This window comes from Desmodus rotundus, chromosome 3 (assembly GCF_022682495.2).
Source record: "Desmodus rotundus isolate HL8 chromosome 3, HLdesRot8A.1, whole genome shotgun sequence".
Lineage (NCBI taxonomy): Eukaryota > Metazoa > Chordata > Mammalia > Chiroptera > Phyllostomidae > Desmodus > Desmodus rotundus.
This window is the reverse complement of record NC_071389.1, coordinates 166,821,599-166,965,777: the sequence shown is the minus strand read 5'-3', so window position 1 is coordinate 166,965,777 and position 144,179 is coordinate 166,821,599. Positions and strand designations below refer to the sequence as shown.

The 144,179-nt window shown below is 38.5% G+C and overlaps 4 protein-coding genes across 8 annotated transcripts; 2 read left to right on the top strand and 2 right to left on the bottom strand.

Annotated features, from left to right (window-relative positions):
• Nucleotides 1-40,477: 40,477 nt before the first annotated feature.
• Nucleotides 40,478-69,003, bottom strand: INTS13 (integrator complex subunit 13). 2 transcript variants are annotated; one of them, XM_024575763.3, is made up of 17 exons: nt 68,450-69,003; nt 67,238-67,473; nt 65,162-65,236; nt 57,632-57,834; nt 57,184-57,264; nt 55,907-55,997; nt 54,357-54,485; nt 52,727-52,811; nt 49,539-49,628; nt 49,314-49,403; nt 47,633-47,811; nt 46,119-46,289; nt 45,721-45,875; nt 45,198-45,428; nt 43,571-43,710; nt 41,568-41,703; nt 40,478-40,819 (listed from the first exon to the last, which is right to left on the bottom strand). In XM_024575763.3, the coding sequence occupies exons 2-17, from the start codon at nt 67,460-67,462 to the stop codon at nt 40,783-40,785; spliced, it is 2,118 nt and encodes a 705-aa protein (XP_024431531.1). In that variant the 5' UTR covers nt 67,463-67,473; nt 68,450-69,003; the 3' UTR covers nt 40,478-40,782. The 2 variants fall into 2 exon arrangements, with proteins under 2 accessions (XP_024431531.1, XP_045040074.1); XM_045184139.3 differs by lacking the exon at nt 49,314-49,403.
• A 115-nt stretch (nt 69,004-69,118) lies between these two features.
• On the top strand, nt 69,119-94,121 carry FGFR1OP2 (FGFR1 oncogene partner 2). 2 transcript variants are annotated; one of them, XM_024575547.3, is made up of 7 exons: nt 69,119-69,388; nt 80,115-80,263; nt 83,318-83,435; nt 85,435-85,577; nt 87,952-88,065; nt 90,766-90,879; nt 92,124-94,121. In XM_024575547.3, the coding sequence occupies exons 2-7, from the start codon at nt 80,129-80,131 to the stop codon at nt 92,259-92,261; spliced, it is 762 nt and encodes a 253-aa protein (XP_024431315.1). In that variant the 5' UTR covers nt 69,119-69,388; nt 80,115-80,128; the 3' UTR covers nt 92,262-94,121. The 2 variants fall into 2 exon arrangements, with proteins under 2 accessions (XP_024431315.1, XP_024431316.1); XM_024575548.3 differs by lacking the exon at nt 87,952-88,065 and having other exon boundaries at nt 69,121-69,388.
• Nucleotides 94,122-96,738: 2,617 nt separating this feature from the next.
• Nucleotides 96,739-128,255, bottom strand: TM7SF3 (transmembrane 7 superfamily member 3). The gene is made up of 12 exons (XM_024575796.3): nt 127,950-128,255; nt 122,197-122,351; nt 119,576-119,726; nt 116,737-116,857; nt 113,568-113,739; nt 109,956-110,133; nt 105,670-105,756; nt 104,274-104,354; nt 103,476-103,628; nt 101,044-101,141; nt 100,311-100,473; nt 96,739-98,817 (listed from the first exon to the last, which is right to left on the bottom strand). The coding sequence occupies exons 1-12, from the start codon at nt 128,038-128,040 to the stop codon at nt 98,555-98,557; spliced, it is 1,713 nt and encodes a 570-aa protein (XP_024431564.3). The 5' UTR covers nt 128,041-128,255; the 3' UTR covers nt 96,739-98,554.
• A 5,959-nt stretch (nt 128,256-134,214) lies between these two features.
• Nucleotides 134,215-142,782, top strand: MED21 (mediator complex subunit 21). Of its 3 annotated transcripts, none has more exons than XM_024575867.3 (4): nt 134,215-134,304; nt 138,021-138,135; nt 139,009-139,109; nt 139,649-142,782. In XM_024575867.3, the coding sequence occupies exons 1-4, from the start codon at nt 134,263-134,265 to the stop codon at nt 139,823-139,825; spliced, it is 435 nt and encodes a 144-aa protein (XP_024431635.1). In that variant the 5' UTR covers nt 134,215-134,262; the 3' UTR covers nt 139,826-142,782. The 3 variants fall into 3 exon arrangements, with proteins under 3 accessions (XP_024431635.1, XP_045040263.1, XP_071077161.1); XM_071221060.1 differs by having other exon boundaries at nt 134,249-134,349; XM_045184328.3 differs by lacking the exon at nt 139,649-142,782 and having other exon boundaries at nt 138,996-139,104.
• Nucleotides 142,783-144,179: the final 1,397 nt, after the last annotated feature.

Sequence of the window (144,179 nt, the reverse complement as noted above, 5' to 3'; positions counted from 1 at the left end):
TGTTGAATATAGGACTCACAAGAATTTTACCTGTCCTTTGTCTTTTCAGTCTTCTAATAACGTCTTTCACAGATCAAAGGTTTTACATTTTGATGAAGTCTAATTATCAACCTTTTTTAAAAATAAAGATTATGCTTAGGTTTTACATCTAGGAAATGTTTGTCTAACCACTTTCCTGCTCCTCGTGCCTGCACTAGAGGATTCCAGAACTCTCTTTACCCACCATGATGCCCACTCAGTTTTCAGATAGTTGTGAGTTCAGGCTCGGCAATATTAGAGTTTCAAAACAACTCTAGGTGAATTCACTACCAATTTTCACGTTACTTTGAATTCTGGTCTTCTTCCCCAATCTACCTGTTCCTATTACATTTTCAGCATTCTCACATAGCTGTCCCTGGCTTTTCAGGTTTTATAACTGCGCACCGTGGGGAAGAGAGGGAGGAGCGTGCTTACCCCACCTATCCCAGAACCACAACCATGCTTTTTTAACGTCTGACTCTCAGTGGGTCAGTCGAAGTTCCCCTCCTCTTTCTTACCCACCCCCAGCAACAGGAGTTTTCATTGCAGAGGGGACTGGAGAAGCGGTGGTGCTGCCGCTGCCGCTGCCACGGGCTGATGGCTTTGCCTCTCCACATGCCCATCCCATAAATTTCAGTGTAAACATCTAGAAAGGTGTTTCTCCGTATAACCACAATACCATTGTCACACCTAATATAATTCCCTAAGACTTAGACTACATTCAAATTTTTCCAATCATCCCCAAATGCAACTGACCAAATCTTAATATTTTAAAGGATTATAATAATTTTGTAGAGGCAATCTTAGCTGGCATGCATTCAGGAAAGGCCACACAATCTCCTTTGTGTACAATCAAACACCATCTCAACCCCCATGTGTCTAATTTTAACGTATTTCTCACATGATGTGCCCTGCCCCACAATGGCATCCTGATCTCCAGCAAAGATATGGAACAGAGAAGGACACAATTTTCAAAAATTTTCATGGATAATCAAGGAATTAATCATTGTGGGGTCTAAGTCTATTAGAGTGAAAATTCATTATATATTGAGTTAAAAATAAATCTTTCTTGTGGTGTTTCAATCAGCCAGTCATGACCTACTAGTAAAACCAATTTACTAAAACTGGACCAGCATCTTCTAAAAATATATATACAATAGAACAGAAACTTCCAGAGCACATCCCATGTAGTAAAGTGTTGTTTTAAGACATTCTGTTTTGGTGTTCTGTGTGCAAGTGTGTGCTGTGAAATGCAGCAGAAATATATTTCTTGTGGCAAACTGTGGTCAAGAATTTGAAAGGCACATTCTCATAGGCACCCCAGAAGGCCCTGTCTTACAGGGCTGGCCCCTCTTCCAATATCTTCAGACAGCGCTTGGATCCAGGACTGTGGTTGACATGAGATTTGCTACGGATCAAATATCTGGACAGTGGGGATGATCAGCAGTGCGCTCACAGACTAGCTGAGCTTCCCCTCCTGTCGTGCTCAGAACACTGTGGAAGGCAACAGTGTGGCCACAGGGAGAGAGAGCATAAGGGGCAGGAATCAGAACACAGAGTGGGAACGTGAAGTGGACATGTGTATGGACGCTTAGGCCACCAGTCAGCAGGCATAAGAGCAAAGACGAGAAGTGTCCAACCGTTCCTGCAGGTACACCACTGAAAATTATGCAAAGCCACTTCAGACTGAGTGCTTTGCTCTGGAGACAGGCCCTCTGAAATCTAATCCCTGTTCTCTTTTTTGCTAACTCTGTGCCCTTGAAGAGTTAACCTCTCTGACTCTTGTTTTTATCATCTACAAACCGGGAGGAAAAGTTATTATCTCAGCCCTGAAGTGTGGAGCAGTTGGTCAGGTGTCATCCCGGAAAGCAAAAGGTTACTGCCAGTTGATTCCTGGTCAGGGCACATGCCTAGGTTACGGGTTCTGTCCCCAGTTGGGGTGCATACGAGAAGCAACCAATTAATGTTACTCTCCTCTGTTTCTCCCTCCCTTCCCCTCTCAAATAAATAAATAAATAAAAGTTTTTAAGTTATTTCATAGGGTTGTGGTAAGGATTAAATGAGCCAATACATCTAAAAAACTTATATAGCTTCTGGCATATAATAAAGATTCAACATAAGTAATTGGGGTTTTTTGTTTGCTTGTTTGTTTTGTTTTGGTTTGGTTTTGAGATGTTTACAGAGATGAGAGGGAGAGTCGGGAGTAATAAGAAGATGACCAGATAAGCAAAATGCAATGACTTTCACAATATAATTACAATATTTTCATTAGGTGGATAGGGTTCAAGTTCAAGACCGTCCTGAAACTGCCCACATTTCATTCTCTGTTAAATGGCAGTTCCGCTCACACTGACTTAGTCGAACTTAACTTCATTGAAACCATGATGCACAGCAACAAGTGAAAAATTAACGTTGAAATGAGAAATGCAGGTGCTGATTTTCTAATATTAGTGTCTTATCTAATCTAAAACCACCACTACTTCAAAACTTCCTACTTAGGTGTGTCTCTCACACTTGGAAACACTAGCCCTGGTGCTGGGTGTCATCTGCCCAGACACAGCGGTTATCGAGGGCAGGGAGGGCCCAGGCAGGTAGAGCGAGGAGAACACAGGGAGGCATGCGGTCTGCCGGGGTGGGAAGGCAGCTGGCTCTTGAGGGTGGGTTGATGCCGGGAGACAAGTGTTTCTTCCAGGCCGGTCCCAGATTCCAGCTAAGGGCGTCTGGGGGAATGGAAAGGGTGTCTGTGCCTTAGGAGACGGTGCCAAGCAGCTGACATACGAGTCTGACAGGGGAACGCTGTTGTAAAATCACAGCCTGTATGTGAGCAGCTAGCTCCCCATTAAGGATAACTTTGCCTTTCCACCCAACTCAAGGGCAGTTAGCAGGTAGGCGGTGAGGATGCATTGCCATGGGCCAAACACATTTTCCTTCTCCTGCCTCCCCAAACACACAGGGTAGACACAAAGCACACTTTTCATGTATTGTTTTATATCTTCTCTGCCCTAGTAGCCAAATCACTATGAAAGTCTGACTAGAAAACAATGTTGATCACGCTTTATTTTTACTTGATTACAGACCATAATCATGGCCACTTCCTATATGTATTAATTATAAACAAATGTCCTTTAAATAGTAATATATTAAATATTACTATTTCTAGGATTCTTAAGGACATTATCCAACTCTATCTTTTATTTCATTCACTGGATGATGGTATTTATATTCCATTTTTAATTTTTGCTTTTAAATGCAGGTAGAAGATCCCAGCCCTTGAAAGGCTGAATGTATATCCATTAGTCTGTTTATCTTTTTGACTCTCCTTTTCTGAGGTCATTGCTCAAACGGAGCCCCCTCTGACAGCCTTTTATGGCCCCTACACTGCCATGGCCAGTCCCTCAGCACCTTAAGAAATCTGGGGTCAGCAGAAAGAAAGATGGGGGTGCATTTTTCATGAATGACTGTTTACATAATACCCTGTAGTATTTAGTGCTTGAAGCACACCAGCTGTAATTTGAAACCCTACTATATGATACACATTATTCATACCCAACTCTTCGATATAGCTAACTTCTGGAAAGAATAACAACTTAGGCAATAATATTCCATCTTTATGATAAATGATGAAGATTGGGGCCCTAAAGCCAATTCTCACATTTCAGATTATTTAAAAAGATAGAACTTTAACAGGACAACTTTTGAACAAATATCAGGAGAGAAAAATGTGTAGTAGAAAAGAGTGTTCTCTAGATAACATTGGGTTTGATTATTAGCTGAGGACTTTTTACTTACTCTGTACAGGGCTCCATTACAGGGTGGCTGGGTCCGTGAGGCCACGTCCCTTTCTCCGATTACAGGCATAATTCCAAGCCATGGGACCCTATTACACGCTATGTATTTTGTTGCTAAATTATCTAAGAAATGTTGATATTTTTCTTACATTCTTGTGCCCTTACTGCACCATCTTGGGCTTCTCTCTTCCACACTCACCATTTTTCTTGGTGGAAGCCTCAGGCTTCATAAAAAGTATACTTTAATCAGCTTGTTGCCTAATTTTGTGAAGAAGAGAAGAAACTTTCTAAACTTAATTAGAAATAAAATAACGAAGTATAAAAGGCTATCATTGGAGCTTTACTTCTTTAATATAAAAAACATATTTATTCTTACCATTCATTTCTCTTGAATTTTCTCTCTCTTTCACACATGGGTGTTTTCTGTACCTCCTCTGCTCATGTCACCGGAAATGTCTCCACACAGTGATCGTATTTTCTTTTGGTTGGTCTTCCTCCAATGGGGTCAACTCAGGTGAGTGGACTTTTTTTTCCTTTTGCATAAGTTGTTCAAACTGAGTACTGACTTCTCTCACACAGAAACCACAGGTCTCAGTTTCTCCTAAGTTGAGGCCAAATAATTTTCTCCATCTTATCAGCAGTTTACCGACAAATTTGCTGTTTCCTAATCTTTCTTTTTCATTAGCTTGACCATGTTATTTATCATTAATACCCAGAGCTGGCCGAGGCCAGCGGTGCCCCGTGTCTGTCGTGCGGCTGTTTCTGCAAGGGGTCTGCCGTGTACAGGGGCGTTTTATGCAGAGGGATGGAGCCCTTTTACCTGTAACAGGGGCTTCTCTCTGCCATCAGTGGGAACCATTTTAAGACACATATGGGTCTCTGTCATTGGACTAGATCAGATTCACCCCAAAGGTGCCATCCGTTAGTGGTCACCAGATGCCTTGTCCTAGAATCTGTCCCAGATCAAGGGGAATAATATGACTGGGGAAGCTCCTCCACAATGCAGCCCTTAGGAGCCTTCCAAAACCTCTCTGGAGAAGGCATTTTTGGAAACTCTCAGTCACTGTGTAACTGAGAGAGAAGTCCTCGACACCAGAGATGTGACAGCCTCAGGCCGGGTCCTAGCGCTGCCACTTCCAAACTGTGTGGCTTTGGGGGTGTTGCTTCCCTTCTCTGTGCCCTGGTTTCTTCACGGACTGGTTATTCTCTGTTGGTCCTGATGCCTCGTTTTGAGCCTCTTGGTGACTAACAATTCAAGCCTGTCTCACCCTGTACTCCCTGACTTCAGTTATCTCATGGTTTCAGCCAACGGGAAATTAGAAAAAAGGAGAGGAGTGATAAACTATTTCCTCCCCTTACACCTTACTGCTCACTTCACCTGCAGTCTCCACCCTGACACCACTGGGGCTCTGGCCACATGCCTCCATGGGTGTCCCTCCAAGGGACATCTGATTGAGTCCCTTCAATCTGCTACACGTCTGCAAAGAGTCCCTCCTTTAAAGTCTCTTCAGAATTCCATCTGTGTGTGCCTCCTAAATCTTGCTGTTCCTTTCCTATTAGTCCTGGGAGACACACCACTGAGGTTGCCAAAATAGATAGGGTTCCTAGCTCTACAAAGCCTCGGGTGCCTGGAGTGCTTCCACCAGCCTCTACCCGTGAGTATATTCGCCCAGGCTTGGCTGGGGAAGCTAGCAGGAAACTGACTCAGACACAGATGGGCAAGTCCATGGGCTGGGGCGGGGAGGAGCATCAGGGGGTCTCAACAAGTACACAGGCGTAGGCTGAAAGACTCAGTCTCCCTGGCAAGTTTTGGACTCCAGGAATTGCAAGGTAGAGGAGTCTTTGGTTGATGCGATACTCTGAGCATACAGTAGAATGTGGAGGAGGAAAAATGCCCAAGACAAACTTCATCTACCTCACAGCATGGCCAGGGACCAGCCGGCAGTTTTCCAAGTTTCCGGAGACCAGGTGGACTTCAGTGTTTGGGACTAACAGGAGCTTACCTAAAAGAGTGCCAGCTGGCAGAGTTCACGCTCGCATATCTACGCTGGTGAGATCTAGTTTAGGCAGGAACCAACACCCTTCTGTATTAACAGGACTGAGGACATAAACAGGGGATCAGAGGTTGTCTACAGCAGGGGGTGGAACGGGCTGTCAGGACAGCCGGACAAGGCACTGGGCAAGTCAGTCAGGCAGTCTCTCTCAGCCTCAAAGTTTCAGTCTGTAAAAACGTTAATAACAAAGCTCCACCTGAAAGTGGTTACGAGAACTACGTAAGGAAAGCAAGTGCTCAGAGTGTTTGCTCTCACGATGTCCTCATTGTTACGAGCCCCGTATGGTCCTCACGGCCAACATGTACACATCGTGCAGGCACAGGGGAAGGGAAGGGTGAGATGGCATTAGATCAACTAACGTCTTCTTTCTCCTTTTGTCACAATAGCAGATGCGCGGAATTCCAGACCCAGGAAAGCTGCAATCGCTAGATAAACCTCAGGGTGTGCCTGCTCTTTAGCATGGTGATGTAAAAGTCAAATTCTAGAATCAGATCAGTCTGAATTCAAAACCCAGCTCTGCCACTTGAGAGCTGTTTGACCTTTGGGTGACGTACTTTAGTCTCTTTAAGCTTCGTTATTCTCACCTGTAAAATGGAATAAGGAATTTGCTGACCTCTCAGCAAATGCTGGCTCTCACTTCCAACAGAAGAAAGTGGCGAGAGTTCAAAAGTTAAATAAAATAGAAGACATCCCTAAAAACATTTGGTAGTTTTCACAATAAAAAAATTCCACCATCATGGGAGAAGACTGAGTAGAGATAAGCGTGTGTAGCTTTTGGATGGATGGGGGTAATAAAAACGTTCAATTCTTGTTCGGGGTGGGTAAGTAGGTGTACAGAACTGCCAAAACTCATTGAATTGAACACTCAAGATCTGTTCATTTTATTGTATGAAAATTATACTTCAATTAAAAGAAAAAGAATAGTTATGTATTCTGCTCTGGATCAAAGATTTTAGCCCATTCAACTCTCTACCTCAGGCCTGGAAAATATCACTGATAACATTCATTTAGAGAAGAAGGTAGGAGTGCTGGTGCTGTTGTCTGAATTGTGCACAACCAAAGGCTCTCTGTCATTAAAGGTCTTGTTTCTGCTCAAAACCTCACTCACCAGAAACCAGCGAGGGCCCTGGGGAGGCCCCAGCCACGAGCCCATCAGATCCACGGGAGTAGTGAATGGAGGGTTCATCTCCACTGATCTCACTTAGGCCTTAACTCTGTAATATGGCCAGGGCAGTCACACCCAGACAACCGGTTTGTACGGATTGCAAAAGGTTTATTAACAGTGGCTACAGTGTTGCTATAAAGGAGTAAGGAGTGAATGCTTGATGGAAGAAGGGATGAACACATGAGCGGATGGATGAGTAATGAACAAACAAGCCTTCACCGAATGGTTATTGTGCATCGCTGTGATCACTTAATGCAATTTAATTACTTCAAAAAGCTTGTGAAGTATATGTTATCAACCCCACTTTAAGTGAGAAAATCTGTGCCTAGAAGGTGGCATGATTAGCTCAGGGTTTTATAGCCAGATCATCGCAGAACTGGACTCCAGGTAATCTGATTACATCCTAAATGTAATTATCCTAAATAATTTTCCCTTGTTACAAGTAATACTTTTTCTTAAAAGGCTCCTATTCATTTTATTAGAGCTTGTATGCATTATTTAGCATGCTTTAAAAAGTTTAGTCTTTGTTTCAGATGTCATTCCAGCTACCTCTGCTAGGGAATTCATCAATAGCAAAATATGAGATAGGATATACTTTTGAAGTATTAAGCAATGTTTTTCTCTAATATTTTCCCTTCCTCATTCTTACCATCTTTCAAATAGCACGTAGGTTATTCTGAACTCTATTACTCCAAGACAGAACAGGTTAATAGAAAGCAAAGGGAAAAAATGAGCTTTTATTTTTTATTTTTTATTTTTTGGCATTTGAGTCTCCAAAATCCAGGCTCCAACAGGAATGGGAAATATGCAGGCCATAAAGAAGATTTAGATTTCTACTTAGTAATTTAGAGAAAGAGCTCCCACCCAAGATTACACAAAGATTTCTCAGTTGTGGGGAAGCAGACATGTTAGAAAAGAAGTCAGAATGTAGATGCTAACATAGCCCCTGAAAAAGGCCCTGCCCCCTCCCCTTCTCTTTCAACCATTCAAATGTCAGGTGGAAAGAAGGGATTACTGCAGCTCCAGCAAGATCTGTGGACTCCCAGATCAAGAGATGTAGAAGAGAAGAGAAATGGCTGTGGGTTGTAGATGGATACTGAGTGTGTGGTCCCGGTGGGAGCTGGGGTGACAAAGGGTTCTTACATTCCTGGTGTCAGTCATCACAGTGGATGGCAGTGTGGACAAACGGTGACCGGAGGCCAGGCACAGACCTTATACCCCATGCCCCAGAAATCAGATGCAACTTTGGGAAGGGTAGGAGGAAATCCCCAAGGGGACAGAGACTAATTTCTGTTGAATTGGAAGAATGGGAGCTCAAAACAGAAATTAGGTTTCAGAAAAATAAACATACATTTCTTACACAGTAAGTTTGACGACTGGCATTCATTTTGCTACAGTTTTATGTGTTGTACATAGTCCTACTTCAGATAGATTTAAGATAGAATAAAGAATGGAATAGCGTTTGAAGCTTACACCCAGAAATCTGGCAGAAAAAAAAGAAACTCCTTAAAGACAAAAATCCCTTTGAACTTGGTCCTTGCATTTAATGTTATTATACTCATTGAGGTCATCCTATTTGTTTTGCTCCATGTTTATCTCTGCTTGAAAATTCCTGGACCTTATTCATCTTGAGTTATGTGACCTTTAGCTTGTACCCTTTGGAGTCTGCGGTCATGTTAAACTTTTGTCCTGAGACTTGTTTATCTTGAAGCAAGAGATTTTAAGGTGAGTCATGAAGTGGTGGAATCCTTTGCAAATACCCTCCTGGCCAACATGAACTAGAGTCTCCCTTTCATGGCTCTCCTCTGCATGTTTCACCCTTCACAGCAGCTCCTCCTTCTTACTAATGTCATCTCCAGTTTCCTGTGCCCCACCTGTCAGGGGGTGACGTCCACATAGGCAGCCAGATATGGCAAAGACAAACTGGAGAAGGGGAGGCGACCACCAAGCACATTTCTTTGAAAACATTTAGACATTTTGGACCTTTGGAGATTTGGTCGCCCAAACTGGGCCACTGAGTGGGTGGGAAGGGAAGGTAAAAGCAAAGAAACAAGCTACAAGGCTATTCCAGGAAATAAATAATGGTGTTCTGGACTAAGATAGCAATGTTGAGACATGCTTGATTTAGGAATATATTGTATTTTCTTTATAAAAGTATGCGTTTTAAATCAGTTAAGCAGTTTAGGTGAATATAAATATTTCCAGTTCATTAAAATGGATAAAAAGTGATAGTAACATAAATCCATGAACTCAGAAATGCTAGCGTGAAACCCTGTCACAAGCCTTTCTATTTCGAAAGTAGAACCAACAGGATTTGCATACAGGGTATGGAGTAAAGAAACGGGTAAGGTTTGATTCCTGTGCGAGCCACAGTTATGTGAAATTTCGCATGAATAGATAAAAGTCCCTAACGGTGCATTTAAAAACTCCAGTTGGCTAACTAGAAACCAAGCAATAAGAAGTCTTAATTTTTTAAACTTGAACCTGTCATGGAATCAAGAATGACATCCAAAACCTCAGTTTGATGAAATTATTTAACCTACCAATAAAAATCCACATAAAACACAAAGTGGCATCTGATTTAAAAGCAACGTGCAAAACAGAAGTTCCCAAATTAACTGAAAGCCAGTAGGTTTTTCCTCTTCCAAATGCAATCACCTGACTACGGTCAGCTAGGTCCCCCTGCTGGTGATTAGAAAAATTACCTCTGGGTGGCTGATGGCGACGGTGCAGAATGTACTAATTCTGCCCTTAGGAAAATGTATGAAGTAGGCCAAGTTATCCTCTTTCACGTATCATCCCTCCTTTCTTTTGAGGCCTAATTCACTTCCACCAATACTGACTGGTACCCAGGGCTCCCACACAGCATCTGGCCTACAGTCTACATTCCAAGAAATGGCATTTCGTTTTTCTGGGATTCATGAAAACATTCTTTTATGTTCCCCTTGCTAAGCCAGCTTCCTTCTCTTTGTAACCTGAAAATATGTGGCAAATGATCAGATACTTGAAACTTAGCTCTGTAAATGACGTAATGTTTTTAGCTCACATTTTTTCTCAGTAAGAGAGAATGAGGGAACTTTTCAGACAGGACTAATGAGGAGAAGGGCACACCGAGCAGACGAGTGCTGTCGATGATATGAAAAAGATGAAGATTTCTGATCGTGCCAGGCTGCCCCGGTAAGCGTTGTGTCCACAGTCTTCCCTGCTTAAAACTAGGTTTTCCCACTCGCACACCCCTCTTCACCTGCGCCCCCTCAGGGAGGATGGTGGCTGCCTGACCTCCTGATCTAGGCAGAGCAGGGCTAGATGGCCAGGACACAAGGGAAATGGGGCAGCCTTGGCTTCTGCGGGCTGGGTGCAGAAGAAAGCTCCCAGGCCTGGAGTCCGGCTTCTATAAGCGATAGCAGAAGGGGCAAAGATTATTTCCTGTCAAATCACCATGGAGACAGCCGCTAAGAACTGAACTATCAAGCTCTGCCTTTGTGCCCAGTCTCAAGCAGAGAGGACACAGAGGCGGCCAGGTGCAGACAAGCAGCCTGCGGTGCGGACAGAGGGGACACGGGTGTAGTGAGCCAGCACTCAGGCGTGGCAGCTGAGGGGTGAATAGAATGGTCTGAATGCTACGGGGAGAGGTTAGGCTATATCTAACTATTATTCCTGAGAAAACCAACACGTGTTGGTGCTAGAGCCATTCCTGGGTATTGATGGGCTCTTCAGCCTGTAACATCTGATTTACTTACTTGGGGGTGGGGTATGCCCAGAGCTCACACCCAAAATGTAAAATTGGCCTACTCTCTCTCTCTTTTTTAATCAAAACTTTATTTTTGTAGGGAAGTTTTAGGTTCACAGAAAAGTTGAGTAGAATTTACAGAGGTTTCCCCTACACTCCCTGCCCTGTGCAGGCGGAGCCTCCCCGCTTATGAACATCTGCCACCAGAGTGGCACATTTGGTACAATTGTTGAACCTAAAGTGACCCATTCTTATTACCCCAGTCCATGGTTGCATGAAGGGTCACTCTCAGTGCCATGCCTTCTATGTGTTTGGACAAAGAATATATTGTGACATGTGTCCGTCATTGTCATAGCAGAGTATTTTCACGGCCCTAAAAATGTTCTTTATATAAGGACTTAATTTTAAAAATAAGATTGTTTTTATAAACAAGAAAAGTACTAAAGTTCGATTTCTTAGTGCCAAACAAAAATTTTCTTCACCTCCTTTCCCACTCTTCTCGGAGAGTTACATATGCCAAGGGGATGTACCAATGCTCACTTATTGAACAGCCTTTCTGATATATTTAAAACCCTTCTAAAAGGTCAAAAAGGGTCAAATAAGTATAATACATTCATCATCATTCCTTGCCCTTTTCCCCACCCCGCCCTCCTCTACCCTCATATCTCTTCTATGCAGCGAGAGCATTACCAGCGTACAGTTTTGCATGTTTTGTGGTTATAGGTATTGCAATATTACAGTGTTGACTAAAAGCTCAATGTGGAACCAGTAAAGTGGACAGAGGCTTCTATCCACTGGGTCACAGCTTCTCTCATTCCTCACCCAGGACCTCACTAAACTCTGTTACAGAACAACACCGTTACCTGGCGATAATTCAGGTTCCGTTCCAGACCCCCTCAACAGAGTGAGTATCACAATCAAGTGAGTCATAATCTTTCTGCTGGTGGAGAGATCTTGTCTTCAGTTTGTCAAAAAAATGCAACACTTGTGAAAGGCAATACAGCTGAGGGCAATGAAAGGAGGACGGCCTGTAGTGGAATCATCTGTGCTTGTCTGTCCTCCACGGAGGTCTGTGCACTCCAGGGATGGGACTGTTTTGCCCACTATTATATCCCAAGCACTTAGAACAATGCCAGGCCACAGTGGGCACTCAAAATATTTTCTTTAATTATCAGATAAGCTGTTGTTTGCGAGATCATTTATTGAGACATTCCAAACTATGTAACCGTCTCTTTCTGACCAGCATTCTAGGTTGCCGGCTTGAACGGCACTTAGGAGCAAGGGGGTGGTCTCATTGTTGCCCATGAGTTGCTGTCCCTATAGAATGAGGAACCGCACTCAGCTACCGCTTTCCCAGGGATAAGGGAAGTTTCTATCAGCAGCCTGAATGAAGTAAATCAAAGAAATGGAAGCAGCGTTAAGCTGGAAGACATCTGGAGTCTGTGTGGGCTACAAAAAGCAGCGAGCAGCTGAGAGGAGTCACCCTCTTTTTCAAGCTGGTGTGGTTGACCAGTCTGTTGCAGCCGGTTTGGTTGGGTCCCACAGAGGGAGATGCAGGGAGACAGTCTTTTTGCCTTTTCTAGGAACACAGCGTTGACCGTCTCCCTCTTCGTACTGAGTAATTTGTTCACAGGAATTTCCAAAGCAAACTATTTTTCAGAAATGTTCTTAGGAAACACTACCTGTTTCTGGCCCCAGGGCAACCGAGCAAGTCACAAGAAAAAAGGGAAGGCAAGGAGGAATGTCCTCTCTGGGGGACAGCAGGCACAGCTGGCTGTCTCCTCAGCAGGCCAGCACACCTTCCCATCAAGTGTCAAGTGTGAAACAGCCCCAGAATGGTCCCTCTTCAATCAGTACAACCTGTTTGTTAACGTTACCTTACTAGGAGGGATGTCATCCAAGTCTCTTTTAAAACTCAAGTTTCACATTTCAAAGTCAAGATGCAGATCTTAATGTAAGTAGAGTAAATCCAGAAAGCTGGCCAGTGGCAGAAAGAGGGAGAGAAACATCGATCGGCTGGCTCGCATGGCCCCAAGTGGGAACCTTGCCGGCAACTCAGGCATGTGCCCCTGACCAGGAATCAAACCGGGGAGCCTTCAGTTCAGCGGAGTTCGCAGCCCACTGAACCACACGAGCAGCGCAATGGCTCACTCTTTCTGCTGAGCTCAATCCAGATTATGTGGCGCTGCACTCTGGGTCAAAAACAAATTGCATTCAGCTTGGAACTGGGTAGGACTACTTCACTCCCTGCAGCTTGGCCACTAAGACGCCCTACGTGATCCTCCCAATGGAAACAAATACAATGTGGGATAAAAATGGCAAAAATGTAAAAAAAAAAAATTCAGATCTTCAGACCAAGTAAAAGCATTCTCGGACAGAAATTTATAGCATGCCTCTTAGCAGGGACGTGCAGCCCGCATCACACCGCCACTGTGATCCACAAAACTTAGGCTGCACATTTTTCTCAAAGTGGTGATATTGCCTCCTAAATGTTTGGCAGAAGAAAACCAGACCTCAGAAATTCCCAAAAAGATCCGAGGAAAAGGAGTAACACAACTGAGCATCACAAAGCAGACGAGGAAACGAAGCACCAGGAATAAGAGGTAGAAGTGACAAAGCAGAGAGATCCCAAAGGGCTTCTGAGTTGGGATTATCAGAAATAGAATATGAAACTATATTTAATATGTTTAAAGAAATGAAAGTGAAAACTCAAATATGAGTACAGAACAAGAGACTCTAAAGATGAATAAGCAGATTTGAAAGAGAACCAAATATAATTTCTCTAAGTCAAAAATCGAATTAATAGCAGGTTAGCTACACTTGATGACAGAACCTGAGAACTGGAAGATACAAAAAATTTCAGAATATATCCTAGGGAGAGATAAAAACATGAAACAGAAGTTAAAGGCATGGAGTGTAGAGTGAAGTCTAATTATCATTCCAGAATGACCTAACAGAATAGGGAAAAAATAGTATTTGTCAAGATAATGGCTGAGGATTTTTCAGCAGTGTTAAAAGACACAGATCCAGGGAAACCGAACAAAACAAAACAAGCGAAGTGAAAACACACACACACACCCCCATACCTAGTCACAACGGCAAAATGCCAAAGGACAAAAAGATTTCAACAGCGTGTAGAGAGAAGACATATTACCCATAACACACAAAATTAGACAGAGAATTGACTTTATAACAGCAATAATGGAAGCCAGAAGGTAGTGAAATAATGTCTTCAATAGGATGAGATAAAATGACTATCAATCTATTAGTCTATACTTTAAGAAGTAATAAATGATAATTTAAATTAATAAATTAAATAATTTTCAGACAAACAAAAATGGAGAGACTTTACTACCAAAAGAGACCACTGAAGGAATTTTAAAAGGAAGGACTTGGTTGCAAAAGAAATGTTACACCAGACATTGATAGTATGTGGGTAAAATAAAACAACACTGATTGTTCATAAGAATGGATTATTTTGATTGCAATGTAATAAAAATCAGTGGTAATAATTAGCCTAAAACATGGTTATAGTAGCTTATACATAGTGAAGGGTAGCCAGAATTAAAACATACTAAGACCTTTGCATTTTTTGGAAAATAAAAATGTTGAGTAACAGTAAACTGACAAGAATTCCCATTAAAATAATCTGAATAACCACCAAAATAAAAGGCACAACACATATTACTTCCAAGTTAGTGCATGTGAAAATGTCAAATAAGAAGAGAAAGGGAAAACTCAATAAATTTGAAAGACAGTAAAAATGAAGAGGGGAAGCAGAAAAGGTAGCACAAGCAGAAAAGACACAATAAGATTTATTTCTACAGTCCTAATATTTCAATAACAACAATAAATGGAAATGTATTAAATTATCCCATAAAAAGCAAATGTCAGACTGGATTTTTTAAAAAATCCAGCTGTTTAATGCTGGTTCTCCTAAAACATAAGAAGACAGAAAGATGGAAAATCAACAACAACCAATCTGGTATTCAAAAATAAATTATTCAGTGTCTGTGTTTTCCCTGGTTTTTCTAGTTTGGGAATTCGGCCAAGAGAAGTGGCCCCTACAGCCGCTGTGAACAAGCAGGCACTAGGCAACCACTGCATGCGATGCGTCCGTCTCTGTGCTGTGGGGGTTCTCAGGGAATAAAAGAAGCAATCTCTAATCCTTATACGCTCACAACTCGACTAAATTTTCTGGTCATAGATTGTTTTTTTTCGGCATGGCTTTTAGATCTTATATATGAGCTGTTTTTTCTTTTGGACAAGTGCCCTAAAATCAAGATTTTGAAACCATGGGATCATCCTTTATTGTTTACTTCTACTATCACACTGTTCATCAAAAGAAACACGGAATCTAATACTCTGGCAAAGCCTGCCTTAATTAAATTCTAATTGCTATCATTTGCTGCAGGTAATAGGGGAAAAAAAAACCACGTAAGTTCCTACATATTTAAATGGACAGTAGCTTTCTAACAGACTGAATCACATATTCCCAAGCTATCCAGTAAATGTTCTAGGATTTCTTCAACAGTGTGCACTATGAAATGGAACTTGACAGGTTCAGTCTCTTCAACGCTTGGAGTCACTGAAGTGCTTCTCTCTTGAGAGCCAAGTAACAAGGGCAGTTACTTCTGTTAACTGTCTTCATTGCCACGAGGGAGAATGCTTCACGTTAGCAATCGTCCTGACACCTGTAACTAAAAAATCATAAGATGCAGGACCGAAAGGACCACAGGGAGCTTCTAGACTGACCCTCTCTGATTTAACAACTGCACAGGCTGAGACCCAGAGAAAGGAAGCTATTTTCCCAATGTGTCCCGGGCAGTTAATTGCAAAAATGTACAAGAAGCCAGGTCTCTTAACTCCCTCCATTTAAAGGGATCTTCTTACTCATTCTACCACTTTCCCTTTACTATTCTGTTAAAGCCTTAAATGCCTAATAAGAGTACAAACTGGCGGCTGGAGGGTGCTTCCTATTTCAGAACTCATCAGAATGACAGATTCTAACTTTCTTGGGTCATCAACTCCAAGATGCTGCAGCAAAAGAAATGGCAATTTGTCCAGATCCACACTCTGGTTCACAGACACACATGCATTCCTTCCTGGCACCGTCATTCTGTTCACAGGGAGTTCAAAGACTGAACCTCTGTCCATGCGGGACACCTTCAGGGTGGCACTCCTTCTGATACAAAAATACCAGTTTCCCAAAGGCAGCTTCAAACATGTTGCCAGTGCTTTGTTACATTTCTCCAATTATCATTTTAGTGAAATGGTCTTTTTATGTTTAGACAAGATGAAATCCTTTCTTAGTGTCTTAGTGTTTCACACTCCTCTCATGTGAAACAATGTTGCAAAAATTAAAAAGGATCTAGATAAGCAACTAAAAAGTCTAAAGTAGGGAAGTGGTTTCTGTATTGGAGCCTAATGAGGTGGGGATGTTGACCTAACGCACAGACAGCCAACTGCTGGTTTAAGAGCAGAAAAAATACATTAAGAGATATTCTAAGGAAGGATTGACTCATTGAAAAGCAAAACACTAATCTTTAACATAGGTTCAAATTTTGTGCCAGTTACAGAATAGTCACAGGAATATAAAGTACAGCATAGCGAACACAGTCAATAACACTGCAATAAGTATGTAGGGTGTCAGGTGGTACTAGATTCATCGAGATGACCGTTTAGTAAGTTATAAATATCTAATCACTGCATTGCACACCTGACACTAATATAACATTTTATGTCAACTGTATTTGAAACATTAAAAATTATTAAAGTAGCTTCAAAGTTTGGGTCCTGTAATATCATATCACCACTAAAAATAATAATAAACTATGCATTTCATAAATTCTATAAATATGCAATTAGCTTTGTAAGAAACTGTCAATGTGTTTTTCGAAGTGGCTGTGCCCCTTCGCAGCTGCAGTAGCAATGCAGGGGAGTCCCCCTTTCCCCTGGCGTTGTCAGCCCTTGGTATTGTCAACAAGTAAAATGAACCATTGTTGTAATTATGTGCTTTTTCTATCTAAGAATCCTTTGCCTAATCCAAGGTCATAAATGTTTTCCCCAAGTTTTATTCTAGAAGTTTTGTAGCTTTAACTCATATTTAGGTATAACTTTGATTTTTCTATCTGAAATTAAGTGTGAAGTATAAGACTAAGGAATCCTTTGGGGGGAAAAAAAGGAAAGCATTGGACAATAGTTGAATATATATATACACATATATATAAACACTCTGTATGTTACATACACGACCAGAAGTTGTAGGCCTGGAAGACTCTCAAGAAGTTAGGCCCACTGACTTCTTTCTAATACATTCCCATTTATTTAAAGAGGTGAGACATGAGAGCTAAAGAATAGAAAATATTTTAAAAGCAGCATTTAATTAAGAAGCACAAAGTATAGACCACAGATCAGATACGCAACAGGGAAGGAGCCATACCCTTCTCAGGAGAAATCAGAATCACTGGGGAGATTTTCAAATGTTCCATATCCTCACACCTACATGTTGAGATTCTGGTAAAAACTTGCCCATTACTCATTGAAAATAGATGCATATTGAGCCACTATCACCAAAGGGCATATCTGATCTCTCAGATAAGTTGCTAGGGGAAAATGTGAACCACTGCTATAAGAAGTGCTTCGGGACTTGTCTCCTGAGGATTCATGGAAGGGTTTAGAGTTTAGATAGAGAGGATGTAGATCATTTCAGGTATGATAATTGGTGGAGAGCCAGGAAAACAACAATGAGATGTTCATTTTCCCCCAGAGCACAAATTAATGCAGGGAGATAAGTCTGGAAGGATAGATTAGGGTTAACTGTGCAATACCAACTCCATACAAGCAAAGATTTTGCCTATGTTATTCACTTCTATATGCCCAGCACATAGAAGCCTCGCATATTATAGGCCCTCCTGTATATTGGATTAATGAAGGCTTGACTGTCAAATGAAAAATTTAGGGCATTATCTTCCAGCATCTGGACGGTGAAGAACAACTGAAGATAGCAATGGAGGTGTGAGCCCAGAGTCCCAACAGAATTCAGTACAAAGTGCAAGATGTGGGAAGCTAAGGTACAGAGAGAAGGCAGAGTCAAGACCCAACCTCCTGGAAACGCTCAGAGAGAGGAAGAGGCTAAAAAAGTCCAGCAAAGATATAAAGAAGTATTGTTAGATGGTAAATACAACCAACATAAAATATCACTTTACAATGTACAAACTCTTTCATATATGCATGAAAAAAAGGTAAAATTGTGATTGCTTCTCCCATTTTACTTACACTTCAGAGATGGAATAATAAAAATATTAACAAAACAGAGGTAAGAAAAGAGCCAAACCAATCACAGGAACTGAAAGTGACGTTAAGAAGAAAGGGTGCAGTCAGAAAATAGAAAACATACAGTAATTTGAACAGAGGAGGTTGTACAAGAAATATTAAACTAGAGTAGGACGGTAACAAAAACAAAACCAAAGATGTAAAGAGAACCCTACAGGATGCCCAGGGCTGTTGGAGAATGTCCGAGGAAGGGAGAACTGGGAGGTGGGCCCACTCCCCAAAGGTGGGGTTCAGACCTCATTAGAGGGTATGTTGCCACCTCCACTACGGCAGGGAAGGTGGCTGGGCTGCCTGAGCCAGAGCTGGTCCACATCTCCAGGCAGAGGAAACAGCCCTCCGGGGCACAGACAAGCCCCGGCAGGTGGATGGGTGCACACGGGGAGGCCAGGAGCCACTGCTGACGTCAGGTGGGAAACACATGCCAGTGTCCACGTCAGGAGGGTCACGGGACACTGGGCAACTGGGCCTGGACCAGGCTGCGAGGTCACCAAGGGACAGCGTGCAGTTGGTGTGAAGTGCCACTGGATGTCCCTCTCTACATACAATATTGGTGAGCCTTATAGTACCAGCTGGCAAGAGTAAATCACCACTCACTGAAAACAGGAGAAGCCTTCCTCCTGCTGTCTCTCTCCTGGGCCTCGTCCGGCTTCATGCTCACCGTAATCGAGAAAAGCTATGAAGACCAACCCACTGGCGCAGGGCAGATACAGGAGCTGAAAGGGAACGGACCCATAACACTATGGGCGGGTCATTCCACACGTTCAAGAGTGCTTGTGTATGACACTGTTCCCTAACAAGTCCCAGAAACCAGGAGAAGGTGAACTGGATGTGCTGGGAGAGGACTGCGGTGGAGCGGGGCGCAGAAGGGGTGGTGACAGGCAGCGGCAGGTTAACATAGCACGCCGAGAGGCAAGTCAGAGACTTTATGTCCCAGCATTTCCATGTAAAAATCCCAGAAAACAGAGAAACTGATAAGCTGAGCCTGGGTCTCCTACCCAAACCCGGTCTTCCCTGTAGCAAGCAGCACTGAGGATAACGAGTGACCAGGCCTGAGTCATTTGCTCACCCCTTTGGCCAGAGAGATAGGTGACTGTGATTGGCAGATTGTCATGAATTAAGAGAGGGACATTTCCCCAAAGGGAGATTGCTACAACCAAAAGAGGAACACGGATGCTGAGCAGGTGGGAACCTTGAGGTCTAACACAGGGACGTGGTGACAATGGGAATAAGGCTGTCTCTGAGGAAGGCTTTTCGTTGTTGTGTCTGTTTTCACTGCATTACTTCATTCTTTTCGGAGTCCCCTATGAATCTCTAGGTGAAGCTGGATGGAGATAGAAGCGATGCAAGGCAGACACTGTCAGAATGTTATCAGTAGATTCCTCTCTTACTCAATTCATTGTTGCTATAGAACAGTGATGTTTTGAGATACACAGTTAATGGAGAGTTAAAATAAAAATAGGAATTTTTATTTTAACTCTCCATTATTTAATAGGAATAATATATGAAAAAAAGGATTCTAAACCTTACACTTTGCTCTCAAGATAGATAAAATCTATCTTCCCCTTCCCAACAAGTATTAATGGGTTGAGCTCACATGTTGTTGCTTTCATTTTACGCTGTTTGCAGTTCAGTAAAGTGATACCCAGGTCCCTGAGTGGCATTAAGTGTATACTGAGGCAATGGAAACCAGTGAGAAATGCAGGGAGCAGGCATCCCCAGCAGCCATCGCTGCTGATTTGGATCAGAAGAGTTTCAGCCGTATCTCTGCTGGCGCTCACATCTGTCTCCATGGATATGCTGGCTGTGACTACTCACTATTCATGTTGCTTTTATTGTAAAATCTTATCCAATTTCTCCATATGCCTTCCAAGGAAAATAAGTCAGTTTCAGGTAAGCCCCTAAGTATCTCTAACCTATCTGTTCAGTATTGTGTTCTTACAGATGCTAAAAATAAATAGGGCTCACTTTTCCCAAGTTGTTCCCTGTAATAACGCAAATGTAGGTGTTTCAGAGCACCAACAAAGGCTCAAAAATAACAATCTACCAGGAGGAATGCAGTCTCAGAAGGAAAACAATATTTGAATTTAATCAAATATAAGCTAGGGTGTCAGTCATGTTAAGTAGTTGCTAGGTTTGGGTAAACATTTTTTTTTTTTTTTTTTTAGTGAACTACTTAGCCAAGTATTTTAATGGCTTTAATGATTACTTTGTGATGTCTACTCAAAGTTGTATTTTCCCCAAGGACTTTATAAGCCTGAGATGAGAGAATGTGTTTTTAGGTTTTAAAAAAACTGGTTTATGATTAAAATTAATAGAGACCTTTAACTCTTGGTCCCATGCTCTGCCACAGGGGCAGAGTAAACAAATCGAAAATGTCTTCCTAAAGGCAAGTTCAGACTTTGTCTCACGTGTAACTGAACAGGTTACACCGGTTCATAAGGTCAAATTGCCAAGATGCCTGGAAGATAATCGTCCTAGGAAGACTTTGCAGGACTGCCCTTAGCAGATGAGGGAAGAGGTCACGATCTCAGTGCTGGCATCGGGGATCTTGGTTTCCCGCAAACCCAAACAGCCTCCATTCTCTTCACCCTTCAGGTGCTGGCTAGGAATGAAGTGAGGGGAGCAGCCTGGTTCCTGCTGCAAGTGGTCCAGTGGCCTCATTCAAAGGGGCCCAGGCAGCTGTGTGTGGAGCAAGGGCAGGACCTGGAGAACAAAACTTTGTATTAGAGACCGAGTGAGGAATAGAAGACCAAATCGGAGGGGAGAAGTGGATACGTTTCACGATGCTGCTAATCAACAGGATCTTAAAACAGAGCTTAGTATGAAGTTCCTCAACTTTGAAAACAACCTCCCAAAATAAATTAAATCTCGGGAACTAAGTTTTTACCTCTTGTACCATTTTATTTTACCATGCACTAATTGAAAACGGCCCTTTTCTCTTTCAAAACACCGCATCCTCATACATATATGCCTTATAAGCATAGAATGCATCTGGATATTGTGGTAACTACAAGGGAGAGACACGGGGAGACTGGCAACCAGGGTGAGGGAGTGAAACATGAACTCTGTATTTTATAGTGTGTTCCTTTTGTACCTTATGAACTTTATATTGTATTCATGCATTATCTATTAAAAATAAAGTTAGTTCTACACAGTCTAACAATTCACATTTTGAGTATTTATTTTCCCCAAATAATTTTCCATGATGGACATAACCATGTTGTTTACTATGCCTCTTAAGCTAAAATTTTTAAGTTTTTCCTCTAGAAAGTTACTTTTAACTTTCAAAAAATTATGAAAGCTATAGTAAGGTCAATAATAACTAACTCCTACACAGTGGTTCATAATTTATAAAATATTTTCACATATATTATTGCATCTTTTTTCATTCTTTCATTCATTTATTCACTCATTCACTCAATAAGGATTTGGTGAGAGCCTGCTGTTTTCCAGATTCCTGAGCTAGAAGTAGGAAATAATATGAATAAACTGCCAAGGAACTCAGTCTAGAGTGGTATGCAAAATGTAAAAAATAAAAAAAATGATATAGTGAAATAACCCTGGCCTGTTTGACTCAGTTGGTTGGAGCATCGTCCAGTAAACTGAAGGGTAGAGGGTTCAATCCCTGGTCAGGGTGCATGTGAGAGGCAACAGGTCAGTTTCTCTGTCACATCGATGTTTCTCTCCCTTTCCCTCCCTCTAAAAATCCATAAATATGTCTTGTGGGGGGTTAAAAATTATAATATAGTGAAATAAATGCAATAACCAACCCATACATAAGATATAGGGGCAAATCAGTAACTTAATTTGGGGACGATGTTGGCAAAAACTTTTTGAATGAGGTCATGTCATACTGGATTTTTAAAGCTGAAGAAGTTAGCCAGCCAGAAAAGGAGAAGAGCACCAGAGGATTAAAGAAGGACCTGTTTAATGGTACAAAAACATTAAACAGCACGGTGTGTTGGGGAAGCCACATGAAATGTAGTATTGCTGCAACACAGTGCAAGCTGGGGAGTAGCAGGAAATGAGGCTGCAGAGGTTAGCAGAGCCTGGATCCTGAAAAGCCTTGTCGACTCCATGGCAGTTCCTACGCTGGGAAGTCCTGGGGGTGAAGGGAAAAAATGGAAGCCTTATGAATGCTTTAAAAAACAGAATCTACTTCACCCTAAAAATAAATCTCATTTTCCTTTTCTTGAAAGAACTAGAACTTTTTTTATACGTAATTGTTGGGTATAGCATGCCTGCTCATTTCAATAGTGAACTAGGGCTGCCCCACCCTCAGAGTCTTTCTGGATCTGTGAGGGCTATTACTGGAGTGTCCATTCAGTAGCTCTTCTAGACACTGGCCACGTGTCTCTAATTCTGAAGCCCGACTACGGGCTGTTACTTAAACGAGTGCATTTAGTAACTCCAGGGACCACTAACCAGGAGATCCACCGTTGGCCTAGTTGCAAAAGATGTGAAATAGAGAAGTATAACAAAGCAGAACAGAGAGAAGGATGAAAGAAAAGGGTAAGACAAAGAGAAGGACACATGGAAGGAGTCAGGAAAGGGAAGGATAAGAAAGGTCACAGGGAAGAAAAAAGAAATAGGAAGGGTGCACCAGTAGAGTGAACAATTTATGTGTGTGCCAGGTAACCCCCAAAGTGCCTTATATCAATTACTATTCAAAATCTCTGTGCGGGGTGTTATTCGCTTTTCTATTTTAGGAAACTGAGGCTCAGATCAGCTAAATAACTCAAAATCGTGTAACTAGTCTAAGTGACAAACTGGATTTAAACTTTCTAACTTCAAAACCCACAATTTTTCCACTGAAACCTCTACCTTCCAGTTTGAAGTCAGGACACGTGGATTTGGATCAGACACACTGTGCCTCTGTGCATTATACTTAGCCACTCTGAATCTGTTTTGGCAACTATCAATTAGTGACTAGAATACTTGCTCTCCTTTCCCTCCTAGTTATTGGAGGTGGCAGTGAGATGATGTGTGTGAGAGTACTATATACACTCGAAAGGACTACATAAAAATATGGGATTGCTAATAAAGCAACAATCCATGCTGTGTCATTCTTTTAAATCTTCATTTTTAGCACCCAAGGAGGCTCAAAAGAGCTTTCCACCATTATAGTTAAAATTACTTTTTTAAAATTGAATTTATTGGGGTGACATTGGTTAATATAAAAATATATAGGTTTCAGGTATACAATTCTATAATACATCATCTATATATTGTATTATGTGTTCACCACCCCAAGTCAAGTTTCCTTCCTGTAATTACTCTTAAAGCAGCTGCTAAAGCTCTTGGTTTTAAAAGCGTCTCTTTTTGCTATAGATATGGGCATGCTGTTCTTACCTGGATCTTTCTTCAGTGACTATGAGCCCATTCAGAAGCAAGATAAACAAGCAACTGTAGAATCTTCCAGTGACAGCCCAAGATCTTAGGTATGCCATTGCTTTACAAGGTCACGGTGGAATTCCACTGGCCTATGGAATAGGAGGTTTCTATATTATTGCCAGAGCTAATTCAAGTTTTTCAACAGCATGCTTCATCTAAGTATCTTGCTCAAATTTTAGGATATCAGATTGTAGATTGTAGATTACTTTAAAAATCTCAAAGAAGACTCAGATAGTTAAGGGCTAATTCCAGTCACAACAATGGAGCCAAATGAAATAACAACAAAACTAAGCAAGCCATTCTGCTTCATTGCCCATCTTAGCGACTTGCTGGATCCCTAAGGATGAGGCATCATCAATCTCCAACTTATTCGCCACCTTATGACAGATCACCTCCATTCCTGATCCTGACTTTATTCCAAATACACCAAGGTGCATGAGATTACAAGGCCACTGCATACAGCAGTATCACAGAATTCACTAAAGCAAATGCCCTTGACAACACACCTTGAATATTCCTTTGCTTTCCCCAAGGTCATTCCTTCTATACGCACTAACAACTACTTCATTGACAGATTTTGACTGACAACTTCTAGTGTATTAATATTAGTAGAAAAATAGGACTCTACAGAGTGGGAGATAAAGAGGCACACCCTAATCCACAGAACAAACATAGAAAAGCTTCCTGTTATACGGACCTTACCTTAGAATCAATTAGTCAGTTTTGGTATTCACAAGCCCTCCGTCCCTTACCCAAGTACTCTCCTTTTCTTGGGTCCTCAATCCCTGAGGAAGTCATACAGGATACAGCCACACCTTCAGAAGGACTATCTCCAATGACAACATTTCTCAGCAAATGGGGTGGCTCTGTCCCAGTCTATCTGGAAAGATCTGTACAGTCATCTATAGTTTCTAGATACCTCCCGCATCAGCAGTGGAGGCACTGGCAGCCTCCCGTTTCCCTTTGAGTTCAGCCAACTGTCCCTGTCAAGCCAACTAAAGCAAAGGCATCTTCATGAGCATAATCATATGTCTGCAACTCTTATTAAATTTTCTCAACAGATTCACTCATTCCCCATTCTTACAGAATTTTCTCTCTTGGCATGAGCATAAGAACCAACTTCGTATGGGGTAGTACATCCAACTCGACTCTTCTGCCCTGGAAAACTGCAATGACCTCTTAGGGGAAGACTCATCCTGTGGTAACTATAAAAACTCAATCTTATTCTAAGGGGATCTCATCATTTACTCAGTCACATGATTTATCCGATTTGTCTCTTTCTGAGCTGCCCAAATTTGCAAATACATTTGGGTTACCTGAAAGTATGGGCTCAAAGACTGTAACACATTTTCTTAGTGACCGGTACTCAGGCATAGAACATTTAGCTTTCAGCAAATTCTCAAGAACTAGCAAAACTTTGCCAAGCAACACAACGTTTAGCCTGGATTCTACCGAAATGGTGATAAGTCACGCACATACCTCCAAAACTGATTGACAAGACATGGGACTATTTCTGACATTAACAATATACAAGGTAAGATTGTGATGGTTGCTTAGTTTTCTTTGTGCTGTATTTTCAATGACTCTTTAGTCTAATAAACAGTAACTGATTAATGTTGGTTAAAATATTAAGATTAAAATAGAGTGTTGAGATTAAAATGTTAAGATTAAAACAGAGTGCCTAATGTTAACTGTGGTAAAATTATGAGTGTTAGATTTTCTTCTCTGTATGTCTTCCAGTCAAGGAAAATAGAGATTTTTCAGGAGGAAAAAATTTTAAGACTATATTATGTAAGAAAAGTCAACAGCAAAATACAGTGCCCATCTTACACCCCACATACAATAAATATAACATTCAGATTTGTCAGACACTCTCAAACCCTCAAGGAACTTCAAGCCACTTAGACCATGCTCTGTCTAGTTATTATATTCCTAAATTATATTAATTCCAGAAAGGAACTCATCATCTGTGGCAACTTCATGGTCCACTGGAATTAGAAAAATGGCTTGGTAACAAGCTCAATCTCTATTGGTAGACTTAAGACCATCTCCTTCCCTTTAGCTTCTTTCTCACAATATATTACAAACACAGGCAGTATCGTAATTAAAACTCAGTATCCAGTCAGACAGGGGTTCAAAATCTAGCTCTATAATACACTATTTGCAAGTCCTTCGGTAGCTACTTAATTTTATCACTTCATTTTTATCATTTGTAAGTTGAGGATAAGAGTTATCCCAATATATTTGCTGTGAAGATAAAATGAAATTATGCACTTAGCACAGTGTTGGTGTATGGTGTTCATTAAATGCCATGTTATTATCTCTGCTCATCTTCTCTTCTCCGAACTTGATAACCTGTATTAGTGATTCTCTTAGAACTTGTTTCATATTGAAGCATACTTGCATGGTAACTTCCATGGAAATTTTCGTAAGTAATGTTAATTCTGGGGGACTTCCTATGTTCGAATTAGACATCTAAGTTAAACAGATGCTCACTATCTTATCTGGATTCATGACAGTTTCCAGAATCATTATTGAGACAACATATAACCAAGGTGTCTTTCACTAAATATGAATTGCTTCAAGCAACCAAGATTCTGACAACCTGGGCTTTTCATTCTGAATCTCAGAAACCTGAGGACATGTCACACTCTGGTAAGCAGTTCTGTCACTAAGGAATGGTAAAGCTGACGAAACTTGAGCTTGTTTGAAAATTATCTCCCTAGTAGGTAGAACACATAGTGTTTAACCAATCCCATGAAATATGGAACACGGCTCAGATCTCACTTTAAAAACAGTCTTTCTGTTCCTCAGTGACTGCCCCATTCTGTCTCCTAGATTCAGTTTTTCACAGTAGCGTGACTCCTCTTTTTTCCGACTTAGAGCTATAAGTCGGAAAATATCTACAATACCTAAAGCCACTGCCTTTGTTACATTGCAGCATATCCCCGCTTTTGTGGTAGTCAACTCACCTTCCTTCTCAAACTCCAACCATATCCACGCAGAGCTCGACTTGTTTTCTAGCTTCTTTGAGATTTAAATGTGTTGATTAAAATTAGAGCACTAGTGCACTCCATGTCTCCATTCAGATATACAACTTTAAAGTCCTGAATTTTAAAAAATTCCCCAATAAGCTTTTAAAACACAATCAGTTTAGGAATCTGGGCTCACTGCCAAAACACGGTTTTTCTAAAGCCCCCTAATGCAGACTTGGTTACTCGATCCTATTGTACTACAGTGCTAATTTCAGGATCTTCTTCCATCTTACAATTTAAGACTGAAAGGATTAGGATGTTTGGATACTAGCAAACGCCATGGGTATGTGGAAGCAGCATCAAGGCTACAATGCTAAATCTATGAGTTGATGACAAGAGGGAAGATGAAGAAGGAAGGAGGAGTGAGAAAGGGAAGTGGGAGAAAAAACAGAAAAGGAAGAGCAGACAGGGCTTGAGATGGACGAACCCGACCCTTGAGTAGAGGGAGGTGGTGTCCCCAAATCAAAGGCTAAAAACAGAAATGAAAGAAGTCTGCCCCTTTCACTCTTCTCTGGAGCTGCCTATGTGGCACGCAAATACAGGATGGCCAGCTACGTGGATCTACTGAGTATCAGTAGATGCTTTCCCACGTTGCTATGTAAATCAAAAAGTGCAGATGGGGAAAGTAAGGCAACCATCAAGGTAGCTTTAAACACTCAGAGTGGTATTCGCTGAAACTTGTTTCTTGTTTGCTCCTTCTAGGTCAATGCAACACATTTCCAACAGCTGTTAATCCAATCCAATTGATAATAGCAACTATTGGGCCCAGACTTCATTTCCCAATTCCTCCCGACACATTTCATAATCAGGAAGATGGCAACTCACCTCACTGGATGCTTGCAATAAAATCAGGAAACGAATGTCCTTCAGGCCCGGAAAGCTGGCTGAATGTAATGCAACTCATCAAATACTTTATGGATAACCCCTAGAACTGGATTTCCAATATTCCCCTCAGGAATTTATTCTTTGTGCCACTGCTTCTGGGGGCCTGGCTACACAGATGCTTTTGACCACTGAACTAAAGCTGCCCAGAAGTGCCCCGTGCCACACTTACACCCTGCACACAAAGCAGTTTCCACACACTCACAGAGGCGAGAGAGAGGACTGGATTTTTTGCTAAACTCACTGACTATATATAAACTTCACTAGCCCTAAACAAATTGAATTAACGACCCTGAGACCAGGGTCTACTTTTATACCCTGCTATACCAGGGCTCTGCGTTTTGTCAACGGCACTTCTCTGAAATGGTGTCCCAACAGAAAAACTCAGGAAGTGATTTTAACCTAAGGAGACCTGATGGGAAAGTGCATCCAAACTCTGCATATGCTCTGTTACCAGAATACAAAATTGGCACAATCGAGAACATCACACATAGAGGAATATGCCTTATTCTGGAGCCAGACAATAGCTCTTTAATTGCAAACAGCGTTCTTACTTCATCCAGCATAGAAAATAGCCCCTGGACTAGAAGTTGCTGGCTGTGTTGGTAAGTAGATGACTACTGACTCTGGTGACAGCAGCAAGGGCCGCTTACCATTTCTGTGAGAACGCCAGGGCTTTTCCTAGTCCTCAGTGCCTGCTGTTTCCAGGAAGAACCTGAATAAGTAATACTAGCCAAGAAATGTACATGCTAAGTCCCCAAAAGCCACGTATCCTGGAATGCGAAGTTCCACTCTCATCTGTTACGGAGAAGCGTACCTCCACTGTGTTCTCAACATCAACCTTGGTCCCTGCCACAGAACAAGAGCCGCCATTCTCCCAACCTCCAGAACATCACCCCCCACTCCATCATGAAATGGATTTCGTTAGCCTGGTGAGCTCATTAGCCATCATTTTACCTTAGCCAGAGGAGAGTAATGCTGCCAGAAATCCAAATGCATCAACATCAGCACGAGAAACAGGGCAAACTGATACAGAAATGAGGTAAAATAAATCGTTGTTGAATCAAATTGTCAAAAGATCAATAAATAATCCATCCTCTATGTTAACTGTATTAACTCAAGGCCAATGAATTCTAATCCCTTATTTCCCCCTGGAAGCCCAGGGGGAAATGGTCCATTACAAATTTATGTCGCCCAGGTCACCACTACCACACACGCCTCACGCAGTGGTTACTCCATTACGAAGAGTAACTGCTGCATTGCGAAGAGCACACACAAATGTGAGAAATGCTGTAACAGCCAGTTTAAGTTCACTCACTACAACCTTTAGTATAAAGACCCAAACAACAAACAAAAATAATAAAATTCTGCAATAGCTTCAAGTTCTACTTACTATGCATGAGTAAAGAACGATCGAATCATTACCTCTCTCCATTGTATTTTTAACCTGTATTATAAATAAACTTAGCTATCTGATTTTAAGACTACAAAAAAAATAACAACAAACCTTGTCTCGTTTCTGTTGTACCATACCTGGCAAGGACACTTTTTTTTTTAACCATATTTCTGAAACAGCTGATTACACTCAGATCCTCTAATCTACCTTCATTCAACGAACATTTTAACTGCTACGCTTTAGTTTTCACTCCCGACATGTCACAGAAATGGGTTTTTGCTCGTAATTACCAGCATCTCAGCTGGCATGTCCTTGGGATGGCCTCAGTCTTCAGTCCTCTGCATGGCTCTGAGTCCTGTGACACTTCTTCATTCCTCCCTGCCTCTGTGGCCTTTAATTGCCTTCTCTTCTGCCTCTTTAAACAGGATCCTTGTGAGTTAACTTGGTAAGTACATAAATATGATGGGATGTTTGTTTTTAAATAGGCCAACATGTTATCTCTTTTAATATTTTAATCTAAATAGTTTATTACCACATTCCTTACTATGAAAGATATTAAAGGGGCATTTTTAATTTAATACCATGCTTCTCTTTTGGAATTTTTCATTTTTAACTGATTCAAAGCAACCATGGAATTAATTTAAAATGTTACAGACAGGGACACTTCTAATCAGACACTGTATTACATTTGCACCTTTCACCAGGAGCAATTTGTTTCAATACACACAACCTGCTAAATTTACACTTTACATTGAATATTCAGACAGGATATAAAAATTATATATAGACTGAACCCTATGAAATTGCGAATACTCCATTTTTATTCTTTTTGCAAATAAAAATGGCAATTTCACATGTTTCAATCAAATATATTCATTTTGATCATGGAAATAGAGATCTCAATGAAATCAAATTTGAAAACTATATATGCAGTTCCTGGGGTTTCCTAAATTAAGTCTCATGCTTCACACCTTTACAAGAGTACGGAAATTTCTAGATTTGGGCACATTAGCAGCACCTCCATGACAAAATTAGCATTTGGACACTTTAGTTTTCTACATATGTACAACTTCGCGGTGACTTTCATTAAAATGTGTCAGAAATGATAAGCCAAATAACTCAGTGCTTCATTAAATAATCTCGAACAAAGTACTGTAGACTGTTTTGCCCTCAACTAAGGGCACCTAAGTGTACTGTAAAGTCAGGAATTCAAGTACAGCATTTAAGAGTTCGGGTTGATTCTAACACTTTCATGAAGCATTAATGCCGATCAATCCATATATTAAGTCTATACATAAGTTGTAATACTTGCATGTGCCCGCCCATACAGTGATTTTAAACAGTATTCAAATAAGCAAACTTTTTGGATTAAAATCTCTGAGTATTTATGGCTCTAATTTTTTGCCAAACATATCATGTGATAAGAGCATTGTGAAAATTGTCTTGTACTATGATTACAAAAGTAAAGATTCTAGCCAGCAGAATCTTTTCCCCTAACTTCACTGAAATATAATTGACATATAACATGGTATAATCTTAAGGTGCACTTCTATATTGCAAACCGATTACCACCATAGCATTAACTATCACCTCCATCACTTCACATAATCACTTCTTTTTTGTGAACAAAGTATTTAAAATCTCCTCTTACGAACTTTCAAAATTATAACAGTATTAGCAACTATCATCGCAATGCTCTGCATTAGGTCCCCAGGACTTTTTCGGCTCATGGCTAGAAGCGTGTATCCTTCGACCAACATCTGCCCATCTTCCTTACCCCTCCCCCTCCCTGTCACTGCTGCCCACTTTCTAGGTCAGCTCTGGTTAGCATGCGGCTTACATAAAACATCTTACAGCTATATTAGTCCATTTTATGCCGATGACAAATTAGCCACATAAAGAACTCTAGGCCTTTATTGCCCCATTATGGTTTTCATGTCACAAATCACCTCTTTATTGTGTTAAAAAAAATTATTGTAAGATGGCGGAGTAGGCAGAGATGGCTTGCCTCTTCACACAACCACAACAAAATTACAGCTAAAATATAGAACAATCATCACTTGGAACCATAAGAAATCAAGTTGAATGGAAGGCTGACAACTACAGAACTGAAGAAACCACTCCAACCAGACTGGTAGGAGGGGTGCAGACGAGGGACAGGCTGGTCCCTCACCCATATGTTGTAAATAAAAATTTGGGAGGGATATCTCGGGAGTAAGAATCCCATCCCCACACCAGGCCCTCCAGCTCATGGTTCCAGTGCCAGAAAGATAAGTCCCCACAAATTCTGGCTGCAGAAACCAGTGGGGATTGAGTTGGTGGAAGAAACATCAGGAGTCCCAAGCAGTTCTGCTTAAAGAACCCACACATGGAATACCTTCTCAGATTCACTCCCTCTGAGCTCCAGCACCTGGGTGGCAACTTGAAAGGCACCAGTGGCATTCTGGGAGAAACTGGGGTGTCTCACGCCAAGGTAAGCAGAGGCCATTGCCCCTTGTCTGAGCCCTCCCCCTGCAGAGCCACTTAGCTAGCAAGCTGGTGCCATATTTGAAACTCCATCAACCTGGCTAACACTGTTTGACCCACCTTGGAGATCCCCAGAGGCTCCGTCCCAGCCAACTTACAGGCCCACCCAAGCTGCTTTTCCATTTGAATGGCTGGTCTTGGTTCATGCTTCACAGCTTCCTAAATCCTCTCAAACAAGCAACAGCTGGCCTCAGTGAGCCCCAGGCCCAGTACTAGCAGCAGCCAGCCTAGATTCACAGCTTGGCTAGGAATCTCCAAACTCACCACAAGTAGCAACCACCTCAGATTGCTTTGTAAGTCAGGTAGAGTGGACCTGGGCAAAATATAGGTGGGGGCTGACTTTGGCCTGCTCCAACCAGGAAACCCCAGGGCCTGTGCACCCAGTGGACAGCTACAGACCACATCGGAGCACCATCACCCTGCCCTGCACAGCTGATTCTCTGTGGAGGGTGGAGGGTGGTGGTAAGTAGTCACAGCCAGTCCTTGCAACTGATTGGCTTGGGTAAATCCCTCCCATTGATCTGCCAATAGCAAGCAAAGCTCAGCTGCAAAAGCAGGGTGTATTCAGCCCACAAAAGGGTGCACCTTGAGTACCTAGCTTGAGTGATAGGGAAGGCTGTGCCACTGGACCCTACAGGACACCTACTACAGTAGACCACACTACCAAGACAGGGAGTCATAGCAGCTCTATCTAACACAGAAACAAACACAGGGAGGCTGCCAAAATGAGGAGACAAAGAAACATGGCCCAAATGAAAGAATAGATGAAAACTCCAGAAAAAGAGCTAAATGAAATAGAGATAAGCAATCTATCAGATGCAGAGTTCAAAACAGTGGTTATAAGGATGCTCAAGGATCTTAGTGAGGACCTCAACAGCATAAAAAAGATCCAGTCAGAATGAAAGATACACTAAGTGAAATAAAGAACAATTTATAGGGAAACAACATTGATTTGATTCTTGGATGAAACCAAGAATCAAATCAATGATTTGGAACATAAGGAACCAAAAAACAACCAATCAGAACAACAAGAAGAAAAAAGAATCCAAAAAAACAAGTAGAGTGTAAGCAACCTCTGGGATAACTTTGAGCATTCCAGCATTCGCATCATAGGGGTGCCAAAGGAGAAGAGAAGGGGCAAAAAACTGGAAATCTATTTGAAAGAATAATGAAAGAAAACTTCCCTACTTTGGTGAAGGAAATAGACATGCAAGTCCAGGAAGCAGAGTTCAAAGCAAGATGGATGCAAAGAGGCCTTCCCCAAGACACATCATAATTAAATGCTAAGGTTTAAAGATTACAAGAGAATCTTAAAAGCAGCAAGAGAAAATAAGTTATTACCTACAGGGGAGTTCCCATAAGACTGTCAGCTGATTTCTCTAAAGAAGCTTTGCAGGCTAGAAGGGATTTGGCAAGAAATTTTCAGTCATGAAAAGCAAGGACCTACAGCCAAGATTGTTCTACCCAGCAAAGCTATCATTTAGAATTGAAGGGCAGAAATAGAGCGTCCCAGAGAAGAAAAAACTAAAGGAGTTCATCATTGCCAAACCATTATTATATGAAGTGTTAAAGGGAATTATTTAAGAAAAAGACGAAACAATGAACAAAATGGCAAAAATATATATGTACCAACAGTTGAATCTAAAAACAAAGTAAGCAAACAAGAAGAGATAGAATCAAAGATACAGACCACCTTTTGATGGTTGGGGAGGGGGTTGTGGGGGAATGGGTGATGAGGTGAGGCAATTAAGAAGTACAATAGGTAGTTACAGAACAGCCATGGGATGTAAAGAACATTATAGGAAATGGAGTAGCCAAAGAACTTATATGCATGACCCATGGACATGAACAATAGCAGGGGGACTGCCTGAGGGAGTGGGGGGTGCTGGGTGGAGGGGGGCATAGGGAGAAAAATCAGGACAATTGTAAGAGCATAATCAATAAAATTAAAAATTAATGTAGCTATAGTGTTAACACCCTTGTCCTTGAACCTTTATACTAAAGTGCTTACCACTACCATATTGTAGTATGAGAGAATTCTGAAGTTGACTACTTACCTTTACCAGGGGTGGTATACTGCCACGTTTTCATGTTTCTAATTATTGTCCTTCCACTTCAACTTGAAGAACCCCTTTTTGCATTTTTCGTAAGGCAGGTCTAGGGGTGATGCATTCCCTCAGCTTTTGTTTGTCTCCTTTATTTCTGAAGGACTGCTTTGCCACGTAAAGTATTCGTGTTTGGCAGTTTTATTCTTTTAGCACTTTTAATATATCCCACTCTCTCCTGGCCTGTAAGGTTTCTGCTGAGAGATCTGTTAATAGCATTACAGGGGGTAGCTTGTAAGTTCCAAGCTTCCGCCCCCCCTTGCTCTTTTTAAGATTCTCTGTCTTTGATTTTTGTCAGTTTTATTATAATGTATCTTGGAGAGGATCTTTTTAATTTTATTTGGTGGCCTATGAGCTTCATGGACTTGGACATCCAAATCTCTTCATAAACTTGGAAATCCAAATCTCTCCCATGGGAAGTTCTCAGCCATTAGCGTTTTTTAAAGATTTTATTTATTTATTTTTCGAGAGGGGGATGCGGGGGGGGGGGGGGAGGGGAAGAGAGGAAGAGAAACATCAGTATGTGGCTGCCTCTTGAGCGACCCCTACTGGGGACCTGTTCCACAATCCAGGCATGTGAACTAACCTCCCAGGCATGGAAATCCAACAGGCGACCCTTTGATTTGCAGGCTGGCACTCAACCCACGCAGCCACACCAGCCAGGACTCAGGCATTAGTTCTCTAAATAAACTTTCTGCCCTGGCTGGTGTATCTCAGTGGATTGAGTGCGGGCCTGTGAACCAAAGGGTCGCTGGTTCAATTGCCAGTCAGGGCACATGCCTGGGTTGTGGGCCTGGTCCCCAGTAAGGGACATGTGAGAGGCAACCACACATTGATGGTTCTCTCTCTCTCTCTTCTCGTCTCTAAAAATAAAATCTTAAAAAAAAAAAACTTTGTCACCTTCTCCCTCTCTTCTCCTTCTGGAATAGTAGTAATTTGCAAATTGGTTAGTTTGGTGGTATCCCATACAACACATAAGTTTTCTTCACTCTATTTTTCTTTGTTCTCCTCTAATTTCAAAGTCCCTGTCTTCCACATCAGATCCTTTCTTCTGATTGATCTGTTGTTAATACTCTCTACTGCATTGCATCTCATTCACTGTATTCTTCATCTCCAGAACTTCCACTTGGTTCTATTTTTATGATTTATATCTGTTAAACTTCTGATTCTGTTCATGTATTGTGTTCCTGGTTCTGTTGAATTGTTTTCCTGTCATCTTCTGGCTCATGGAGTTTCCTAAAAACTGCTATTTTGAATTCTTTACTGGGTAAATCGTTGATTTCCATATCTTTGGGACCAGTTACCGAAAGACTAGTGTGGTCCTTTGGTGGTGTCTTGTTACGTTGATTTTTCACGTGCCTTGAAGTTTTGCCTTGCTCCCTTTGCATTTGAAGTAGCAGCACCTCCTGCAGTCTTTACTAGCTGCCTTTGGGGAGTGCTAACTCCCATCAGTCGTGCTAGAGATGCTAAGGTTGTCTCAGACCTTCCACAGGTACATTACACAACTCTCCACAACTTTTCATTACCTCTTGGAGCAAAACTTTTAAGGTTGTACGCCTTCTCTGTTCCTGCAATGGATCAAGCAGAGTGATGAAAGCCTCTTGTTTTTCCAAAGGTGGCACTAATGCAAGTTTGTGGTCTTTCCCTGACCTACAAATTTGAGCCAGCCTTCTGCATGTGCTCACGAGCTCTCTGTGAAAGCTCACTCCCCCCACTGCCATGGGGAGTATACACTGCAAGCCGGCCACAGGTGGGGGTGTGGGAGAGAGGAACCTAGAGAGCTAGAGGTGGCCCATGAGGCAGCTAGGGGCCAGGACCCATGGGTGAGGCGTTCCTAGCAGCTTTTGGATGGGCTTCTTCATTGACTCTGTGACGCAGTTAGTAGAATCAAGTTCCTTTAACACCCTTCATGAGATCTGATGCTGTCCCAACTTCTCTCCCCTGTCCCCATCAGGTAGCTCACAGTTCAGTACTGTGGGTGGGGAAGAAAGAAATGAGACCCCCTTGGCAGTGCTCTGAACAGCTGGGGAAGCCAGACGCTCAATCACATGCTTCCTCTTTCCTCTGCAGAACTCACAGGCTGAGGGGTGATATAGGTAAAATCAAGCTGTTCTTCTTACCCACTTCAATGAGTCCAGACTTGTTTTTTTTGCTCCAGCCATGTGCTGAAACTTCTCCTCTAGAACCTGGACCTCCACAAAGGCTCTCCTGTCCATGGGTGATTGTCTAAGACAGTGTTTTCCAGAAGCTCCTGGACCACGAGAGGGGTTGGATCCAGTCCACAAGCTACAGCAGGGTCCATAGCTGGGACTGAGATCTGTCAGACTTGTCTACTTATTACCTAACACCCAGGTGGGCGAGACTCCTCCCAGGTCACTTGGCATATGATGCTGGATACCACAGCTCCCTCAATGGAATTTTTGTGGATGCCAAATTTTTGGAGTGGGAGAAAAACAAGGGGTGTCTTTTGTGCTACAATGATGCTGATTAGAGTCTTTTAATGTAATTGAAAGTACAGCTGTTCTCTCTACTGAAGTAACTTTGATTCTCACAATCATTAAGTCTGGACCTAAGCTTAAATTCCACTATTGGATGGGTGATAAATTTTTTAAATTAAATTTTGTCCATTTTCTTGACTAGTAGATCCTCAATATGAATACTGTTTTAAAAAAACCAACAGTCACTCTTCTATTGTTGTCCTAAAATGGTCACTTGCACCAAAAACCTGGAATATGCACTTCAAGATAAGGCCAAGCATCATGGGAAGGTGGTGAGGGGGTGGGGGGAAAGGTTATGGCAGTGAGAGATGCTTAAAAGACATCTAGTTAAGCAGATAGCATAAGGCACCTGAATCATCTTGACAGCAAACAACATAAAATGATATAGGAAGGTAGTGGCACAATAGTTCAAAATGCAGCATACAAATATTCTCCCAGTTGAAAGAGCACAGTAACTGCAGTTCATAAATAGTATCTAAAAATGGAGACCAAAATGTAGGTAAGACTGTGTCAGCAAGTAGCATGGCCTTAGGGTATTAGAAAGGGAGAAACAAATCGAGACCACAGAAGGATCCCAGTGTTTGAAGATGGGTTGTGAAAGAAAGATTTTTGGATCAAGAAATACCAGTAAACGAGGGGTTGCCCTAACCAGTGTGGCTCAATTGGTTGGGCATCATCCCAGAAAGGTCTCTGGTTCGATTCCTGGTCAGGGCACATGCCTGGGTTGAGGATTTGGCTCCTGGTCGGAGCAAGTTCAAGAGGCAACCGACTGATTTTTCTCTCTCATAGTGATGTTTCTCTCCCCTTGTCCCTCTCCCCCCAACTCTCTAAAATAAATAAAAATCTGAAGAAAAAATTTTAAATAAAACAAAGAAATAAACCAGGGAAGCACCCTTCTACTTGCTAGGTGGGATACAGCCCAATTCATAGTGTTTAATAAAGCCAATTAAGTCTTCAAAAAATAAATAAATAAATGAGTAAATAAATAAATGAATAAAAATAAACAAGAGACCCCAACTGGGCACAAGTTAAAAAATGGGTGTAAGAGTAAGACACAAAAAGGTGAAGATACTAAGAAGTACAAATTGCCAGTGATAAAAGTTGTCATGGGGATGTAAAATACAGAGAGGGAATATAGTCATTAATAATGTAATAATAACCCTGGCTGGTGTGGCTCAGTGGATTGAGTGCCGGCCTGAGAAACAAAGGGTTGCCGTTGGATTTCCACTCACGGCACATGCCTGGGTTACGGGACAGGTCCCCAGTAGGGGGCGCTTGAGAGGCAACCACACATTGATGTTTCTCTCCCTCTTTTTCTTCCTCCTTCCCCCCTCTCTAAAAATAAATAAAAATCAAATCTTAAAGAAAATACTGTAATAACTGTGCATGGTATCAGATGGGTACTAGACAAAAGTTTTATGTCTAATCACTATGTTGTACACCTGAAACTAATATAATGTTTTATGTCAACTATAATTGAAAATAAAGAAAAATATACAGAAAAGATCAGAACCCAAACAGAAGTAAATATGATGCAAATTTCAGTATTGGGCTATAGGTCTTAAATCTTGCAAAGTCTAAAGTGCTAATTAGGCCTGGTCATGCTTGTACATGATTTGTATAGGTTTATATATAAACACAGTGGTAAAGATAAAAATGGCTCTAGCTTAGGGAGAGGAAGAATCCAAAGGCTGACGAGAGAGTACGTAAAAAACTAGAGTAATGTTAAGTTTCCCCGGATTGAAGAAAAGCCTGCTGAACTCCTATTTAAACGTCAGTTGTTGAAGACATCCAAGATGGTAGTGGAGTAGGTGGAAGGTACACTCGCTCCTCCGCGGACCAAACTGGAATTACAATTGACCTGAATAACCAACTGAAGACTAGCTGATCAAGTCTTACAACCAATGATTTACAGAAGCCACAATGAGACTTCTAGGAAGGGTGGAGATTTGAAAAGGGCTGGTCCCCCTCCCACAGGCAGCAGCTGAGATTCTAGAGGGATGCCTCACCTGCAAAGGCTTCCTCTGAAGAGCATGGAGTCTCAACCTCAAGCCAGAGCATCAGAGCCAGGAAGAGGCATTCATACAACATCTGGCTGTGAAAAGCAGTGGCGATTCTGTTCACCAGGTGCCCTCTAAGAGGGCCAACACAGAATCTCTCATTGGCAGCCACTCACCCTGGGATCCGGCAGAGGGAGGGAGGAGCAGGCTAAAGTCATATAAGGAGAGATTGTGGTTGTGGCTCTGGGAGAGAGCTGAAAGGACAGCTGCCAAGGTCTCAGTGCTGAGTTTCTCTCCCACACCAAAGACGCCATCTTTCGTGGGTGGAGCTCTCCCCTCCATAGGCATCAACCTGGAGGAATGCAGTAGATACCCCCTCTGGATGCCCTGTCACCCTACTGAGCAGTCAGCTGCCTGAGCCAGGGTAAATAGAGTCTATTCAATAAATGGTGGGAAATGGACATGCAAAAAATGAAAATAGACCACCTTCTCACACCGTACACATGAATGAACTTAAAATGGATTAAACTCCTAAAGTTAAGACCTGAAACCATAAAAATCCTAGAAGAAAGCATAGGCAGTAAAATCTCAGACATATTTTGTATCAATATTTTTTTCTGATATATCTCCTTGCGCAAGAGAAACAAAAGAAAAAACAAGTAGGACTACATCAAACTAAGTTTTTGCACAGCAAAGGAAACCATCAACAAAATAAGAAAACCCACCTACTTGATGGGAGAACATATTCACAGATGATACATCTAATAAAGGATTATATTCAAAATTTATAAAGAACTCACACAACTCAAAACCAAAAACACATACAATTCAACTAACCAATGGGCAAAGAATCTGAATAGACACTTCTCCAAAGAGGACATACAGATGGCCAATAGAGATGAAAAGATCCTCAATGTTACTAATCATCAGAGAAATGCAAATTCAAACCACAAAGAGGTACCACCTCACACCTGACAGAATGGCTGTTGTCAATAAATCAACAAACAATAAGTGTTAGCAAAAATGTAGAGAAAAGGGAACCCTTGTCCACTGTTGGTTGGAACGCAGATTGATGCAGCCAGTGTTGAAAACAATATGGAGTTTGCTCAAAAAATTAAAAATGGAACTGACCTATGACGCAATGATTCCACTTCTGGGAATATATCCCAAGAAACCTGAAACGCTAATTCAAAAGAATAAACACACCCTTATGTTCACTGCAGTGTTATTTACAATCGCCAAGATTTGGAAGTGCCCATCAGTAAATGAGTGGATAGAAAAGCTGCAGTACATTTACACAATGGGATACTACTTGACCATACAAAGAACTCTTACCTTCTGTGGCAGCATGAATAGACATGGAGAGTATTATACTAAGTGAAATAAGCCAGTCAGAGAAAGACAAATACCATATGATTTCACTTATATGTGGAATCTAATAAACAAAATAAAATAACAAACAAAATAGAAATGGACTCATAGATACAGACAACAGAATGACAGAGTCAGAGAGGAGGGAGATTGGGAGGCTGTGAGACAAAGTAAGGGGATTAAGAAAAAAAAAAAAAAAAATCAGGTACAGGACACCAGTACTGTGATTACCAGAGGGAAATGGGGTGGGGGAGGGAGAAGAGGGTAAAGGGAGGATAAGTGGTGACGGAAGGAGACTTGACTTGGGGTGGTGAAAACACAATACAACATACAGATGAAGTACTATAGAAATGTACACTTCAAACCTATATAATTTTATTAGCCAATGTCACTCCCCATAGATTTTTTAAAAATTAAAAAAATAAACAGCAGAGGAGGGAAATGGGTGGAGGCAGAAGAGGGTATAATGGGGATAAATGGTAATAAAAATACAATAAAAATAAACTATTAAAAAAATCCCACAGAGATGGGTAACTAAAAAAAATAAACACCAGGGTTTTTTTTTAATATAAAATATTGGTGAAAGAAAGAACTTTTCCCTTTCTCTACTAAATACTTAAGGAAAAATGACAAGCCTAGAATTAGCATTCAAGATTTAAGTAACATGTTTCTTGTAACATGTTATGAGCTTCCAGATGAAGCAGCACAGTAAGACGAGTCTCCAAGGTATACCAGATAACCATGACATTTCTGAACGATGAGGAGACCAAGATTCTATTCAAGGATGAAAATAAATAACCTAGCGACTTTCCTTTCTTCTAAGTCTGTAAGGTAATCTCCTGTATTCCTCTCTTTCAATATGAAAAGTCAATGGACAATAAATTTTTAGCAGAAAATAAAAAGTAACATTATCCAATATGGGTAAATATAAATTTACACCAATTACCTAAAAATTCTGCTTTTAAATGTGCAGCACATAAACAAACAAAATAAAAACAAATACAAAATAAACAAACAGAAACAACATTTTTTGGGAAAAGTACTACATATTCTGCAGACTAACCTCGAAGATTTTATATTAAATACTGCACATCTCTCCTAATTCTGATAAAAGATTTTTAAATTCCTAAAAGTTGTCAGTCATTAAATAAATATATTTTCCTAAAGGAATACTCCAATATTTTGCATTTCAAATATTTCAATAGTTTTATTTGGCAAAGAGAAGCCTAAGAATTCTTTAAAAAACATTTCCAGGGGGAAAACTTTTTACCATAAAATAAATTTGTGTGATTTGGGAGGACAAATCTCAAATGTATTTTTTGACATATGTGCCAATCTTACAATTAATACAAAAAAGATAGTTGAAGTATTTTAAAAATGTAAAAACCAGTCCAGGCAGCATAACTATACAATCTTGCTGTAAAAGTACTTATATCAAATTCCACCCAAAATATTTATGCAATATAGTAGATTTAGTTCATCAAGTCACCGGCTGGCTTTTCCATTTTCTGTTGTCTCCATTCTGAAAAATAGGAGGAAAAAAAAATGAGTAGGTAAAATAAAGCATTAAATATCCATATTTTTCGCCTTATATAGCTTTCATATGAAATTAAACTCTAAAATATTCAACAAGCCGAAGAATATTAGCACTTTAGAAAACAACCAAGGTTAGCATTCCTCTGGTCAGTTTAACTTCCTCATTTTGCAGATGAGTAAAAACTGAGGCCCAGAGAGATTAAGTGACTTTCCCAGAGTTTCCTTTCAAAGGCCACTTTTTTCAATATACTTCTGCAAGTGAAACTACGGAAAAAAACTTCTGCTGTTTACTCAAAGATTTATTTCCTTTTCCACTAAAGAAGTTCCTTTACCAACACATTATCAAAAGGTCTTCTAAAAAATAGACTAAAATAATCAAACCTGAGATTTATTCAATTAAAATAAACATTCCTAACATTGTATTACTTAATCAGAAAATACTTTCCCCACATTATTTTATAGATTCAGTGTTATATACTAAGTTTTCTCTATGATTTTTCCCTCCATAATGTTTACTGAACAAAGTAAAAATGCTCTAAGAAATAAATACTTTCAGGGTTACAATCAATAAATAGAATCATGCCTTTTTCAAGTCCTAAGAATCAAAAAAGTTAATTTTATTTCTCTTTACAGGTAACATGTATCAATTAATAATATTAGTAATAAATGCTGAACATAAAGGAGTATTCATTATATTTTAACTTATAATATCAATTTCTACAATAAATACAAACCCATTTTCTTCTTTAAGATGTTGATATAACTCAGCTCTGTTATTTACAGAGTTCAAACGTCCAGCAAACTCCTGATGTTTTCTGGAATTGGCAGTATTGATTCTATTACTCCACAAGGATAATAAGGATACTGGCCCTGGTTTTATATTTGAAAGAATAGAAAAAGGTAGAATAATTCATTACTTCAAAATTTACAAATTTTAAAAACTTATCTTAAATTCTATTGTTTTATACAATTAAAGCAGCACCATCTCCCCCTTATTCAAACATTTAAATGTTTAGGGGTCTCCAAGACCACCTACTAGTTTGGTGATTTGCTGGAAGGACTCAAATGACTAAACATAAAGTTACAGTCACAGCTAAGAGACATTACAGCAACACAGTAAGGATGGATGCAGGGCCAGATCAGTAAGGCAAAAACTGCAGGAATCTCTTTGCAGCCTTTCCACGCTCTCTCCCTCCAGTGAGGGTTCACACAGTCCCTCCTCCTGCTGGCAGCAGAAATGCAGCCATGTGTGTATGATACTTCTGTCGGGAAAGCCCACTGAGACCCAGTCGAAGGTTTTTATTGGCTTCTGGTCACAAGGGCATTCTCTACCAACTACAGCTACCAAAATTCCAGACTCCCAGAAGAAGGCAGGGGTTTAGCTCAGATGAAAGACAAAATAACTTCATTATTTAGGGAATGTTTTAAAAGCCAAGCTCCCAGATGCCAGCCAAGGACCAAATTTACAAGCAGGCTCTTCTAATGATAATAGCCTCAAGCTTCCTATGTTAACTCTTTTTTGCACAATATGAAAAAGCAAAAGGACTAGAATAGCCAAAACTACTTTGAAAAGTAGGAAAAAGTCAGAAGATTCACTATCTGATATAAGACTCTACTGGTAGTTATCATGATAGTATTACAATAAATGTAATATGGCAAACGATAAACAGATAGACCAACAGAACATAAAAGAAAACCCAGAAATGCATTCCCACATATAAAATCAATTGATTTCTGATAAAGGCACAAAGGCAATTCAATGAAGAGGGGAGTCTTCAACAAATGCTGCTGGAATAATTAGGGTGTAAGTGCAAAAATATGAATATTGACGCATATTTTGCAACTTATTTTTATAAAACTCAAAATGGATCCTAGCCTGAATGTAAAATCTAAAATTATAAAACTCCTAAAAGAATACATTAAAAAAATTTTTATGGCAAGATATCAATCCTCTGTCATACCATTTCCCATTTATCCTAAAAGGACTAAATCCAGTTTCCCTTAAGATAACTAAGGCCTTCAGTGATTTCAGGAGCTCCCAAACCCAAATCATATCTTTAATGCCTAGAATTCCTTCAAGAGGAAATTAAGCATATCAGCTTATAAATAAGAGATGAAAGACCTTAGGGGTGGAGGGGTTGAGAAAAAAAGGAAAAAGGACTCTTAGAAATGGACAACAGAGTGGTGATTACTGAAGGGAGGGAGGTACAAGGGGACTAAAAGGTAATGGGGAGAAGAATACAATAAAGATTAAATTGGAACAGGAAAAAAGAGATAAAGGCTTTTTAATAAAAATATTATTTATAGTATCTTTACTGATGCTGATGTACACATTTTAATTTATCAATAGACGGGTGACAGTAGATCTTTTCCTAAATCCAGTAAGGGCTGAAGGAAAAGCATTTGTCTTCAATACCCTACCACTTACTACAGTGTTAGGAACATAACCGGATTCAAGTTTACAAAATTAAAATTTCTTAAAACACAGACTTTTTAGTACAAGTGCTTATTTTCCAAAGTCTTCATTAATGAAGGCATGGCACTACTTTTTCTTTAATACTGACAAATACATGTACTGTCTCTATTTTCCAAGGCTGTAAACAAAGAATCTCCTAAACAACAACAGGAGCAGTTAGTAGCTCTTCCTGAGATACACAACAATGTTAAATAACACTCTACAAAACGGAACTAAGGCGAACAACTTGTTACACTCACAGTTACCACAGTTCTACCTTACCTTTTGATTTTTCTACTGGTGGAGTTTCATCCATCTCAACAAGGGGCTTTTTGTTTGGAGGTTCTGGGGAATCAGGTGAATCTTTTATAATTTCAGCTTCAGCCAACTCTTCTTTTCCACGTTCTAACATGCCTTTTAATCTTTTAGAGGAACAAATAATAAAATTTAAACTTAAAATGTTTAGGAATCTAAATCGTTCAATAATTAAACTGCACGTCAGTCTTCATAAAAGATAGCTGCTCTCACAAAGTAAACCTAGGAACTAATCATAAGCTAAATGTCAATCTAAAATCAGGTAAGAGAACTTAGTGAATTAAATGCAAGTTCTCCCCTTTTCCTTCATTATTATCATGTAATAATTTAGTAATGTAGTTAGCTGTAAACATGAAAAAAATGGAGACAACTTTAAGAAGATAACATTAAAGCTAATGACCTTTGGAAGAAAATTCACAATTTCAATTTTTAAAGATATGGACAAAAATACTATTTCGAATTACAAAAAAAGATTAAGTGACTAATTATCATTTGTTCCCTTGTTTATGTACTATGGGCATCTATTCACATTCCACAAGTTAAAAACTTAACATTCCAAGCTTATTTTGAGTTTTCCAAGGAAACAAAAACACTTGTAAAACATATAGACCAGTACTTGAGTAACAGTGTGCTCTAAATGAGAATACTTTCTGTCCCCTGCTTACAGGTGGCCAACTCTGCTTCAAAAGCTTGGTGGCACTAAGGAAGAAATGAACTCCTAAAGTCAAAGAGAAGTGTTTTACATTCTACTTATTTTGGGGTGAAATGATATGATTTCACAATTGGCTTCCAAATACTCCCATATGGAGGTGGATGATGCTGGTGGTGAGGGGAGTGGATATGAATATATATAAAGTGAAATCTGCCATGAATTGAAACTTGTTCAAAGTAGGTGATGGGTAAATACTTAATCTACAGTAGAATAAATGTTTGAAATTTTCCATCATAAATTCTGAATGGGACTTACTACATCATCATTATAACATTTCCCTGGTTCTTTGCCTGATTTCTGGCAAGAAGGTGGAAGATGAAGACAGCTAATATGTTATGATACTTTTATTTATAAATCATGAACTTAGGAAAAAGATGTACCATCGAGGACAGTTTTCAGAATCAGGACTGTGTTCTTTCTCTGTGCTCCCAAGGACATCTGTGCCTATTTTTATAACAACATCTTCCACATTTTGCTGTCACCAGTGACTTACTTGCCTATTTTTATGACAACACTGTGTGATCTTCCAAGGCAGGAATCTTATGCTAACTGTCTGGCACACCATAGGTATTCAATCAGATTTACCGAACAAAGAAATAAAACTATGTCTTTGACATTAATAAACATAAAGGAAACACTGATACCAAACATCCTGAATTATGATTTTCAGAAGTTAATTAGGGTAAAAATTAAACACTATCATTTGCATTGTAAATCATACCTCTTTAAGTCTAAAATCTTTTAGATATGAGTGAAAATCTAAGTTATAAATAAAATAAATACACCCTAAAAGAACTTCTATTAAATAAGGTTTGAATGTTCTACATGCACAATTGCTATGCCAAAAGGAACGATGATGGTATACTTATATCAACAAGTCACCTCTCTGAATCTTGCCAAGACTTCTCCTGTTCATAATCTTTCACTGCTTTCTCTGACTTGTCCTCTTTGTCCTCCCTCTTTCTTCCTCGTTTCTTTCGTTCTTCTTCTTCTGGTGGTTTGCTCCTACAGGCCATCAGACATTCCAAGACCCTTTGATGTTTCTCTGAGTTACTGATATGAGCTCTGACAAGGGTTTCTAATTCATTCCACATGATACGGTACTGTTCGTCTCTGAAATAAAGATTTAAAATAACCATCTTAGAAATATTCTGTAAAATAATATTCAAGTGTCACTTATGGTAAAGTAAAAGGCAATAATTAAACATGGACTTCTTTCCCTAGATAGCTAATGGTGCAATTCTAAGTTATAATGTACCCAATTCTTTTATTCTGTATCATTTCATTTTGATATATGTATGTATATATACATACCCCCAAATATACTATTTACATACAGAATAAGTTAGGGTAAAAAACAGTATGTATCAAATAAATGTGATAAGTGGGGGGGGAAAAAACCTACCTTTTAGGGCCTTTTCCTCTTGTGCCAACTGTGGAAATTGGTAGAGGGTCATTTTTTCTTTCCATATCAACTAAGTTGTATATTGTTTTTTGACAGTTTAACACATCTTCTTCTGTCAGAGATTCTTTCACAATAACACTGGCTAATGGAACTACCTGTACCATTAAAAAAAGAAAAAGAAAAAAATCTGTCTTGAAACACAAATATCAAAGCACCTAGGCAGAACTTCAATTGATCTTAAACATCATTGTGGCCAGATACTCTGCAACCTTCAGTTCAGTTTTATTATAATTATTTAACTGTAGCAAAATCATATATTTCATTCTTTGATTGAGAAATGGATCTGAAAAGCATATATTACTAATGTAGAAGAAAAGCTGAAACTATTTAACACTTACCGCTTGCATGTTAAAAATGGTGGTTTGTGAAATAATCATAGGCCAGTAACGGGTATGTTTTTCTAACTGATCTTTAGCTCGTTCCAATGGGATCTCAAGAGTTCCATCGATTTTATATCTGGGGTCTAGAAAAGGAGTTAATCTGTTTTCCCTCATAAATTCACCAAAATCCTAATGATAACCAAACAAGATAAAATTAGAAACTATTTTCTAATGTTTCAGTATGGATTACATGTAACAGTCTGTTTCCCTGACGTCTTCTGCCCTGTGATACCCAACAAAGCATTTTCTCTAACAGTTCCCCCTGCCCCACTCCCTAATTTTTTCTTTCTTTTTGAACATGAGACCTATCAGCCTTTATTATTATACAATGGAGATAAAAAAGCCTCAAACATCATTCATTATTGTTTGCACATTTAAAAATAAGGAACACTTATTTTTCTTCAACTTCTATACTTTAACTCTTTTATATCATATACAGAAAAAAGAATTAGTGAATCACATTAGAATACCAATTTGCTTACTAAAAAGCTATCTTGATATAACATCAGGATATCAACAGTAATTATCTTTGAATAATGGAATTATAGGCAATTTAGTTGTTCTTTTTTTACAGATACCTGTATCTAAATTTTCTATAATAAACATTTATTAATTTTCTCCTTATTAAAAATATATAAAAACAATAAAGAAAAGCCTAATCAAAAACAATTACTTACAGTATATAACACTTCGGTTTACAAAGTACACTCATATACATCAAGCACATTTAATTCTCACAACCACCTCAAAAAGGAGCCAGCCATGAAATACCAAATATAAATGAGGGAAGGAGGAGTGAAAAATTAAAATCAGAACAACAGAGTTTCTACCAAAAACAAACACAATTTTCTCTTATGCACCTTTAAATAAAAAATTTAGCATTATTTCAAAGTTGTAGCAATCTAACTATTAAAATGTTTTTGTTTGCCATTTAAGTTACTAGAAATAAAGTTCCACCTAAAATATTAGTTCATATCAATTTCTATTCTTCCCTATGATTCTAGTATGTCAATGTTATTCAGATACTTCTCAGTGTACACTTAATATACAAGGATGACTATGTAATGATAAAAAGCTCTTCTGAGCAAGTATTGAAGGGTGATTCACCTAAACAAAATAAATAATCAACTTCCCAAACCCCTTTCTGTCACAGACCTTCGCATATAATAGGCCCTCAATAACCACTGACTGAATAATGATAGACTCAAATTATAAAAGTTATAGATATTGGCCCTGGCTCACTGAATTGAGTGCTGGCCTGCAAACCGAAAGGTTGCTGATTCAATTCTCAGTCAGGAAACATGCCTGGGTTGCAGGCCAGGTCCCCAGCTGGGGGCCCCCAAGAGGCAACTGATTGGAGTATCTCTTGCACATTGATGTTTCTCCCTCCCTTCCCCTTTCTCAATAAACAAACAAACAAATGAACAAATAAATAACTATCTTTAAAAATGTTTTACAGATATCAGTCTTACTGTGATCCGGTAGTCTGTAACTCTTCCTCCACATCCCTCACTAATTGAAGGCGGGTCTTCTAGAATGGATCGAGAACTGCTAAGGACGTGCAAAAATATCTCTCCTCCATGGCTGCTAAGCATATGACTGATGACTTTCGAACCTGACTTTCGCGGTTGTTCCAATAAAACAGAACGACCTGTCAAAAGTAGTGAAATTCAAATGGGCTCTTATTTTTTTCCCTTAACATTTATGTTGACATTTTTCATTTTATTTACTCTCATATTTTAACCAGCACTGCTAAGTTACTATATCTGCATTTCAAGTCCATAAAGTCTGAATTCTAGCCTTAGTTTTCTCTTGGTCACTCCAAACTTACATAGTTATAGAGATGGCTTTCCAAAATAAATATAGTGATCTCAAGTATAATGTTTGGCTATATTCTTCATTCAACTACAAGTTCATATAAAATTTTTCCATTGGACATCAAGAAAAAAAGTGAAACCACTGTTGGATAACCCTCAACGTTATCAAAGCTTTTATAAAACATTTAGAGGAGAAAGCAAAGTCTCAATTCACTTTCACAATACCTACTTATCAGCACCATTATCATAACTACTTCCTATTTCACATTACCAAATGTTATTTAACGTGGGTTTTACACAGTCTGATAATCAAATTGTGCTTAATATAATGATGAAATTAATCTTATGTTGAAGGCTGGCTAACTCATCATTTAAGTGGTACAAAACCCTAGTTGATGTTAAGAATCACCAGAAAAGCTACTAGAATTTAGATTTAGTAAATGAAATCCAATAATTTGTTTATTTTAATTTTCTTCAAACAAGGAAAACACATATTCAAGGCCACATGTGTAAAAATAGTACAGCATATCATTAAAAATGTTTATGATAAAGATACTGCATTCAAAGAGAAATACGTTCATCTATATTTTGTAATTTAAAATTCAATAGGTCAAGGCCCTGGACAGGTAGCTCAGTTGGTTAGAGCATCTTCCTAATATGCCAAGGTCATGGATTCTCTCTCCTCCGGTCAAGGCACATACAAGAAGCAACCAATGAATGCATAAATAGTGGAACAACAAATCACGGCCCTGGCTGGTGTGGCTCACTGGATTGAGCACCAGACTGCGAAGCAAAGGGTCTTCAGTTTGATTCCCAGTCAGGGCAAATGCCTGGGATGCAGGCCAGGTCCTCAGTAGGGGGCATGCAAGAGCCAACCACACATTGATGTTTCCCTCTTTCTCTCTCCCTTCCCCCTCTCTAAAAAATAAACAAAACCTAAAAAAAAACAAAACAAGAAAAACAAATCAATGTTACCTCTCTCTCTCCAAAATCAGTAAATTTAAAAAAATTCAACTGGCCAAGATAAATGTCTGTATTGTACTGTCCTCAAAAAAAAGAAAAAGTCGACTCTAATGGTCTTTTTAAATAAAATTACTTAAAAATATATTAAATAAAACAAATATAATGGGCCCCAAAACATAAAGTCACCTTAATTTTAAGCATTAATAAAACTAGTAAAGGATATTTACAATTATATAACTTTAAAATAGTTTGCAAAATAAAATGGTTAAGCTATGCTGAAAAAATGGCTTTCCCAGATTTCACATTTTCACATATTCTCACTAATGATTCACTTGTAACAATCTCAGTCAAACAATTAAACGATGAAAGTTACCATTTAGAAGAAAATTAGTAAGGCAGGAGGAAGGTCTACTATTTACATCTACAGGTGAAATTCGGTAAGCGCCAGTGCAATAGTGTAACTCTGAAATAGAAGAGAACACTGATTTGAAAGAATATAAGGAAATATTTCCATAAGAGGAAAAAACTTGTTTTTTGAAGCTGTAAAACAATGTAAAACAAAAATTAAAACACTTTAAAAATCTTTTAAAACACCTACCAATGTTATTTGTCCTCGGAGTGCACCACTTTAATGTTATCGTTTCTTTAAATGAGCCTTCTCTGCTGCTGCCGCCTATGTGGGTATCACCTTTAAAAATAAGTCAGAGAAACAGTAAATTTCGTATCGTTCACTCAAGATTTCTGAGTTTAAATTTTATATTATACCTCTTGGAGAACACCTTTTTTATGAAGTCTCCTAGAAGAATACCAAATAGAGTTTGGATATTAGCTATGATTAAAGTAAGTATTTAATTTCCCTCCAAATTCCTCATTAATTAATTTAATCATCTATGACAGCACTGAAATTCAACAGCAAATTTTTTTTAAATATCTAGAATCTACAATTGCTCCCCTCTGACACCATTAAATAACAATACAACATAGGTAAGTGTTTAAAGAATGCTTCAGGAATCTAAAATGCATAATTATTTATACTGAATCTTAATGAATTTATGAAAAGAAACATAAAATGAGGGATCTGGAAAGTAAATATACAGCATTTACCAGTAAGCATTTTTGGCCTGAATGCAGTCTACAGTAAACAGGCATTAATAAAATAATAATAAATAAATGCAAAACCCCAAAGTTGACAAAGCTCTGGGGGAAATATGTTCAGTGCTATGAGGGTCTTCACAAAGAGATTTGACCTATGCTAATACATCAGGAAAGGCTTCTTAGAGAAGTGAAAACTAGTTTGAGTTCTAAAAGGATGAACAAAATTAACCAAAGGAAGGACAGAAAGAGTACCGGAGCAAGGAAAATGGCAGATGCCAAGATACTGTGGCAGGTGAAAGCATGATGAGTTTCAGGGCCTGGTAAGACACTTAAACAATTCCGTCTTTATCTTTAGGGCAACAGAAAAAGCACTGGAGGGGGTTAAGATAAGGAGAATATGTCATGATTAACACTGTAAAAGTTATTCTAGTTAGCAGGTCAAGAAGGAAGAGACATCCCATTTAGAAGGCTACTGTGGGATATAGTGTAAGAAAGTAATAGGCTGGACTAATAATAGGGAGAGGGTAATAGAAGGGGAGCTGCAGATGTATTTGAGAGATACTTGGTAGATGAAATCAAGAAAATGTGGTGATATGCTAATAAAGAGGACCATGTGAATATAAAAACAGCCACCTACAAGCCAAGGATAGAGGCCTCAAAAGAAATTAACTATCTAGTCACTTTGATCTTGAATTTCTAGCCTTAAGAACAGACAATAAAATTTCTGTTAAGATAAAAAGAAAAGAAAAAAGAAAATGTGATGACAGATTAGACACGCAGAATGACAGACAGGTATCTTAAAGATGACTCTGAGGTCTCCGCCTTCTATAACCGGACAGATAAAACGGACAATCACGCACTGAGACAGGGGACGTTAGAAAACCAGTTCAGAGGGCCAAACTCAGAAGCTGTTTTGTGTATGTTGAGTTTAGGTGCCTAGGAGGTATCTAATAGATATACAGCAGGCCCTCAAATAACACTGTTTGATTCAACATCATTTCATTTTAATGTTGATGAGATGCCATAGGAATTTAACTCTTATTTATATCAATTAACCTAAGGTAAAACTTCTTTCATTTTATGTTATTTCATTTAAAATTGCAGAGCTTATTGACATTAAGTAAGGACTTACTGTAATTAGGCAGTAGAATATACAGACGCTCCTTGGTTTATGATAGGGTTACGTCCTGGTAAACCTATTGTAAGTTGAAAATTCATTTAATTCGCCTAACCTACTGAACATCATAGCTTAGCCTAGCCTACCTTAAATGTGCTCAAACACAACATTCAAAAAACGCTGCCAACACAGTGCACGTAGAGTATCAGTTGTGTACTCTTGTGATCGTGAGGCTGACTGGGAGCTGTGACTCGCTGCTGCTGCCCAGCACCAGGGAGTGTCACAGTGTATACATCTCCAGCCCGGGAACAGATGAAAATTCAAAATCCTAACTGCAGTTTCTACCGAATGCATATCACTTTCTCACCGTCAGAAAGTTAAGAAGTCCTTAGTCAAACCACTGTACGAGTAAGTTGGGGACTGTCTGCATAGACAGGCAGCTTAGAGAAGATATCTGGGCTAACGGATAAGCCTACCCATCAAAATCCAGCTCTAATGCACCTTCTCTGTAAAGCTTGCCCAATTCAGAGGTATAATCACATGCAACCTCTTGTGTTCCCACAGCACTCTCTTCCTATTGCTGCCACAGCATTTTGGACATGGTGTCCATATGTAATAGAAAACTATAGGTCGATCAACAACTATTTTTGAGAAATAAGTTGTATTACAAAGAATATTTTTATCATTTTTTTAAGTTTTAAAAATTGCTATTACCTTGCAGGTTCTTAGTTTCCACACATTGTAATTTCTAAAACAAGTTCTTTACATTCCTCAGTTAAACACTGACACATCCATTTACCTTAATAGTTTTTCTCCTGTTAAAAATTCATGTTACATTCATTTTAAGATTCCTTATACATGTAACAAATGTTATGACTGGCTCATGCTATTTAATTCAGAAAAGATTTATACAACATAATCCAAGTCAACCATTTAATTCTCTGGTAGCATCAATTTATATAGAAAACATTATCGAAGATTTAATAGAATGTCCAATTTTAAAGGCAATTACACTGAATTTGGGGAATGGATGGGATATAGCTCATCTAATCCAGCACCTTTAATTTACAAGCACATAAACAGAGGGTGACAAACACTTGGGACCTGTTAGCTGGTGGCAAAGCTTTAGCTAAAACTCTTACCTCCTAACTCCAGAGTCTTCTCCCCTAAACCATGCTGACACAGTTACAAAAATCAGTTTTTGGAAAAGGACCCCCTGATTCAAATACTTTTTAGAGGAAAAAAACCCCCCACTAAATTTCAAGACAACTGATTTTTATCCAGGTAGGATGTTAAGTCTATCACTCTTTTAAGTCGGCTCCTGTTCTCCTTTTCCCCAGGTGGTCTGCCTACAAAAGGAAAACTCTAACATTACTGGCTCTCTTTTGCAATACTTTAGTCTTTCCCAAAGTAAATTCTACAGAAAGAACACTAGTTCCATTGTCAGATAAGTCTGGAAGGGAATGAACTAAAAGACAAGCAGGTTTGTTTACTAAAGAATATCTCAAAGCTGTTCAAATGCTTTCCTATGTTAGATCTTACACATTAAGGACTCTCCAATGTCTCTCACTCACCACTTTTCATGAAATCCACATGTGCATCTTTGTGATGTAGCAGCTCCACATCATAATTGGCAGATGTATTAGCATGTTGCTCTTCCTTAAAGCAAAATTTAAAATAACTTGGTTTTGTTTTCCAATAAAGAAGTTATTAACTATTAATTTTGCTTTTTGCTTAAGGTGAGATCAGATACACCCAACAAAAATTAGCTATAATAATGGTATAATTTGCTCTGTAATTAATCTATTTAAAGATGCGAAAGTTTTCCACTGAAATACAAACTCCATTAAAAAACTACTGGCTATATATAAGTAATACAGTATTTAATTATTTTTCTTATATTATATCAGAATTAACACATAACTAATCCAGAAATTTTAGAAACTTTTTACTCTGAATGCATTGTCTTGCAAATATACACAAATTGTCTGTAAATAAATATAATGCAATTGAAACAGTTGATATAAATCCAAAGTGAAATAGTTGTTTAAAGGAGGAAATAGCATCTTTAAATACCTACAGTAAATTAACAAACATCAATTATATAAAATAAACAAACACTGACTAATAAACAAGTTTAGTAACTTGTTTTCACTTAATAGTAAATAGGAACTTCTATATTATCTATTTATAAGAAAAAAACAGAGATTGAATAAAGAATCACACCAGCAACACACAAATGTAATCAAATGCTAAGAGCAAGGTACCTGTCATACTCAAGAGTATTTTTCTTATAACTCATAAAATTATATAAAGCACACCTATTATGCTACTTTACTTGTTAATAGCTTCTGCATCCAAACCATTCTATGAGGTAAAGCCCAATTTCTATTTAAAAGCCAGCCAATGGTATAAGGAGGAAATTAATAATGAAAGATATTTCTCATACAATTTAGTGTTCATCACATGGTGGGAGACTTTCTTGTAACTCTCAATTTCATTGTTCTATCTGCATTTTTAGAGATGTTGGTTACTCTATTTGTAGACATAACCAATAAAACTAAAATCAACTCCACTTCATAAAAATTCATTTAAAGCTTACTATGGGCTAGCCATTGTGCTAGTTCTAGACAACTTAATGGTAATATGATGAAAAAGAACAGGTAGTAACAGATTCCTGAGAATATCCATTAATAAAATCGTAAGACTCACACCCTTGGTTTTTCAGGTAGGGTAATAAACTCATTTAAAACTATGAGCTATTTTTCCTTAGGCAGATGTATTAGTTACAAACACCTTTATACTTGGTAGACAAAAACAAAAGGAGAGAAAATAAAAGACCCGCTAGAATACACAACGTAAGTAAAATCTAATAACATAACTGTCAGAAAAAGAATCACAGAAAAAGTAATCATTTAAGATAGAGATAATATTTTCATGAAAATAACGAGAATATAATTAAAAACCAGGAAGTTGATATAGAATGTTCTTATTAGAAAAATACAGCATTTTGTCTGTGATCCTTTCTTGTTGCTTTTCAGTATTTACTGACCTGGTCAAAGACACTGAATGTAGGCTAGCAAAACAGAAAACATGATACGGGGAGAAAAAAGTAAGGTTCAATTAAAATAAATAGTACATGTCAAACAAATGTTTAAAAAGCAAAACAGCACTTTCAAAATAGCAGGATAAAGAACAGCTTACCTTCATTGGAATATTTGTAATGGTAGTTGAAGCCAAGTCAAAATGTTGCTGTACTAAAATATTTAATTTGGTAGCAAGATGCCGTCCTGCACGAACACTATGAACTTCGCTGGTTAAAACAGGGGACAACTACAGAAAAGTATGAAAAAAATACCCCGTAAAACATTAATACACTGTGCTAAATATTTTATTTCAACCCATAAAACTTAAGTGCTTTCACTTTTTAGAATTTGGAAAAATAAAAAGGTCCATAAATTACCCATGATCACTATTTCAGTGATAAATGTTCAGTCATTCAAAACTAGGTACCAAGCAGAACTTACTACATTATATGTCAGAAACTGTGTGAGCTACTGGAGGATGCAGCAGGGAACAGGAAAATTCCCTGTCCTATTGAAACATAGAGTAAAACAGTCTTTGATTTAAATACATATTTTCATTTGTAATTTTACTTCTATTTCTCTATATGCAAAATGGATTTGAAGTGGCCCATAGAAGTACAGTAGAAAAAAAATATTTCATTTTGTGGAGAGAACAAACCCCTAAAGATAAAACTACTTATAAAGAATGTGGCATCACTACAAACATCATATTTTATCACCAATAAAGTGATAAAACAGCCAAAAGTTACTTATAACAAGGTAACACAAACTTTACTCATCCCACAGTAACAATATTTACTGTAAATAAGTTTTTTAGCTATCACAAAGTAAAGCCAACATATTGCCACATTATCAAAAGAGGCAGAAAAAAGTTAATGAAAAGGGGGCTTGCACTGGAAACCACCTAAAAACATAGTGATAAAGCTCATGACCTAACTACAGCACTTCACAGACTAAAGTAATACTTCATGTTTACAATAAATAAGGCTAAATGAAAAACTTGAACATGAGAGCATACACATTTAATATAATTATATAAATACATATATCTATATTTCTAAACAAAGACCACTGATGGAGAATATTATGTGATGCAAATCCTTCTAATAATCAATAGACTTATCTTTTCCTTTAAAAGTGTTCAAATTTATTTAAAAAGTAAAACCAAAGTTGGAAATTAGTTTTTTCCTTCCATCTGAATGGGTAAAATGAATTTCTGTTACTGGAGTGTATTTTTGTTAAAGAGTATATTGCTTTTCTAAAGCAGAAGGAATTTTAGAAACAATACAAACTATATACGATTTTACAACACATTTACTTAAACATCAACAGGCAAGCCAAACAGAAAACACTTTAAATTGTAGAATTACAACAAAGAACCAACTGAGGTATTTTGCTATGCAGGTTGCTCTGAAAACTACATACAGGGTGGAAAAAAGGGGACAATAGTAGGTTTACACTATTCATATGGAAAATAATAAAATAATAAATAATAATACAAGCATAAACTCTGATTTGCACACTCATAGCTGTAAACCTACTTTTGCCCCACCTTGTATTTTGTTGAAAGAAAATGTTGGCGGCTACAATCATTATACTGCTAACCCTTCTTAGCATTTATTATTAACAACTAACAGTGACCTTTCTTTCCATTACTTCTGCATTTACCTCTTTTTTAGGACGATCAGATACAAGGCTGTCTTCACCAACTGGGTAGGTATGGATCAAGACAAGCTCACACTTCTGTATCTGCATGAGACTTAAAGAGAAACTTTCCACTTAGAATATAACAATATATACTATGCAAAGAATACAGGCAGGTAAACTATTGAAAGTTTAATATACCAAAACAGTGTATCTATACAATCAGATGTTACTGTTAACACAAAAGCTAAATATTTAGAGAAACTATATAAATGTTGTACTTGTATGAACATTAAATAATTTTTGTATATTAATCAAATTTTTGTATATTAATTAAATTAATTTTGTGAATTAAATAATTCTGTATATTAATTTTTCATAATCAAATTATGCAAAATAATTTTCTATATGTTTAAAGGATAAAAGGAAAATTCTTATAATCAAGGATAATTTTCAATAGATAACTCCCACAGAGAAAATGAATATATTGTGTATCAGTTTCCTTTTTACCAATGTTTTTAAGGACAAATACCAGTTAATGCTAACCATGACCTATAATTGGTTATTCCAAGAATACAGGTCTTGGAATGTTAAAAAGTTTCCCCCAACTTTTTATTTTAAAATTTCCAAACCTACAGAAAGGTTGAAATAAAAGTACTATTCAATGAATATTGATATATCCTTAAACTAGATTCATTAAGTGATAGCTGTATTTGTTCCCTAGATATACCTAAACAGATATACACTCTTTTTTTTAATTAAGACATTAGAGAGTAAGTTGCAGAGGAATCATACTTCATTCCTAAATATCTCGGCATGCTTCTCCTAAGTGAGAATAATCCTACTCATTAACAATACCAGTAGTCCACTTAAGGAAATTAATAGCTTACTCTAATTTAGATGCCACATTGCCGTTGCCCACAAAACATATCTTTAATAGCTTTTTTCTTTAAAAAAAATTCATGTAATGCAATTCATTGTGTTTTGACTGGTACATAGTGAATAACACCACCAACAATTTACTCATTTTAAAAATCTGAAAAAATATGATAGCAAGCCATCAAAGCAAATATGCATTATAAATTTACATATTACGTTATAGTTCCAATCAAGTAAAAAGTAAAATTTTAAGGTGAAAGCGAAAAAGGGGGGAAAAAGTTTCTGATCCAGTACATCTTTTGACTAATTTGTAGAGTCTGAAGAGAATCCTACCAATTCCTGTTGAAATTGCTGAAATAATTAGAATGAAATGTACAGGACTATAACACGAAACATTTATTTCATTTGTGGATTATACTCACTGATCTGAATTTGCAGCGAGCTTGTTATGCTCATGAATTGTTTCCTGAACACAGTCCTCAAGCATTCGCACATGACTATCACTGGCGGCATAAAAAAGAGGTAAGAAACTTAAAGGGATAAACAGTAAGAGAAAAAAGGAAACACACTTGCTATTCAGCTACAGGCATTTAAAAATTACTTCACTAAGGATCGTCTTCAGCGTGCTCATTCACAACACTGAACGACCAGTCAAAAAACCAGCGACAGAAGTCAAATGAATCTACATGGTGACAATCTAAAGTTTTCACCGAGTCTTTATCTAAAATTGAATAAGCAAGGCTTCAATATTAGAAAGGCCACTTGTGATGTATTTCAGTGCTCACATGTTGCCCCTGATTTTTAAAATGAAAGTTCTAATAAGACACTAAAATTCCCTGTGTGAAGGAATTACAGTGATTAATGTCTCACCTTTTGGCATTAGTAATGCAAATTATTCGCCCTCTATTTCCAACACGCTCTGCATTCTCCATTAGTAGAGTACGGGCCTCATGCTGGTACTCTGTAATTTTACAAAGGGTTTCCACTGCTGCAACGAGGCCATGTAGAATACTGCAGCATTCTGGATCTGCCCGTGGATTGGGGGGCCCCACAGCAGCTAGTGCTGCCATTAGCTAAATAAAAGGAAAACAATTATGTTGACAAGAGTATGCACGAGTCAGGCAAAGACACAAGAAAAGTAAACTATAAACAACCACACCTTATAAATATAGACACAAACATCCTCAACAAATTACTAGCAAACTGAATTGAGCAACACATAAAAAGAATTATACCTCATGATGAAGGGGGACTATCCCAAGAATGCAAAGTTTATTTAAAATTCAAAAATCAACTTATGTGAGTATCCTATCAACGGAAATTTTAAAAACACATGATCTCCAAAAATACATGACGAAATCTAAGACCTTTCATGACAAAAACACTCAACAAACCAGAAACAGAAGGAAACATCCTTAAGCAGATAAATAGTATTGCAATATCTACAAAAAACCTACAGATAACATCATGCAAATGATGCAAATTGGACGTGATCCCTCTAAGGTCAGAAGAAACAGAAGGATGATGTCCAGTCTCACCACAGGGCAATAAGAGGGAAAAAAGAAATAAAAGGAATCCAGATTGCAAAGGAAGAACTAATAAATATCTCTGTTGCAGATGGCATGATCTTGTATGCAGAAAGTCCTAAGAAATCTTCTGAAAGATTACTACAAATAACTTCAGCAAGGTGGCAGGATACATGATTAATACACAAAAACCAGTTGTATGGCCACATACTTGCAATGAACCATCTAAAAATGAAATTAAGAAAACAATTCCATCCCTAATAGCAACAAAAAGAATAAAACAGTTAAGAATACATTTAACAAAAGAAATGCAAACCTTACTCTGAGAACTACAAAACATTGTTGCAAAAAATTAAAAATCTAATAGAGTGCAAAACGTCCCATGATGATGAATTGGAAACTTAATGCTGTTAAAATGGCAATATTACCCAAGCCGAACTACAAATTAAATACAATCCCTGTCAGAGTCCCAGTAGATTTCTTCTTCTTTTCTCTCTCTCCCTCTTTTTAAAAGATTTCATTTATTTTATTTCTAGAGAGAGGAGATGGGAGGGAGAAAGAAAGGGAGAGAAACATCAATGTGTGGTTGCCTCTCACACACCCTCTACTGAGGTCCTGGTCTGCAACCCAGGCATGTGCCCTGACTGGGAATCAAACCAGTGACCCTTTGGTTTGCAGGCAGGGGCTCAATCCACTGAGCCACAACAGGGCTTTTTTTTTTTTTTTCTTAAGAGGGAAGGAGAGGGAGAGGGAGGGAGAGGGAGGGAAAGAAACATCAATGAGAGAAACATCAATCTGTTGCCTCTCCTACTACCCCCGGACTGGGGATCAAACCCATAAGTAACCTAGGCATGTGCCCTGACCAGAAATCAAACTGGCCACCTTTCACTTTGCAGGAAGATGCCCAACTAACTGAGCCACACCAGTCAGAAACCAGTAGACTTCTTTATAGAAACTGATAAGCAGATTCTAAAATTTATATGAACTGCAAGGGACCCAAATAGCCAAAACAATATTGAAAAGAACAAAGTAGGAGGACTTTGCTTTGCACACATAAAGATACTGTCTGGAAAGACCCATAAAAACCTAATAGTAGTGAAGATAAACAGTGATGTTCTGATAAACCAGTTCTCCAAACGTGGGGGAACCCTAATTTGTAGTGTTTGCCAATATCTATGGTTAAATATTCCCACGAAAGCTGATTTTAAGTTTCACTGAATATGAAGTTGGAAGAGGATGTACACAGTCAGCTCTTCCAAGTTGGTATGAGTAGGCTCTAACACACCACTAACTGGGACAGGGGATGAGTGGGAAACTTGTCAAGGTTTACCTTTTATTCACATACACTTACATACATGTGTACATATGTACAAGGTCTGTCTGGGAAAAGTCCAACCATTGTTAATATAAGAACAGTTTGTGTGACATCGATGTAACCTGGTGGCCCAGGAGAGGGGACTGGCATGTGCATGTGTGAACAGTGACGACTTCACTGCACTAGTCAGTGAGGGTGGTAGACCCCACTGAGTCAGCACACGTACTGTGTGGCCGTCACATTCAAAACGACTGAGTACAGCAACAAATCTCCATCAAATTTTGTGTTAACCTTGAACATTCCTCTGCAGAAACTATTCAACTGATTCTGAAGGCCACATCTATGGGCAACTGGTGATTGGCAACTTCATCACAACACACCTGCTCATGCCTCATGTCTCATGCAGAGGTTTTTTGGTGAAACATTAAATCATCCAGGTGACTCAGCCTCCCTAACAGTCCAGATTTGGCACCATGCAACTTCTGGCTTTTCTCAAAACTAAAACCACCTTCGAAGGGGAAGAGATTCCAGACCGTCGATGAGATTCAGGAAAATACGATGGGGCAGCTGATGGCAATTGGGAGAACTGTGTGAGATCTCAAGATGCCCACTTTGAAAAGGGACTGAGGCATCATTGTCCTATGTACATTGTTTCTTGTAGCTTGTAGCTTCTTCAATAAATGTCTCTATTTTTCATATTACTTGGCTAGACACCTTCTGGACAGCCCTCATATACTTTATATGAGCTATATATGTATTACCTATTCATAAAAAGTAATCAAAAGAGAAAGAAAAAATAGTGTATGTAATAACTATATACAGTCCCTGGTATATAAAAGAAACTCAGTAAAAAGTACTATTTTAGGGGAAGGGTGTTACGGTGCTGGGGAACATAGATGAAGGAAGCTTATTTTTTATGCTCAGATACAGGTATATGAAATTCTGGTTCTGCCTTTTAACATATGTGAACCCAGTCAATCTCTCCTAGTCCTTTTCCTAACCTGAAAGTGAAAATAATAATAGAACCTGTCCCATGTAATGTGACACTTTCCAATTTTAGTTTAGACAACAAAAGCAAGACCAAAACTCCTGAAGTCTGACAATTTTTTTGTAATAAAATTTAAGATGTATGGGATAGAATTATGGGCTATAACAGAAAGAGCCCTGGAGCCAGGTATGAAGGTTAAATAAACTCTGGCCCCTGTGGGCCTCAGTTCCTTCACCTGCACAATGAAGGAGTCAACAAAAGATCTTTCCAGACCAAACATTCTTTAATCAATCTTTCACTATGATTACTCACAATAACTAGGGAAGGTGTGACATGGGTAACCAAAGCTGAGAATTAAATGTGTTAACATAGAGATTATTCATAATTTATATGAAATGTCAATTATTTTATATCATCTTTCAAACACGAGAGATTTGCTATATAATATAGTTGCCTTCACAACTGGAGTTTCCCTTTTAGTTCACAATTTAAAAGCAATGAGCATGGGCCCTGGTCGGGTAGTTCGCTTGGTTAGAGCATCGTCCTGAGCCACCAAGGTTGTGGGCTTGATCCCTTGTCAGAGCAAACACAAGAATCAACCACAGAATGCATAAATCAGTAGAACAACAAATCAGTGTTTCTCTCTCTCTCCCCTCCTTCCTCTCTCTCTCTAAAAATCAATACATTAAAAAAAATGTTAAAGCAATGAGTGTGATATAAGGTGCCTTCACCTGCAGGAAATAGAGGGAAGTAGTAATTCTCTTACCATCAGTATACCTGCCATTATCAAAGGCATGCCTTTTATTGCACTACAGAGGTAAACTAAGAAAAATCTATATAAATTTCAATTCATTTTTATTCATACACAACTAGAGAAGCTTCAAGCTTTTCACAATACCTCTTGAAAGAAGTAAAGCAGAATATAAGCCACTGTAAAAAACAGTACAGGGGAATCCTTAATATTTTTTCAAGTAAGGAAAGAATAAAGAACATTCTGGAGTGCTAAGCCAAGCCAATAAAAGACTACCCCTGGAGTAAGTCACCTCAAGAAAGAGAAAGGTTAGATATGTATACATATACAATAAATACTAATCACTACATTTTAAGGCCAAACCTGTGCAAAACACACTTTCTTTAAAAGTGTTCTATCTAAAACACATTTGGACGGGGTTATTGCCACTGAAGTACATCCATTAAGAGAAAAATTTCAACATGAAATAATTCAAACAATGTGTTCAAATACTTCACCACTGCCTGTCTTTCATGTTCATATCCATCAGAGAACCTAGTTAACCTGAAGTCTTCTATCCAACTAAACAATAGCACAGAACATCAGCTATGACAAACTCAACATCTTTAGACAAATAATGTTTAAAAAGCATAAACTTGATAGATTAAGCATGGGTTTAGTTCTGCTCCCTAACACTGCACTACAACTATAGTAATTTAATTTTAAAAAGCATAAACCAAAGGAGGAGGGGCAACAAACTCACAAAGATAATGAAGGAGACAAGCAAATAGATCTCAGTAAGAATATCAAAATGGATGGAAGAATGGGATGGACTTCATAGGACTGAATAATCTGAAATCTAAGTGCCTACAGGGAAAAAAGAGAAGATGATAGGCCCTTCAGAACTCAGGAGAAGTTCAGGAACCCAAGGGTGAGGCAAGATATCTGAAACAATGAATAACTTAAGAGTATAAGGAGCAACTTCACTCCCATGTCACACCCGATCCATGTAAGTGACTACCTCTCCCTCATCCCCTGATCCCCCTAGATACAGAATCAGATTCCTTGGGGGAACTGAACTAGAAAGGTACTGGCATGAATACCACAAATCACAGCAGAGTATAAGGGTAAGATACAAGTATTGCCCAATAGAATTTTCTGCGATGATGGGAATGTTCTACACCTATGACGTTCAACACAGTAGTCACCATCCACATGGCCTACTGAGCAGCTGAAGCATGGGCTGGGCCACAGAAAAACTTAATTTGTATTGTATTTGATTTTAATTAATGTGAATTTAAATAGTAGCTATTAATTAGTGAATAGTAGCAATGTATGGCTAGTAGCGTCTGTATTGGAGAGTATAGTACTAGACCAAAACCAGAGATTGTGTGAAAGTCTGCCTACTGGAGGGAGAATATACCCTCTCCATGGTGCCCAGGAAGCTGACAACCAAGTTTATAGCCTACAGGCAGAACCGTGGAAGATCTCCGGAGACTCTCAACAATCCCAGAGAGAAGATCTGTTGATTCTGACATCTGGTGGTCCACCAGTGAAAACAATGAGATTAACCCCCAGTGACGCCCAGTCAGTAACACCTACTTCACAACACGCACATCTTCTAAGCTGCTGTCTAGTGACTCACCTTTGAAAAGGTGGCACAGCTAAATGGCAGGAGGCATTGAAGAAAAGCCTCAATATGAAAAGAACTCTGAGAACACAGAGATAAGAAAAAAACCACTTTAAATAAACTATTACTAATACCCTCAGATTTAAAAATTATACCCACAAGAAAAGGATATGATAAAAATGGACATAATTAAAGCCTAAGTTCTTCGAAGTTAAAAATACAATCTAATAAAAAGTTTCATGTAAGGGTTAAAAGGAAGTAGGTAAAAGGCTTAGAAAGTAGAACAACAATAAGAGGACCAGTGAGAAAAGGAATAAGGTATTTAATTCAGCAGTTCTAACATCCCACTAACAGGGATTCCAGAAAGACATAGAACACAGAGATAAGAGCATTATCAAAGAAATACAGGGAGCCCTGGCTGATGTGGCTCAGTGGATTGAGTGCTGGCCTGCCAGCCGAGGGGTTGCTGGTTGATTCCCAGTCAGGGCACATGCCTGGGTTGTGGGCCGGGTCCCTGGTGGGGGGTGCATGAGAGGCAACCACACATCAGTATTTCTCTCCCTAGCACATAAATGAGAAAAGACTAACACCAAGGCACAGCACTGAGAAATTTCAGAACATAAAGGTGGAAAGAAAAGATTCTAAAAGATTTCAAAGAGAAATTATGAAGAAAAGCCATACTGGACTTCTCACCAATACTAGAAGCTATACTGGAGTAATGTGCTCAGAATTTTGAACAAAAAGTTATTTCCAAACTGAAATTTCTATACCACGAGTCAAGTCTAAGGAACCATATTTTGCCATGTATAATGCATACTTTTTTTGCCCAAATTTTTGAGGGAAAAATAAAAATGCACATTACACATGGGTAGTACCTGAAATATCTTGTTATCTGTTCTCGTGTTTTGCAATTATGTTACATAAAATTTCTGGTACCATCATATATTCAAAAATAAATGCTCAATTCCTTTATGATACCAAAAAAAAGGATCTAAATATAAATAAATAATTGAATTAAAAACTTAAAAGTTTTTTTTCCTGAAAGATTGGGCCAAAAACATGGGTGTACATTATACCCGGGAGTGCATTACACTTGGCAAAATATGGTAAGTTACATAAATTCTGGAGGTTATACTCTACCAAAACAAGAGATCACCCACAGAAAAAGAAGAAAAAACTGGGATCTGAAAAACAGGGAGAGAGAAGGATGACTGCAGTGTACCAGGCCAAGAAACAGCCAATTCCGACGGGAGCAGAGGACTGCGCTCTGAGAAGCTCTGCAAGGGAAAAAATCAAACCGCTAAATTTCTAACACATTTATGATTTTTTAAAAAATGAAAAGTTTTGTAGAGGAAAAGGAGCAACAGATACACAGAAAACGAAGCAAACTTAGAAAAAAAAGGAAATGATAAATTCTAGGAACAAAAAGTTGTACAAGAAAGGAAATAATACATAAGTCAACTCAGTATGCTGTACACCTTAAACTTATACAATGCTGTGTGACTCAGGGGTGTCCAACCTGAGGCTCAGGATGGCTAACGGATGTGGCCCAATACAAAATCGTACATTTACTTAAAACATCAGGAGATTTTTGTTGTATATGTATCACAATATACTTAATATGTGGCCCAAGACAACTCCCCTTCTTCCAGTGTAGCCCAGAGATGCTGAGAGGCTGGACACCCCTGCGAGTGAGTGTGTGTCATTCTATGTACTGCATGTCAACCACAGCTCAATGAGATCTTAAAAAAGAAATAATCATATATGTTACTTGGGTTAGCAGTTAATAACACTTTATATAATCATTTTAAAGCAAGTACCAATTGTGAATTAACCAAAAATTCTGATATAACAATACTGTGAAAATGAAGAAAGGGAAGGGGGCAGACATACTGGCATGGGTGAGAGGGAATATAAAAGGTAAATCCTCATCAATACTGATAAAAAAAGTTTAACCTCAAGCTATATAAATGGCAGTAAAAAAATGTTATTTAAAAATAGGAAGTACAATGAATACTAAGTAAGTTAGAGTTGAAAGTTTGCTTCTAGAAAGTGGAGAAAAGACTTGAATGGAGATAGCTGTTCTATTAGTTGGTGTTTTAAAACTATGTGCAAATACTATATTGACAAAAAATGTTAAATCATTTTTAATAAAGTATCACCACATTTGGATAATTTTCAAAAAGGCCACAGCTCAAAATGTAACCATACCTCTTGCAAATTTTGGTCTTCTTGAGTCCAAGAATTTAAAACATGTGCTCCAGAGTCACTCACAATGAAATTCACCTGATAGATTTCAAAGAAATAATTAGTATTCAACTCTAATTCCATTTGATCACATCATATTTAAAATGTACAGTTTGCTACTAGTTAACAGTAAAAAGAATTTAAAAAATATGAAGTCTCTAGCACTGATCTGTTGATTGAGTCGTTCACCCATTTTGTAGGTATAGAATACTTAGTACATGTCATGTGCTATCCTCAGTACAGGGTTTATGGGAATATAGTGAAGAATTAAACAGTTCTGTCACAATGTGGGGAAAGCTGGGGATTTGGCAGGTATGGTAAGATAAGAGAGCAGTGCAAGGAACAAACAAACAAACAAACGAGATAATTTCAGAGTGATAAATGTGAAGAAAAAGGTGATTAACTATTTTACGTTTGTTGGACAGAGAAGGGCTCTCCATAGAAGTGGCAACTGGAGGAATCCAAAATGCCCAAAAGAATCAGCCTCAGAAAGAGCTGGGGATAGAGAATTCCAGGTATAGTAAACAGCAAATGCAAAAGTCTCTGAGTACCCTCGAAAGGGTGAAGGTCAGAGCAGACAGAAGGGCAGGAGTTAAGCTCAGAAAAATAAGCAGTAGCCCTATCATAGAGGGCACTGAAATCCAAAATAATGGACTTTATTATTTGGACTTTATTCTAAATTTTAAAGTAAAATGCAACCCAAAAAGTATTATCAAGACAATGACAGTAAGGATATATTAGGAAATATATCAAATGATGACTATGTTCCCTTGTGGGAAAAGGGTAAGATCATTTCTTTCCCTTGAACTATATATATGATCTAATTCATGATCTTTTTCCCTAATATACATGAAATATTAGTTTTGCTTCCCCCATAAGTTTGGTAAGTACCCTTCCCTCCTAAGTCTTATCAGATAGGGATATGTTTTACTAGTCACTTTACTTACATTATCTTCTTGAAATCTTACAATAATTATAAGCAGTAGGTGTTATGTTTATGCGGGAGGAAACAGGTTTGGAAAAATTAAGCAGCATGATCAAGGTCACGCTGCTGGTAGTGAGTAATGACAGAATTTAAGCCAAAGTCTGTGCCCCAAATCACTAAAAGTTATCCTTCTCCTCACGTTCTTCTTTTTCCCCTCTATGTAACGTACAATTTGCAGTGGGATTAAAACTTATATTTTAATTTGGAATATATCTGAATGTATAATATTTAACTCTCTATGTTGGCTAGCTGCTCCAGAATGAGACAGAAAGTAAATTACCCACTTATGGCTGACCAACTGTCTTTCTCAAAATAAAATAGTTGAGATCCTGAACACTAAAGAAAATTTTTATACTTGAAAATGTCTATCAATATGCAATTTCATTTCTTATTGATAAAAACAATTTCTGCTTAGCGTCCTTAAGAGCATTTCTTTCTAATATGGCCAAATCCTGCAATGATTTAGCACACATTCATTAAACCTATATAAGCAGCCAGCCGGCTTAGGTCTGAATTTGGTTCTGCCTGTAACTAGTTATATGACTTAGGATAAGTTTCTTCTCTTCCCCTCAGTTTCTGCACCTCCATCGTGGCAGTAATACACGAGGCTGATATTCAGATGGTACATACCAACACGGTCTGACAAACTGCTCACAGCCAACATCCCTGCTGCTTAGCTGGCATCAATCAATGGTCAGTGCCTGTTCCATTTTGGTTATTACATACTTTGAATATTATTACAGTAATTACCTTCTGTATCCCAGTAATTACAGTAATTACCTTCTTAGACTGCTGTGAGAATTAGAAGACTTAATACATATGAAGCACTTTGGAATATACCCGGCACCCATAAGTGCTCCATAACTGTTAGCTGTTACTACTGGTCCCAATCAAATACACGTGACATTTAATCCCCAAGGGGTGTCCTATATACCACATTTTTAAAGTAGTAAACCATTCTAAATCAAATCTACAGCACATTCATACATAAAAGAATTTAACAGGTAATTAAGTACATCCCCCAAATCATTATTTTGCTGGTACTTCACACTCACCAGCTTTTTGAAAGGAAATATATCATACATTATTCTGCAATATTCCATGGAAGATTCTACTGAGCAGGTCCACAATGATTTAGATATGGGGGCTAGTGGGATGATTCCTTGGGTCCTATTCTTCACCAGCATATCAAACTCAACATGCTGTCTGCATGATTCCGCCATGTAAGGGCAGTGATCCACAACAAATACTGTTTTATGAGATTCAGAAAAAATCTTCATTTTGATTTAACCTGTTAAGGATAAAATATATTAGTCAAATGTCTTACACTTAATGTTTAATATCTTAAATTATTTCTAAATAATGTGTCTTTTCTTCAAGAAGATTTGGTAGGGAACATGAATAATCAGTATCCAAAGAAATTTATCCAACAAAGCACAAGATTTAACGAGGTTAGACCAGAAAGTAGCTATTAATTCAAGGTATGAGCTACACCATATTAAGCTGCACACTATCAGTCACAGGCAAAATTACACTCTATACGTTTTTGTTTTTTTTTTTTGCTTTTTGAATGAACTTAAAATGGTAAAAAAAAAAAACCTTTACAAATAATAGCATTTGATTTTCTTATGTAATACCAAGCATTAATAAATTACAAATATTTTTCAAAATACTCTTTTGATGATCCTTGCTAATTGACAGCAATCACATCTAAACCCCCAAACGAACCTAAGTCAGCAGTTTTGAGCTTCCCTCCAAAAAGTCTCAAGACTCCTGAAAAGGGGAGGGGAGGGGCAATTAACAGGAAATAAAAGTGACAGCAACAGGAAAGACCAAAACATAACAGACATCTAACATAACTGTATATCTGGTCTTTGCATTAAGAAAGACCCCAAATGCACCCTGTTCCCCTTAGCTTTTGAAACCCCATAGTAATTCATCACGTAGAACAGAAAAATTTAGTTGCTACCATCACTGATGGGGAGGAGAAACTTTTAAAACTTTTTCTTATAAAAACTCCCTTGCTTCGTTAATAAAATCTTATACTGAATAGAGACAAGCGACATTCAAAAAGCACATGGTAAGCAGAAGCAAAAGTGTTCATCAATACGAACTTTTTACAATCCAGCTATTTTCTTCTGCTTTCAAACGCATTTCCCCCTCATGCAAAACTCTTTGAGAAATTTAGACACACTCTGCTGGAGGGTGCGGGTGGAAAGTACAAGGTGAGTGGATAAGGAAGACCTCAGGATTGAGGTTTAGCTTACTTTCGTGCCTGGTCCTGAAGTGAAAACGAACAGAGGCTATGGACCACAGCCTCTCTGGCAAAGGCTGCTGGTTGGGTGGGGAGGGTCAGCGCACAGTCGGGAGTGTCTGGTACAAACGACAGGGGACTATGCTTTCTCCGCTCATCTCTTAGCACACCGGTTCTTCCCAAGCTTCCTAAATGCGGGAGCGCGCGAGCGCGTGCGCGTGCACACAAACACTCACACACCGGGATTCGCGCGTGCGCAAAGCACTCTTCGACACCCCGCCAACCTGCCCTTCCCCCTCGGTGGGCCAGACGCCCAAGTCGCTGAACAGGAAGAGGGCGGAGCCAAAAAAGAAAAAAGTGCCTTCGACCCTCAAGATTTTCTACCCGCTAATTTTCCCAATCACCCATTGGGCAGTTTGTTCCGGGCGGCCTGAGAGCTTCCCCACCAGCGAAGTACCAAGCACAGCACCGGTTAAACCAGACACAGGCCCTTAAGCGCTAGGCCCTCCCACCCGCTCTCCCTTCTCGGTCTCTTCACCTAGGCCGGTTTACCCGGCAAAACTCGCGAGACTTTGTGAGAAACCAAGCAAAACCCTGAGTAGATTAATGGGGAGGGCCTTAGGAGGGACCAGCCCCGTTCTCTCGCGCATGTCAGTGAGAAATTGCAAATAAATCTCTTTGCTCTGCCCCCATGGTGACGCGAAGAAGGAAATCTCGCGAGGCAGAGTCGTTGTGGGAGCTCTAGTTGGACGCGGCTCCGCGGCCAGTGATGGGGCCCATCCCTACTGACCCTTCAGCTACCCCTCGACTACCTGCGCGGTGTTCTGCGTCTGCTCGCTGAAAAAGCTAAGCGAACAGGACGACTCTCTTCCCTGGGGTGCATAGGTCCCCTTTGGCAGAGGCTTTGAGTCGTTACTGCCACAGCTGACGGCGGCGAGGGACTGAGACCAGAGTAAGTGGAATAAATCCAGGGACAAGAACGGGCGCGGGGAGCCGCCAGCTCCCTTTCCCGGGGCCGCTCGGGCGCTTTGCTCCCGCTGAACCACTGGCCGCCCGGCCCTAGTCCTCTCCCCGCGCCGGTTCCCCCTCCTGGGAGCGGTGCTTCCTGCCCCGGCATCAGCTCTGAGCTCCTCTTCCCGGGACTGAAGTGCGGAAAGTTTAGTGAAAAGCTTTGGCCCCGGCCCTCTGGACACGCCGTCCTGATCGGTTTGCGTCCTGCCTAACCCGCCCGGGAGCTCACCCTTGAGGGGAGGGAAGACGGACCCTTTCGGTTCTCAGTTTACCTCTTTGCAGCACAGGACACGGACAGCTATTCCCTTTTCCTTGAAGCTGCCCTCCAGGGAATACCACTTTTTTTCTGGTTTTCCTCCTCCCTTTCTTCTGCACCCATTTGTGATCATCGTTCCGGTATCCATCCTGCTGTCCCAGCTAGAAACTCTGGTCCTTGGTCCCGCAGTTCCCCGCGCACCGCACGGTTCCTTCTCTCGCCCGAGTCGTTGCGCTGACCCTCCCCCAGCCCAGTCCCCCCCGTCGCCCTGCCCAGCGAGTTACCACCCGAAACTCCGATCTGTTTATGTCACTGCTTCAACTTTGCCAATAACCGTACTGCTGACAGAATTACTGCCCAGCGGGTAAGCAGTGTCATCAGGACCTTTTACTCTCTGTCCCAATTGGTTTTACCTTTTTAGTCTCACCTTGCTTCTCCAGATAACTGCCTTACTGTCCAGCCACACCAGACAGCCGCTGTTTCCCCCCCAATGCCATGCACGTTCACAGCCCTGCGCCTTTGTTATGCGCTGCACCATCTGTCTAGAATGCTTTCTCTTCTTTTTTTATTTTTGTTTTTGCCACCTCTCAAAACCCAATTCATAGATCATTGTCACCTCAGATCCCACAGGTGACGTTGATAATACTACTGTGCTCCCAAAGCACTTGAGACAGTTCTGCATGTCTGTAAGTACAAACAGTACTTACACGTTTGTATTATTTGCCCATATATCTGTCTCTTGTGCCAATTGGAGCTTGTGTCTGAAAACTTGGTTTGAATATAAGGAACTGTGGACCCCTAACACAGAAGTGGTTGTACTTTTAGTATTTGTTGATTGAAATGATGCATAATGGCTAAAAACTGCTATGCTTTTAATTTTGATTTTTTTTATTATACGAATCTGTGTCTGTATTTGAGAAATAGTGGGCTATGTGTGCGAGAGAAATACCATGCTTGGTGTATGTACATCCGTGCACCTCTTCAATGACTCCTTGGCCCATTGGTCAGAAATAACTGATTTAGATTAGGTTATTTCCTTTTTGAACTGTCATATCTGTATACACACACATACATATATAAATGCAACTTATATTTAGCCACAATTCTAAGGCAACATGTGATTTTTAAAACTCCTGGAAAAAAAATTCTGTTCCTTCCAACTTTAAACATTCATCTGCTTCATAAAGCTTCAAACGTGTTCATTCCATCATTTTCAAGGACTGAAAATTTTCTGTTTTCAAATACACTGATGTGTCTGTATAAGGTGATTATTTTTACATGTAACTTACATGCATTCTTGATCTTTTTAAATTTTAAGTTTATAAGAGAGCCATACTATGCCTTTTTATTTTTCTATTTCTGTGTCTGTTAATATTATCTTCTAATTGCCACAAGTTCCTGCCTGAGCAACCTAATAAAAGATTTTAACTAAACTAGGTTATTGACATTTGAAGACATTTCAGTGAATATCCTATCAGTAGTCACAATATTTCTGTAGGTCCAGCTATATGGCATACTCGATTTTTGGATAAAAAGAAAGAAGAGTGACTTGAATTTCTTTAAAATTTTGTTAACCAAAATCTAAAACTAAACAGTTGTCAGTTGCTGTCATGGGTGGGTGGTGGTTTCTCTTTTATTAGCAGCAGAATGTTCTGAACTCTCTGCCAAGAGCCTGACTGTGAATGTTTTTGGGTGGAAAAATGGGTGAGAATATGGCTAATGCAGGTGGAAACCTGCTCTAGAAGAATTTCACATGTAATTTGGACTACCTGTAGAAGATAATGTAAGTATTAATTAAGATAAGCAGTATAAAAATAGGCAGATAAATTGAGAGTACTCTTTTTTTTTTTTTACTAGAGTCTATTTTTAAGAGAATTTAGAAACAGTCTTCCTCCCACTTACCAACCAAAAAAGAGGGGAAAAACACAATGTTTTTTTAAAAAGGTGGCAAAGTAAATGCATATTATAAAATATTTTAAACTTTTCTGTGGTTTCACATACAGGAAATGAACATACAGATTCTTAGAAACTCTGTGTCACTGTTTTTCTGAAATGCTAATAAAATTATGCTTTGAATTACCTGGTGTTTAAAATTCACTTCTCTGAATAGCATTATTTTTATAATTACAAAACAAATTTTAAATATAGTTTATTTTTATAGTAGTATTTTTATGCAATCTAGAGAATGTCTTTTAAAGTGAATGTTAATTGTAATTTCAAAAAGCCTATCCATGAACATTTATTGTTGGTCTTATAGTTCACTATAATGCCTAATTAAAATGGGTGCTATTATAAGGAAAAATATTTGAACTTTTGTTATTTTTCATCCTTTCTTCATTTACAGTCCTATTTATTTTCTATTGCTGGCTTGAAATGTTTTTTAAAAATATTTTGGAAGTCCACTTGGTGAAGTAGGGAGAGGGAATTTGCTTTGTTTTTCCAGCCAAGGAGACCGAGATGGTTTTTACAATATACAGGTAAAAGCAGACAGGGCCCTGGGCATCCTTGGCTCCTGAGTAGAGCATAAGACTGGGGGTCAGAAATTCTGGCATAGTACTAGCCTGGCTCCTTCCTTGCTGCCTGGTGCTTCATTCATCTCCGTACATTTGGAATCCCTGAGTCTATTTCCTCATTGATGAAATGGGAATAATACTTGCCCTGTTGACCAAAAGACATTATTAGGTAGTAGTCCTCAGTCAGGTTCAGAAAGTTACCAATAGTGAATTAATTAAAATGATGATCTAGCAGTTTGATTTTATTCAAGATGCTCTAGGGGTCAATTTGGATTGAATTAGGTTGGAAAGAAGCTAAGAATTGGTAAAGCGATTTTGAAGGAGAAAAAGATGGCTTGCTATATCAGATAAGGAGTTTATTTTACAACTGTAATAGTTGGGGCAGCATGGTATTGATACAGAGCTTGATAGATAAATAGACCCAGAAATAGAATAGAGAGCTCAGAAACATACCCATATCATTTATTGAAAAAAAAACAGTATATGACAGGTGTGGCATTAATATTTAATAGGGGTATTCCAACCACACCCACACATAAAACTGGTAATTATGTGACATGATAGAGGTGCTAATTATTGCTATAATAGCAGTCATATTACAATATATAAATGTATCAAATCAACATGTTGTACACCTTAAACTTACATACTGTTATATGTCAAATATATTTCACTTTTTAAAAAATTCAATGGGGAAGAATATACTGTCCAAAAAATGGGACTGGAGCAACTAGTTGCCCCCATAGAAGAAAGGAAATTTAATAGATGCTTGCCTTACACTGTACATGCTGATAAACACCAGATGGATTAAAGACAAGGACAAAATCTTGGGGACAGAGTGTTTTTTTTAATTAAAAAATCAACATAAAAATAGTCCTTTTTTGGATAACAGCTCTGTTCAGTTTAGCATGTGCGCAGGGTTATGTAACCACCACTGCAGTGGGGATGCAGAACTATCCATCACCCCAAAATATCCCTGGTGCCACACCCTTTTCCCACCCCTCACTCCTGACAGCTGCTGATCTTTTTGTCCTCACCATAGTTTTGTCCTTTTGACAATGCCAGGTAACTGGAAACAAGATGCAACCTTCTGAGATTATTTTCTTTCACTCAGCCTAATGCCTTTGAGATTCATCTAAATTTTTGCCTCTATCAGTACTCCATACTTTATTATTACTGAGTAGTAGTTTTTTGTGTGGATTGTATGTACTACAGTTCGTTTATCCACACATTTCTCTACAGTAAATACCCAGAAGTGGCATTGCTGGGTTATATGGTAGCTATATGTTTAACTTTGTAAGAAACGGCCAAACCATTTTCCAAAATAGCCATATTACTTTGCATTCTCACCAGTATTGTGTAACAGTTCCAATTGCTCTACATCCTTGCCCGCGCTTGGTATGTGAGTACTTTTATGTTAGTCATTGTAATAGGGCTGAAGTGGATTTCATCGTAGTTTTCATTGCATTTCTTTAATAGATAATGGTGATAAACATTTTCATATAATTACTTGCCATCCATATATCTTTTCTCTAAAGTTACTTCATCTAAATATTAATATAGCTACTTCAGCTATCCTTTTTTAATACCTTTATTGGGATATAATTTACATATCATACACTTTTATTGAGCTATAATTCACATATCATTTAAATGTGTAAATTCCCATTAAAAGTATACAGATGGTGGGTTATATGTGTTTACAGAGTTTTGCAACCCATCACTACAATGTTAGAATATTTTTATTACTCCAGAAAGAAATACTGTGCCCTTTAACACTCCCCATTCTCCCTACTTCTCCCAATTGCCCCTTCTCCCCCCATGCTAGACACTGCTAATCTATTTTTTGCCTCTATGGATTTGCCTCTTCTAGACCTCATATCAGCGAAATCATAAAACGTGTGGGTTTTTTGTGGCTGGCTTCTTTCGCTTAGCATCATTTTTTCAGTTGTCCATGTTGTAGCATGTACCAGTACATCATTCCTCTTTTTTTTTTGCCAAAGAAATATTCAACTTTACAGATATATACCACACTTTATTCATTCATTTATCAGTTGGTGGATATTTGGGTTCTACTTTTTGGCTGTGAACATTTATGTACAGTTTCTGACATGGACACATTGACATTTTTGGTGTATATCTAGGAGTAGAATTGCTGGATTGTATGTTTAACCCTCTGAGGAACTACCTGGCTGTTTTCCAAAATGCCTCCATTTTCCATCCAGCAATTTATGAAGTTCTAAATTCTCTGTATCCTACCCAAACTTCTTATCTGTCATTTTTACTATAGGCATCCCAGTAGCTGTGAAGCATCTCACTGTTGTTTTGGTTTGCATTTCCTTGATAGCTAATCATGCTGAGCATCTTTGTGTGCTCATTAGCACTTGGGCTCTCTTTTGATAGTGTTTATGTAGTGTATCTTTTTCCATCTTTTTACTTTTAACCTCCCTACATCATATTTGAAGTGAGTTTTGTATAGACAATATATAGTTGGGTCCTGTTTTTAAAGTCATCCTGATAATCTATCTTTTAATTCGTATGTTTAGAACATTTATTTTTAGTGTAATTATTAACATATTTAGATTTAGGTTCACTGTGGTATCGTTTGTTTTCTGTTTGTCCTTTTAATATTTTGTTCCCCCTTTTCATTTTCTTTGGGTTACTGGGTATTTTTCATTCATTTTAACTCATCTGTTGTGATTTTTTACTTTCCCTGGGTGTAGGGAGTTCAGTTGAATAACATGGTGTGTCCTGTACCAATAACCATATTGTCCTTTTCCTCATATGTTGATAAGTAAGGTATCTCTATATAGTTTTTTAGGCCTTTTTCTAGGAATTACTCTGTTTGTATATAGCTTTTACGTCCTACTTATAACTGACATTTTATAATTTCAAGTGAAATGTTGAAACTGTTACTATATAGGTCCACTTAACCTCCTGCCTTTATGTTGTAGTTATATTTACATAAATTGGAAATTTTATCAGACAAAAGTTATAGTTCTTATTTTCAAACATCTGGTGTTTTAAAGGACTTATGAAGAAAATGGTTTACTATATTTGCCTAGATATTTACAATTTTCATTAATGCTCTAAGTTTCTTTCTGATACCACCTTGCTTGTCTCTGAAGAATTTCTTTTAAAACATCTAGGAATGAATGGATTTTTTCTTCATCTGAGAATGATTCTTATTTCACCGTCTTATGTGAAGGCAATTTTTGTTGGATACAGGATTCCAGGTTGACAGTTGTCTTTTCAGCACATTAAATGTTCTACTGTCTACTGGCCTTTCTAAGTTTTTATCTGTCTCCACTTCTCAGAAATTTGGTTATGATATGTCTGAGCTTGCACCTTCTTGGACTTAATCCCTTTTGGGATTTACTGATGTCTGGGAATAATGAAAACAGGAAATTTCCCAAGAAAGAGGCAAAATGTTGCATAATTTAAATTCATAAAAAACTTGTTTCAGCTCTGGCGGTGGCTTAGTTGGTTAGAGCATCATCCTCTACACAAAAAGTTGTGGGTTCAATTTTTAGTCAGGGCACACACCCAGGTTGCAGGTTAGATCCCTAGTCTGGTGCCTAGTCTGGCACCAAAGATCAATATTTCTCTCTCACATCAATGTTTTTCTCTTTCTCCCGTCCTCTCTCTCCAAAATCAATAAACACATCCTCAGATGAGGATTAAAAAATGAAAAGGAGAAAGGAAAAATAATAATTTGTTCTAGTTAAATATATTTTCATATTATTTGATCAGTAATTTAGAATGTCCTTGGTAGGAGACACAAAGTATAATGGTATTTTAACTTTTGTATTATGGCTTTTATTTCTTTTTAAAATTTTTTAAAATTTTCATTTTTTATTGTTCAATTAGTTGTCCCCATTTTATTATGGCTTTTTAACAGAGGACTTTTCAACCCATCCATAACAGAAACATACTAGTATATTACCAGTGTATTTGGGAACATTACATATTCTTAAACCATAGAGAGAGGTTACCCTATTAAATCCAGTGGAAGATATTTAAAAAATCTTTTAAGATGGTTGTAGTCCTTGCTTCAACTTCACAATTTTTTCAGATTAATTTATTCACAAATAATAAGGTATACCCTGGGTCACATCCTTTGCTATCCATCACATTTTCCCATCAGTATTTAATGTTTTGGCTAATTTTTTTCCTGCCGATACGAGAGGTTTCATGGAATTTCTAGTGTCCGTTAGAGGTTTTGTCTGGTGGTATCAGGTAGCCATTCTGATAGTGGCGGCTCTTATCTCATGGACTTCACAACTTGATCACCCGGTGTTTCTTTTTGGAATTTGTCAGGCCAGATTTTGTATGTCTGATGGAATTTTGAACTTGTCCATGGATTTGTTATGATTTTCTTGTGTTTTTTATGAGGCCCTTGCATAAAGACTTTTAGTCAAAGCAATTTTTTATAGAGTATTTTAAAATAACTTCATAGTATCTATAGTATAGTAAAGTATCTTGTATAGTATCTTTTTTATTGTGTGTCTGTACCTTTATTGTTTTAGGTAGCATCCAGCCATCAAGTAATGTATTCGTTGTTTTTAAGGGATATCTGAGGAATGTCTTTTCTTTGGAACATTTCAAAGAAGTGATTTGTTCCCAAAATGATCCAACTATTAGTGCATAAATTTACTCTTAGCAAGTTGCTCTGTCTTAGAAGGCCACAGTTAAGTCATTTGATCAATTTGGCCTCTCATAAGAAATTTAATTTTATCAGAATGACTGAAGTATCTGTTGTCACCTTTTGTGTTTAGTATAAAAGTTATTAACATGCCCTGGCTGGGTAGCTCAGTTGGGTAGAGCATCACCCTGATACACCAAAGTTGCTCCTTTGATCCCTGGCCACGGCACATACAAGAAACAACCAATGATTGCATAGATTAGTGGAACAGCAAATTGAACTAACTCTCTCTCTCTCTCTCTCTCTCTCTCTCTCTCTCTCTCTCATCAGTAAATAAATTTAAAAAATAAATTCACTAACAGACACTAAAGTCATGATTGGGAACTAGAAAATTCAAAATTTGGGCTGGATACTTACTGATCTATGAAAACACAATTATAAGGCTTTCTTTCAGTAGGTAGGGTTGTTGGAGTAACAGTGTTAGTCCAGTGGGTAGTAATATGAAATGGAGAAAGTAACAGTAGTTCATAATTATTCAGCTAGGAGAATTTTAGGGTGGTTTCCTTTAGCAATAAGGGATTTGCTGCATGTGGTAACATTAGGCTTAAAGACCTTGTATAAGCTCTAAGATGATTTAGTGGAGGCCCATTACTCCTTCTTTCGAAGGAGGCTAAGCCTTAGCTACTGAATTAAGGTTTAGGATTTTATAGGCAGTGGGTCTTAGGTGCCATGTTGTTCAGTTAATATCCCCAGAACACAGCATAATCTTTTCATGTTTCAAAAACGAGAAAGGTGTATGATTATCTAGGAAAACTTCATCTCCATTCAGGGCTCAGTTCCAATTAGTCTATGCCTATGGATTCTTTTGCCCAGAGGATTCTGGAAGCATAGGGGTTTTTTGGTTTGTTTTTGTTTTTGTTTTGTAGCTTACTGAATTTTATACACTATAGGTCATATCTAAATCATCTATCATCTGATCATATATAGCAGCCTTAGTGAATTTTATTTGGAAACAGATCCTTTTATTAAACTTGTAGATGTTGTGTTACAAAGCATAAATAAGTATTCTGATAGTGGCCCCAATAATATCAGTCCCAGATTGAGACCTGGGATTGTTAGAGCCTTTTAGTACTTGAGTTGTTGTTCTACTAAACCAAGATAAGCTTTATCTGTGTCAAGTCTTTTACAATTTTCTCTAGCCTTTAAAATTAGTTTTTTAAATCATTTTCTCTCAGCATCTGTTACAACCAGTTATTTTTATTGTAAAACAAATATATTTTATGTTTTTCTTTATTTTTTACTTATTGCATGCCAGTTTGCCCCACCCACTGTCCTTTTTTATTTCATCTTTAGGTAATTCCCCTTTGAAGTTTAGAGAAGAACAGGGCATTGCTGGATGCTGATGTCTCCCTTAGAGCAGCATCTTGGACAGATTTTGGATAGTTGTCCTTTTGTGTTTTAGTCAGTTTGGGACATTGGTTCCTTTAATGCTTCTTTTGCTTATCCTATTTCCAAGTACCCTTATCTAAACCTCTCCAATTTTGGAAAACAGATCCTTTGGTCTCTTCAGTAAGTGGTGTTGGGGAAGCTTGACAGACACATGAAAAAAAATGAAATTGGAACATTTTCTTACACCATATACAAAAATAAACTCAAAATAGATGAAAGACTTAAAGAAAGGCCTGAAACCATAAAACTCCTAGAAGATAACATGGACAGTAAACTCTCTGATACTGCCCTTGGCAATATCTTTTTGGCTATATCTCCTTGGGCAAGGGCAAAAAGAAAATTGAACAAATGGGGCTACAGCAAACTAGAGTTCTTGCACAGCAAAGGAAACTATCAACAAAATGAAAGACAACCTACTGAGTAGAGAAGATAGAAGATATTTGCAGATGATACATCCGATAAGGGGTTAATATCCAAAATACATAAGGAACTTATAAAACTTAACACAAAAAAACAAGCAATCCAATTAAAAAATGGGCAAAGGACCTGAATAGATATTTCTCTGAAGAGGACATACAGATGGCCAATAGACATGAAAAGATGCTTAGCATTACTCATCATCAGGAAAATGCAAATTAAAAACCACACTGAAATATCGCCTTACATCTGTCAGAATGGCTATCAATAAATTGACAAACAGTAAGTGCTGGTGAGGATGTGGAGGAAAAGGAGCCCTCATACACTGCGCTGGGATTGTGAATTAGTGCAGCCACTAGCAAAAACAGTCTGGAGCTTCCTCAGAAAATTAAATAGAGCTGCCACACAATCCAGCAATTCTACCTCTGGGTATTTCTCAAAACAAACAAGCAATAAAACCCCAAAACACTAACTGGGAAAGACACATGCATCCATATGCTCATTGCAGCGTTACTAGTAATAGACAAAACATGGAAGCAACCTAGATGTCCATCAATAGATAATGAATATATATTTATCACTTCTTTATATATAATGGAATATTACTCAATAAAAAAACTAAATCTTGCCATTTGAGGTGACATGGATGGTATTCCATGGGGTATTATTCTAAGTGAGTCAGACAGAGGAAGACAAATATCATATGATTTCACTTATATGTGGAATCTAAAAAACAATCCCCTAAACGAATAAACAACAGAAACAGACCCGTAGATATAGAAAAAGCTGGTGATTGCTGGGTGGATGGGTGGTGGCGTGGAATTAATGCAACTTTATGTAAGAAATAATTCCACCAGAAGGAAGCTGACACCTTGATTTATCATGGCCCATAGGCAGTGTTTCCACTGGTCAGTAGTGTGTGTGTATGAACACGGCCTCAAGTCACCTGGCCAGGCAGAAGCTAGGAAGGATCTTACAGTCAGATTGACTACAGAATACAGACGAACAAAGTGACATTTCTCACAAATGAGAAGACAGGCAGTGCCCTTAGGAGGAGTGCAATTTCTGCATAATATAAAATGTATTCATTCTATGTGTACTTATTTCCCCATTATAAATTCAGGTTATTTTACATATATTCTGATTATGTCTGCAGATTCTTTGTATATTGTCTAATATTTTCAAATATAAATTCATTTTCAAGCTTCTGCCATCCTAACAGAAGCAACACCAAAGGTGTTCTTAAAAGTTTTTCTTAAATGTTTTTCCTCCCCAGAGAATGAACAATCCTGTAACAAAAATGTAGCTCCAGAAGCATATGTGTTAATATGAAACTAAAATAAGATGGCATGCTAGGTTTGAGTCTCAATTTTAATTTTAATTATAGGTATTCCTTGAGAAATGAGTTGCACAATTGAAAAGGCACTTGCTGACGCGAAAGCTCTCGTTGAAAGGCTGAGAGATCACGACGATGCCGCGGAGTCTCTGATTGAGCAGACCACGGCTCTCAACAAGCGAGTAGAAGCGATGAAGCAGGTTTGATTTTTTCTTTCTTGTTGATTCTAGTTTTTAAAAAAGCACTCACTGACATTTATGTATTGCTTGAATCACTAACTTCTACTTTATTAGTATTTATCTTTTTAACATGCCCTGTAAAATTTACAAGTAGTGTGACTTACCTGTGTCAGTTCCACTCTAGGATAGAATGTAATTTTGTCATGTCACATGTATATTATATGTATTGTAAAACCTGTAGACCTGATCCCTTTTTTTCTGACAGACACACATTTGAATTTAGATAATACATGAATTCCAGCTCGTGCAGTTACTGCATTTGTACTTGCTACCTTAGTTTACATTTAATGCTTGCCAGTTGTGAAAAGGGCTTCATTCCTTGTTATCCTTGGTGTTGTATGTAAGAACTTCCCAGTGGGCTGTGGCATTTAGCTAAAATTTAAGCCCTCTTCTGATAAAAAATTTTCAACTCTAAGAAAATTGTAAAATCTCTGATACTATCATGGAAATCAATCAAGGGGGATGTATATTCATACCCCACTCTTATGAAACCATTCATTTTGTCAAAGGAAGCAACCCGGGATAATACTTCTATCAAAGCTACTGAAAATAATGGAACAAGTTTACTTAGTTTGTTTTGCAACTCTGTTGCCCTAAACAGATTACATGCCTCCCTAACTCTGCAGCTGTCTCATGCATGCCAGTGAACATGCGAGGTCTGTCCAGATGCTATCCAGCCATGTAATATGAAAAACAGACATTTTCTGTTTGTATCTGAAGAAGATACAAGATACCAAAAAATAAATAAGTAAATAAAAATTAAAAAGATACAAGAAATAGAAAACTCTACTTGAACAATAAAATTTATTTAAAAAAGAAAAGAAACACTGTACATGGGACAATGATGCCTCTGTCCCCTTCAAAGTAGGCATCTTGGGACATCACACTGTTCTCCCAATCACTATCAGCTGTCCTGTTGTATCTTCCTGAATATTATCGATGGTCTGAAATCTCTTCCCTTTCAAAGGTGATTTTAGTTTTGGGAAAAGCCAGAGATTTCAGGATGCCAAATCTGGGCTGTAGGGGAGCTGAGTCACTGGGATGATTTGATGTTTCACCAAAAAACTGCATGAGACGTGACGCATGAGTGGGCGCATTGTTGTAATGAAGCTGCCGATCACCAATTGCCCATAGCTGTGGCCTTCTGAATAGTTTCTGCGAAGGAATGTTCAAGCTTACTGCAAAATCTGATGCAGATTCATTGCCCTACACCCTTAATCATTTTGAATGCAACGGCCACACAGTACACATGCTCACTCAATGGTGGCTACCACCCCCACTGACTGGTACAGTGAAGTCATAGTACAGTGAACACTCCTTGGATGCCAAGTTACATTGATGTCGTGCAAACCATTCTCATTATATTAACAATGGCTGGACTTTTTTCAGACAGACCTCGTGTATCTAGTATTGAGTTGTAAAAAAAAAAAAAGGAGTTTGACAACTAAATTTAGAACCATGAATGTTATAATGACTGTTACTAAGTGACTCATCAAAATGCCTTAAAATGAAGGAGTACAATTTTAAAGTTAGATTCCCACACGTTAAAAAAAAATAAAAAAGAAATAGCCCTGGCCGGTATGGTTCAGTTGGTCAGTTGTCATCCTGCAAACCAAAACATCACAGGTTCGACTCCCTGTCAGGGCACAAGCCTGGGTTGTGGGTTCAGCCTCCTGTTGGGGCACATACAAAAGGCAACTGATCAATGTTTCTTTCTCACATCAGTGTTTTTCTCCCTCTCTATCTCCCTCTTTTCCCCTCTCTCTAAAATCAATAAGCAGTTCCTTGGGTGAGACTAAAACAAAAAAAATGAAATAATTTTCATTTCTTTTGCATGAGTTATTAAGATATAATTTACATATCAAAATTTACTATGTGAAAGATAGTTTATTGGGTTTTAGAATATTCATAAGGTGTGCAACCATAATCACTAATTTCAGAATATTCTCACCCTAAAACCTCTATCTCACTTTCCCCAGCCCCTGGTAATCACTCATCTTTCTATCTTGATGGATTTGCATATTTTGAACATTTCATGTGAACAGAATCATGCATTATGGGGCTTTCTGTGACTCATTGTGTTTTCAGGGTTGATCCATATTGTAGCAGGAATCGATACCGCATTCCTTTTTATTACTAAATAATACTCCATTATAAGGGTCTGTCACATTGTGTCTGTCATCAGTTGATGGACATTTGGACTGTTTCTATATTTTGACTATTATAAGCAGTGCTGCCGCAAATACTTAGGTACAGATTTCTGTGTGGACATGCTCTCAGTTATCTGGGTATATAACCGAGAGTGGAATGGATGAGTCATACAATAGCTCTGGTTTAGCTTTTTGAGAATCTGCCAGACTGTTTTCCAGAGCAGTTACATTTTACATTCCCATCAACAACATGTGAGGGTTACAATTTCTCCACATTCTCTCCAACATCTGTTATTACTTGTCTTTGTGATTAAACTCATTCTAGAAGTTGTGAAGTAGCATCCTGTATTGAATTGCATTTCCGTAATGACTAAATGACATGAAGCATCTTTTCATGTGCTACGGCCATTTGTATATTTTCTTTAGAGCAATGTCTCTTTAAATCCTTTGCCAGGTTTTTCTCCATCTCTCTTGACATATAATTGACATAAAACATTGTGTACGTTTAAGATATACAATGTGATGATTTACTAATCAGATATTATGAAGTGATTCCATAATAAGGTTAGTTAACATTTCCCTCACCTCACATAATTAATTACCTTCTGCAAGTGTGTGGTGAGGACATTTACCATCTACTCTCTTAGCAACTTTCAGGTACATAATACAATACTGTTAACTCACCATGCTGTACATTGTATCCCTGAACTTATTTGCCCAGGTTTTAATGAGGTGGTTTTTCTTATCATTCAGTTGCGACAGTTCTTTCTCTGTTATGGATACTAGGCCCTTATCAGGTATATGTCTCAGATTTCTATTTCCAAATATTTTCTTCCCACATGTTCTTATGTAATATTTTCATTAGTATCAGGAAGAAATTCAAGAACTTAATGAAGTTGCAAGACATCGGCCACGGTCCACATTAGTTATGGGAATCCAGCAAGAAAACAGACAAATCAGAGAATTGCAACAAGAGAACAAAGGCAAGATATATTATTACTATGTATAGCAAATTAAAAGAGAACTTTAATCTGCAATTGTGCTATCAACTTGAAATCAATATTGTCAAAAATGGGGAAGTAATTGACTAAATTTACTTTATGATGTTAATGTCATCTCTTCTCTAGTTCATGCTGGGTTGGCAAAAAAGTTCATTTACTTATTTTCTGTAAAATAAAAGACACATTTTTCATTTTCTCCAATAACTTTATTGATTTAGATAGTCTGAGTATGTCAGCTATCTCCCACCTGGTATAATGTTGATTGTTCTCAATTAATGTCTCCATTTGATCGCTATCAATTTCAACTGGTCTGTCTGACTGTGGAGCATCGCCCAGTGAGAAATCTCCAGCACAAAACTTTGCAAACCACTTCTGACATGTTCCATCAGTCAGAGAACCTTCTCTATACACTGCACAAATCTTTTTTTTGCATTTCAGTTGCATTTTTACCTTTGTTGTAATAGTAAAGCATAATATGCCAAAAATGTTGTATATTTTCTTCTATCTTCAATATTAAAATGGCTACAAAAAATTCACCAATTTTGATAAGTTTTTTTAAATGCACACTGATATGACAGCTGTCACAATACAATCAATCTAACAAAATTGTTTTGAATGGAGTTAGAGAGAACTAAGTGCTACTTAGAGCCATCTTACAGAAAAAAAACAAAAACTTTTTGGCCAACCCAGTATTTCTAAATCATATTTATTGCCTGTTATCCTGTCCTACATTTGAATATCTCCCTTGCTTGGAGTCATCTTAGATCCTTGCTGTAAATACCCAGTTTGTGCCATTGTTGTTACCTATGAAAAAACTCAGTTTCATTCTCTGCGATCCCACTGCTTTGTTCCCTGGCTTGGGTGTTTGTAGTCTCTTCCTGAACTGTCCTAACTGATCTCCCTGATTCCATTCTCTTTTCCCCTGCAGTCCAGCTTCACCATAGGCATCAGATTGATTTTTCAAAAACACATCTGATCAGCCCTGACTGCTGGGATTCAGTGGGTTGGGCATCACTCTGTGGACCAAAAGGTCGCCAGTTTGATTCCTGGTCAGGGTACATACCTTGGTTTGGGGCTTGCAAGAGGCAGCTGATCGATATTTCTCTCCCTTCCTTTTTCCCTCCCTTCCTCTCTCTCTAAAAAATAAATTAAAAATCTTTTTATAAAAACCTGATCATATTATTATTTTGCTTAAGAACCCTCATTTATACAGCGGGTCCTCAAATAACGTCAGTTTGTTCAATGTTGTTTTGTTATAACACTGATGAGATGCCATAGGAACTTAACTCTTGTTTATATCAATTACACTTTGGTAAAATTGATTTTGTTATACTCGTGCATCATTTTGCTTAAAGTCACAGAACCTGTGACATTCCTTTTCCAGTGGCCTTCAAAGTCAACTCTAGGCCTTTTCTGTCTTCTTCCCATACCTCTCTTCCCTGTGAAACCTTTGCTTTTGCCATCCCAAACTAGTTTCTGAACATACCATTCACTTTCATGCCTACCTACCTAGAATGTCCTTTCCTTTATTTTTCAGTTCGAAGAATGCATGTTCATCTCAAGCTTCTCTGAAGCTTTCCCCAGTTTCTCCTCACATACTTTTGATATATATTTGAGTAGAGCTCCTCTCTGCACTTACCATGTAGTATTATAGTTATTTATATATTTGTTTTCTTCACTACCCTCTGAGCTCCATAGCCTTTTGGTATTCCTAATATAGAGTATCATCTGATACCTAATTGTTGTTCAGTAAATGTTTATTGAAATGTGTCTCAAAAAATGAGTTTTAAGTGGTTATTTAAAAAACTAATAAAGGACTCCATTTGGTATCTTTATTTCTATACAGCTATATAGCTAGATTCCTAGCCATCGTGTTTTCTTTTTAAAATATTCTCTTTTGTAAGTTGCTTTTATAAGTTTTTTTAATAAATGTAATATGAAAGAGAAAAGTTTGAATAAAATATACTGTTCCTCTTGATAGAATTACGTACATCCCTGGAAGAACATCAGTCTGCCTTGGAACTTATAATGAGCAAGTATCGTGAGCAAATGTTTAGATTGCTAATGGCTAGCAAAAAAGATGACCCGGGTATCATAGTGAAGTTAAAAGAGCAGCACTCCAAGGTAATCTGTTCTATGAATATAATTTGAAATGGAAAAGAATGACAATTGGTTAACTTGTGTTCAAAATTTTTTTTAAATCACATGATAAATATCTAACATGATATTGAATACTTCATCTTTTTGACATTTTCTATTTCTCCTTATTTTTTTTCATGTCCTGTTATATATCATTTTGTTAGATTTACTCTTCTAACTCCTTTGCTTCTAGTGGTTTAAATATATATTAAAAAGTAAACTTTATTTGGCAAATAAAGGTAAGTATTCAATTCAGATTTACTTTTATAAAGTTCTCTGCTTTTAAGAAATATTTCTTTAATAGATTTGTGTATTGACATCTGTTGCAAAAACAAAAATTGAATCATGGAAGACTTCTTTCAAAATTTGAACACAGATAAAGGTAGATTTGTTTTTCTTAAAACTGTTTTCTGAATGAGGCTAATTGACTCAAATTATAATCTTGACTAATGGGAAAAACACAGGGTCAGGGAGAAGAAAAGAACCAACATATTAAAGTTTTCTCCCCTCCCCCCAAATCACGTATCAGGAATATCATTTTCAGAAATAGCTGAGCTGGTTAAAAATTAGTGTTTCTCCTCTGTTCATCTTACTTGTTGTCCCTGTGCCTGTTCCCTTTGTGTGTGACCCTGTGTTTGCTGACAACTGCTATGAAGACAAGGAGAATAGTCTTTACCATTTACCTTCCTTCCTTACCTTTTAAACTGGATTTTAATTACTGTATGAAGTAAAATTATTAGACTGGATTGTGACTACTAGGCCATTATCTATAATGGAAAATGATGAGCTAATTATTAGTTGTTACAAGTATTATTTTAAAAATATTGGTTGTTTTAAGGCATATTTTTATCTTTCTCAATTATTGAAACACATTTTGGATTCTTTAAAATGTTTATTCCACCATGGTGCTTATAGATATTTTTAAATTATTTAATTATTAATTCTATTAAAATTAAATGCCTAGTAAGTAGATCTTTGTATGACATCTTTATGTATTAAGGAAGTTAGTAACAGATACCTCTTGTGTCAAGTAGTAAAGTAGTAAATTAAATAAATAAATACGGGTTTAATGTTAACTAATTATGCTATATTCATCTCCTAACCAAAAGGAAAACATTGAATGTTTATGTAGCAGTCTTTTGAATATAAAATGTATCTATGTTAGAGATTATTAAAATATATTTAAATATGTAACTTAAGAAGTTTTTAAAGGTATGAAGATGAATTGACTTTAAATTATTGGTAAAAAATATGTGATCTCAAGAAATTCTAAAAGTCCTTATGTTTAATACCCTGAGAAGTAATTTTTTTAAGATCTAAAGAGAATACTATGACCAAAAAAAGTGCATAAAATAAGATACTGCAGCTTGCTGGTTCCATCTGGTAGTAGTTGTGACAAAAGTGAATGTTTTCTAAAACACATTAGATTTTACCATTCACCAGAGATGTTTTACTAATTAGCAGTGTGAATGAAGCATTTTTGAAGATAGCTGTAAACCATCTTTTTTCATTATATAAATTAAATTAATCATAAGTGCTGATCCTTGCCTTCCATAAAATGGCTATTCAATTACTTGTTATTAATTCTAACTAATACATATTAATGTTTGTGATTTTGATTTTTCCCAAAAAGGAAACACTTTGACTCAATTAAATGAACATCTATTAACACTTGCACTGGCTTAGTCAATAATAAGATGAATGAATGAATAACTTCCATTATTCTATCACAGGAGCTTACAGTATAATGGGAGATACAGATAAAAATATAACTCTGATATAAGGTAGGATGTGATGAATCCTAAAATAATAAAAGGGATTATTACTGGAATATTAGAGGAAGCAAGATTAGTTCTCTTGAGAATTTGGGAAGGTGTAAGGGAAGAAAGAAATCCATCTAAATTCAGTCTTGAATTAATTATTGGGTGTTGGGTGTCAACAAGTGGAAGTAGGTGAGCAGAGAAACTGGTGTGTAAAGGAGCAGAAATAAGAGATTTTAGAACGTGTTTAGGTACTAGTACGCTGATATGCCTAAACACAAAAACAATTTATAACACGTTTACAGGTAACAGAGTTATAAATAGCAGCATGTTTGGAATAAGAGACCCTTTTGAGGCTACTGTAATACAGAATTTTACCCTTACTCAAAAGTTTTTGAGCACACATTTAAAAGTCAAAATGAGAACTCATTTTCATTCAAATACTCATTTTTTTCATTATTTTTAAACAGATGCCTTTTTGGAAATCTTAAAAAAGCAAACATTTCAAACAGTTGGCTAACACGCATGAACTAACACTCATTCAGGTTTTAAATTACGGATAATGTCCGTATTAACATTATAATGACTCTATACTACAGATTGACATGGTACATCGTAACAACTCCGAAGGATTCTTCCTTGATGCATCTCGACACATCCTTGAAGCACCTCAGCATGGACTGGAGAGGAGGCACTTGGAAGCAAATCAGAATGTACACTAAATAAAACAGTCAACTTTGGGGGTGTGGATGGAAGGGGGGTCCATTTAAAAAGTTCTTTTATGTTGAGTTTTCCTGCCAGAGTAGATCAACAAATAAATGAAATTGCTTTAAAATGCTGTGCTTTTGATAGCCATGCAAAAATGTAGAGAACTTAAGGCCGTCGTTAAGTCTGTGCGTGTTGTGTCACACGCACCCTGTTAGCCAATGGCAGGCTCTAACGGCTGTCCTGGCCAGCTCTTCCCTTTGTTCCTCCTATCAGCTACGGCTGCAAATTGAGTAAACCTGAAACAGTTACTCTCTTTCTGGACATCAAAGACATGTTCTTGGCAGTGATTTTAATCTGATTTCATAAAAATTTTGTTCAGATTATTTTTTTAATTTTTAATTATTGATTTTAGAGAGAGAGGAAGGGGGAGAGAGATAAACATCAATTTGCTATTCCACTTATTCATGGATTCATTGGTTGCTGCTTGTATGTGCCCTCACTGGGCATCAAACCTGTAACCGTGGTGTATTGGGCTGCTGCTCTAACCAGCTGAGCAACCTGGCCAGGGCTGTTCAACTTATTAAATGAATTATTTTAATTCAGATTTTGATAGCCTGTGGTCCTTTTGAGTTTACATAAAATTGAAATGCCTTTGTTTAAGTGTTATTATTAAATGTAGTAATATACTCTCCATTGTGTCTTAACTGTCTTTTTTTTTTTTTTCAAACTTACTTGTGGCTGGCCTTTATTGAGCAAAGTTGAAATAAACCTAAACAAAGGTTACAAGTGGAAAAGGCATGTCAAGACATTTCAAGGATTATTTTGCTGACACTCCTTGCCTTTAAGACAGTTTTGAAAGTATAAGTCTTGACCTTTTATGCCCAGTAAAAGATCTATGATATTTCTCCAAAGAGTTTATTGTAGTAAGTGAAACCATCCATGAACTGGGCCTGTAAAAATACTGTTCTATTTAAAAAATTGAGGTTTTTGCCCCTCATAATGATTATATTAGAATAGACTCTGTCCTGAAAAAAATGGTGGTATCTTGTTTTCTTCCATTTTAAAGGCAAAGAATTATTTACTTCCTGTGTAGTTTTTTATCCTAGGTCAGTCCCATAGGGTACAAAAACTCAGAAACAGAGAGAGCTGTTTGTATTCAAAATGTTTACTCATTATCATTACTCAGTTTGTACTTGTAGTTATCTGTCCTTAACTTACTTTTAAACATTATATGCTCCCTTTATATTGGGAGGGATTTTAATAATTTTGCAGAATATGACAGGTGTTTGTCTTGGTATCATTCCTGCTACCATCATCTAATTCGGGGCCTTGGAGCAGAACCCTCTGAAACAGTGATGTTCTTTATCTGTGCTGTCCAGTGTGGAAGCTCCCACCACCTGTGGCTTTTCAGTGGTTGCAGTGTCACTAGTGCAACTAGGGGGCTGAATCGCTAATTTCTTTACATGTATTTGATTTTAATTAATGTAAATTTAAATAGTGCATATTGGACAGTGTCAATTAGTCCTTTATTTTGCCTTTTCTGTGTACTAGCATTGTACAGGTTTCCCCATTAAAATAGTATAAGGACCTGCATTTTTGTTGTTTAAGGTATTAAATGTATATTTGCAAAAGATATTCCTCTTTGTTCTCCATCTCATTGCTTCCATTGCTTACTAGTTTTATAGGTTTTGGGAGGTCCTGTTCAAACCCTTTCTACAAATAGAAAACACACAACTATTTAAGAGACTTCAGGTTTTGGGGGAGAGCTATTAACTTTTGTATTTAACTTCTGTACTTATTAATATAGTAAAATAACCCTCATTTGACAGTGAATAATGCTTTATAGAAGCTTTTCATTTAAAACATGATTATTCTCAAGCTTATGTTGATTTTAAATGTTTTGTCTGTATCTTGCACTTGACTGTAAGCTCCTTGAAATCAGGGAACGTGGCTTCACAGAATTCACATTTCTGTTGCCCAGCACAGTGCCTGACACACTGTGGGTGTGCAAAAACAGTGCGATTGGAAGACATTTGTTACTTATTGCACCAAAAAAATTGTGGATGTCTATTTTATAATTAAATTATATTTTGAACAGTTTGCAAAGAGGCCATTTATTATTCTTATACTTAAAAGCAGAACTATGTTCATTTTATCGATATTTATTATGCATTATGTACTGAACACTAGTAGGCAAATATAAACAAGATACAGTTTCTGCTGTCAAAGAGGATTAATAGTTTAGAAGGGTTGTAGATTGGATTGAGATAAATTTTTAGGCATGGGTAATACAGAAAACATAAATTATGAAATCTTCAGGGAAAAGAGATTAAATGTCATAAATTTTTATCTTTCCCATTATTTTGATCAGTAGTATAGGTAAGTACAAAAAAAGAAAAAGTGGCTGATCATTTGTAGTGAGAAGAATGTGAAATATGAGTATTCTTCTTAACCAGTGGATTTAGTTAAATTGTTCTGCTTGTGCTTAATTCTAGTGCTGACAGAAATCTGATTTCAGAAGCACAATCGTGGTTAGTCGGCTTTTTGTAAATTCCTGTTTGATATATTAATTCATGTTAAATGGCAACGTAGGAGTGTTACATCCATATTAAGTGGCGATGCAGATTTGATAAAGAAGGAGAGGACCTAAACATAAAAATAATACAGTATCTCACTAATTTGTAACTCCCAACTCTTTATTTCAGGAATTACAAGCACATGTTGACCAGATAACCGAAATGGCTGCAGTAATGAGGAAAGCCATCGAAATTGATGAGCAACAGGGCTGTAAGGAACAGGAAAGGATATTTCAACTTGAAGTAAGTTTTAAATTGTAAATATGGGTGAAAACTCATACAGAAATTTATACCAGAAAATACAGCCCATAAATTATGGTCCTTTACTTTGTGTAGTGAAAGCATAAGTCATTGAATAATCCAGATCAGTAGAATAGGCTTTTATGCTTTAAAAGCTACATTTTGAAATCATATTGGAGAAAATGGTCATAGAGGGCCAAAAATTATTTCTCTCTAAGCATTCAAGGTTTTCTCATTCTTTGTAACGGGAGTGAGCAAAACTTTTTAAGTAAAGGGCCAGAGAGTAAATCTTTTAGGTTTTAGAAACCAGACAGTCTCTGTTATAGACTCAGCTAGGCCATTGTAATGTAAAATTTCATTTACAATAACACACCTTTGTGTTTGAACATCCCTGCCTTATACCATTGAAACTTAGAAAGACAAATCAAAGACAGTGGTAGAGAATAAATTGTTGAAGTTACTTTTTTTTTTTTAATATTTCATTTACTTTTAGAGAGAGGGGAAGGGACGGTAAAAGACGGGGAGAGAAATATCAGTGTGTGGTTGCCTCTCATGTGCTCCCTACTGGGGACCTGGCCCACAACCCAGGCATGTCCTGACTGGGAATCAAACCAGCGACCTTTTGGTTTGCAGGCTGACACTCAATCTACTGAGCCACACTATCTAGGGCAATTTTTAAATGTCTACAAATTTCTTCCAGTAACTAGAAAAAAAAAGGTAAAGTTGTTTACCAGTGCTAGATTTGGTTACTTACTTTCCTTCTTTAAAAACATCACAATTTACTCAGCCAGCCCTGCTGCTGCTGAATCCCAGTAAGGAAAGCAAACCAGATGGCTTGTCTTATATTCCTTGCATCATGGAAAGTAAAAAAGGTACTAAAGTACTAATAGGTTATAGTCCCAGGGTATTATTTATAAACTTTGAGTTTATGAAATATAAATCTAGATGTTATTTTCTTCATCTATACTGTGATTGTAAAATAAGGCAATTTCTGAGGTTCCATCTACAATTACAGCTGCATAAATAAGACTGCATGGATGGAAGACTTCTTGAACACAGCATTCCTACCTCTTTAAAAACGTGTTCTCTGGGTTCAAGTTGTCAACTTCAACTCCATATATCATTTAGTACCTTTCTGTCATTTACAGAACTTGCTTTTTATTTGTCATGTGTGGCTTTTCTTAAGATATGTTGGTACTCTTGTAGCTACCTTGGTGACTGCATCTTTATTTTTGTTTGTCTTATAGCAAGAAAACAAAGGCTTGAGAGAGATCCTTCAAATAACTCGAGAGTCATTTATGAACCTGAGAAAAGACGATGTATCAGAAAGTACGTCTTTGTCAGCATTAGTGACCACTAGTGACCTGAGTCTGAGGAAGAGCTGAAGAGTCTGTGAGCTTCTGACAAGGCTCCACACGACCCCTGGGACTGGCCTGCTAAAGTGAATGAATTATGGAAAAATCGACCTCAAGCTACCCTTTTATTTTCTATAATATGTACAGTGTACAGTGCACTGGCAATGACATTTTTAAGAGATAACAACAAAAAAATGCATAGTTCGTGGACATAGACTTTATTCCAAAATACAATTGAAAAGTGGAAACTAAGATTTTGTTAATTGCTGAACAAATTGAAGATTTTCGCAATAACTGCTGAACATATCTAGAGCTTTCAGTGGTTCTGTTGGCTTTTTGGATGATACTTGGATAAACAGGAATATTCCCAATAAATATTTTGGAATTCATGAAATTATCCCAATTTTAAAATACAAATTTTTTTACAGTTTGGTGAATGGAAGATCATCATACTAAATTTCTTCCTCCCTGTTTGGTGTCAAAGTTAACAAATAGCTTATGAACCATGAGACTTCAGCATTGATTACCTGCCTTCCCATTAATTTAAATTTTTGACAAAGAAAATTCAGTTTGAAAAGCTGTAGGATTGTTTTATATGCACCATAAACAAAAGAGGTAATTTAACTTTAACTAATTTACTATAATTAATACTCAGCAAACAATTGTCCATAGTTGCTAAGCATATGAAATAGCTTTTCAGGAATGAAAGACAAGGAATACTACTTTCTAAGAAAGAAGAACTTAGACATAATTAGTAGGTTAAACTACTCCTTTGAAAGAGTAAGTTTTGGTTCTAAATCAGTAATGAAGATGAGATTTTTCTCTTCTCTGGTTGATCTTTAAGGATATTATAGAGCTCATTTGGCTAACAGTTGAAATGTTTGATAAAGCAAACTAGGTATGGTTATTTCAAAGTATATTGGGAAATCCTCTGCCTCATAAAGCCCTTTTTAAAAAGTAACTATTAAGATAAAGAAAAAGAACATTAAAACTTTTCTGGATCTGTTCTTAAGCACCACCTGGTCCTCAAACCGGTTATAATTTTCTTATAACCTTTCAGTTAAAGAGGGACCAAAAAATCAATGGAGTTAGAAGTATTTGTTTTATTTTTTTATAAAATATATATCCAGTATATGTAAATTTTTTAAAGCCACCAAAAATAGAAGTGTGCTTTAACATCAATTGAAATCTAAATTTTTATTATTTTGTGATTATAGAATAAAAGGATGAGTCAGATATGACCAAATATATTCTCATTTATATTAAGTACCTACTAAAATTAGCACAACAGAAAATTTACTTTTGATTATAAATTTGTTGAATATTTACATGGCAATTTTTATGTATAATTTCATAGATTGGTAAAATTTAAAACTACTTTTCAGAATTTTTGTATCTTAAGTTTGGGGTAAGTGGGGTTGATGGGGCTGATTGAATAGAAAAGGGCTATGGACCCAAACGTTAAATTGATTTTTGTTCTCATTCAGAGGCCTTAATGTTTTATAAATAAATGACAGCTTTTATTTTTTAACTTTTCTATTTGTGTTTGGGAAAGTACCCCGTAATTTGATGGCATATTCATTCATATAGTTTTCTTCCCAAATTAGAATGAAAGAAAATATGCTACACAGTTGAGATTAAGTCTGAGGCAGTTCATTGAGGCAGCTCTATTATTAAATATTACTTGATAAATAATTATTTTTGTAAACAAGTAAGTTGAGTTAATTTATTCTTAGTCTTCCTACTTGGATATAATTTTAAGATCTTGGTGTTTAAAGACATTTACTTTGTTACGTAGAAAGTTTTCCATCCCGTACTTTTTTAAAATTTATGTCTGAAGGTATGTAGTGCATAGGAGCCTATTTTATCAATAAAGATGAGTGATTGAAATTTGTGTGCTCTCCAAATTAACTTGAAAACAGTGTTTACTGACATTTATTTTTAGGACTGTTCTCTCTGCTTACCACAAAGCTGGTACTTAGCCCTAACTTCTATCCCTGTATTTGAGGAATTGGTCAGCAACTTTTTATTGATCCTGAAAGCCTTTTTATTTTCTGTGGGGGGTTTAAGAGCACCCTCCCACCCCCCAAAAGCATATTCAGGTCCTAACCTTCTCTAGTAATGTGACCATATTTGCAAATAAAGTCTTTGCAGAGTTGGAAGGACCTCGGGATTATATCAGTGCAGATTGGGATGGGCCCTAAACCCAGTGACTGGTGTCCTTATAAGAGAGATTTGAAACAGAGGGACACAAGGAGAAAGCCATGAAGAGATGGAGAGTTAGGCACGTCAGGGAACCCTAAGGATTATGAGGTGCCACCAGAAGCTAGGAGAGCGGTGTGGAATGAAGTCTCCCTCAGACACGCCAGAAGGGACTGACCCTGATTGATTTCAGACTTCTGGCCTTGATTTTCAGAACTGAGGGAATACATTTCTGTAAGCTGCCCAGCCAGTGAGAATATATAGCAACCCTAGGAAACATCTATCATGTGTCATCCACTCACTTTAGTTTTCATCTTAACGTAGGGAATGCAGTCTTAAAAAATCAATTACATACAACCTCAAAGATGAAATGCTTTCTGCTCAAATTGATATTCTTTGATATTTATTATTAAGGTGACTTCCCAAATTCTGTATTTCTAAACAGCCTCGATCATGTAGTATCGTAAATCCAGAACTTAATTTTTGGTAACCACTATCTTTTTTGACTGTCAGAGAATAATCATTTCTAATTGAAATTTGAAGGGACATTCTCTTTTTACCTCACTGGCTGCTCCACAAATTCTTTTGTTCCTTTTTTTCTCCAACTTAACATTAGAGAGCCCCAGGGCCCGGTTCTTACTCCTATTATGTATCTCTACTGCCTTGGTGATCTAGAACCCCCCACCTCTATTTGATAAAGAGTGGTCCTCGCAGACACAATGGGCAAACTGTCCAGAGGTCTTGCAGTCAACAATCAGGGTAAAAGGATTTGTGAAGCGCGTTCGTTCGGTAGGGCTGCCGTCACAAAATAACAGATTAGGTGGCTTAAATAGAAACTGATTTTTCTCACCAGAGGTTAGAAGTCCAAGGTCAAGGTTGGTTTCCGCTGAGGCCTCTGCTTGCCTGTGGCCTCCTCGCTGTGTCCTCACACAGACTTGCTCCTGCTGACTGCATGTTCTCATCTCCTTACCAAGACACTAGTCAGACCCCAATGCCCTCATTTTAACTTCACTGCCTCTTTAAAGCCCTGTCTCAGATATGGTCATGTTCTGAGGTACTGGGGGGCTTAGGGTTTCAACATGATTTTGGAGGGCGACACATCAGTCCATAGCAAAAAAGAAAACACATGGGAAAGCTCTTGGGGGAGGCCCAGACCTAAGACGATCAGAGCCCAGAATTCTGGAGTTTTAATGAAATTTAGTAACAAATATCAAATACACCATCAAGGAGTAAACTTTATACCAAAAACTTATATGCAAATGCTGCTGTGGAGATAAGTATGTATGGATATTGAGAGTTTTTAAGTATTACGTTCTTTGAAATGAATGGCCTATGACCTCAGAGAATTAACTTGGAAAAACGTGTCTTCACTGTGTAAAATTGTAACTCCTCCAAAGAAGAGATCATGGCAATACTAACATTAGATGCTTCCCACCAATTTCCTGACAAAAATTGAAAATAATCAATGATTTACATTTTCATTACGATAAAGCATAAAGCACATTTGCAAAGGGAGTTGGGCATCCCGTATTTTGGTCTGGGCACTCTTTCATAACTGTGACTTCATATCATTGGCTCCTTCATCATGAATTTGCTCCGGTACAGCCCTGGCTGGTGTGGGTCAGTGGATTGAGTGCTGGTCTTCAAAATAAAAGGTCGCTGGTTTGACTCCCAGTCAGGGCCCATGCCTGAATTGTGGGCTGGGTCCCCAGTTGAGGGTGTGTGGGAGGCAACCAATCGATCTCTCTTGCACATGGATGTTTCCCTCCCTCTCTTCCTCCCTTCCCATCTCTCTAAAAGTAAATAAAATCTTAAGAAAATATTTCCTCATGCATAAAATAAAGGAGTGAGATATGATTTCTAAAGTCTATTCCTGGTCTAATACTCTAGTGACTTCTTTGTCAGAATCAGTCTACTATCCCATCTTCTGCAGAACTCACCTGGTCTGTAGCACTGGTTAGCTGCTGTGTTTTGGCAACCTGGTAGTTAACCTGTAACAGGTTATCAGAGAAACAAAACATTTAAAGAGCAGTATAATTTTCCAGTAATATTACCTAATTTTCTGCAGTTTGACAGACCTGAAGTTCTAATGACATTACCACAAATGAATCCATTAAAGACAATGGTTTGCCCAGATTTCCTCCATTTCCTATTCTTAAATATTAATTATTTGATTTTTCAAATAATTTTTCTAATTAAATAATTTTGTCTTTGTAGCTAGGAAACTGTCTTATGTCTTGTTACTATGGTACAAATATATCTGGTAAAAATTTTTATAAGAGTTTTATAATAATGAAACTATAGCATTTTTTCAAAATAGGAATTTATTATTAAAAAGTTATACAAACTTGCTTTTCATTACTCACAAATTACCATAAAACTTTCTTAACAATCTGTACCCCCTCCACAAAGGTGTGTTCTGTCTTTACAATCTTCACTGGCAGTGCATTTTGATGGTTTAGAAAATAACTCACAAATATTCCACATAACTTTGTTGGAATGTACAAAGATATGGCAGAAGCCAGAATCCTTCAGTAAATTATAAAAAAGACTTTTTCCTTCAAGTTTAAGTGTTACTGCAATTATATAAACTGTAGATTACAGAATAAACAGTAAATGAAAACCTGTGTATAATTTTTCAAAGCAAAATGATTAGTTTTATATTTTTCATTTTGTTTCAGCCTTCCCAAAACACTTTTAAAAAGAAATGTTGAAAATTTTCCAGTTACCTGAAACTTCAAAAATCTATTGTGCTTTGAAAAAACTCTTAAAAGCAGCATCGTTTCATATAGTGGTTGACATACAAATTGCATATGACCACAGCCACCCTGCCACTCAGGCATGCCAGAGTCACCAGTGTCAAGTCCAAACCAGGGCTGGCAGCAGAGGCTCTGACAGGGAAGAGAAAATAAGCAGCTGTGCGGCCCAGGGCGTCCAGGTACTTTCTCATAGTGGATAAAAAAGGGGTCAAAACTGAGGGGATGCTCCTTAAAATGCCAAAGTCCTAATTCAAAAAACAGCTCTATTAAAACACCTGAATACTTTTGGATCTCCTCATCACTTTAAAACACAGCTGGTACAACAGCTTCATACAGAAGAGAGATTTTTTGAAATTGTATTTTACATCAATACAATAACCAACTTAGAATTACAAAATGCAATTTTGGGGGGGAAGGAGGGGGTTCAACCGGGGTGGGGTGGAGGGATGGGGAGAAAAAACACAACTGTAATTGAATAACAATAAAAAATTAAAATTAAAAAATTGCAAATTTTTAAAAGATTTCTTTACGAATGGGACTACAGATTAAGGTAGGAGTCATTTGTTCCTAAAAACAAAACAATTCATTTGTCATCTAATACAGTTTAAATCAGAGACCAGCTGGCAACACTATTTTAAAGGGCCTTGAAAGAAAAAAAGGCTATTATTTAGAATATAAATAAATCATCCATATATAAATTCTGTTATTTATATAAACTTGACCTATTTTCAAATAACTAAAATAATTTAGCTTTTTAAATTACCATTTTAAGCAATAAAAGACAAAAAGTACTGAACTATATACTAAAAATGATTGATATGGTAAATGTGGTTTTATCATAAAAATAAGCAAAAGAACAGTACTTTTGATAATATATGATACTATGAAAGATGCAACTAAGTAATCAGACTGCTTTTAAGTTAGTTCCCCTTCTTTTGTATTCTGAAGTTTAAAGACCCCACTATTAAATCCCTAAGCCTCTCAACAGTGGCAAAAAATTCAGTCTAACACTTAAATCACCCTCTGTGCCCCTGTCCCCAGGTTTAGACAGACTCAGGTGAGAGAATTGTTCAAGAAGTTATAAGTTGATCGATCATGTAAGCCGAAAGGTAATTTCTTAAGAATTTTGGAATGAGGAAAAGCCTCCCTACCACCAATCTTTTGGTCATCTTCACTCAGAATTACTAGAATCTCCTTGCATAGCCTTACCACACATCACTGAGGACACCACACACAGTACGAACGCCTATTGTCTTACTAGACTTGCACGGGAGACGGCCGAGGCAGGCTGGGCATAAACACCAAAGCCGAGGCGGTGCCTGGGTTGTACTGTAAGGCCCCACTGACCAAGGTCTGTGGCATTCATAGAAGCAGGGGTGTTCTCTCTCCGGCTGGCTGTTCCTTCTGGAAGAGCTCTCTGATCTGGGTTAATCGGCCATACAGCCTGTCTCTCAGTGGAGGGATGTGGTAGCTGGGGTCCAGGATGTTGGTTACTCTGCGTTCCCTCTCTCGTTTCCATAACTTGTATGGGTGGGGAGGGAATCCCGGTCGTGCTCTTTCTCTTCGAATCTGTAACGTAATTCCACTTACAGCCAGCATAACCCATATTGCCAGGATAATGAAGTCTAAAAAACAGTAAAAAACACAGTTCAAACTTTTATGATTTAAAACCCAGCAGATCTAACATGTCACCTTTCATAGACTAAATCTATGCCATCCTTTCTTAGCAATACTACACTTTGTGGTGAGTTTGTCCAAACATATGTTATTTCCTTACTTCCAAACCAAGGAATGAATGGGAAGGGAGGAAGCTGCAGTCTTACATTTGAAAACAGGAATTTTCTATTACAGGTATTTGGAAGTCCAGACAGGCTGTAAAGAAACCAGCTGCCTGGATCGTAGACATTCCAATATGTGATGAGCAGTGCCCAGAGGCACGCTGTTTGTGTTTTTCACAGCGGGGAAGGCAGCAATCCAGGTCCGCCTCACAAAGGCAAGTCAGGGAGCACTGGGCGCCACCTTGCTGTCTTTGTCCCAGTCCTCACCCCACTCATATACAGTGGGTACAGAAACGCATGGAGAGGTTCAGCAAATCGTACTGAGCTTCTAGTAAAAGGCTTGGCAAAATATCATCTTGTACGTAAAACTTACAAGATACGTGGATTTCAAGGTCTCTACTATCAACATCCTTTTTAAAAAATATATTTTATTTATTTATTTTTAGAGAGAGGGGAAGGGAGGGAGGAAAAAGAGCGGGAAAGAAACAACAATGTGCATGATAAACCGATTGGCTACCTCTCACATGCCATCTGGGGACCTGGCCTGAAACCCAGGCAGGTGCCCAAACCAGGAATCGAACAGGTGACATTTCAGTTCACAGGACGACACCCAACCCAATGAGCCACACCCGTCAGGGATGTACCATCAACCTCTTATCCAACGAGGGCAGGCTGAGAATAGTACAGGGAAAGATTTGCCCTTGAATATTCATAATCGTCACGATTGTGCTTGTACATTTTCAATTGTAAGACAAGCTTTTCCATCCTCCACGTTTTAACATTTCTGAAACCAACATGTCTTACAATCTTTATGAACATTTAATTTAGTCGTCTTTTTTCCTTCAAAAAATTAATGGAAAATCTTTAATGGATAGAAGTCTTACAACAAAGGAAATAATACACTTAGTGACTACAAATCACTTTCACTTTCAATTAGCAAATGGCAATGCTTTTTTAAAGGAAGGAAATGCGGAGGAATTTAAAAAACCAGGCTGTCACTCGCATTCCTCACCTCGCCCCAACCCACTAGGTGCCACCCTTAGTCTCATCACTTTTCTCACAACTGGGGACTGACCAGGTAAACCCGATTAGTCCTGATTTAGAAATTTCTTAAGGAAGTGCACTTAGTGGATTTTTAGAAGTTATGAACTTCTAAATTTAAAGTCTTGCTTCTATGATCATAAGTTATTAACAGAGAGCTCTATAGCATTTGTATAGCGTTTGTTTCTTTCTTGTGTCCAGTTAATTTCACTTAATCTAATTACCAAGTGCTTTTGATAGCACCGGTGGGCCAATACCCTAGTTGACTATCACCCTGATTTGCGGACTTAGAGTCTTACCATTAGTTTGAAAAGGCACATTTGTGAAAGCGCTGCGGAAATGAGTGCTGAGTGCTCTCTTGAGTACGTTCAGAGTGATGTAAGAAAGGCTTGTATACATGTAACTGTCAACGGCCAAGACCACCGAATAGGAGCCAATGAATCCACAAGCCAGTATGTTCAGCTGCGGAAGAGTGGGAAAGTTTAGGCTTCACCTCCAGTAGAACAAAAATAGTTCCTAACCCTTATCTCTGGCCTCAATCACAGGGAATCACTTCTGCTCCCACGGGGCACAAGAAAAGGGATGATGTCTTAGAGCTGAATAAAGGTTACCTGGAAGGATAAACTGAAAATAATCTTTGACACCCATAGTGAGTCCTTAAAACACAGTTTACCTTACATAAAAATATCTTCCCTGTGGAAGAACTTCAACGATAAAAGTTTAATTAGATGAAGAACCTTTCTCTTGGAGAGACAGCTAATCATCCATCAGGCTGTTGTATTACAGTGAGTCCTACCTTCTCTGCTCCCACTGTTAAAAGCATATCAACAGTGATAACCTGTTCTAACTGATTACACAAACACTGTATGGTAATCATAATTAGACCTTTCTTGCTTTCATAGTAACAAGGCTATCTAAAATTGGTCACCAAAAGCTCTCCCCAGTGAATAAAACCTGCAAACTGATGCAGTAAGTGAACTGAAGGCCCAGGACAATATAAAAAATAAATCTAACTTTTGATATAACACTCACCATTCTTAGGCAGCCCATGAAAACGACTGGAATGAGAACAGCTATACCAGAGAAGGTCACCCAGAACACATCATCATTAGTAAATATTGTTAGGTTTCCTGAAAAAGCAAAAAGAAAAATTTCATTTTCTCAACATCTGAACATGGACATACGTCGAAGGTTTAATGGAACAACCAGAGTGTGTTCGCAATTAGAAATGAATTCTTTTTTTTTAATTTTAATTTTTTATTGTTATTCAATTATAGTTGTGTGCCTTTTCTCCCCATCCCTCCACCCCATCCCGGCTGAACCCCCCTCCCTCCCCCACCTCCACCCTCCTCCTTGATTTTGTCCATGTGTCCTTTATAGTAGTTCCTGTGAAGAAATGAATTCTGATGTTACTCATTTAACTGTCAGTGCAATGCCCTTTGAAGGGCGTGTCCTAGCAGGTACAAGGGTAGGAGTAAAATCAAGCATGTAAATGCTCTGCATTTATTCCCAGGATAATTTAGAAGAGGCCTGGCTAGTCCAACCTGTTCCATTCCCTAGCTGTGAAGCTGGGCCTCAGTTTCCTAACCCATAAAATGAGATCGAACCACTTCATCTCCAAACTGCAAATCATCTAGTCTAGCTCTAAATTTCTTTGATTCCATGATTTCGTATTGCAAAGTAAACAATACAGGTAAATGGCATTCAGAGTTAAATATATGAACTCCCAACCCATATAAGCAGCAAAACCCATTTAGTAGATTTTTACCATCAATGCATTTCCTGCCCAGACGCTGCATCCTGGAAGATGAGATCTCCTAATGCATCAGGGGATCCTTACTCGGAAAGACAGGAGCTAACCACAAATCTGCTTCTACTAAACTCTCTCCAAAATGTGGCACACTTTGAGTGACCCAGGATGAATATACTAGACTCCTACTTATAAATTAAGTCTAAATAGCAAGAATATAAGCCTGACAATTTTTTAATATGGACACTGGCACCATCATTCAGTCCACCTGGAGGTGGCCCTGTATCTTGAGACCCATGTATCCTGCAGAGTAGGAGCTCTGCAGATGCCACATCTGAGTGAAATCATGTGGGGTTTGTCTTTCTCTGTCTGACTCACTTCACTCAGGCCAATACCCTCCAGGTCCATTCATGCTGTTGCAAATGGTAAGATTTCGTTCTTTTTAATGGCCAAGTAATATTCCATTGTATATATATTATCACAGCTTCTTCTCCACCCATCTATTGCTGGGCACTGGGGCTGCTTCCATATCTTGGCCATTGTAAACAATGCTGCAATGAACATAGTGGTGCGTATATTATTGTGAATCGGTGTTTTGGGTTTCTTCAGATATATACCCAGAAATAGAATTGCTGGGTTATAAGACAGGCCCATTTTTAATTTGAGGGGGGGGAACCTCCACACTATTTTCCATCATGGCTGCACCAATTCGCATTCCCATTCACACAAATTAAAGAATAAAATCTTTTAAAAAGAGCTCCTTGCAGGGTAGGCTGTGGGAATGAACCTGGCTATAGGTTTGCTAAAATTGGAACCAAAGGGCCTCTTATTGGTCAGTAAACACAAAAGCCATCAATTCTCTTTGGTCTTAAAAAAAAAAGCTTTAGAGAGCCAACTGCACTCTGTTACACCCTGTGTTCTCGAGTTGATAGCTCAACAGATGGCTGTACTTATATCTAACATTCCCATCAACTTATCTGATATTGTAATATAAGAACTAACCATGATCACAAAAAGGAAATAGCCTAATAGAATAACTTGGAAGGTGGATACTCTTTTCTATTTTTGACAACAATCAGGAAATTTAAGTTATTGCACAACTACAAAGAAAGCTAACTTACAAGTTAACTTTTTTTCATTGATAGAAATTGAATTACTTAAAAACAAACAAACAACAAACTCTGTGCTCCTGCCCCAGGATGTCTACAGGTGAGTACCTCAGGAACACAGAGTTTGGCGAAGGGTGGGAGTAGAGGTTACAGGTAAAAGAGAAGATTGAGAACAAAGCACCAAGTTCCCCAACTCAGCTGCCATCAAAGCAGCACCAAGCTTATCTGTGGGATATACTGGGCTTCTGCTTAAGAGTCATTTGAATAAAGAGTTCAAGGGTTTAAAAAATGAAACACAAAAACCACTGTTCCGCCATACATTAAGAATGCCCTTTACATCCATTAATTCTGACAGAAACACACATAGACACATGTCTTACCACAGTAAATAGGTACACAGCTACCTCTAGAGGCATTCCATAAGTCATGCAGCACAGGTGCCTTTGAGGAAACAGGGATTCTTATTTGTATTGGCCCCCCCTAAGGTGCCACATCATTAAGTGCAAATTTCCAAATCCCCCTTGAGGCAGTATTTGTACCCAGAGAGCCCAAGTAGGACCTGTCAAACAAGGAACTCAACACGGCATTAGTCACGCATCTCTTACCCAGCGGAGTGAAGAAAGTCACTGACGAGACGAGGAAGCCCAGCACTAGTCCAACACACAGCATGCACAGCATGAGGATTCCAAATCGCCACCAAGCAGCTACCAAGAAAATCCCACCCACGCTTCCAGCGACGGCCGTCAGAATCAGACGAACTGAACACAGAGAGATGAACTGTTTAGCTTCTCTGCGGTGTGCTTTATACATGCTATACCATTACCAGAGCCACCCCTGGCCTTTCTGTTGGTCAAATACCATCAGAAGGTTGGTGGGCTCTTCAGTGGTGCTATGAAACCAAACTGGCACGGGCTCTGTCTAGAGAGGAGGGGCCAGCTGAGACGCGAACACTAGCAGGAGAGCTAAACCTTCCAGATCTAGTGACAGGCATGGCCTGGCACCACCTATAATTTGGGGCAAAGAAGAAGGGGTGACAAACATTCTGTTAAATATGATAAGGAAGGAGGATTTGTCTTTGTTTTAAGGTAAAGAAAATCTTAACATTTTGACTGTTACAAATCTCACACTTCAATACATTGAATACCACCTAGCTGGAACACAGATTTATAATACACATGGCCCTTCATTTCCCTAAGAACTAATTTACCAATTACCAAAAACTTGGAAGAGAAGGTCTGAATGACCAGTTTAGAAAAGTCATTTAGAACATAGGTTTTATTTTATTTTACACTCATAATAGCATCTCACACACAACACTGGCCAAACTGTAGAAGCAAAGCTGGAGTGTAAACATAGCATCTTTCTTTTTGCACACCCAACTAAACTACATTATTTTTACTTACCATCATACTTAACAGGTGTCAGTCTTGTAATCAGTATATAAAAGAAGAATCCCATGAAGATAAAGCCTATGAAGAATAATTCTAGTAGCAAACCACAAGGAAAGGAAAAAAACACATTTATGGTTAGGTATACTTTTTACAATGCAACTTAAATATCTAATGTACAAGTTCATGCTTACACTTCAGGGCATTCAGAGAAAAATTATTACCTAAAAGAGGAAAAATTCATAATTCATTGGTAGTAAATATTACTATTAAATGGGTATAATATTAAAGTGTTAGCCATAGAATATACCTTCTTGTACACAGGTCAATTTCAATTGCTCAGTTGTTAATTTCTGAGCGCATTATAATATATTTATACTTCCTTCTTAAAGCAAGAATATTATTTTTCTCATTGTGTCCGATCTGAAATTGCACACCAAACTTCACCTTGTTAGATGAGCAAAACTAAAATTTAAAAGGTAAAAAAAACCATATATTCCAAAGCAAAATGTAGCCTTTCTATCTTCTTTAAACTCATCTTTTCCTGTTTAGGATGAGCAACCAACTGCTGTCTTCATCCATTAAAATACCTAGTAATATCTTGGGTACCTTGCATACAGTTAGCAATTAAATTCTTTGTTACAGAAGCATTCTACACTTTGAGGAATTGTATATTCTTCACAATAGTCTCCCTCAATCAAGAAAAAAGCTACAGTGATGGAGGGAAAGGAACTGCCATTTTGAACAGTTTAGTCAGGCAAGTTTGAAGAGTTTTATCAAATCAGGACTATGTTCACTCTCCCCGTGACGTGACGCTGCATTTATACTCCCTGTCAGTGAATAAGGATTCTTTTTTTAGTAACTGTAAACATTAGTTACATAAAAGGCAAACCAAAGAACATATTTGATTTGCATTAGTTACATTCAAATCAATCCAGTGAGCATAATTTATACTCTACTCCCTGCACTGGGTGTCACTGAGCAGACGGCGGGGTTCCTGTCTGCTACCTGCACCTCCCAGGACCAAACCGGTATTTCAATCTCACTGTACATGGAGGCCCACAGCCTGACTAATATGAAAGCATGTCAGTCACCATCACCAAAATCCACACATACTTTTTTTTCACACTGACATTCTGATTTCTAACCTTTTATCTTCAGCCAACGAGCCAATCTAGCAATGGAAGAAGTTTGATGCACAAATCAAATGTCATTCCCCTCTAAACAAGAGAAGGTTACACTCACTACTCAGAAAAGAGAAAAGTGCAGAGCAACTCAGAATCTGTACTAAAACAACACAGCCACAAATCTATGAAGACGGTGGAGATAAATTACAGGTCATAAATTCCCCACAGTATTTAAGAAAAAAGGCCACAAGGCATATAAGTAGCAATTATACCAGACATAATACCTGTTTTCCAGAATCTGTGTCCGAAGAAACAAATGAAGAAACCAAGCAGGGCAAAAAGAGTGAAAAACACTTGGGTAGATGCTCTTCCTAAAATTAAGAAAATTTAGTGGATAATATATGTATTTGATACTTTGTATTTAGTTAATAGAACAAAGCTTCATGAAAAACGCAAAGACGCCTGGCAATAATGTATTTCATACATGTACAATTTATTTTAAAAATATCCTTGTCACCCATCAATGAATTATTGTACGTAGGCAATGGTTGCTAGTGTAACAAAAAGAGAAATAAAAAAGTATATGCTTCCTGATAGAACTATGTAACATATTCTTGGCGGAGGAGGTGGGGAGGAAGTAGGGAAGAAGGAGGAGAGAAAGTGTACCTACAACAAATATTTCTGCTTCCCCACAAATAAACTACAGAAAAAAAGGAGGGAGGGAGATGGAAGAACTAGATTAAAACAGATTTAAAAAGCAGATTAGCTAAATCAAATGTTCAGCCCTCATCTGAAACCTGATTCAAACAAACAAAAAACTGTGAAAAGCAACTGAGATGACTGGGAAAATATAAACATAAGCTATTAATTTTAAACCATTAAGGAAATATCTTCACTATTTTTAATTGAAACTTGTGTTAATGATATGGTGGCTATATTTTTTAAACAGAGCACTTATCTACAATATGCATACTGAACTTTTGTGAGCAAAATGATGATTCAGTGATTTGTTCTCAAAGAACCCAGTGATAAAGGAGCTAGCGAGGCAGAGACACAGGTGAGTGTATAGCTAAAACAAGATGATGTCTATGAATCAAAATTGTTTAGGCTGAATAATGGTAAATGGAGGTTAATTTAAGTTTTCCATAACAAAAAACTTCAACCAAAACTCACATTAATATAAAAGAACATGTATTACACTATAATTCACACATGAACAAATTACTACCAATCTTATGAATTATACTTATTGCTTTGGGAAAAAAAATGTAGCACTGAGAAAAGAGAAAAGACAAAAGTGCATCAACAATAAATCACAACATGCTTCATTATGCCAAAGGATACAAGTCCCGCCCTGGCTGGTGTGGCTCTGTGGATTGAGCGCCAGCCTTCGAAGCTAAGGGTCACCGGTTGGATTCCCAGTCAGGGCACATGCCTGGGTTGCAGGCCAGGTCCCAAGTTGGGGGTGCGCATGAGGCAACCACACATTGATGTTCCTCTCTCTCTCTTTCTCCCTCCCTTCCCCCTCTCTAAAAATAAATAAATAAATAAATAAAACCAAAACAAAACACCTATACAAAACTCATGTAAAAAACCCAGCACCAATCAAAACACATAAGCTACTTAATAGCGCTCAGATGGAGACATCATAAAGACCTACGTTTAAATAAGAAATAAAAGATAGAAGACCAGAATTTGTAGGGCATGATACATGCCTACATATCAACTTTTCTGAGAATGACGAACCCAAAAGAAAGATGAAGTGAAAAATAATGCCAGAGTCTGCTTATTTTAAGTCCTGAGGTTGGGAATTGAGGAAGGGAAGGAATTTAGCCTGCCTCTTTTAAAAAAGGAACTGTAATTCATCCCCAGTTGATGAAAGAAAGCTCTTCTTTATAGAAAAATACTATATAGAACTATAAATAGAATAAAAAGCAAACAGCATATGTTAACTAGCATTTGAGGAATCTGGTTGAAGATAATGCAGAAAATTTGTGTAACTATTTTTGCAACTTTTCCATGAAACTATGTATTTCAAAGTAAAATGTTAAGGACACACACAGAGAATGATCTTGTCACACCTCTGCTGACACCATGGTACCTAAACAACCACCGGTATCTCTCATCTGGATTATTACAATGGCCTGCTAATCAACCTATTTTCGCTCTTGCCCCAACTTTTCTCAAAAAAGCAGCCAGAGTGATCCCATTGAAATATGAGTCTACACAGCAGAGAGAAAGGAGCTTACACCCTTTGCGACAGCATGGATGGAACTGGAGAGCATTATGCTAAGTGAAATAAGCCAGGCAGTGAGGGACAAATACCATATGATCTCACCTTTAACTGAGACGTAATCAACAAAAGAAAAAAAACAAACAAAATATAACCAGAGTCAATGAGGTTAAGAACAATCCAACAATAGCCAGAGGGGAAGGGGAGGTACAGTGGGCAGAAGGGTTTTCAGGAACTACTACAAAGGACACATGGACAAAACCAAGGGGGAGAGTGGAAGCAAGGGAGGGAGGTGGGTTTGGATGGGGAGGTGGGGGGCAGAAAATGCAGACAACTGTAATTGAACAACAATAAAGTAATATTTTTTAATTTTTTAATTTTTTTAATCATTCTTTTTATTTTAATTTTGTATTGTTATTCAATTACAGTTGTGTGCCTTTTCTCCCCATCCCTTCACCCCACCCCAGCTGAACCCCCCTCACTCCCCCACCCCACCCTCCCCCTTGATTTTCTCCATGTGTCCTTTATAGTAGTTCCTGTAATCCCCTCTCCTCACTGTCCCCTCCCCACTCCCCCCTGCCCATTGCTAGATTGTTCTTAACTTCAATGTCTCTGGTTATATTTTGTTTCCTTTTTTCTTCTACTTACTTTGTTCCAGTTAAAGGTGAGATCATATAGTATTTGTCCCTCACCATCTGGCTTATTTCACTTAGCATAATGCTCTCCAGTTCCATCCATGCTGTTGCAAAGGGTATAAGCTCCTTCTTTCTCTCTGCTGCGTAGAATTCCATTGTGTAAATGTACCATAGTTTTTGGATCCACTCGTTTGCTGATGGGCACTTAGGTTGCTTCCAGTACTTGACTATTGTAAATTGTGCTGCTATGAACATTGGGGTGCACAGGTTCTTTTGGATTGGTGTTTCAGGGTTCTTGGGGTATAATCCCAGCAGCAGAATTGCTGGGTCAAAGGGCAGTTCCATTTTTAGTTTTCTGAGGAAATTCCATACTGTTTTCCACAGTGGCCTCACCAGTCTGCATTCCCACCAACAGTGCACTAGGGTTCCCTTTTCTCTGCATCCTCTCCAACATTTGTTTGTGGATTTGTTTATGTTGGCCACTCTGACTGGTGTGAGATGGTACCTCATTGTGGTTTTAATTTGCATCTCTCTGATGGCTAGTGATGGTGAGCATCTTTTCATATGTCTCTGGGCCCTCTGTATGTCTTCCTTGGAGAAGTGTCTGTTCAAGTCCTTTGCCCATTTTTTAATTGGGTTGTTTGTCTTCCTGGAGTGGAGTTGTGTGAGTTCTTTATATATTTTGGAGATCAGGCCCTTGTCTGAGGTATCATTGGCAAATATGTTTTCCCATACTGTTGGTTCTCTTTGTAATTTGGTGCTGTTTTCTTTAGCCTTGCAGAAGCTTTTTATTTTGATGAGGTCCCATTTGTTTATTCTTTCCTTTATGTCCCTTGCTTTAGAGGACATGTCTGTGAGGATGTTGCTGCATGGAATGTCTGAGATTTTCCTGCCAATATTTTCCTCTAGGACTTTTATGGTGTTATGACTTATATTTAAGTCTTTTATCCATCTTGAGTTTATTTTTGTGTATGGCATAAGTTGGTGATCGAGTTTCAACAATAAAATAATTAAAAAAAAATATGAGTCCAATCACGGCACTATTTGCTCAAACCCTCCAATGCCTTTTGATTTCACACCAAATAAAAGCTATGCATTATGACACGAACTGCCTGCCTGGGAAACTCTCGGCCTTCTCCAGCCACTGTCCTCGCTGCAGCTCTTCAGCACACCATGAGCTCCCAGCTGAGGGGCTCGGCACCTGCTGTTCCCTCTGCAGCGAGGGAACCTGGTAGGTACCCCCGGACCCGCAGCTCCCTGCCTCACTCTGGGTCTGTACTCAAATACTGCTTTCCCAGCAAGGACTCCCCTGGCCACACTATCTCAAATTCTTCTCTCACAGCCACCTGTTATCCCTTTCCTACTTCACTGGTGCTTCTTGGCAGTCATCACTTTCTTATGTACTGTGTATGTCACAAATTTCTCTTGTCTGTCTCATCTCCCCCACTAAAATATAAGCTCCAGGATGGCAAGTATTTTGCCTGTTTTGTTAATTGCTATATCCCAGTGCTGAGAGCAGAGAGTGGGGTAGTATAAGGGCTTAGAAGGCATTTGTAGAATGAATGAATGAATGAATGAATGAATGAGGGAATGAATACTATACAGAAGTACTGTTTAATATTCTTAAGTTCTCTATTAGCTGACAAAGATCTGCAAAGCCAAAGAAGAACTTGCCAAGTTTAAATCCAATACCAATACTCACCAAGAGAAGAACAATTGCCCTCCATTGCCTCAAAGCTGCAAGCATATGTGTGAGCAGGGACATACGCAGCAGACGTATTGAGAAACGGGTCCCGAACAACGACATTATAAATGACGCCTTGTCCCCGGAGGGAGGAGAAGGAAACACTTGTCTTATCATTAGCTGTCAGAGTAACCACCTGAAGCCAGAATAATGCATGATTAGTGTTTAGATTTTTTAAAAAGTCTGTTCTATTATAATCTACTTACATGTGATAATTAAGTTTTAAAATTAAACTATAATTCTTGTTTAAAATATACACCAACCTATTTAGCATTGTCAAAAAATTGTTCTACACAGTTTGTATGCACTACTATAAACAAGCTCTTACTCAAATGTTTCCAAAGCTTTGTATAGTGTTAAATGTTAGTAATTAAGTAAAATAAGATCTAAACAATGTGTGAAGGCTAGTTAGAACAAAGCAGAAAATAATTTTTTCTCATCTGCTAGATTATGAACAGCAGAAGGGCAGAAACCATATTTATCTCGCCCACTAGCCTTTCCTCAGTACTTAGCACAATGCCCAGCACAGGGTAAGTGCTCAACAAATGTTAGCTATTACTACTAGCTGCACAGCTGACAGAGTCTGTTAACACAGGCGGTGAGGGACAAATACCATATGATCTCACCTTTAACTGGAACATAATCAACAGAAGAAAAAAGCAAACAAAATATAACCAGAGACATTGAAGTTAAGAACAATCTAACAATAGCCAGAGGGGAGGGGGAGGGGACAGTGGGGAGAAGGGTTTTCAGGAACTACTATAAAGGACACATGGACAAAACTGAGGGGGAGGGTGGAAGCAAGGGAGGGACATGGGTTTGGCTGGGGTGGGGGGAATGGTGGGGGGAAAATGCAGACAACTGTAACTGAACAACAATAAAGTAATTTAAGAAATGTACCTCCTATTCACTCAAGTTTTTATTATGCAACTTTCCTTACAGAAATAGTGAAATAATAATACAATGAATAAACTACATACCACTACTTAGATTTAACCACTGTTAATATTTTGCCATATTCGCTTTTCTACCCCTCCCTCCCTCTCCTCCTCCCCTCTATTTTTTCCTGCTGAACCATTTCAAAGTAAGTTACGGATATCATGACCTTCCACTTCTAAATATTATACGTCAGCATGCTTGTCATAAAGCAGTGTTTCTCAAACTTAACGTGCCTATGAATCATGGACAGTTTGTTAAAACTCAGATTCTGAATCTGTTGGTCAGAAGAGGAACCTGACTTTCTGCTTTTCTACGAATTTCTCTGGTGATGCCAACACTATGCCACCAATTCCTCTACCACCACTTGAGTAGCATGGTATGATATACGAAGGATATCCTCCTACATACCCATAATACCTTAGCTCTCCTAAGAAAATTAATAATTTCTTATGTGATACAAGGTCCATATTTAGATTTTTCCAAAAATCTTTATAGCTTTTCTCCCCTTTAACCAAGATCCAGCCAAGTTTCATGCACAGTACTCATCTCCGTAATCCAGAAGTCCCTCCCACTACCCCACTCCCACTCACCCAATGACTTTTGCAGAGGTTAATGGCAGTTGCTTAACAGAACGTCCCCAATCTGCATTTTTCAGATTGTGTGCATGGTGTCCCACTTGGACTTTTACCCCCCGCTGGTTCCTGTAAACAGGAACTCCAAGGACTGAATTCGGGTTAAACACATTTTGTTAGAATATTCCACAGGTGACAGTAATGGTGAAAGGTCAGCCTGCATTCGTGTGAGCACATAATGCAGGTGGACTGACCGTCAGTGAAGCTATGTTGACCACACGGATAAGGAGGAAACAACCAGAACATTCTATTCTAAAGACAGTTTTCCCTCTACAAAGAAAATTAAACTGGGGGTGCTATTTTTTTAAAAGGCTTTATTTACTTATTTTTAGAGAGACGGGAAGGGAGGGAGAAAAAGAGGGAGAGAAGCAGCAATCAGTTGCCTCTTTACACACTCTGGGGACCGAACCCACAACCCGGGCAGGTGCCCTGACCAGGAATGGAACTGACAACCTCTCACTTTGCGGGACAACGCCCAAGCAACTGAGCCACACTGGCCGGGGCGATCTGCAGGTGCCATTTGGCCATTCTGGTAACAACCTGTCCCTCAACAATCCTTCACCTAATGATCCTTGCCTGAATTTTTTCATCGAAGGTCACAAAATATTAATTTTCTATTCCTTCTACACTTACTAGTTGGCATTATTCAGTAAAGAGCTTTCTCTCATAAACTGCGAATGAATTACAGTTTCTCCTTCCCTTTATAAATTTTAAGAATTATTTGGTATAAGAGTCTCTTCCAAGGGTAGCAAGCTTTTTCTTTTTCTTTTTATATCAGTACCAACTTGTTTTTTTTAATTCAAGACTATAATTAATCATTTGCTTTTTGTTCATTGAATGTCCCAAAGTTGGCAAGTGCAAGCCTCTTCAAACAGGTTCCAGAGTCTTTTTGACATGTCCTCACTAATTCTGAGAGCTTCCTTGAATTCTGGCATACAATATTCTCTTAACTAAAAGTAAAAAAGTAACCTAAAAGGGCCCTGTTCTGTGAGTTCTTATATCCTTTGTAAGAATAAATATGGTCTTCAATGAAAATTTCTTTATTTAAAAGGATAAACTATACACTTTTCCCAATTTGTGAATAAGCACAATCAGTTTTCTTGTCCAAGGCTCCCTCTTAGCACGGGGCAAAGACATCCTAAGTGACAAAGCAACAAAATGAGATCTCGCTCTACAACAGACTGACCTCCTAGGCCGACCACATAAGCTCTGTTTCAATTACCTCTTTCTATATAACCTGGTAATCTCTCAGCCTTCTGGGGGGAATCACAGTAGTCTAGAAAAACACTACCCATCAATCATGAGACTAAGGATGACCTTGTATATTAGACTGCTATCAAGCACCTTTTAAGACATAAAATCCTGTTCTGAATCTGAAATTTTAATGTGCATAGGAATCACATGGGAGGGTCTCATAAAATGCAAATTACGATTGTGGAAGTCTGGAGTGAAGGCTAAGGGCCTGCAACTCTAAGAAATGCCCAGGTGATGCCAGTCCTTCTGGTCCATGCCTCACATGTGGAATAGTAAGAACTGAGGTTCAAAAGCTCAGAGAAATTTTTTCTCCAAGTTAGAGACTTGGAGTTTGGGCTTAAACATTAATGGCATACCAACGAGTACATCCTTAAATAGTTTCTCTTTTTTTTTCTCAAAATGCTATAACCTTTATATTTGCCAAAAGTTTTAATCTAATAGGTATAGGAGTACACAGAAAATTACCACCCACTCCCATCCATATATTAAGTTACCAGGTCATATATGTGATTGCAACTAAAATGTAACATAATTTACATGCATCTCCCTAAAAGGCCAACATTACTTTGAGGTATCACTCACAAAGACTCCCAAGATGATAACGAAATAAAAGAGAATAAAGTGAGAATCCCAGAAAGACCAAGTGAAGAGTGAAATAATAAGCTCCTGGTAACTTCTCCTCTACTCAACTCATACAAAGGTGTTGCAGTCTGGCCCCTCAAATCACGAGAACCGGGTTGTTTACCTTAATAGCGTTCGCCGTCACGTGAGGCACTTCAGCCATCCTCTGCAGATGCTTCAGCAACCCCTCTTCAGTGAGGTCATTCTCAGGCAGAAAGTACTGATAGACGTCATACTGCAGCCTCCACCTAGTGTCCTGTCCCGTCCTGATGTCACACGGTGGAGATTCTGCGCCTCTAAAGTCAAGCAACAAAATTGAACATCAATCTGTTGTGGGGGATGACCCATCTATAAAAAGGAACCAAAAGCTCGAATTTCAAACTTCGGAAACAACGGTCCCAGTTTGCCATTCTGAAGAATAACGACATACTGACAGGCAGTGTGGTTAAATAACCAGATGTTAATGTCAGTCAGGTCTATAGCAAGTGCCAGCTTTGCCACTTGTTAACTGTAAGTAAGCAAGTCACTTAATCTTAATGACCCTCAGGGAGCCTCCCTGTAAAATAAGAACAATTGCCACTTCTTAATAAAATGTTTAAAATTAGATGACAACATGGAGCACTCAGCACTGTGGAATGCACAGAGAGCATTCAAATATTACTCAAACATTAGCTATCATTATTACTAAAGGAGAAACTAAAGCAGAGTTTTAATTAAAATATTAAAATCCCTACAAAAAAAAAAGTAGGCTTCACGGCTCCAAAATGCTTTCTATATTTAAAACTCTTTACAGGGCTCCTGGTCAAGATGGAGGCATAGGCAGACAGGCTTTGCCTCCTTGCGCAACCACAAGAGAATTACAGCTAAACCTCAAAACAAATAAACACCCAGAACTATAATAAAATCAAACTGTATGGAAGTTCAACAACCAAGGATTTAAAGAAGCCACATTCATCTCGATGAGGAGGAGGGGCGGGGATGTGGAGTCGGGGCAGAGAGGCAGCAGAAGTGGTGGAATGGGCAGGCCCACATTCACGTGTGGTGGATAAAAATTGGGAGGGGTACCTTGGGAACAAGTGATCCCAGCCCCAGGCCAGACTGTACAGCCCAGGGTTCCAGTGCCTGTAAGATAAAGCCCCATAACTTCTGGCTATAAAAACCAGTGGGGGTGCCCCGGCTGGTGCAGCTCAGGGGTTTGAGCACCAGCCTGTGAACCAAAGGGTCACAGGTTCAGTTCCCAGTCAGGGAACATGCCTGGGTTGCAGGCCAGGTCCCCAGTAGAGGGGACTCCAGAGGCAACCACAAACTGACCTTTCTTTCCTTCTCTTTCTCCCTCCCTTCCTCTCTCTTAAAATAAAGTAAATAAAATATTTAAAACAAAACTAAACAAAACAAAACAAAAACCAGTGGGGGTGATGGAAGAAACTGCCAGTTTTTCAGGAGAGGCCATTTAAAGGGCCCACATGGACTTAAAACATATGCAAACCCTCTCACAGAGGTATTCACCACCAGAGCAACAGCAGAAAGGGCACGAGTCACATACAGGAAGTGGGTGAAGTGACGAAATGGGGCAAGTGCCCAGCAAACCTCCAGAAGCCAGGCAGTGGCACTGTCCTCTCTCCGAGCCCTCCCCCAACACAGAGCCACAAAGGTGGGAAGCTGGTTGTCCCATGCTGGTGAATACCTAAAGCTCTGCCCCATACAATTTAACAGTGTGCTAAGACAAGAAGTCAAAGCAGCTCTACCTAATACATAGAAACAAACACAAAGAGGCTGCCAAATTGAGGAGACAAAGAAATATGGCCCAAAAGAAAGAATAGAACAAAACCCCCAAAAAGAACTAAACGAAGTGGAGATAGCCAACCTATCAGATGCAGAGTTCAAACATTGGTGATTAGGATGCTCAGAGAACACATTGGGCATGGCAAAAGCATAAAAAGGGCCCAGGCAGAAATGAAGGTTATACCAAGTGAAATAAAGAAAAATCTACAGGTAACCAACAGTGAGGGGAAGGAAGCCAGGGTTCAAATCAAACTTTGGAACATAAGGAAGAAATAAGCATTCACCCAGAACAGAAAGAAGAAAAAAGAATTCAAGAGGATGGTATCAGAAGCTTCTGGGGCATCTCCAAACATGCCCACATCCAAATCATAGGGCCACCAGAAGGAGAAGAGGAAGAGCAATAAATTGAAAAATACTTCAAAAAACAGTGAAAGAAAACTTTCCTATTTTGGCAAATCACAAGTCCAGGAAGAACAGAGAGTCCCCAACAAGTTGGACCCAAAGAGGTACACACCAAGACATATCATAATTAAAATGCCAAAGGTTAAAGATAAAGAGAGAATCTTAAAAGCAGTGAGAGAAGAGATATTTCCTACAAAGAAGTTCCCATAAGACTACCAGTTGATTTCTCAAAAGAAACCTTGCAGGCAAGAAGGGACTAGCAAGATGTATTCAAAGTGATGAAAAGCAAGGACCTACAACCTAGATTACTCTAGCCAGTAAAACTATCATTTAGAATGTAAGGGAAGATAAGTGCTTCCCAGACAAGGTAAAGCTAAAAGAGTTCATCATCACCAATCCATTATTACAAGAAATGTTAATGGGACTTATTTAAGAAAAAGAAGATGATCAAAATTATGAACATTAAAATGACAACAAACTCACAAGTGTCAACAAATGAATCCAAAAAAACAAAACAAAACAAAAACAAAAAACCCTAAGCAAACAACCAGGACAGGAACAGAATCATAGATATGGAGAGCACTTAGAAGTTATCAGCTGGGAGTGGGGAGGGGGAGCATGGTGGAAAGGGTGCAGGGATTAAGAAGCATAATTGGTAAGTAAAAAATAGACAAAAGGATGTTAGAATAGTATAAGAAATGGAGAAGCCAAAGAACTTATATGTATGATCCACGGACATGAACTAAGGGGGAGGGAATTGCTGGAGGAAAGGGGGACTACTGTGTAGAGGGGGGGAAAGGGGGAAAAATTGGGACAACTGTAACAGCATAATCAATAAAATATACTTAAAAATAATTAAACTCTTTACAGAAACTAAGATGTACTTGTAAGCTCATAATAGAGACTCAACATCTGGCTCTTCATATGATTGGAGGAGGCAATATTAACCAAAAATGACAGCTCCAGCATTAGTTACTGGATTACTTTCATTCAAAAAATTAAACAATTCAATTTTACTAAATAGAATAATGAATTTTGAGAGAGTTCACTGAATCTATAGAACAGCTGGTCATGAATGTTCTAAAAGAAATTTTAAGAGACAGACATACCGTGCATAGCCTAGGTTTGCTGGGGCAAATTTGATAGTTGTTTCAAAGAAATCATACTCCAAGTAAATGTTGGGATCAATATCTAAATCAAACTCCAAATTACAGCCTCCAGGGATAGGATCTGGATGAAAAATAAGAAAGTCACTCAACACAGAATTTTCATATATTCCAATTATACTGAGAAAACTGAACTCTACTTTTATAAGAATTTTACATATAGAAGTTAATTACAGAGCTTCTAGTTTTGTACTACCTAATGAACTGAGGTTAAGGGCTCTAGAACAGGAGTCAGTAAATCTTTTCTCCCCAAAGGGTCAGATAGTGCCTATTTTAAGCTTCACAGGCCTGATGGGCTCTGTGGCAACTACTCAACCCTACCCTCAAGGCATGAGAATGGCCATTGACCACATATAAGCAAATAGGCATGGTTGTGTTCCAGTAAGAGTTTATGTACAAACGGGCCCTGAGCTGGATTTGGCTCAGTATGTTGTTTGCCAGATTCTGCTCAAGAGTTGAAATGGTCAGAAGGGACAAGATTATTAAGCTGAGATCCGAGACTGGGTTTCAGGGGCTCCATGAATATCCTGAAACTGCACATTGAATGTGTGTATTTCCTAGGGAGAGAGGTTTTTATTAGATTTTGGGGTCTATGACCCCACAAAAAAAGCATAAGAGCCCAGGAGTGGAGAGGAAAAAAAACACCACCAAAGAAAAAGGGACTCCTGAGAAATAGAGAAGGGGGTGTCTGTTTTTTACACGCTGCTTTCAATAGGGAGAAAGACGATGTAATCCTCAGTTCCGGAAGAGTCTTTGTGTGTATATGAAAGAGTAGAAGACCTCAAAAGACCTCCAAGACCATGTATTGATCGGTACGGTATTTGAATGCTTCGTTAAACACAAAATAAACTTTGGGTATTTCATTTTATTAATAATATGACTAAAACAGCTCTTCTTACTAGAAATCCTATTCATGACCTTTAAGCAAGACAAAACTCAAGTCAGTCACTTGAGATGAGCTCAACTCCATACAAAGAACTGTATATAATGGACTCAAGTGGAGAGATCGAGATAAGACGGAACACAAAGTAAACCAAGTTAAAGATTGGTAAGATCTCAACTACATACACTCATCTAATCATTCTCACAGTTAGGTCCTACTTTCCTTAAACCGAGGAATTCTGGTGGTTGATTGTGCAAGATTTGGAATGGAGATATCCCTGCACGTGTTTCAACATGGTATGGGATTTTCCTCAGAATTCTGTGATCTTTCATAATCTCCTTTCACTACATTCACGAGTATTTACCATATGGGAGAAAAGGATATGTATTTTAATTGAAGTTCTATTGTTCATCATTTTTCTTTGTACACTGTCCTTCATGGAAGCTTGAACGTGGCTTTTGATCAGGTAGTTACCCTTTTGTTACAGATAATACTGTCTTTCTTTGATTCCGGTCACTTTTTGGACTCTTCTTCCTTTACTAGCTACAGCTCCCTCTCCTTGTTACCATCAAACTTTGAGGGTAGTCTAAATTTCCTTGCCTCATCTTTACTCTTCAATAACTGTAATCTAGTTTTCATCCCCACTGAGGCACTAAACTGACTCTCCTTAAAGGCCACCACTGACTGCACTTTGAAATGGACACTGTCAGTCACTTCTCTTGACCTCTCTGCAATGTACTATTTAGCACTCCTTACTTTAGGCAAAACCTCCTGGCTCTTGTCATACTTTCCTGACTACTCCTTGGCCTTATTCTTACTCCTTGGCAGTTAGCATCCCCCAGAAACAGTGCCTGGCATGTGGGAGACACTATGAAAGTATCTGCTATTATCTCCCCTCCTAAATCTCTATGTATATGCTTGGACAATCGCACTCACTTCTGTGGCTTTTATGAACAGCTATTTGGTTAAGTGTCTAACCTTATTCCTCCACTCCAGGCTCTTATTTTAAAACTGACTACTATGCATTTCCATCCAGATGTCCTACTAGTGTCTCAAATCATTGTGTCCTGACCTGAAGTCACCATCTACCATCCCAACCCCCTAAAACATCAAGCACCATCACAACCCTAATTCTACACTTATTTTGCATCACAATCTCCCAGCGGCCCAAATGGGAAGTTTATGCTCCCCATTTAATAATCCATAACCATCGTTCACTGTCTTATCGATTCTACCCCAAATATTGCAAATCCTGCCCCACTTCTCTATCTCTACTCTCGTGGCCTCCACGAGATTCTCATTTCTCACTTTGAGGACTTGAAGATGTGCTGAGTCCTCACTCTGCTATGTTCTTTCCAACTCGCTTCCCCACACTGCGTCTCCGATTAACTTTCTGAGATGAAATTCATCACAATATTCTTGTGCTTAAAAACTCTCTGCTTCCTCAGAACCAATCTCTGAATAGAATGCAAACCTCAAATTGTATGCAAGGTGCTCACATTCTGCCTCCAGCCACACCCACTATTTGCCGTTCTCCAAATACTCCATTTTTCTTCAGCACCTTCCTCTGCCTATAATAGGCATCTCAGGTATTAAGGACCACATCTTGTCTTTTTGTTACTGCTTCTCCAAGTGCTCCTTAAATGTTTTTTGAATGAATAAATGTATTCTCCTAGTCCCTACTAGGCTTTCAATCATCATGCTAATTTTCTGGCTCTCTTGCTATAAAAACCTTCCTGATGAAATAAATAAATAAATTAATTAATTAATTAAAATCTTCCTGATGAAATATATTGTGTTTACAATAAACACTTTTAATAAGATTACAGTTTTCCCTAAATTTTCATGAACAAGTCCCATATTCTGGACAGCAATGAGCGTCAAAGACAGAAAGGTTACCTCCTTCTGAGTAGGAGAGTGGAATGGCCACATTTTGGACAGGTTCAGCATCTAAAGTCTCCATATACCAAAAGCACATACTCTGCTCTGGTCTAAGAATGAAAACCAGTCCTTTGTCAGTGCCTGTTGCCGAGGTACTGGGAAGGAAAGTCTGCAATAAGGAAGAAAAGGGTCATTATGAATAGGGAATTGAGCAAAGTATTTAAATTCCAGAGCTGATCTAGTATGCATGTACTATTCCAGTCTTCTCAAAACAAAAAGGAATAAAAACAGACCTTCTTTACATAATTAAATAATTTTTTCACCTCCATGTGTATGAGCCCACACATACATATGAAAAAACCGTTGAAAATACATGTTGTTTCATCAGATGCAATAAAACTTCCAAGCTCTTCAGTTCCCCAAATTAAGACTTACTATGTCAGGTACTAAGACTACTGTTGAATGATGAAAAGACTTTCATAATGAGTCTGATGTCCTTTATTCAGGGCAAAACAATGGGCTGGGGGAGTGCAATGCCTCATAAGCTGTGGAATACTGTTCCTGAGGGATTCAGCGCAAGAGCGAGCTCTACAGAACATTAAAAACAGCAATGCAGAAACAGGGCAATAATGGGCTAGGAGGTCAGGAAGTTCTTAGACACTAGCAGGTCCTATTTTTAGCTAAAACTGAGCTGGAGGAATGTGATGGGCACATGTTAGGTTTCCTCGACAGGTTTTCCTGTAAGTGCAGACTGACTTGCAGATTGAGTTTTCCATAAGTGACAGATGGGTTTCAATTTGACAAGCATAAGGGAGAATGACCCAAATACTAATTGACAAATTATAGAACAAACAGTTTCAACAATCCAACCATGATGACCCAAAAAATCCAAAGGGCCACAGCTCATCAGGAAGGGCGCAGGAAACAGAAACAGTTCTCTTCACACAGACCACTCACTGCCAGAGCTACATGCAGTCCTGCTTATCATCTCGGTAGTACAGACACAGTGAGAACTAAAGGAAAGCAGCACGGTGAAGAAACATTATTATAATTAAAGATAACTAAGATTCCTTCTGCATGAAAATTGAGGCCCGAGGTGTTGTTCATCCAAGCCTTTTGTCACGGTAGTTATGTTGACATCTCTTTATCCAAGCTCTGTTTCCTCAGAGGTAAAAACAGGCACTGTAACTATTTTGTTGAGCTGTTGTGAGAATTAAATTAATTATATGACAAATCAGACACCGGGGTTTCTAACTAGAAGCCCCAGAGGCCCAGAGAATTTCCAGAGGTCCCCATGAAATCAATCATACAGATGTAACTACACATTTTGCCGGAGAGAGTCCATAGATTTCAGCGGATTCAAAGTCTATGGCCCCAGAAGCTAAGAACCACCAGCCTAGTACATGTAGGTATGCAATAAATATAAATGCCTTTTTTCTCTACCCTTTCTCTTCCTTCAAATGTCTGTGCTGTCATGTTCTTAAGAAGGAAATTATGTATGCACCATTTTATTATGTCTCCTATGTAAGGGCCTGAATAGGAAGTTTCCTTTTGAATACAGTCCCAGGAAAAAACTTGGCTTCCCCCGAGGAATTGGCATGGTTTTCCTGTAAGAAAGTTAAGAAATTTAACATGTTTTGATTTCTTATGGGTCACAGACACTGTTATCTCTTGCAATTAACAATTCATTCCTTCCTATTTTCCTTGACTGAACACTTCTATTTCTAGTCTATTAAACTACCACACGATGCTCACACTTTCAAACCCTTGTGACAGGAGCAGTACGTCCGAATAAAAAAAACACAAAACACTTGGTTTGGAAGATAATATGACCAATGCCTATAAAATATATATGAATTGGACTAAGAGAGCATTGTTTAGCAAATTCTAGGCACTTATTAGAAGATAGGCTTAGGATGAATAAAAAGAAACACAACTTCATACAGAGTGGAATTTATTTACCTAATGGGTCTTACAGGCCAAATAGAAATAGATTCATAAAAGGTTAAAATAGATGGCAGGTCTTTAATAACTTAGGTTAATCCAAGGCATTGGAGAAACTTCCTAGATCTGAGGTTGAGGTTAGGAGGTTATTGATGACTTCTGTAAGAGTTCTAAATGCTGCCAGAAGCCCACCACAGGACAAGAGGAACTCAGTGTTAGGATTCTTTTGTTTCCATGAGACGCCAAAGAATAAAGTTGATCCTAAAGGGTCTTAGTAAATGTACAAGTGGTAGTAAACTTCAACACTGAATGGCTAAACAAAAGTGAAAACTCATTAAAATGTATTCTCAGATAAAAATCAGTAAGGACCCGGGAAAGTAATAAAAAGAAAAAGTGGGAAATCATGAGAAAAACTCTAACTACATTCAGACAGGAAACATTTGGCACAACTCATCCTCCCTCGAATGCAGCATCACCTCCTCTTTACGCCACATGTGACCACACTCAGGAAAGGCCTGAGATACTCACCTCTTAGCCAGTCTAAATCATTAACTTAAAAGAAACCAAACTTAATTTTTTTTTAAATGTAAGATACACAGTTAAACAGAAAGAGGCATCAAATGCTAATGCTTATACTAAAATGCACGGCCCCCAAACATGGAAAAGTTTGCACAGAAATAATCCTTTGTGCTTACCTTGGAAAAAGAAATCGTTGTATTCTGATACCGTGAATGTATTTGGAAAATAAGAAAAGTCACATTGCTGGAAATATTACGCAAAATAGCTTCCTCTGGAAAGGGCCTGCTGAGCTTGAAGTACCTAAATTTCCCCACAGAAAACTCAGTAATACCTACAACGAGAGAAATGTTTCATTGTAATATATGCACAGCTAATATCAATTTGTAGAAATCATATACATGAACATACACACTACTAATTTAATGATCAGAAAGAAAAACCAGTTGAGATAAATATTATTACTGCCCCCATTTCACTGGTGAGGACAATCTTAAAGAGGTAAAGCAGCCCACCAGGGTGAATCGGGTAGTGAGTGGTAGAACTAAGAACTAAAGTGGTAAAAAGGTATTTCAAAAGATGCAAACAATACTTAAAGTGGCTGAGGAAGTTCAAGGTACCCGGCTCCCAGAGCCGAGAAAAATTCCCCATCTGGTAGCAACTCTAACAATTCTATTCTGAACAGAGTCCCTGAATTTAAGAACTAACAGCCATGAGGAGCCACTACTAACAACTGTGAATGCACTGGAATGAAAGAACAGTATGATCTCATGAATTCTGAAGTTATCCTGGAGACACAGAGTTGGCTTCAGTTTTATCCCACCATTTACTAGCTGTCTGATCTCAGGCAAGTTTCCTAACTCCCTTGAACCTCGATTTCTTCATCTGTCAAACGGGACTGTATTACCTAGCTTGCAAAAGAAGGTGCCATCAACATTGGCAAAAATGTTATTTGAATGCTCATGCCAGACACTTCACTTATATAGAACCATAGGTATTCTGGAAAAAAAGAGCTTTTTGTTAGTTTAAGGATCAAGTTCAGAGTCCACATAAAAGAGAAGTTGTAACAATAGTTTTCCAACACCTCATCTAGGCCCTTCCCATCTGTCTGCTTGCCTCCAATTCTGGTTGTGTTTAACTCACTCACTCTGTCTATGGCTCTCTGTGTGTCTTTGTCCTAGCTGTACATCAGCTCTTTCTTTGTCCAACCTAATTCCCAAGTAATCCACTGAACAGGTAAACCGGGGTGAAGATAAATCACAAGTAAGAACGATTTGGAGAACCAAACTGTTCACTGCTTTAAAAGACAGTAAGGAAAAATAGGACCAGGATATTAAAATACATTATTAAACAACCAGTAACTTAAAATAAGTAGGGGTATTAAATGTAGGTATCCCTGGGAATATATTTTAAGCAATTTCTCTTTTCTTCACAGTTCACTGTTTATAAAATTTCTGTAGTAATAGTGAGGCGTTCTTATCAGAAAGAAACTACACAATTTGAAAAAGCACGCATGCTCTTTTTTTAAACCTTCATGCTTGAAGGCACTCAAAAGGTTCATTTTCCCACATGCATGTGCAGTTGTCATAGAAACCTTTCCTGAAAATACAGTTTCCCTGCTGCCCTACAATTCCGTATTTCACGTAAGTCAAGTAACCTCACGTGAGCGTCTGTGTCTGGACTCCTGTGTTCCACTGGTCTGTCTGTCTAAGCCAACACTAATATCACAATCTCCTTTTCGGCCCCGAGTTTGTTCTTCCTCTTCAAGACTGTCTTGACTATTTTTGGCCCTTTTTCACTTCCATATAAATTTTAGAAAGTACCTTGTCAATTTACACACACACACACACACTCACAGACAAAAAAATCCTGCTGGAACTTAGACTGGGATGGACTAAATGTATTAATTTAGGGAGAAATTATATCTTTATAACAGAATTTTCTAACCTATGAATTTAAGATATCCTTCTATTTACTGTTTCTCAATTTATCTCATGAATGTTGTATAGTTTTCTCTGTAGTGGCCTTCATATATCCTGTTATAATTGGCCCTAAATTTTTAATGTTTCTTGATGCTATTGTAAATTTACCTTTTCTTTTTAATATTTTTTAAATGTTTATTGATTTTATAGAGAGAGGAAGGAAGACAGAAACATTGATGTGAGAGAGGAACAGTGATTGTTTGCCTTCCGTATACGTCCCAACAGGGGATCGAATCTATAACCTAGGTATGTGCCTTGACTAGAAGTCAAAACCTCAACCTTTGGTGTACAGGATGATACTCCAACCAACTGAGCCACACTGCCAGGCAACTTACTTTTTCTTTTAAATCTAAATTTCTAGTTATCTCTTCACCAATATGCCTTTTTAAAAAGTTCTCCAGCCGATTTCTAACATTCAGCCAGGGTTGAAAATGCCTAATTCAATGTTTGATGAGTTAGGAAAGGTTAAGTATTTTTTCTCCTATTCTGTTATCTTTAACCTAACTTCTGCGTGAAAATCCTTTGGCAGTGTTACCTCTGCATAGTCTGAGAGCCATTTCACAACTTTTTTTTTTAAGATTTTATTTATTTATTTTTACAGGGGAAGGGAAGGAGAAAGAGAAGGAGAGAATTCAATGTGCAGTTGCTTGTCATGCTCCCCCACTGGGGACCTGGCCTGCAACCCAGGCATGTGCCCTGACTGGGAGTCGAAGCAGCAACCCCTTGTTTCACAGGCTGGCATTCAATCCACTGAGCCACAACAGCCAGGGCCATTTCTGAATTTTTATAGAAGGCTGTGTATCAACAAAATCAGTTATGGTTTAACTCCTGGCTATTCAGGGCTTTGTCTCATTTGACATTCCAAAACCTAGGACACTACTGGTTGCCTAGCTGGCACATAGTAAATGTTCAGTAAATGATAGTTCAATTCTGTGACCTCAGGGAAGTAATTTCTTTTCCCAGGGCCTGAGGTCCCTCATGGTACAATAAAATTGAGGTACCTGTGCTATATATATCCCTTGGCTGCTGAAAGTATCAAACAAATGGGGAAAAATTTGTAAACTGTCCAATACCACCCAATAAAATAGTATTAACCTCAATTAGCTTTTCAGTGTTTCAGAGGCTCATCGTATGTTTAAAAAAAAAAAAGGCAGGCATTCCATATGGTCCCACAAATAAACTAGTGGGGAGAAGAGGACTAACAGGTGGAAGTGCTAGGCACATCCATCCTAAGCATCAAGTTGAGAAGGAGACTTCCTTAGAGGGACAAGTTAAAAATACTGAAAGCCAAGACAACTTTAACAGTACAGTATAGCAGAATCTGCATTTAATTTCTACTCATAAAAGCACACATGGCAAATAAAGGCATATAACCAAAATATATCCTGTAGAAGTTAAGAGGAACTTAATTCACCTCTAAGCCATCTGGAAAGGGATTCATCAGAAACATTTTATGAGGCATAATTAGATCTTATGACTGTGGGAGTGGGAGGAAAACTACATCAAGTGATATTATAGAGCAAATGGCTAACATGGAAACAAAGCCTTTATATTGTATCTCTAGAAAGCAGTGTCTCTGTTTTTTCTTGCTAAAACTATTTTTTGCCATCTGATCCATAATAGGGGGGACTCTTTTCTATTTTTCATACACTTCCTCATTGCTACCTAGTCAACTTTTCTTTCCAAGAATTTCATTTCACAAAGAACTACCCAATCTCTTTTCTTTCCCCATCAAATCCTAAACTTGCAAACTTAAATTTTTCAACTCTTCCTTTTTACCATTTTGCCAAAATTTACCTCCATTGTTTGCGTTTTCACGCAACAAACAACTTCTAAGAGAGATCTGTGAAAGTTGAGTCTTCATAATTCTCTTCAGAGGAAATATTAAAAATAGAGGCAGTTCATTTAGCTACTGGAACTGGCTGGCATTCAACTGCCCCTCGCAATTGCTCATTTATATCTTATGAAGTTTCATTAGCCCTAAAAGCTGAAAGGAAACACAAAAGTGTACATACCACCTTTCACATACCTTCAAGAGAAAAGGATCGCTAGCAACTAACTATACAAATGGCCTGCTCCCTTACTTACGGCACTATCAACAGCATAAGTATTAGAAGATGCAAATGACATTCTGCACAACTCCAACTGCTATGTAACTTCTTGTGAGTTAATGGATACAAAACAAACAACGAAAGATGTCCAAGGCAGCAGAGAACTGGAACTTCAAGGCAAGGGTAAACTGTTTAAATGTGTGATGCTCCTCTCGTGCCCAGCTGGTCACAGAAAGCATCTTCTTCATTCTAGGAGCTCCATCTGCCCCCTTCAAAGATTCGTTTGGCTTTCAAGCCACTACTCAAGTGGTGTAAGTAAACTTGTCCTGCTAAAGATGGGTAGATCCTCCTAAATTACAGCAGTTGCTTAATTTATTCAGTTTGACTAGTTATCAGAATCCACAAACAGAAATCTAGCCACTTTCCAAGAGAATACAAGCCTTGAACTGAACTAAGTCTTTCTTAATTTCTATACTGATTTTTATCTGACGAATGTGGAGAACATCAGCTTTATTTACATCACTCAGCAGTCAAGTTCCCACATGTCCTTCTGCACAGAGCAACAACACTAATGCAAGGCAAAAAGAGTAACATGGTAGATGAAATATCAGGGCTGAAATCAGAGAAAAGAGGCAAGAAATAGCATCTGAAAAAATATTAATCTCTCAATTGCTCACATTTCTCAACTTTTGTATAAAAATACTAATGCACAGACCTAGAGATGAAAAGTTCTGGGTCACAGCCCTCCTGACTCAGGGTCTAGCCTGGGTCAACTACAACCTCGATCTCCCTAATTCTTCACCTGTTAACATGGAGCATCATCTCTTCTACCTCTGTCATAAGGCTATTTTGAGAAATGAGAACTCACAGAAGAAATAAGTGTAAAGCACCATACTAAGTTAAATATTGGGGGGCAGCTTTGTTAAGCTGCTGGAAGGACCATGAAATTGGCAGCGACACTTATTCGGGTTCAAATGCTGCCTGTGCCCCTGTTAGCTGTTTGCTTGGGTAGTGAGCATCATCACCTTGGGCCTGGCTCCATCCTCTGCCACGTGAGGATTAAATAACAGTTCCGTGAACAGCACCTGACACATTCTGCACTGCAATGAATGTTAGTGCCCTATGATAAAAGAGGCTATTTTTTTTCTGTAAAACTATAACTTCCTTTTTCAGCTTTGACCTTAAGTCCTATGCAAAGATTCCAGAACTCAATCTGCATAAGTGCTTTTCAAAGATAAGTATTTAGGAACAAAATCGCATTACTCAGAAAATATTATGTTTCAGAACTGTAACTAGTCTCTTAAGCTCAAAACAAAACTAAGAATGTGCTTAACCTCAAGGGAAAAGCACATGATGATCAGCCTGGCACAATTAGTGCTTTTCACAATTTATATATTAACAAACCACGCATTACTGCTAAAATCCATTCACCAAGCACATGACCTACAATCTGAAACCCAATCTGAGCTCACTTTTCCTCTCAAACTCTGCCGAGTTTACCAACTAGAAAAGCATCTAGATTTTGGAGTGTAAAAACCTGCTGCAGTCGGGAGGACCATCGATCGTAAAGCCCTCGCTTTCGCACCAAGCATTACAATTCAAAGGCTCACATACGCCCCTTGGGATCAAAGAGGTGCTTTCAAGTGTTAAATTAAACCCACAAACATGGCTGTTCCCTGACGGGAAGAGTTACTTATCTCTTCCCATTTCCACAGCCTAAATTAGGAGGCCTCCTTAGCAAAGGGGATTGCCTTCGGCAGGAAAGGACTCCGATCCGTTCCTGCAGGTTCTGAACTCTGAACCTCTCCCGCCAGGTGGACAGACCTTAAGGTGGATTTCGATCGTGCAAGAAATGCAAAAGCAACTTGGGCTGCAGAAATGAGGCGACCCCGACCTTACCCACGCTGGAGTTCCCGACGGTCTCGGCTCCACCAGCCACTCCGGGTTGCGACGCCAGCGCTGCCAGCGCCATCAGCCGAAGGAGCCCCATCGCTGCCCGGGCCCGGTGGAGCCAACGCCAGGGCCGGACAGCGGCGCGCTCGGGGCCGCGCGGCCTCGCCCTCGCTACCCCGGGGCGCTCGCGCTCCGCGCCATCGCCCGCCACGGATTCGCGCCGCACGCCAGCCAGGTCCGCGGGGCTGGCCAGCAACCTCGGCCGCACTGCCCCGCCGCACCTACAGAGCGCTCGCTCTCCCCACACCACCGTCTGCCGCCCCGCCCCTTTTACGTCACCGCCTCCTGGCCCCGGCGGGGACCGGCGGCGAGGCGTCAGTGCGCGGCGCGCGCCCCCTCGCGGCGCCAGGCGGGCGGCGGCCTGGAGACCCAGGAAGTTCTGTGGTGCAACCTGCACTTCTCCCTTTTTTATCTTTCCCATTTACGAAAGCCGCCGTTAAAGTAAAAATAACTCTGTTGCGGCCTAAATTTCTAGGCCCCTGTTCCCGAGTGTAACGGTCCGTTGCAGAAAGAAACTAGAAAGGAGGCATCTGTGCGCAAAACGCGAGAATAACGGTTTTCCCGGCTGCGATCGCCGTCGGGGCGCAGGCGTGGTGATGTTAGCAGGGGACTGCGGGGCTAACGCTGTTTCCGTGTGGTCACTGCGCTGGTGGCGGGCACCACATTTATTTTTAGTGTTTAGTTTTGAAGGTTTCGTGTTCTCTAAGCAAAATATCCTCGAGGACTCAAGACCGTGCGCTAAACTTCCTCTCTCAGCTCTCGTACCTGGGTGCGGCTGCTGGGTGAAGGGCAGTTGTCCCTGGATGGCTCCGTGAGATGGTTGCAGAATTAGACGAATGTTACGTGGGGGAGATTGCTCTGCTTTCCTTGTCCTGCTCTTTAAAATTTTCATTTATATATTTTAAAGAGGAGCTATCTTGAAAGTTACACACAGTATGCGGTGAATCCACTATTAGGCTAAAAATCTATGGCAAGCACCACGTGTTAACAGGCGCAACTCTTCCCGTCCTCCCGTCTGATCCAAATGTTCACGCCTTTGGTAGCACAGTCTATTCCTATGGTGTTTATTCACTCTCCCACATGCCCCTCATTCCTGCCACTCTCAGTGGAGGAAAGACCAGGAAGATAACAGGGGCAATTACGATAAAGGTAGCATTTGAATCAGTGATGGATTGATTGTTCAATAAAGCTTGTTCTGATATCGGAGAGGGTTAAAATTTTCAAAATGCAATCTGTCAAAATTTTCAAAATGCAATCCCAAAGTAATAAGTAAAAACCATAACTGCTACAAGATGTGTATTTCTTTTATTAAAGAACAAACAACTGATCTCAGAATGTTTTTTTTTAATTTTGAGAATTTGTTAGAACAAGAATCAGCTGGAATCTGGCAGTGCCAAACCGGAAGTGATTAGAACGGCTCATGGGAGGAACTTTGTAAACAAAAAAGCAGAGGAAACCATGAAAGAAAAGATTGGTAGGTCTGGCTATTTAAAATGTTAAATTTCGTCCTGGCCTGTGTAGTTCAGTTGGTTGGAGCATTGTCCTGTAACTACAAGGTTGTGGGTGGGATTCCCAGGAAAGGAACAGACCTAGGTTGCAGGTTTGATCCCTGGTCCAGGTGAATACAGGAGGCAACCAGTCAATGCTTTTCTCTCCAATCCATGATCCTCTTTCTCCCTTCCTCTCTCTCTCTCTGAAAGCAATGAAAAAATGTCCTTGGATGAGGACTAAATAAGTAAATACATTTCATGAAAGTTAAAAACCCTAAACAATATGAAAAGTCAAGCTGATGACAAAAATAAAAATAAAAATTTGCCAAGGGCACAAATAGGGAATTTCACACACAACAAAAAAGGAAACGTAAGCGGCTAATAAAAAACATGAAAAAGTTCAAACTCACTAGTAACAAAAATTCAAGTTAAGAAAATAAGTTGTAAATATTCTAAAAGAATAAGAACATTCAGTGTGGATGAAAGATCTGAGAAGTAGACATTGTAAGATAACACTAACTGGTAATGTAACTTGAAACAGCTTTTTATAGCATAAGTCACATGATGGCTTTGGTATAATTCCACTTTTAGATTTAAGTATGTAATCTGTACAAAAATTAGATGTACAAAATTAGTGTAAAAAACTGTTCAAGGTGTTATTTACAATACAAAAAGAAACTAGAACAACATAAATGCCCAACAATAAGGAATTAAATAACCTGGGATACACGCATATAAAAATATACTGGGTAGCCCTTCAAAAATCACGTTTTTAAGGGAACTGATTGATTCAGAAATGTTTACTAAAAGGCGAATTACAAAGCAATAAATATTTATAGTATAAACTTTGTTTTCTTTTAAATATACATTTATGTTTATATTCATAGAAAGAAAGCTTGAAAAAGTATCAAAATGTTTAAAATCATAAAGGTGATTGGATTAACAATAACTTTCTTTGCACATCTGTGCTTTGTAAAAATTTCCTTTCAACATTGCTTTTGAACAAGAAAATGTAATTTTTGAGAAGATATGTATAGTTTTAAAAACTTTCTCATGCAAACCTTAAAGATAACAGTCCATTTTCCTGAGTATGATACATAGTGCTTTCATGATATAGCTCCTATCCATCTGCCCAGTTTCTTGCTGCAACTAAACTCAAACTCTTCTATGCTGTACACTCAGTTAATTTCAATTCCCTGAACTAACCTCATTCTCTCCCCTCCATACCTTTGCATTGTAGTTCCCCATGTCTGCAGAGGACAGCTGATGACAGATACGTCAATAATAATAAGATGGTCTCATTATCTTGGTTCTGAAATACTGTGACAGCTTGTGAGGATGATTGGCTGAGGTCCCTTGCTCATATAAGAGTTCCAGTGGACACTGGAGCAAATGGGCTCAGCAGCTTTGCAGATGACTTTGTTATTTGTATGAACTGAGAGGAAACACAAAAACTAACATGATTCCCCAATCTTAAGATAGACAGGGTCCTGCAGAAGTAACGCCTGCTTGAGTATGGTTGGTAAGGTAATAATATGCGTGTAATAATTTATAGTTTTAATTTGAACATTTCACCTAAAATGTCTTTATGGTGTGCTTTGGTGTGATATTGTTATGTTATAGAATTACATGGTTATGATTTTGTAATAAAAGATTTTGTAATAAAAAAGAGGTGTTATTTGTGCCAGACCCTGTAGATAACTAGAGCCTTAAAGTCTGCTTAAGGTTTAGAGAAGGAAGGGAGGAAGGAAAGAAGGAAGGAAGGCAGGCTCAAGACATCTTAATGGAGATGTGGGCAGGGATTCAGGGAAAAGGCAGGAAAAGACCTTTGTGAAACTTGCCCATTTAGTTAAAAGACCTTTGAAATTTGCCGTCTCCACTCTCATGTCACCTTTGCTCTGTATTTTTAAACTTGTGTTCTTCTTGTGGACAGCAACATACATTACTTTGTTTTATTATACAGTCAAAGCATTTACTGTTTTTATTAAATTTAATAAATATTTATTTAGTCACTATTATATGGAAGTCATTATGCTAAGAAATTCATTCATTCAGTCCAAAATATGCATTCAGAGGTTTCTGTGTGCCAGGCTAAAAGCTTGGTGCTAGGTATTGGACATATGGAAACAATTAAAATGTTACCTGCTCCTAGGTATCTCATGGTGCTGAGTGAATTTGAGTGATATATTAATAATTACACTTTAGTGTGCTAAGTGCAATAATAGATGTATAAGAAACAGTTGTGGTAAAGATTGGGAGCAGTTAACTAGAGTTTCAGGAAAAGTTTTGTAAAGAAGAAGATATTTAAAATAAAGTTTGAGCCCTGGCTGTTGTGGCTCAGTGGATTGAGTGCCGGCCTGAGAACCAAAAGGTCACCAGTTCCCATTCCCAGACTAGGGCACATGCCTGGGTTGCTGGGTTTCTGGCCAGGTCATCAGTAGGGGGCGTGCAAGAGGCAACCACACATTGATGTTTCTCTCCCTCTGTTATTCCCTCCCTACCCCTCTCTATAAATACATACATACATACATACATACATACATACATACATAAAATAAAGTTTGAAAGCTGAGTAACCGATTAACAAAGGAACAAGATGGAGGTATGGATAGAAGTGTGGGTATTTCATACAAGGAAGAGAGAATTATATGTGTTTTATATAGTGTGCATAGAAGTGGGAAACAGCAGAACATGTTTAGGGAATTGTGAGGAGTCTAAGTAAATAAGCAAACAATAAAAGCAAACACTTATTTTAGTATTTCAGCCAAGATGACAGTGAACCTGGAAAGCCAGGCAGAGATGGCTGGACATCACCCCGAGGTCTGGGTGAGCTACTGAAAATCTGTACAGAAGGTAACGAACGACAAAACAAAGGCTGTGTCATAACGTAACTTGAAGTGGCTCCTTGACCCCAGGTACCCCAGTTCTCTTCAATCAGGTTACAAAACTTAGTATTCTCCTTTAGTCGGTTTCCTCATTCATCCTCCTGTATCCAACCAGTCACCAGTTCATGTCAATTTTCTTTCAAAACAGCCTATCTTCTCTTATCAGGGTCAATGTCTAGTCTAGGCCCGGCTCACTCTTGGATAACTGTAAAACCCTCCTAGTCGGTCTCTGGCTTACTGGTCTTTGCAAACCTAGCACTCATCATACTTCCTGGCACATGGCAGGCATTCAATAAATAAGGTACAATCTCAACTGAGGGCGGGAGAAGAACATCACAGATTACCCCAAATTACAGATAAAACAAATTAGAGTTACCTCTCATTACATGTGCCTCAGCAGAGGTTCTGAATTAGGCCCAGAGGTATGTGTATTATTTGGGAATGGGAGTGGAGGAGAAGCAGAAGTGGAGCTTCCCAGTTAGGGTTGGGGTAAATCCAACAAGCTAAATTCCCCATGGATAGTCTCCCGCACCTTCCTCCTACCCTAGGAGGTAATCAGGGATAATCTGACTGAGAGAGTACGGACTCTTGTTTCAAGTCCACAAACCCATCATTGGCTGTTTCCAGGCAGTTTTCTTTCCCATTATCCTCAGGCTAACTTTTCTTAATACCAAGTTCATACTATCACTCTTCACACTCAAACTCTCAGCAGATCCTAACTCTAAGTCTAAACTGCACAGCTTATCTCTTAAAAAACTGAACCTGCACTTCCTATACATGTCCCTTCTTTTCCAGCAACCTCTCTTCCAGCTACACACTGTAAAACTCCACTCTCCTCTTCGCTAACCCTCACACATTGTTCTCACTGTCACACAAACAACAGACGGTTATTAGCTGCCTACACTCCGAATCTTATCTCTTTACTGCAAATGCTCATCTCACATCTTATCTCTTAACACATCTTATCTGTTAACTCCAAATGCTCTTCTCACCTTTGCCCATCCAGACCTTCCTTCTCTGTCCACTTCCAACACAGGCGATACAGCTCAGTTTAGTACTTGTTTGGGTCAAGTTCCCCAGCACACCCACGCTCACAATTAAAGCACGCACCACACCCCATCTCCATTGGATAAAGCCCTTAGTACCCAAAGCAACAGGAGCATCCTTAACCCAGCCCTTCCTGATTGGTGATTTTTAGTTTGTATTTGTTGAGGTTAAAATCGGTATCTTGACTCCCAAGTATTCTTGAGTTGCTTGCTGTGTATGTTTTGTGGTCCAACTGGAAAGTAAAAGCAATGTAAAATAAATATTTAAATAGATGTGTGAAAATGAATACATGGCCCTGACCCGTATGGCTCAGTTGGTTGAGCATCCTTCAGCGAAGTGAAAGGTTGCGCGTTCCACTTCCAGTCAGGGACCAAGCCTGGGTTACAGGCTTCGTCCCGGGGTGGGGGCAAGAGGCAACCAATGGATGATTCTCTCCCTCTCTTTCCCCCTCCCTACCCCCCTCTAAAATAAATAAAATCTTTTTAAAATGAATACGTAAACGAGTAGCAGACATTAACGTTTAAAAACTGCAGACCTTAATCTCCTGAAGTGTTTAATACCCACAAGCCTGGAAAACAGTATAGTATATTAGTTCCAAAGGCCAGGGGACCTCACAGTCCCAAGTTGTTCCCAATAACCCCAGCAAGGATCTTTCCCAGGTAGAGCTACTCTGCACAGAGCAAGTCTCAGGTAAGTCCTCTCTCTCTGTGGGCGTGTGGTTGTGCTAGACTCCACCCCTTCCCGGAATGCAGCCCGGAGATTGGCCCCAACGCGTTTCAGAGCTGCCCAATCGTGTACGAGCAGCCGCTTTAGGGACCTTTCTCTTACGGGAGGAACATGGCGGACCGGCTCACGCAGCTGCAGGACGCCGTGAACTCGGTGCGCAATTTCACTCCATTAGGCTCTTTCTTTCTCTTCCCTGAGGTAAAGCGAGGGAGGAAAAGGGGCTCGGTAGACGAAACCCGGAAGTGGGGAGCGGACAAAAACAGGGCTTCAGCGAAAAGCGGTCGGGGAGGCGACGGCGTCGCGGCGTCTTGGGTGGTTTGAGGCCGGCGACCGGGCGGTGCGGGGAACTGCGGGCGGGAGCAGCCTCTTTCCGCTGGGAAGGGGAGGCTCCGTCTCCTCGGTCTCCTCGGCTTCACGGACCGGTCCTGTTCTCGGGGAACAGTGTTGTTTCGTCAGTGATGCTTAGACGACCTCTTCTTGTTTGGGAGGAGGGGAGAAGCAGCAGAAGCTTCTTTTCCCCCTTATCAGTGTTAACCCGCGAAGGAGAACCTGTGCTTCTGATGATTATTGGGTATTTGTCACTAAATGTTGGCCGAGGGGATCCTCCGCCTAAACTTCACTGTTGGGGCGGGAGTGGTGGTGGGATGAGAAGTTCTGTTTCATCTTAGCTGGTACTTACAGACCGAGGGTCTCGTCCCATCTCCTGGCCACGCCCCGGCGTGCATCAGTTCGGGGAGCACTGACATCCTAATGGTAATGAGTTCTCCAATCCTCGTCTATTTCCATTTATTTAAGTCTTCTTAAAGGGTTAATGAACCATAGGACTCATGTACTTATTACCATTAAGAGTTAAATAGTTTTCTAGTGGTAGTTCTATTTCTCAGCGTCATTCTATTTATGATCTGATGTCCAGGTAAGATGCATATAGAGAGAATATGTTGACTGAAGATCTAAGTACCCGGCCTCTTGCCAGTTTTTCCGCATTGGATGCTAATAAGTTGACATTCTTGTTACTGTATCAAGTTCTGTAGAGTGTGAGTCTACTTGTGGGAAACTGATCTGCTCATTGTGTGTATAAAATAAGATCGTTTAAGGCTGAGAGGGCCAGTCCCTAAATGTTGATGAATTCACCAAGATAAATTCTACCTTGTGGTGATGTTCCTGGGCTGCCAGCTAACCTCCGTCAGAAGATACTCCGTTGCGGTTTTATAACATCTAATTGTAATGATGCTGCCGGATGGGAATGTTATTTTAGAGAAAGATTGCATATTCATACCTGTCTTGTAGCCAGAAGGAGAGTAAAAACAAAGTGAATATGGCCTTAACTCTGTGGCAGAGTTAACTCAATTCCGATGGTTGGATTTAGAAGATAAGCCTCTATGTTTACTAGTATGAGTGCCCACTGTGTATATAAGCACTATCATGTTTACAGAGAGACACTCCTTAAGGAGTTTACATTCTGATTAGAAAGATGTCATATACTCAAGAGACATTTAAATAATGCAAAAGCAGTGTGTGGTTAGGGAGCTCTAATGAATCAAGTGTTTTCAGCTGTAAGTGCTGAAGTACATTGGAATAGAGTGGATATGAACTCAAATAGAGGGAATCTTCTCAGCATTTATCTGAATTGTAATTATCTGTAAAATTATTAAAATATTATTGTAAATAATGGGCTTTATATAGGTATATATGTCTATCAAAGGTGTTAAGCATATTATTTTTAAAAATGTATTCGTAACCCCACCAAGATAACATTTGTTTCACCCTCTGAGAACTACTGAAGGGCAGACACTGTCTAGTTAACTGTATCTCTGTAATGTTTATACATGTACAGTACATGTCATAAAGTTGATTTTCAATAAATATTTGTTGAATAAATAGTCTTGAGAGCTTTTGAAGGACAAAGCAGATAGCCACTGTGTTGAATATTTTTTGCTGTACTGTGAGAATGTTCCCAATTTAAAAATAAAAATTAGAAAAAAACCTACTCAAGTTACCAGAACCAGAATTAGAATTCACATGTGTACAGCTTCTGAGAACTTACCACTGCTCCATTACATTTGCAAATTGTGAGCAAAAGTATTGTATTTGGGAATTAATTTATCACTAGTTAGATATATGCCAAGGAGCAAGGAGCAGGAAATTGAGTAAATAGGGTTGACTTAGATTATTGAAAGCTTTGAAACAGCCTGAAGAATTGGAGCTGTATTTTGAAGACCATGCTGGGTGAGCTCAAAATTTTTGAGCAGGGTAAAATAACGTAGTGAACTAGAAACAATAAGGAGGCTATTGTAAAAATTCCCGTGTGAGATAATTGGTTGAACTAGCATAGCAGCACTGATGATAGAAGAAAAAGGGGAAGGTTTTGCAGGATTTGAAGATGAAAGAAAAAAAGTCTGAAGTTGTGGCGGTTGACTAGGAGAATCTTAATATAAATTAGATGTTAAGCAAAGAATTGAGCTGACTTTGAGTTCCGTCATGTAAGTGATGGCGGAGAAGTTTAGTGGCAGTGCTTATTCATTGATTAGACATAAGGAATTGATTGAGATGTGAGAGGACAGGACTGTTGACAGAAGTTCATGGGGAGGCTGAGAGTATAAATTTGGAGCTGGTAAGGAATTAGTACTTTTTTAAAAATAAAGATTTTATTTATTTATTTTTAGAGAGAGGGGAAGGGAAGGAAAGAGAGAGAGAGACATCAGTGTGTGGCCGCCTCTCACACGCCCAGTAATGGGGATCTGTCCTGTAACCCAGGCATGTGCCCTGACTGGGAATTGAACTGGTGACCTTTGGTTCACAGGCTGGCACGCAATCCATTGAGCCACAACAACCAGGGCAGGAATTAGTATTTTAAAAAATACATATTTTATTGAAGTTGTCCCAGTTTTTCTCCTTTTTGCCCCCCTCCACCTGGTACCCTCATTCCCTCCAGCAACACTCCCCCCGCTTAGTTCCTGTCCATGGGAAGTGCGTATAAGTTCTTTTTGGGAAGGAACTTTAAATAAGTTCTTAAAGGGAAGGCATTCCATTTATAATTCCTTTAGCAAAGAATGAGAGGAGGGTGGCATTCTGGATGCAGAGTAGAATAATAATCTCCATTTCCTATACTAGTCTCAACATTCCCCTGTCTATTTTGTACTTACCAATTATGCTTTTATTCCCTGTACCTTTTCCCCCAACGTGCCCCTTTCCCCTTCCCACTGATAACCCTCCAAATGATCTACATATCTATGATTCTGTTGTTTGCTTACTTTGTTTTTTAGATTCAGTTGTTGATGTGAATTTGTCGCCATTGGAATTAGTATTCTAAATCTTCAAAACTGCTTAAAGAATACTTTTAGAACACCAGGAGTTTGCAAATTTGGGTCATTTAGAAAAACATTTCTAAATACTTACGGTGCTATCTTTTTCCCACTATTTCTTTAGATTTGTAACTACCCTGGTCTCAAAAAAGGGATCAATACTTTGTATATGAGTCACACAGGTTTTATTTATCATGGAACCTTACTTAGATATTTGCCAGTCAAATTTGCTTTTTCCCACTACTACCTCCAAAAAGTCCTTACTTGTGCCTGCAACCAGTATTGGCCTGTATTTCTATTATCATTCTGTTACCTTCGGAAGAAAAGAAAGATTATTTTGTATTTCTTTTTAACTGTTTCAATTAGATTGCTACCAAACCTTATTTCTTTACATGATTAAAACTTTTAATTATTGTTAGTAACTGGCTAATTTTATACAGATTACTTTTTTGTTTCATTCCCTTGCTCAGAGATCATTATTATAAGAACATATTGTTGTCATTACCAATAAAATCCTTAAACTTGACGAATCCTTTCTAACTTTGGGATGTTTTCTTTGGCCTCAAGCTTGCAGATCAGTTTTGCAATGCCATTGGAGTGTTGCAGCAGTGTGGTCCCCCCGCCTCTTTCAGTAATATTCAGACAACGATTAACAAAGACCAGCCAGCAAATCCTACAGAAGGTAAATAGATTTCCTTGGCTTCTCTTAGTTTGACTCTCATATTACTTGTAATTTTTAAAATTAGATTTAATGAGAAATGCAAGGGCATGAATGGAACTGGAGAGCATTATGCTAAGTGAAATAAGCCAGGCGGTGAGGGACAAATACCATATGATCTCACCTTTAACTGGCACATAATCAACAAAAGAAAAAAGCAAACAAAATATAACCAGAGACATTGAAATTAAGAACATTGTAACAATAGCCAGAGGGGAGTGGGGAGGGGATAGTGGGGAGAGGGGTTTTCAGGAACTACTATAAAGGACACAAGGACAAAATCAAGGGGGAGGGTAGAGGTGGGGGAGGGAGGTGGGACTGGCTGGGGTGGGGTGGGGTGGAGGGATGGGGAGAAAATGCAGACAATTGTAACTGAATAAAAATAAATAAATAAATTTTAAAAAACGGCAGCTTTTTTTTTGCTTTCTAAAAATGTTATTATTGTTTGAGAATATTACTACATAACATGTCATAATTCTGTTTATGTCAAATAATAGATTGTTACTCTTTTAGAGGAAAATTTGTATGAATTTAACTGAATTTTGCTTCTTGGACCTTAAAAGGGAAGGCATTCCATTTACAGATTACTTTATTCAAGTGACCACCATATTGACCTAATAAGTGATACATACTACGGTTAATTCCCAGTTTGAATTAGTATCAAGGGTAATTCTCAAAAGTGTGATAGGATTGACGTGTCAAAATTATACTTTAATCATTAGAAGTCTAGTATAGAAAAAGTTATGTAAAGTTTTCTGGTTTCCTTAACTTAATGTCTCATTTCTGTTTCTGAAAACTTGAGCCCTAATACCCTAAAATAGTAGTCTCTTTCTCTAGAATACGCCCAGCTTTTTGCAGCACTGATTGCACGAACAGCAAAAGACATTGATGTTTTGATAGATTCCTTGCCAAGTGAAGAATCTACAGCCGCTTTACAGGTAAAAATCTCTTTTTGAGTACTTTGCTAGTAGGGAATTTTGGATTAAAGGAGATACATTTAATACCATTTGTTATAATATTTAAAGTTTGATATTAAATTTTAAAATGGGCATTTCATTCATTGTGAATTAGTGTAGTCTGTTAAAGATTGCATTGAACGTGTATATGTAGCTGTCCAATTTTGAGTTAAATGGACACTTTCTATTTTTATCACTTTGGCTCTTTACCTAGCAAAGAATGAGAGGAGGGTGGCATTCTGGATGCAGTGTAGAATAATAGTGTCCAAAAGCAGCGTGGCAGGGAGTCACATATAGACATCCAGCGATCTCTAATTGAAAATTCATCGTTTTGAATAATTCAGACAGGGAAAGCTTTTAGTAGTTCCCTGATTTTAGAATATTTGCCACTGAAAGATCTGTCACAGTGGTTGCATAGTCATCCAGATTTAAAGTAAAAACTTCTGCAGTTTGTTCTCAGCTCTTACTAATCTCCAGGTTTTTCATTTCTCAAAAGATCTTTAAATTTGTGTCTTATAAAGGCTGCCAGCTTGTATAAGCTGGAAGAAGAAAACCACGAAGCTGCTACATGTCTAGAAGATGTTGTTTATCGAGGGGACATGCTCCTGGAAAAGATACAGAGTGCACTTGCTGATATTGCACAGTCACAGCTGAAGACAAGAAGTGGTACCCACAGCCAGTCTCTCCCAGACTCCTAGTACCTATATATACCATGTGGCGGAGAAAAGAACTGTTTCAGTGCCGTTAAGAATTTTGCATCAAATTTAGATGTAAGCCTTATCAAAAGTGAACAGAAACATTAAGTACTATAACACGTTATCTTTTTAGCTATTTTTAATAGTCTTCTATTTTCACTCTTGATAAATTAGCTTCTAAAATTGTGATTGAACCAGTTTTAAATCATTATTATAACATCATTTTTTATTATCTGAATGAAATTGAGGCAGCTATTGCATTAATGGTTATAATATAATTAAACAAATGTACTATAAAATTCTGTTGTTACATAACTCTGGTCTTTATTTTTGTCATATTTCTACAGTCATTTTACAAATAAAAACATCTCTCAAGCCAGAGGAGAGGTGGTGAGTGCAGAGATATGGGACATTTCAACTCAGGTTGGTGTCCTTCTGCCTCTTTAGAGGTCACATTGTAGACATTTGGAGCTTGAGCAAAGTTTCTGAAACCCTATTGCTTTTTAAGAAACAAAGAGAATTAATGTGGTTGGACAGGAGATTAGGTCACTTTTACGGAAACTTTCCTCTTTTTTCCAGAAGTTTATATCCATTTTAGTTCATCTCCATACTTTTTTCTACTAAGAAATCCTCTGTCTATGGAATTTCCATGCTATTGTGAGAATTTTTCTTCATTCCAAACTATTTTTTCCCCAGCTTTTCATTCTTCCCCTTAGTTTCAGTAGTGAAGTACGTTTCCAGAGTCACCTATTCCTTCTCATTCTTTTTATTTATCTGAGGTTCTGTCTTCTAATCTTGTTAACTTCTCAACCTTCGTTGCTGCATTGTAATCTAACCAGAAGGTACCTCCACTATATCAGTTACTTCGGTATGATTTTCTCTATTGCACTTAGTTTGATATTGTGAGCATTTGTGTCAGCATTATCAAGTATGATTACTCTCGGATCTTGGATCTCCTTGAGTCTACTTATTTTCTCCACTAGAAAGCTGGAGTGAAAATGTGTTCCACATTGTAACTGGTTCTGTCTCCAAAGGCTACATTTTTCAGGATATCCTGAGCTACATTTTCTGCAATCTGTTACTTACCCAGAGTTTAAGAAAGAGCAAGAACAACAATCAGAGCTCTATTGCCTGTTATCCCCATCATAATAAAGCTCTTCCACAATTCTTAAAAAATACTGCTTGGAATCAGGGGTGTCCAACCTGCGGCCCGTGGGCCTCATGTGGCCCAGGATGACCATGAATGCAGTCCAACACAAAATCACTAATTTATTTAAAACCTTTTTTTTGCTCATCAGTTTTCGTTAGTGTTTGTGTGTTTAATGTGTGGCCCAAGACAACTCTTCTTCTTCCAGTGTGGCTCAGAGATGCCAAAAGGTTGGACACTACTGGCTTAGAGGCACTTTTTAACTCCTATAATATAACTTAGAGAATCATTAACTTTTAAAGTTATGTTAAATGTTATTGTACTAATGGATATTTAAAATGTTTGGCTTGTTCTCTCTGATATCACTTAAAATGCATTTTATTTTTAAACACTGGCATGAGGTTTCTGAAAGATAACGACCCACAAAAGAAAGCAACTTTCAAAATACTGAACCCTATTCAATACAGTTAGCCCCAAGAGACGGATTGTAACAGTTACAGCCTTAAGCTTGTGGGTTGACTACTGTTAAAATACTACTCCTACCTGAAAGAGATTTTTTATATTTGATACTGCCTTCTCCTTCCCCACCCCTTCAGTTTAAGGTATTGTAGAAAAAAGACAGTATGCACTCTGAAGTATTCATGAAGATTGTACAACAAAATGTATAAAGGTTATATACAACAGCTTCTCTTAGACATCATTTTATGGACATGTCTGTTGGATCGGGGAGTCTCAAAGCTGCAATAGATGTATAGGCAATGACGATCTTGTGCCTAGTAAACAGATTTGGGAGGATAGAAAACAGAATGCTCTTTCCTTTCATGCCCTGATCTATCCCTCCCTTCCCGTTTACCCACATCTAAATTGTTTTAAAAATTAGCATACATTTGGTTCTGTCCAAAGTGACCATGAAGACATTTGGTGCACGCCAAAAGGGCCTTGATATTTTGTCCCATTCAAACATCCATGAGCAAAGACCTTTGGGTGTGGACCAGATGTCTCTGTGAACCTTTTGGACAGAACCAAATGTCCTGCAAGGACTTTAAGGAGAAAAATCCTTAGATGTGGGGCCACTTCCTGTCTTTTCCCAAAGGACCTCAGACCTGTTTGAATTTTGGAGACCTCAGGGAAACCAGGGATGCAAACCTTAATGGTTTTATTGGATATAGATATCTATGTGACTATCATACTTGGTCCAGTGGGGGAAGGGGGCACCTGAATTCAACTCCAGGTCTGAGCAAAGTAACTTGGGAGGGAGGGAGATAGATATAATATGTCTAGGGCCCTTGAGACCAACCTGATGCACTGTGGTCATGGCTTCTACCTGCATATATTACTGGGTAGACATCCTGTACACTCGTAATTCACCCCCCTCACGAATGCCAGAGAGGGTATTCCCACTCAGGACACGCTAAATCTAGAGAGGTGGTGGTGCGACTTAAACTAATCCCCAACCCATCTCCCTGCCCGTTGCCTGTTGGGTGCCTGGCCACTGACAATTTACTTGAACGCTGTGCTCCTGGAAAACAGTAACAGTTAAGAAACCCCTCCAACCTCCTGTGTTCCAGAAAATGGCCTATGGCAAAGAACCGCTTGCCCTACATAACTAAAATAAGATCTGTGTATTACTCCTTTGTTTACAGACCTTGACCCTCCAAATTCCCACTCTGTCTCATAAGTAATTTAACTCTTTGTCCCCCCAGACCAACTGGAAAAATGTCCTGTAATGTGATCAAACTTCAGGCTTCTCCCCCATAAGCCTGTGGACTGGTATATGGAATACTTCCTTCTCAATGACACCTCCCAAAAAATTGACCACAAAAAAAGAAAAAAAAAGACATTCCCTGATTAGTTGTCCCATTATGTCATCCACTCATCTCCTTCACACCCAGGTTTTTCTAGCCTTGTTTACTTCTTCCTGTTAAAAAAAAGTCCCTTTCCACCTCATTTTTGAGATGCTTGCAGATCTTATGATCAGAGCATTCTTTACCGTATTTTAAATTAGAATATTCAGTAGGCAACTGTTTTTTCCTTCCTTCTTAGAGCATAAGAGAATGGTATATATTACAATTGTTGGATTATTGATTTGATTTTTTAAAGTAATGTAGTCTGTCACATTAATAGATTAAAATCAGAATCATGATCATCTAAGTTGATGCAGGAAAAGCATTTGATAAAATTCCACACCTGTTTATGAAGAAACTCTTGGCAAGGAAGAAGCAGAAAAGAATTTTTTAAATGTGGAGGGGCGCCCTGACCAGTGTGAGTCATTTGGTTCGGCGTCATCCTGCAAAGTGGAAGGTGGCCAGTTCTATCCCCATCAGGGCATGTGCCTGGGTTGTGGGTTTGGTCCTGGCCACGGCAGGTATGAGAGGCAACCAACCAATCTTTCTCTGTCACACTGATGTTTCCCTGTTTTCCCCTCTCGAATTAAATAAATAAACCTTTTTTTTTAAAGAAGGTCAAAGTCTGTGGGGTTTCTTTTGGGGGTTGATGAAAACGTTCTGGAATTGGGGGGTAAACAACTCTGAATATACTAAAACACTGAATTATGTATTCTAAAAGGGTGAATTTTATAGTATGTGAATTGTATCTCAGTGATGCCATTGTAAAAAAATCCATGCCAGGTAGCTTAAAAATATATGTGGAGGACAAATATCTAAAATGTTTTTCAAGACATTAGGAAAATAAGACTTCAGGGTAGAACAGGATATTTTTAGAATAGATACAAAAAATTCACATAAAGAAAACTAAAAGTTACAATAAACTGTGTGTGTCAGACACAGTTTCAGATTTGTACGTACACCAATCTAGAAAAAGTTAATAGACTCAGACTCCACGGCATTAAAATTTAGACCTTCTGTTCATCCAAGTACTCCAAAATTCTGAAAATGCAAGCTCAACCTGGGAACAGGTGTTTGCAGTACTTGTAACTGGACAAAGGATTAGCATCTGGAATATGTAGAACCCTCCTATGAATCAATAAGAATAAGAAAAAAGACAATCCATTAGGAAAATCACAAAGTACTTAATCATTCCACAGTAAAGAAATTGCCAATAAAGGTGCAAAAATGCTCAACCTCATTGCTAATCAGAGCTATTTGATTCTGGCTCTCCATATCGTTAGGAAGGTTCACTTTTCAAGGCAGGAGGACAAAACATACTTTTTTCAAAAACATTAACTCTGCTAGCTTGATTTACAAATTTTAT

Coding starts and splice junctions, on each gene's coding strand:
- MED21 (XM_071221060.1), top strand. CDS start 134,263: ATGGCGGACCGGCTCACGCAGCTGCAGGACGCCGTGAACTCGGTGCGC. Junction 138,136..139,008: donor GCCAGCAAATCCTACAGAAG/GTAAATAGATTT, acceptor CTCTTTCTCTAG/AATACGCCCAGCTTTTTGCA. Junction 139,110..139,648: donor AATCTACAGCCGCTTTACAG/GTAAAAATCTCT, acceptor TGTCTTATAAAG/GCTGCCAGCTTGTATAAGCT.
- FGFR1OP2 (XM_024575547.3), top strand. CDS start 80,129: ATGAGTTGCACAATTGAAAAGGCACTTGCTGACGCGAAAGCTCTCGTT. Junction 83,436..85,434: donor ATTGCAACAAGAGAACAAAG/GCAAGATATATT, acceptor TCCTCTTGATAG/AATTACGTACATCCCTGGAA. Junction 90,880..92,123: donor AAAGGATATTTCAACTTGAA/GTAAGTTTTAAA, acceptor TTTGTCTTATAG/CAAGAAAACAAAGGCTTGAG.
- INTS13 (XM_024575763.3), bottom strand. CDS start 67,462: ATGAAGATTTTTTCTGAATCTCATAAAACAGTATTTGTTGTGGATCAC. Junction 57,265..57,631: donor TGCATTACTAATGCCAAAAG/GTGAGACATTAA, acceptor TTATGCCGCCAG/TGATAGTCATGTGCGAATGC. Junction 45,429..45,720: donor AGAGGAAAAGGCCCTAAAAG/GTAGGTTTTTTC, acceptor TCTTTATTTCAG/AGACGAACAGTACCGTATCA.
- TM7SF3 (XM_024575796.3), bottom strand. CDS start 128,040: ATGGGGCTCCTTCGGCTGATGGCGCTGGCAGCGCTGGCGTCGCAACCC. Junction 104,355..105,669: donor ACACAGATTCTGGAAAACAG/GTATTATGTCTG, acceptor GTTTGCTACTAG/AATTATTCTTCATAGGCTTT. Junction 103,629..104,273: donor GACACCTGTTAAGTATGATG/GTAAGTAAAAAT, acceptor CTCTGTGTTCAG/TTCGTCTGATTCTGACGGCC.